Genomic DNA, 144,179 nt, shown 5'->3' with positions numbered 1-144,179 from the left:
GGTTTCTATCATACAAAGAGGCCCTTCAGTTGCACCACACTAAAGACCATTTTGTGTTGAGACAATGACGCCTCTAATGGGTGCTTTAATGCCATGGGATCGAAAACATTGCCAAGCTGCTCATCGTAGGACAAGCACGGCTCTGGCCAGTGCAGATGGTCGTGATCATTTCAAAGTTGTCCAGTCCATACCAAATATCATTTATCTAGTGAGCAACAGTTTTAAGGGCTAATTTCTTGTACAATGCCACTAGCCAAAGGGTGCTGAATCAGACTGTGGACATCTGCTGGTTTTCTGTTATTGTTATTTATTTGTATTTGTTTCTACACAAAATTAACATGTAATGAAATGTTATTGATTGCTAATTGACCTTTTGACATCCCAAGAAATGCATTAAATGTCAATTGATCAGATTTACCAGTATTATTTTCTGGTAAAAATGTCCTAATTTTTAAAAAAAAAAAAAAGTGTAAGGAAGAAAAATTCTTTTTTTTTCATTTGCAAAAATTTCTTTTATGAATCTACTTTGTGAGCGTGTAAATCAACTGAAATGGATTAAAGGCAAATACATGGAAAAAAAGTCTTTTCTATATTTATAGAGAACACTTTCTCCTTTTTAAAAATGCTGTTTTTAGAAAAGAAAATGACCAAAGTTTTGTCCAACATGAAAGTAACGGTCCTCTTTGCTCATACATAACCCATTATCCCATCTTTATTTAACAGCGACAGTACCTCAGGGACATCAACACTGACACAACATATTATATACCATGTAGAAATTCATTATTCTGTTCTACAGACTATTACATTCTGTCCCTATTCATTTCTGCAGACTACATGAGCACTGCTAATATTGGCTTACAATGCACAGGCCACACCACTGAGGACATATGCTGTATCAACCACTTTCATACATCAACTCCTACCACCGCAAACTGTCTTCAAGTAAAACCTGTGCTATCGTATTCTTTCGCAACAGCTCTTTCTTAGTTTAGAAACAAATAAATACTTAAGAATACACTTTCCTTTCTTGTAAATACAGTGCTGCTTGAAGGTATGTGAACCCTGTGATTATTCTTTCTTTTATTCTTGCATGAAATATTAAAATAAACTTAAACATCACACACACATCACTGGAAACCGCTTGTCCCATGTGGGGTCATGGGGAGCTGGAGCCTAACCCGGCAGCACAGGGCGTAAGGCTGGAGGGGGAGGGGACACACCCAAGACGGGATGCCAGTCCGTCGCAAGGCACCCCAAGCGGGACTCAAACCCCAGACCCAGCGGAGATCAGGACCCGGTCAAACCCGCTGCGCCACCGCACCCCCTTCTAAACGTAAACGTATAAATCTTCAAATGAACCTATAAATGATTATGATTTACACAACTGCTTCTGCTTACCTGCAACTTGGGGTTCACTTACTTTTACACTTGCACTTCTTTTTTTCTAAAACATGCACGAGTTCCTCTAAAGCATCATATGGAATTTGTATTTACACACCTATTATACTAGATGAGAAAAGCTGTGTCTCATTAAATAATGATTTCGTGGTAAAACTAATGGACACACGGGGTTCACAAACTTTCGAGCAGCACTGTATGTCACATACATATTGCACAGAGGATCTATCACAGATCAACCCTAGAGCACGGCTGGCTGAAAACCATAGCTGTTTGCAGGTGGTTGATGAGTTGCTAGTGATCGCCCAAAATTGAATTGAACCATGGAATTATTATGAATCATTCATTATTGCAAACCACTTGTCCTAAGTAGGACGGAGCCTATCCTGGAAGTGAGGTTCTCCCTGGATGGGATGCCAGTGCATCGCGATGCATTCACAAACTTGTTTGCTCATACACACGTACACACACTAAGGGCAATTCAGAGTCACCATTTCACCCGACACATCTCTTTGGACTGATCAAGGAAACCAGAGCAGCTGAAGGAAACTCAGACAAACACTGGGAAAAGCAGGTAAACTCATGTGAATGCAAACCAACGCAATCCCACGTCTGAATCCTCAGCCCAGAAGATGTGAGGCTCCCACACTACACACTGTGCCACCACACTGCTTTGTTATGAATACAGTATATCATGTTAAAAAAGAACAATTCATCCACCAAACTTCCATGAAATGTGATGCCAAAAAAAAAAAAAAAAACAAATAAAGCAATGATTGAATGTTAACTTCCACCTGATGCTGTACAGCACGTTCCCATTCTTAAAGATCCTCAGTAGCTTGTTGTCGGTGGTCACATCGTGGAAGTTGGCTCCTTTCTCATTGGCAAAGAAGAGATCGGGCTTCCAGATAGAGTCCAGCATGGAGGGGTCCAGGTCGAGCGAGTCGTCCGGGTACTCGCTGTAGGCCAGTCGCGGGTCGTTCCACTGCTGCCGCAGGAAGATGTTCACCCTGTAGTCCTGGGGAAACGACAGGGGTCAGGGGCCACTGTTCTGTGATGCAGGAGATTGTCCTTGAGGCTGGTGACATTTGTGTGTAAAATAAACACAGTGGAGAGTCTACAGCCTTAACATGAGAGACCTGAATATAACAGTCTGTGGTGTCATCATCTGAAACCGCTTGTCCCATGCGGGGTCACGGGGAGCCGGAGCCTAACCCGGCAGCACAGGGCAAAGGGCTGGAGGGGGAGGGGACACACCCAGGACGGGTCTCCAATCCGTCGCAAGGCACCCCAAGCGGGACTCGAGCCCCAGACCCACCGGAGAGCAGGACCCGGTCGAACCCACTGCGCCACAGCACACCTCTTTCTGTGGTGTTTCCACTGTAATAAAAAAAATTAGGTCCCTCTATTGGGAAGATCACTTTCTTACAGTGACTGTTTTTGCAGAATGTATTGATTTAAATTATTCTGTCACCTTAAACGTTCAGCTTTATTATAGAAATGTAATACTACTGAAAATTTATTTCCCCTTTCTTCCAAATTATTTGGGATTCTAGACATTGCAAACTTTGCAATCCATGACATTAGAAACATTTGTTTCACCAGGCAGACAGAAATTCAAAAACATAAAACGCCTACAGTTCAGCATTAAATAAATTTTTAGTGATGACATATGATGCTCAGCGCCAATTTTTCTGAGAAATCAATGACACACTCCAAGATTTATAGGGCATATTTTGTCATACAGTGATACGGAAAATCAAACAGGAAAAGTGTGCATATCTGCAAAATTTCACAACAAACATGAAGATCTTGTTATAACGAGTACAACAACTGATAAATCACAGCAGTAATTTCAGTACTTCGGTAGTTCATTAAGTTCTGGAAAAATACCTATTCTCTTATTTGTTTACTGACAAAACTTTTTTTGCACATTAAACCAAGTAATTCAAAATAAGGAAAAGCCTTTGAATACTGTTAGTATTGAGGAAAGACAGATGAATTCAAAACAGAACTAATGCCTCTTCCCCAGGGCATGCAGTCCTTCCATTCAGCACTAGTTTATTGGCGGTTAGAGGGGATTATATGTAAGTATGAAAATCACAACAATAAAGTCATAACAGAAGTTATGAAAATCATAGGAATATACATTGTAAATGTAATCTGTGTTATTAGACCATCACATGCAGTAGGATTATTGATTCGGCAGTTTTATATTATAGTTGTACGAGTGGTAATAAGAGCATCTGTAGCAATATTATCCTACACTGATGGTTTATTGCATACAGGTCTTAGCTGCTTTATGACCTGACCATACCTTATGTCTGTGAGAATCTAAAGCAAACATTCTGTACATGATTGTTGAACTGTTACCCAATCATGGGAATCTCCTTGTCTATCAACAAATCCCGCCAATAGACTATGAAAAAAGATATATTCGTTTTTAGAAAAATATTGGGAATTACTGCATCTTTCATTTCAACATAATATGCAGAACAGCCCAAACAATGATAACCCAACTTACCATTGTCGTTTCAGCTATTGAACCAAAGCTGTTGATAAATATGTTGCAGGTAACATTAACGGGTGGACCTGCAGGTTGGACAATAAATACACATTGACAAGTTTTTTCTTTTGGTGACAGCGTGCGAAAGCAAGAGGGGCTCAGACTCACCATGGTTGTCTCCGTCACAGAGCCGAAACTGTTGATAAAAATATTGCATGTAACGTTTACAGGGGGACCTGCGGGGTGTAATGAGAGCGAGGTGATGCTGAGGTTCGAAGAGCAATGCAGCGAACACTGAATTCGCACAACATGTCATGGCCTGCGACAGGTGGCTCATGTCCAACGTCAAGTGATGATGATTTAAGTCTTATTTCAATGGCTTCACCGCTACTCATGAATTATCAACAGCATTGTAGCCTTAACGAAACACTGAGCATTTATCTTCATTTGGAAGAGACGTAGTACCAAACAAACATTTCAGCCTTTTTTCTCTCCTTTTAAACAATTAACAAAAATGCAGAGAAATTATAATGACCTACAACCAGTTAAATGACTTTACGGTCAATTAAGTCAATTGAAGTCACTGAATAAGCAGTCAATCAAAAGAAATATCTCATCTCTTCAACCACACATTAATGTTTGAATAAACCACAAGCATTATTTCTTTGTGTCAAGGTAAATAGTTCAAGTTCTGTAGGGTGGAAAATAAAGATGACGAAAGAAACGAGTGTGTGTTGACTGTGTTTTTTGCTGCCACTGAGGGCTGCCTCAATGTTTTTCCTTTTCTCGTTTCTTGTGTTCGACTTGTGTGCAAAGTCTGACGGCGAGGCCGTATCAGAGGGTTCGAGGCAGGAGCTCCTGTCTATCTCCAGCTGAGCACAGATTGCCTGCCCCGAGTTGGTGCCGATTCGCACCATCGGGGGAGGCTCTGCCCCGAGACTTGGCGGAGCAGCTGCCAACTTCAGTTTGAATGCAGAATGAAAACAAAGTAATGAAAATATTTTTGGCTGTGACAGCGAAGCATACCAAGACTGCCGAAACCCATTGTGGCAAAAACCGTTTGATTAACTCTGAAATTCAGCAGAGGCTCAAACAAAGCTCTGTTGGTCTCATTCAATGCACCCTGTGCAGGTGATGACAGCTGAGTGATTTCAGGCTGCGCTAATGAAATGAAAGGTGAACCACGGAATGGAATTGCAAAAACACGGGAAACAAACAAAACATTTTTGCAGTACCTTTGATTCGCCACAACTGAAATAAAACATAAAACAAACTAACAAACGACTTATTATAGGTTATAACATCATTACATGACAATATTACATGGGCAAACAGTTCAGAAGTATATATTTCCTTAATTCAAAATGCAGTTCATCCAGATAATGTGACTGTAACAAATCTTTAGCACACGATGTCAAAATCTTCATTTCAGCATTGATTTCTAAAAAGATCTTATTTCAGACACTTTCAATTGTGTGTTTCGTATGAACAACCATGCACTTGTAAACAGCAATAACAAAGGCAAATTGTGAATATGTCTCTTAAAAAATGGTGAAAGGTGCTTTAAATGGCACAGCTATTCCGATGTAACGTTGACTGTCATAAACCTTAACATCCCCAGAACTTACAGATTCACATATCCACATTCCCAGTGAACCTGCCACCAGCACACACCTCCTGGTGTGTTACAAAAAAGATGCCGTGTGTGAGGAGAAAGAAACCCCAGCTCGCACCAGGGGCCAAACGGCAGGCGACACTCCCGGTCTCAGGTTTGAAGGCTGTGAGGTGCTCTGTGTTGTAACTGGATCTCCGTGTCTGAACGGAAGCCAGTGTGGAGGAACAGTCAAACAAAACAACATCAATATAAGTTTCTCCAGTAGAGGACTAATAACAACAGTCCTCTTTAACTTGAAGTAGCCTGGGAAAAATAAATAAATGCATTATTGCATCGTAAAGCAAACCCACCAGACAGGATAAGGTAATGAAGGCGACACTAACTTTGTACTCTTAAAGGAGTTAAGGAGCTAAAATAAAACATCAGCACCACATGTGACTCACGGCCCAGCATGCATTAAACGAGTCGCACTCTATTTTTATATACGCTCTTATACTGGTAAGCATGCGTTAAAAGGAAACCATTATGCAAATACTGAATAAGAACTGGGGAGAAATGTTCATCTGAGATCTGTGCATAATTTCAAACGTCTAGCACGTTCTGTGTGCAGCTGCAAAACTGTGAAGCTCAAAAAGAAACAATCTTGTCAGTGACAGACCAAGACTGGCCAGACAAGCTGCATGCGGTGAAGAGTCCTCTGCTCCTCGGAGGTGACAGAGGCGTCGTTGCCCTTTTCGGAGCAGCATCTGCAGCTTACACGCCTGGCCGTGCGGTGAACTTGTGACCTCGGAGCCTTTACCTCATCGATACTGCATGCGACTCCATTTGAGTGTCTCTCATCACCCATCAGTCAGGTGACTGTAATAAATGTCTGCTTGAAAAATGGGAACTAAATTGAATGAGTCAATAGAGCAAAGAGTCAGAAAGTAGGTCAGTCTCCCGAACGGTGCTCATGGCCTCCGTTGCTACAGCGGAGGAGCGGCACATCTCATCTTCAAATCTGATCTCAGGGTCGTTGAGAAGCAGAACTCTGGTAATTATGGAAACATATATTGAGCTTTGTCTTAATTGATGCATAGGGTTTTTTTTTTGCCACGCATGCCATACAACACTGTATCACCTATGGATCCTTCGGTTGTTAATTTACAGATAAAACTACTTTGAAAGTATGCAATGCATTTATGAAAGCTATCGACACATCTCACTGATGCGAGCATCCAGCAGCATGAATACAGACCTAAATAGAGCACTGAGCGACAAAGATAATAGTGGGAAAAGGTGGTCCAAATAAATGGTTTCTTGGAATACCACCAACATATTTGTTACTTTCATCAGTTTCTCGGCCAAATATTCCTGTTTGAAGCCAGAAGAACTTCAAGCCCCCAAACCAAGCAAATAAATAAATAAATATGCAAAAAAAAAAAAGATGCTGTAACTGTTTCCAGCACATTCCAGCAAGGAGCACATTCAAGCATACATTAGAAGTTTTAAGGGAATTAAAGGAACGCTTAAAATACATTTCATGCTGGATGTCTAAAAGAGGAATGCACAATATTCACTGGGGATCAGCCCACAGAAGTTCCATCCGAGACAAATCTAAGGAGGTGTTTTTGGCGGACCAAGTATACACACTGGTATGGTGTGGAGGACTGGGGATTGACACTCCAGGGACAGGACTGTTCAGAATTGTAAAGATGGTAAATACGGTAATCCAGTGATAGCTGCGGAAAAAGTCCTCATTTAGCACTGTGAATTTAGGGGTCTAAAGCAAGGCTTTCCTAATCAAACTCAAAGTACGGCTTGTTTAATATATGTAATAAAAAACTACAATCCAGTACTGAGCCAGAAATGTGTGTTTCTATGTGTATGTAATTTAGGAAAGTTGTTCCGTTTCATCCCAGTTAACCTCACTCGCTGCATACGACACATGCAAATTATGAGCCATTTGTTTGTGGGCAGGGATTCAGATAAAGCAGCCAGAGGATTTTACTCCGGGCAGCATACTGACGCTGCCATCCATTTCCGACATAAATTCATATGGCACTTCTTATGATTTCACTCGTCCCACATTTCAGCCTCTGTGAAAAGTGTTCTATCCTAGTTCATTTTTGAACGGCGAGGATTTAAAAACGGAAGCCCAGATTGCGTTTTGGCTGATGCCTGTTTTCTGAGATCCCTGATGCACGTGTGCAGCCGGTGTTTTAAACAAATAGGAAGCGTCTGGGAGGAGGATGTGGGATTGAAGCTGAGCCGTGCTGACTAACCTCACACTCCACTGTGCCTCATGGCCTTTCCAGCAGCAGGGCTCCATACATCGCTAATTGACTCCACCAATTGTATGATGGCACAACTGTGTTTCTCAGCCCTTTTTCCTGCTGTTCTTCTTGTACTGACTGCTGCTCCAGTGGGGGAATTCTCATGACACATCAAAAGTTAAGGCATTGGCATGCTCTTTTCCTTCAGTGAAGGCCTGCACTGCAGGCTGCCCCATTGTGAAGCTGTTATTGTTGGTCAATACTTGCGTTTGTTCATCCTGTGACATCCTTGTTCATTTAATAAATAAATAAATAAAACTTTTCAGAACAATTAGAAAAAGACTGTAGAGGTCTCAGTTATATCATTTACATGACTGGTAAGGGAGAGTATTAGTTGGCCACAAAGGTTGCAGATGCACAGATACATAGATACAGTGCACTTGTAAAGGATGCAGTTAAAAACTGAACATTGTAGTTAATTTACCACATTTGTATGGTTTAAATGTCATTCATTCTTCAGTAATTGCGTTTGGGTTTCTGATTTTTCTCACTGAAAACGCTGGATGACTGACTTTTCATGAGGATGGAAGCGCCAACAGTTAGGAGATGGTGTACGTGCTGGGTAGTTTGGAGCAGTCACTAAAAAACAGATGCAATTTATTCTTTCGAGGTACAGGTCCATATTTTGTCAATGCACTTAGAGCAAAGCTTCAGGTGACTCTCTTCTAGTTATGTTACATTTAATGATATATTTACATCAAGCGTTTCTCAAATCAAAACTCGTGAAGTTAAGTGTAAAACGTACCTTTGAAATTTGGTCTTATTCGAGCATCGTAGCCCGATGTTTTGCCCATTAATTTGTCCAGAAAGTCAGAAGGAGACATGGTTAATGATGACCCTCTACTCGACGGTCTGAAGTCATATTCCTTGGCATATGTCTCCCTGGGGGAAAGAAAACAATTAAAAAAAGGACTGAAATACCTGTCAGCAGCAGTGATATACAATATCTTCTACAACGTGTGATGGCCATGAAAAAAAAATCGTTTCTCCTTCTAATCTACACTTTTTAGGCACAAAGAGAGGAGGTTCAGTAAGAAATAACTGCTCTATATGTGATTATGCTTGTTTTCAAGCAGTATTTTTCAGATCTTGAATTCAGAAGATATAAGGATACTATTTAGTGAAGGAAATGCATTTTAGTAGTTAGATAAGCAGAAATGTGACATTAGCCATGTGTGAATTGGTTTCTTGCATCTTAGGTGTTTTGAATTCATTCCGTAACCTCATTTCCCTCGACACCCACATAATGGATGTCATCCACAGTTGTCGAGAATAGCTCTCTCCGAAGAAGCCTCATGTCTGCGTGTACATGTCTACAGATGGCACTCGGCACAGAATCGTCACGAGTTTGGAGTGGAATTAAGTCTCATTTACTCAAAGGTGCATATTATGCAATGCGTGCTCTTGTCCAATTCACAGCGTTTCCCGTACTCCTTTAAGTTCACCGATTCCTTCCTGTTCACCCTGACAACCCTCACATGCACTCCTTGCCATTCAACTAAGGCAGGTGCCCTGCTCTGTAATGCACAGTGTGGGATGCGAGATCACTAGAGTTCACTAAAGACCACCCCTGTAGTGTAATGCAGTTCAGAGCAGGTTCCCTTCCCTTCTGCTCATGTTTTCCAACATCTTACTACACAATCTGGCTGCTGATAGACAAACAAAACATTGCCGACTGGTTGCAACCAGGGTTTATTTATGTATGCATTTATTTCTTCGGTTAAAACAAATGTGAACGAAAATTCTCCCAGTTGCAAAGGTACTTCTGCCATTAACTGATACACAGGCCTAGAAAATATTTATTACTATTGAATGAGCCAGTAGTAAATGTCAAACTAAATTTAACACCACAGTATATATATTTATGAATATTAGTATAATATTGTCTCTTTTCCTGTTTTTAGAAAATCTTTCTTTAGATTGTATTCCAGTTTGAGGCATTGTTTTAGCCCTGGATTGGTCTTTATTTTTCCACACATTGTCCTGTCATCTCAGTTTGGAATTCATGCCTTACCTCTCACCTGGCATGAAACAGATCTACTTTTCTCATGACAAAAAAAAAACGGTTTGCAGACACAAGCTTTTCTGCAGGCACCTCCTGCGAAGCTGCCGAGTGAAAGCCGTGTAACTTTCCCGACCACGCACCCGTCGCGTGCCCTCTGCATTCCTGAGAAGCGCGCGATGCACGTACCTGAAGTTGCAGGTGTGGAGGAAACACGCGCAGAGCGCTGCGAAAACGCGCACGGCGCGGCGATGCATTCCTCCCCTCCGGACGATGCGCTCGCAGTCACGCTTCTCTGCTCTCTTCCATGCGGGGATGCTGGTGAGATGAGGGGTCCACGAGGGCACGTCTCTGTCTGTCTAACAACATGTTGTCGCGCGCAGCCGGGCACGAGCGCGACGCTTTCCAGTTCTTAGGATCATAGTTGAGTTCCGCGCAAAAAGCCCCGACACCCGACAAGATGAGCTGCCTCGGGGAAAAAAACGTTTTTATCAAGATAAAAAATGCCGATATTCGGGATCATCTCTCCTTCCACAAAAAAAAAAAAAAAAAAAAAACAAGAAAAGAAAACTTGCAGATTAACACGTGTGATTAATTAAAATGCCACCGCGTGGACTGTGCGCTCGCGCTCACATCGGCTCTCGTCTCGTCCTGCAGAAATGAAGAGAAACATTAAACAATGTCCGGTAAATGTTGTTAAGGAAGGGATTCGGGTTCAACGGCGGAATCTTTCAGGGAAAATAAGTTCATTCCCCTGGTGGAATGGGAGACGTGCGCTTCGGCTCCTTTCATTCATTTCAGCATTTGGAGAGCGCCTTTCTACGTGCGCGCGCAAGCGTTCGGGGACGACGCGGGGACGTGCCTGGATTCTCAATGTGCCAAAAAAGAAAAAGAAAGAGAAAAAAAAAAAAAAAAGCCCACACAAACACTTGCTCTGAAACCAAGGTCGTTTAAACGTCTACGATTTCGTATCAGTTTGTGTCTGTGCACAGTGTCCCTGTCTCGCCAGGTGGCGTAGTGTTTGGGGTCGCAGCCTTGTGTTAAAACGTAATAGGTTCGAATCCCCCTTCTCCTTTGGTCAAGATACTTACCCTGAATAGGTACAGCAAAACGCCTCTATGCGAGTAAATCGTATAAGTTGCTTGTCTGTCGCTGATAATCGCCTGGAACAAAGACATCGGAGAAATTAAAGTCCAAAAAGACTTATTTTATAACCTGTTGTTACGCACAAACCAGGAATAAAAAAAAAAAAAAAAACAACAAAAAAAGTTAGGGAATGTCTTGTTTAACCCAGTCTACCTACTTACAATTCCCTTACAAAATTTACAAAACCTAGCAAGATTTATTCATATTTATGAAAAAATGCATATGTAGTATTTCTGACAGCCAGGAATACAGCACTGTGTGGTGCGAGAGCATACGAATATGAAATTAAACTAGTAATACGTGCATTTCATGCACTTTTAATATCTCACATAGCGCTTCTGTCTGTGTATATGGTTGTCAAGTAGAAATATCCGTTGGTAGGAGGACTGCTTCTCCTAGGCAATCTAATTACGTTCATGCAAAGCAAGCAAAATTTGAAACGTTCAGATAAGTAAATGGTACATGGATTTTAACGGAAATCAATAAGCGCACAAGTAAAAGCACCACCATGCACTCAGATCACATTTCATTAGTCTATTAATATCTCGGATGTACTATATTTACCAGTGGTGACTCTGAAGCCGTTTAATTTAGGTACAATAGCGAGATGCTGTTGGGAGGCATTGGGTGCCGCGGTTGCCCTGGAAACAGGCTATCCACATCGCTGGGGATGCAGGATTCGCTCAGCCCGCTCGTGAGGGATGAGAAGGACACGCCGTGGGTCAGGCTCGTGGGACGGACACACCCACTCAGCGTGAAGCCCGGACACCATCTCGTCTGAGTCAGACTCTGCGTGACTTGCTATGCACATTTCAAATGAAAATTCCAAGCAGAGTACATTTATTTATTTAGCAGACACTTTTCTCCAAAGCAACTTCCAGTGAACACTCTGTAGTGTTATCAGCCCACACACCTTATTCACCAGGGTGACTTACACTGCTGGATACACTACTCATAATGGGTCACTCACCCATACATCAGTTGAACACAGTATGGGGGAACCTGAACAGCATGTCTTTGGACTGTGGGAGGAAACCAGAGCACCCCATAGAAACCCACACATGCATGGGGAGAACATGCAAGCTCCACACAGACTGAGCGGGGATCAAACACACGTCCTCTTGCACCACCCTGTGAGACAGCGAAAGTTGCAAAGAAAAAATATAACTGCAAACGTTTTTATATACATTGAAACTTCTCCACTTTTGTGATTTTAAAAGGTCTTGTTGAAAGGAATACACATCTTTAACAGCAGAGTATTGTATGTTTAACACACACACAAATTTGTTGTTGTTTCCTGCTACTATTGTGCTACCATAATGCATTTAAAGTTTCCTAAACATATTTTTCACTGAAAATCATCTAAACATTTTAAAACCTTTGGAGCATTCTTTTCTATATTTAGGGTTAGGGGTGTGACACTGTCCGTGGGTTCGATCCCCTCTCAGTCTGTGTGGAGTTTGCATGTTTTCCTGTGTCTGGGTGCTCCGGTTTCCTCCCATAGTCCGAATACAGAGTTCAGATGAATTGGTGACTCTAAATTGCCCTTAGTGAGTGAACGGTTGAGTGAATGTGTATGTGTGACAGCCCTGCAATGGACTGACATCCTGTCCAGGGCGTACCCTCCTCAGCATTTCACCCAATGCTTTTGGGAGAGTCACCTTATCACGACACCCCTGCCCAGGACAAGCAGTTATTGAAACTGGATGGATGGTTTGGGGTACAAATGTTATCTATACTTAGGATTATATCTTGAACATTAGCGACATTCCATCTAAAAATAATGTTTTCTGTTTTTTTAATGGAAAAATAGTCCAGTTACACATCATATCATTATAAGACACATTCACATTACTGTCTTACAGTAGGATCACCCACTCACTTTCCTTAACTGCTTGTCAAAGATAGGGCCAAGCAGGTTACACCCTGGATGGGATTCGAGTCCATCACAGATAGTGGGCACACGCTGTACCAAAACTTTCAAGGTGTACAGCTGAACAAAATCTTCCTGAAAAGAAAAAAAAAAAATCCCAGCTCATTTATTTATCCACGAAGACCTCCCATGGGTTATGTTTTATGAACACACACACACACACACACATTATCAGAACCGCTTGTCCCTTACAGGGTCACGGGGAACCGGAGCCTACCCGGCAACACAGGGCGTAAGGCCGGAGGGGGAAGGGGACACACCCAGGACGGGACGCCAGTCCGTCGCAAGGTACCCCAAGCGGGACTTGAACCCCAGACCCAGTGGACAGCAGGACTGCGGTCCAACCCACTGCGCCACCGCACCCCCTTGTTTTATGAACATTCAGTCTTATTTTTTAGATAGCCTGTTTGCGCTGTTTTTATACTGTGAATCTACGTCCGACAAACCTAAGGCTAGGACTGCTGTTCTTCAGGTAGCTCTGATCATGTACAGTTCATGTCCCGCTGTCTGGCTGCCAAGCAGCTTCCAGCTCCCAGACCGCAGCGCTCTCGGGTTGTGGGAATGGGGTGCATGGAAAGCCACACATGCTCCAGGAGTGACATTTTCTGGGTTCAAATGACTTAATTCACACTCGGTCCAGCAGCTGGAACACAGAAAAGACGGAGACACTGAGAGCAGAGAAAAGAAGCCAGTTTCATAAACTCTAAAAAGCCCAATGAATCAATTCCTCAGTCAAGTGAGTCTCAAGACTAGGATGAGCTCCAGGCAACTTCTGGCTTCAGCTGGGAACTGTGCTCCTCATCACCTCATCATCCTCAGCTTGGCTTTTGAACAGGAGGGGCATCAGAAGGAAGGAGCTACCTGGCACTCCTCGTACCGCTACATCACCACTTGCCATTGATCCATGGGAGAAACACAGATTTAATGAAAAAGGTGTAGGGATGTAGGTATGTTGAGATTTTTAAATATTTCATAATCCCATATCATTTAGTGATCACTGCTGTCTTGATGATACCTGTGGAATTCTTCTGTGTACAACTTCCATGCCGAAAAGCAGTAAAGAGGGAGGAAATTGCCTCCTCCGAGTGCCGTTGCTGCAAAGCTCCTCAAAAACAGCTCATCAATGGCAGCCTATTGCTGTCACTTTCAAACATCTCGCATGCTCTGCGTGGCATGATATTATTGCTCTGCATATCGTCATCACCATCATCATCATTACCCCAGACAGCGGAGGAGGCAGGTAAAGTGTATTTAGTGCATCGCACTTTCGGTGCGTATTGTCTGTGTAGAGCAGTCTTCAATGGGCATTATCTATAAATGACAGAAATGGAACATTTTTTGTTGCAGTTATTTCAGTGATACTTATGCATGGTATATTGTTCAGCGTAGCTTCCTCTGACAGCACGTTGTACAGATTTTTTTTTCCGAAAGTGAATGGATTTTTGTACTTTTCATGACTCATTACTATGTATGACAAAGGGAATTCAGCAACACCAGAAAATTGTAATTCCATGCAACCAAGCTAAAAGGTTGTCTATCACATGCTACCTTCTGGAAATGTCATATTCCTTCACTAATGAACTTGTTTTTGTGATCTATTATGGTTTAATTAAACTGTTAAAATGCAAACAGGGAAATATCAGTTCCATATGTCATACTAAGCATGCAAATGTGGCAATAACTCTTTTAGCTTCTCATACTGAACTCTTTTCTCTCCAACAAAGAGAGCTGGAGGTCTGTGCTCAAGGGTAGTCCTTGCTCAAGGGTACCAAACCCCTCCCTTGCCTTGATCCATCAACGTTCAACTTCCATAACTTTCAAGTTATTGTTCTTAACCAAGTTACAACACACTTTTAAAGTGCAATCTCTCTGTCTGGTTAAAAGTGTTTTTTTTTTTTTTGCAGAAGCACAGGCCAGGAGCCCCAGTTTGTCTCTGTTCAGGTCACCTGTCATCAGTTGTGTGACACCATTACATGCTCCTGCCAAAGACTCTATTTAATTGGTCAAAAAGGTCTAATATGCAACAGCTTGAAATTTCAAGTGGTGGGCAATTAGGGGTTTCAGACTTGCTCGCCTCTTCACGGCTGAAGGTGATGGGTTCTCAGCCAAGGAACAGAAATATAGTTTCACTGTCCTGCTGAGCAGCTTTCTTCTTCAGCCCTTGATATGTCGATCATTTGGAAAATAGTACAATTTATGCATATGAGCCCGTTAATCCATATGTCTACAGATAGCATGAAAACTCTCTCTCAATTAACCTGTGGAGGTCAATTTACTATAGTATATATATGGACACATTTTATGAGCAAGTAATCTCATGATATGCAGATATAAACCTCTGTATAAATAGAAATAGAAATAATTTGGTGCAGAGGTCTTATATAGGCATAGTCATTATGTAAATACATTCCGCAGCCTTATTTTAGAGAAAGGATCCTGACCCCATTCCTGAACATTACTGTCCAAAAGACCTTCCAACCACTAAATCATTAACATGTAGTTTAGATAAGGAGTTAATTAATTCAGAGGAAAGCAAATTTACTCCCTGCCAGGACAGATTGAAAACCAGCAGTCTTTTACACTATGCACTATAATTTCTGCATATTCTTACCATGCATTTCATGCCAGGATGTTTCTTTAACATTCACAATTTGCATCTTCATTGCCAGCGACCTGAGACATCAATATCTCATTTACCTCATTGCTAAAAAGTCCATGCTCCTTGGTGAGATATTTAGGGACAATTTTTGCTTCAGCCAAGAAATATTTATTATCAGGCTTTGGAGGAGAGCAGACACTTTATGTTTATTGATGTGTGAGTACAAATGAGTGGCTGGGATGATTGGCAGCTTATAAAAGACTATGTCCTGAGAAAATGAGTCTGATCGCCAAAGCATTCAGTATGCCAGCTTTCCACAGGCATCCAAAATCCCATCTTCACAAAGGAAATCGTGCGATGGCTGAGACTCGGGGTCGACCGCATCAGCAACATTACTTAAACTGATAATGAGTTCATTATTTCAATCTCTGTTTAATCACCACAAGTAGAAATGGCAAATAGTCATTCTGAATGTAATAAGACTCTGTCTTGAATCTAACACAGCGAAACCAATTTGGTTGTGATATACATACTTTTCTGTGATCTTGATATTAAATCAGGACAACTCTTGTATAAAAAAGTGCATCCAGAAGTTTGTCAGAGAGATTAATTCACATTTTTTAGAGCACACATGTGCTTTTCAGATTCCGCAATGGCCCATAGCATTACGAGTTACATATATTCAGAAAGCCGAACTGGGAACCACTATCCAGATGTGGGCTGCAGCTGGCTCTAGTCAACAGAAGATGCTCTATTGACCCATGTTTGCGGTGGCACAGCAAGTAGAGCTCATTTCTCGCAGCACCTGGATGGTGAGTGAGGGCATGGGTTTGACCCCCACTCAGTCTGTGTGGAGCTTGCATGTTCTCCCTCTGTCTGAGTGGGTTTTCTCTGGGTGCTCTGGTTTCCTCTCACAGTCCAAAGACATGCTGTTCAGGTTCCCCCGTAGTGTGTGAGTGACAGAGAGAATTTGTGTGTTCCACTGATGTATGGATGAGTGACCCAGTGTAAATCACCTTGGTGAATAAGGTGTGTGGGCTGATAACACTACATAGAGTTCATTGGAAGTCACTTTGGAAAAAAGCATCTGCTAAATAAAGTAAAGTGGATCCAACAAGCAAGAATCTCCCCAGTAGCTCTGACTCAATTAACGTGTTTCAGGTGAAATTCTCAAACAAATATGGCTATAGAATATTAACAAGGCCCTGCTCGTGAACGTGAACCGGTGCAGGGAGGTGTCTATTTAACCATCCACCTTTTTTCATTCGGCTGAAGAAAAAGCCCCTCCAGCCTATAAGTTGCTGATTCTTCTGTTGAGTTGATCCTCCAGCTGTGCACAAAATAGGGCTCACTACCACACCGAACAGAATGGAAGGACTTAAATAAAATCCCTTTTTCGCTCTTTACATCAGATGAGACCATTCATAATTCACCTTAACAGAATACTTAAAAGGAACGTCTTACTATGTTTTAAATTTAAACAGGAATTCAATTTTAATGCAGTTTAGCGCATTGTACGTTGTGTCAGATGAGAATGAAATCTCATAATTTAATCTCTGCCGTTTGAAAAGAAAACAGCTTGTGTCTATAATGAAAGGAGTGTGATTATAGCAATTTATGTTCAATGGTCCTCCTTGTGAAGACGCTGGGCTGACGGTGACTTGGGTGACTTGTCGAATGTGCTGTTGGCAAACAGTGGCTTCCACAAAGAGATCTGAGTTGCCCTCTGCTGCGGGGGTGGGTTGGGGACATGGTGTCAATCTGAGATTGCTGTATGCCAATCAAATCTCCATGATCACCAGTGACATTTTAGCTGCTACAGAAATTTTCCTCCCCACCAAGCAGAGGACGAAGAATGTTTCTCCTGTGTTTGTATCTTCTTATATGATCTACCAGTGTTGTCTCCCATGTGATCAGAATCAGAGGCTTGTTACAATTCTCAGTTCATGCTTAACCTCGAAACAAGACCACAACGCCTATTTTGCTCCGGCAGGCTGCTGGTGAGAGAAAGAGCCACAATGGCTCCGGGATTCATTCTGACCGCTTCACACGAGTCGATAGCATTGCTTCATTCTTCAGAGGGAGTCCTTGCAGGCCTGTTGAAGTAATTGGTCCTGCTTGGGAAATCTTGGAACCTGATCTTGGTCATTTCCAGAGTAAGGCATTGAGAAAGCTCATACTATGTAAAGTAAAAGAAGGAGAGGGTTGAGTTCAGTCATCGTGTACCACGACTTGTGCCAAAGCACAATGGGGAAAGTGCCCATGCTGAGGCATGTCAGCCGTGACGTCTGACTATTGCATCAGCGTTCTGCTGTCAGCCTAAGGAACCCACCAGGAGATCCCATCCCTTCATAGCTGCTGTCATGACTTCTCAGAGAGAAACCAGGAAGTCTAATGTGACTAATGCACAAAGCAAGATGTGCCACTGCCTATTCTGCTCAGCGATACAACCCGGAACATTAGTGCCAGGAGTGAGGAGAGTCACTTTTTCATTATTTACATCCCCGATTTGTACACATTCTTGTTTTTCAAGGCAGTTGTTCTGGATGGGGAGCGTAACTGGTAACACTCTGTCTGAAGGGAGATCGAAGCTGCTAAATTATTGTCAATAGCTGATGGGCTGCCCTGACAGATGTGATCAATTGCTCACCATCCTGTCATGGTTGTTGCCTCCACTTTTGGCTTTGGCTAATGTGCATTCAAGAAGATCTGTTTAGCTCTTTTGAGCTTTCAGTAATGGGAGCTGTAGGTTTGCTCTTCCCTGAGTCTTTCGCAAAAAATTAAAAGTTTGCAAAATCTGAATGGGGCGCAGAAGCTGAGAAGCTGATGTGTAACATGGTTTTTGTACTTGAGGAGTGCGATTCGGTCACAAATGAAATTCAGGCCCATTCACAAGGAAAGATGGCTCTAATTAAATCCATGTAGCAAAGTCTGCCTATTAAGTGTTATCTTTAAATTATTCCCATGTCTTCATCACAGCCTTCAGCAGTGGAACTTTTCTCACTTCACACACACGCAGTGTAATTGCTATTGCAAATTTGTCTGTAATTTTCCACAACTTAGTGCCATGGAAAGGCAGAGGTTTAATTAAACTGTTATGTTTAACAGAAGCAGGCTAATATACACTAGTTTAATAAAGAGAATGAAAACACCTCATGAATCAGTTCTCCTATAACAATATCTTTCAAAGTACGTTGCAGCTGAAATTATCCCGCACTTATGACAAGAGCCACTGAATAATCGCAGGCTTTCCATAATTTTATTCAGTGTGTTTTAAAGTGTAATGGTGCTAGAAATACATTTTCATTTTACAATTTTCACTTTAATTTTTATAAAAGAAGTATTAAATCCAACACAGCATGTTGAACCTGCAATGGCACTCTATAACTGATAGTATGAACAGAGAATTCCCTGTATGAGTAGCTGTTTGCCACTATGATGATGCAACTCAGCCTGGAGGGAAAAGCACATTGATGAAATATAAAGGAAGGTAAAACATATCTGAGCTCTTGGCAATGTGTTGATCAATCTTGTGTATACCTGGAACAATGTACTGATCAATGTACTAAGACCACATGGATGTATACAGCATCGGAAGGATGCGGTTAAGCCACAGTTCATCCCAGATCCCATGCAGTAGGATCCTGCTTTTATTGTGCTGTAAATGTACTTTGCAATTACACTTACATTTACATTTACAATTACTGATGATTCTTTGAACTTTCATACATTTTCCTGTATGGTGTAATAGAATTATACAATAAATATGAATTATCTTTTAACACCCCGCTGCTTAGAATTACAACCAGAATTTAACACAATTTATATGGAAGTAAAATGTTCTTTTGATTTCTAACAGAATACGAGGTGCTCACTCTAGAAAGTCTCTTATGTATTTTTGCAGTTAATGTATCAGGAGATTACACAAAAGGATGTTTATAGCAGATATTATGGTGAACAGCCTGCTCTGGTGTACAACAGAAATTCTTAACCACCAGTGTGTTTTTTTCTCATGTCACAAGACCAAACATCAAATCACTACCTGTCCTCATAAACAAAGTGGAACACTGAGTACTTCCATTTTATGGTAATAGGTAGATGTAAATTATTCTGCAATATGAGATTATTATGCTTATTAGCTTCCCTGATAACTATTTAATTCATGTTTCATATGTTGCCATTCTTGATTAGAATTGATTGGAACAGAACAGCAGTGATTAAAATGCAATTTTAATGAAATGTTGAACAGGAAAGGGGGTGCTGTGGCGCAGTGGGTTGGACCGGGTCCTGCTCTCCGGTGGGTCTGGGGTTTGAGTCCCGCTTGGGGTGCCTTGCGATGGACTGGCGTCCCATCCTGGGTGTGTCCCCTCCTCCTCCAACCCTACGCCCTGTGTTGCCGGGTTAGGCTCCGGCTCCCCGTGACCCTGTATGGGACAAGTGGTTCAGACGGTGTGTGCGCGTGTGTTGAACAGGATGAGCCACTAACCTACTACTAAGGGAGCAGAACGTGTGTTGAGATGGTTTGGGAACTGTAATTTGCCTGCTTAATTATTACTTGGTTTTTATTCGATCTTCACAATTTATGAAACCTGTTTTACTACTTTTAAATCTTTGATATTCCCTTCAGAATTTCACGTTAAACATTTCACCTGAGTCAAAGGTAGTGTCATTTTTCAGAGGACAGAAGCAGTTTAAATTATAGCTCATTACAGTTCTTGGAGATGGGCCATGCAGCTGCAATTAGGAATGACCTAACTAGTGGCAGTGTCACAAATTGTCAGCAGTTACTGCACTAATGAGAAAACACATTTACTACACTGCGCCCATCCAGCATTGGAGATGAAGGCGAGTATGTCATCGGTTCTTCAAGTTCCTGCAGCATTTTCTACCTGATGTGTGAGATATTTTCAAACAAGTCACATTTAGAGGACAGATGCCAGTTGTCACAGATTTAGTCTGACATCATGCATACAGTCCCTGATTATCGATTGGCCTTAATTTCTTTAAGCGTAAGACTGTGTTGTGAATCATTGTAAGCAAAAAAATTACACCACAGAAAAGAACTTTGAGCTAAAATCTCGGGTTTGATACTCACAGGCCGCACACAGAAGTTTTATTGTTTTAATATCACAATTAATCATGCAGCAAAGCAAACACATTTAACAATCCCTCCAAAATCAATTTTTGTGTTCTCTACTGAGTCTTTGTAATTGTTTCCCGAAGAACGAAGACTTTGTCGAGCTTGCAATGTTTCTTTCAAAGGTAATGTTCCTCTTCTTTTTTGGCAATAAGAATGACAGGATGGCACTGGCATTTAGAATGGAGCAGCAGCCATAAATTCAAATATATTTATTGATGAATTGGATCTAGCCCAACAAGTTGCTATGGCAACAGCACAGATGAGTTTGTCTATTCTGACGTTGACAAAGCTTGTTTGATGTAAACATTACAATTTCAGTGCCGTATGCAAATTCCCCAGATTTGTTACGTTTCGCTGTCTGAAGGCTAAGCTTTTATTTAGAGCAACTCTTGTTGCGTGGAGGATATTCACGGCCGTTCCTCAGCCAAAGTACATTCCAGAGCGCCAATTCTGAGGACGGCTTTGCTTCTGTGTCAGAATCTGCTGGCTTTGTCCTTTTCTTTCAGACATTAACACTGTATTCCAGTAAAAGATATGAAGCTATTGAGTATGCGTTTTGTACACTTAATAAATGCTCGTTCTAGTGCCTTAAAGTGACAGTTTGTGAAATTTAAAACTTGCATGTGCTGTGGAACCCAGCAACCAAAGCATGTTTACTGTTAATTACTACTCATTTTCCTGACACCTTTTCCCAAAAGATTTAAAGCATTAGGTTAAAATACTAGGGTTTTTGCAAGGATTTACTCATTTATACACCATGGATTTTTTTTTTTCCTGCAGTGATTCAAGGTCAGTATCTTGTGAAGGGTACTATATATGGGGTAATAGAAGACCCAGGCTCTGTGAGGGGAGGCTTTCTCACTGTAGCACCTGCTGTTTTACATCACTCACCGTTGATGTTCCATCACATTTAAACTTGGTCAAAATACCCTGTGCCAAATACTGAGATTCCTATCTCTCTACACCCAAAGTTGACAATTCCGAATCAAGCTGTAAAAAAACTAGTTTTGCAGAATTACTAAATCCAGAAAATGGCTGTTAATCAAAGGGAAGCAGGTAACATGGTATTTCCATTAAAAAAGTGCTTTGCTGTCTAAGTTGGTAAGATATTGTAATAAGCTCTAGGAAAGGACTTGTCCATTTTGCGCAGTGAGATGGGTTGGTTAATTTCTTAAACAGCTTGATACTGTTCCACTTGGGTCAGTAAAGCATCATAGACCCTGTGGTCTCCACCTCATCATGCTTTTACACACACAGCAAAAGCATTTTAAGGATTGTGGTGGTTTTGTTTATTTAACCTGATGCCTTCAGGAAAATATATCTAAGAGAAAAATTAACATCTGAGTCAACTGAGATGAGTTCCATTATCAGGTGGTAAACTTAAGTTGCTCTTATTAGCACACCTATTCATGTAAAAATTCTAATACAAAGAATTTGTTTTAATTTTTGCAAATGAATGGTTCTCTTGTATCTTCACGACTCAGTTAAATTAAAAAATTCTTACAATACATACATAAGCATTTCAATTTCATTGTTAAGAGTCTGTCATGTCAAAGAACAGGAATTTCAAATATTTTTCCAACATCGACCTTCACACTGGACCACACTGCCTTTGACCACACTGCCTTAATATAGTTAAAAGCCTAATGATTTCAGTTTTTGGGTGTAGATGCTACCTGTAATTATGTGACATGACTGAACATATGAGAGGGCAGCAATAGTACTCAAAGTTATGCATGGCCAAGCTTCATGGTCTGCGAGATTTACACAGCTGCTTTTGTAACACACTGCTGATTCATCTGTCACTCTGCCACCGAAAGCTGTCTCGTAACACCACGAGGAACAAGCCAGGCTCCTTTATCATCTGCAAACCATTTTTAGCGCTCGGGCCCGGGCTGCGAACACCATTGCCATGGCAACATCGGCAAGACATACACAGATAAGGGGATTGGGGTTCTGACAACAAATTAATTCTCACAGCTCTACATGTTTCCACTGGTGAGTGCAATTAAACGACACCAATGTAATTAGGGCTCGAGTTCCAGTCAGCAAACCAATGTGTGTCGCATCAAGTGTGTCTCTTTAGAAAGAAAAATACAACACATTTTATCTCTGTTCCAATACAGCCTTTGGCTAACCTGGTCCAGGAATGAGAAAATCAACTTTTGATTTAAGACGCTGAGAGATAGTTGAAATTGCCTTGTTTCTGTTCTCAATGGTGTACGTCACAAGCAGTCACACACATTCATTGCATCAAAAGCAAATGGATGCAGAGAGACATTATGGGATCGTTTTCACTCCCCCCCCCACACAGCCATTTAAATCAAATCAGACTTCATCACTATGTCTGTAAGTGCTAATATGTTCCTGCTTCTCCAATTAAAAAAAAAAAAAAACCTGATGGCACAATAGGTGAAGATAAAAACTATCCATTTCAGAAAATGGGGTTTGGATGTGCAATGTGAGAGGGGGTGTGGTGGCGTAGTGGGTTGGACTGGGTCCTGCTCTCCAGTAGGTCTAAGGTTCAAGTCCTGCTTGGGGTGCCTTGTGACAGACTGGACTCCTGTCCTGGGTGTGTCCCCTTCCCCTCCAGCTTTATGCCCAGTGTTGCTGGGTTAGGCTCTGGCTCCTCCTGACCCTGTGTGGGACAAGCAGTTCAGACAGGGTGTGTGTGCAATGTGTCTCTCAGAACATGCCCCTGAACTGCAGAGAGGAGGTATCTTTTCACTTTTTGATCCACTTCTGAGTCAGTTTGACATCTAGAGTGTGACCTTGGCTGCTGTAAAAAATAAAAATAACTTAAAAAACATTAATGATGCTAAATAAAACCCATATATATATATGACTTTCATATAAAGGTTATATATTCCATATATAAACATCATAGACATAATGCATATACACAGCATCTGTGGATCTGATATGTTTGCAGGTTTAATTATTATAGTATTCAATGTCTGGGTGATACTGTGCTTAGATATGTTGATTGCTGGTGTCATGTGTTTTCATTATGAGGGTATGAAGGGCGCTATGGACTTTCTGAGAGCCCCGCTTGTTTGCAGTAATGGCCTAAGAAAGACTACTCATGGCCAGCCACCTCCCTTTCTGCATGTCCCTGTATCTCGAGAGAGCTGCATGAGGAATATCAGAGAAGTAGACTACACTGTCAGTGAATGTACTGAACTGTGTTCCAGTGGTTTTATTGTCCTGTGATTTCAGAGGCATACTAAATATAACTATTACATGTGATTTCTTCCAATTTGTCACTGGACCTGTGCTGTCATGTATAAAATTATAACCCAACATAATGGATCTGTCGTGCTGCAGCTAAAGTACAAGGTACAAGTGATTTCACAGCTGTACAGATGTGAGTAACCCTTACACCCTTTCCACTACACATACAGACACACACCGAAAAGTATAAAAAAATCTAGATGACTAAATTTCAACCAAGTTTGCATTTTCTCTTCCTTTGTTAGTGTGAGTGTGAAAAACACCTCCTTGGAACTTGATGAACTTATTCATCATCCTTCACTGGCAGCATGACAGCAGTTTCTCTTTTCTAATTAAACTCGCTCCCATGCGAAAGTAATGACACCTCGCAGGGAAGGAGTTCACTGCGGGGGCTGAGGAGGGTTTAATATTCGGTCCACCTCTCCCAAAATTCTGTTTTAATTTGATTCAAACATAGAATGTGTTATACTACTTTGAGTGTATTAGTTTTTCTGATTTCAATCAAGAGATAATAATAATAATAATAATAATAATAGTTTGCTGTAATGTGCAGTGTAAGAAAATGAGCGTAACTTGGCTATTATGGCAAAGAATAGGTTGTAGTAACACTGAAAGGTTTTTGTCTTTTAGAGAAAAACAAAATGTTAAATCAAAGCCAGGGACAAGCTACAGGGAGTAACAGGACTGGAATCTCATCTAGTATATGAATTGGATTGTGAGCTATGAAGGTATTTTGAGGATGATGATTCTCCACAAACCATGACACACATCAGCCAAATACCCACTGGCTGTCTTTTTTGACTCGGATTCTCTTTGACGGTTTCCTTGAATACCATTGTCATGTAATGCACCTTACTCTACACACCTGCACTTTGCATCTATTTATAATACATGGCTGTGGGGGTACAGCAGAAAATAAACAGCAGGTGGCATAGTGGCTAAAGGCGCCCCTCTGCTTTTGTACTTAAATGACCTGGATGCAAGTCCCTTCTCCATATCTTGTAGTACCTTTGACTGGGGTATTTACCATGAAATTCCTCCAGACAAATAACATCCAGTTCTATAAATGAGTAAATCATTTTTAGTTGCTTTAAAAAAAAAAAAGTATCAGGTAAATATTTCTTATTAGAAAATTCTCCTATGTAGAGATATTTTTAGCCTTATTGAACACTAGTGAACCGCTGAAGCAGTGATGATGACCACCAGGTCCATTGTTCATGTCTAATTATATCGATGTCTTCACTTAGTCCATGATGACATTGTCTTAGGCTTAAGAAGCATCAAGGCCATCTTCACCTTACAAACAACTGGTGCTCTCCCATCATTTGTCGTACACTATAGAGACGATGAGGAGCAAGACCAGAGACTGGCAGTTCAACACAGGTGGTATCTGCTGGTCTCTGACTGGATAAGTGCCCTGCTGTGTTTATACTGCAAACAAATGGAAATGCAACCGCTCAGTCCTTTCAGACTCACTAAACCCACAGCTGACTTCTGCATATAAAACAAGCCCATGGCTTCAGTTTCGCTTGCCAGGTATGATGAGTGCAGACCAAATATATAATCTATGCTTGACTGTTTAATTTGCATGTAAATTCATTTAGCTCATGCAGGGATGTGAAGTCTGTGCAGGGAAATATTTTAGCCTCATTTTAGATTAGCCTGAACAAAATGATTATATTTTCATGAACATGTACATTTCAAGTGGTTACTCTAATCCAGACACTCTAATAAATGGGTCTTCTGCTCTCCTTTCTGGTACCTGCACTCCTGTCTATATTGAATAGAATAAATGTCCTTGGAGGCTATAAAACATCCCTCTGAGCAGCAGACCAGATGGTATAAGTGGTAAGTGTTCTCTTCCTCAACCAGGGACTGGGGGTTTGAGTCCCAAACTTTGTGGGGTTTCAGCCTATGCAGCATTCTCTTCCATTTAAACAAGTTTAATTGTATAATTAGGGGCTATTGCTCTTAAACAGTTAAGAAATATGTAAATCTCCAGAAGTCACTTGATTCTAAAAGGAAGCCACTGGAAACTATTCTAGGGGCCTAGGGGTTAGAGGTGCCAACTTCTGTTCAGAAAACTCAGGTTGGAATCTTTGCTTCTGCTTGTAAGACCACAGACTGAGACAGAAAAAATGACCAAGACATAAATAAATGGGTAAATCATAAAATAAGTTATCCTGCGATGTACTGGCATCCCATTAAGGGTGTACTTTTCTTGGCCTTACACCCTCTGTTTCTGGGTAGCCTTTGGACCACTGTGACCCTGATTTTAACAAGCAGTTAATGATATTCATTGATTACAAGCAGAATTAAGGCTGTGAGCTAAATAATGGTTAACAATGTATAGCAATGCTTTAAAGAGTTTTACGAGCAAAAGCTGACCATTTGAACAACTTCCCCTCAACCAATCCCAACCAGTAGTTTGCCCAAATTAGAATTATTCCTCAAATAAATACATACACACACACACACACACATTTTCAGAACCGCTCGTCCCTTACGGGGTCACGGGGAACCGGAGCCTACCCGGCAACACAGGGCGTAAGGCCGGAGGGGGAAGGGGACGCACCCAGGACGGGACGCCAGTCCGTCACAAGGCACCCCAAGCGGGACTCGAGCCCCAGACCCACCGGAGAGTAGGACTGCGGTCCAACCCACTGCGCCACCGCACCCCCCCCAAATAAATATAAATATAAATTATTTGGAAAGATCTTCATACTTATTATGCTTCACATAATTTTTTTTTTTAGCTGCAGCATGTGCTGCTGGATCTTTTGAGTGCAAGGAAAAGAGACAAGTGCATTTCTGTCTTTCAGAGTTAATGACAGATTTGGATGTTCATTGCAATAAATTGTACAGTACTGCAGGAAACCAGGCCATGTAATATGGTGTCATTAATCAACCTCGAACACAGGCACATTGAAGAAACAGATTTCATTTGATACGTTTTTGCTTGGAGGGACTTACACTGTCACATATAATATGGGTTAATGTCCGGAAAATGTATCTTTTTCCCATCCACCTGTTGGACTGTTAAAATACTGTACAGTGAATAATGTTTCATGTTCCGATTATTTGCTGTCGTTTAAATTGAAATGAATTTAGTGGCTGGTGACACAGCTTGGAATTTTAGAATTCCTTGGTTCTCAGCTCTATGTCAAGTCTTTACAGGGAAAAGCACAGAAATTAGTCGTTAAAAAACGCTATGATGTTAAAATGAAAATGTATCAGCAGAATCTACAGCTCTGGGGGACTCAATCTTGTGTAAAAAAAAATGTGCTAAACAAAGAAAACAAGCCTTGCTCTTACAATATCACTGAAGTGTGTGTGTGTGTGTGTGTGTGTGTGTGTTATACATATCTGTACATACCCTCATAAAGTAACAGGGAAATGTGTGAGTACACCTGGGCAATCCAGAAATACTTTTCAAGATTCAAGATTCAAGATTTATGGCGCAAGATTAATGGTACAAACTTAAGAGTAAAAGACATGCAACACACCATCATCCCACATTTTTGTTGACCAAATATCTTGTGAGAAAAAAAGTGTCCCAGCTAGAGTACAAGTGTACTCAAACATTTGACCAGAGTGGAAGATCGCGGCACCGTGGGCCTTTTGAGCTCGAGTCTCAGATTGGATTACAGCTTGCGTTTATGCTGAGGGCCACTGTACAGACGTTCACACGCCTTGCAGGTTTGACAGCTCCATTAGGCACAATCTGAATCGGAGATCTGGAACTGGGCATTCCAGTACATCCATTCACAATACCTCTGAATCACTTAGGGGGAGACGGAAACTTATTTATGCAGATGTATAGAAGACTTAACACCAAATCAGAAGGATTCTTGTGATGCCTGTGAAACTGAAGTGTGTTTTCGTTTTCTGGGCAGTGCTCAGCGCACCACAGGCCATACTTAACTACACGTGTAACCTCCATGTGGACGGTCTTCTATGAAAAGAGTTGTAAAAAACATGTGGGTTTCCAGAACTGGGGATGCTGGGTGTGATCAAATTGACTGAAGGGCTGGATGGATGAATTAGAACACTTGCTGAGGGAAGACAAAATATTAGACCGCTAAAGAAATTTATTGATGATTTTATATTACTGCAGCATGGGGCTTCGGGGTCTGATGGGGCAAAGAGGGACGCATAGACACCGTTCATTACGAACGTTTATTGGAACACTGGCACACAGCAAGAGATATAGGCGCGAACAGAAGGAAATGATGCTCTCGGTCCGAGGATCCCTTTTCCTCAAGGACCTGCAGCTCAAACAAACCTTCACGCTCCCCAACAAGCATTCACCCCATTATAATCCCTGTGAGCCCCCAAAGCGGTTGAGCAACCATTTCACCTTTTTCCCCCAATTCCCGTCATTCACAAGTATTTACAATAAACATCTGTTTCCGCTCGAATCGGATGATCCTCAATAATGTGGGTCGTTACATTTCATTAAGTTTGAAAGGGCAAAGTTTTCTGAATGACTACCTCAAGGGTATTCTGGGTAAGGGTGGCGCGGTGGTGCAGTGGCACAGACTGGGTCCTGCTCTCTCTTGGGTCTGGGGTTCAAGTCCTGCTTGGGGTGCCTTGTGACAGACTGTTGTCCTGTCCTAGGTGTGTTCCCTCCCCCTCCAGCCTTATGCCCTGTGTTGCTGGGTTGGGCTCTGGCTCCCCGCAACCCTATATGGGATAAGTGGTTCAGACTGTGTGTGTGTGTGTGTGTGTGTGTATTCTGGGTACTAATCTCAAACATATTAGTGGCATTTCTGCCAATGCTGGAAAAGACTATTGAAGGAACCATTTGGAATTGTTCCATTTTCCTTCCTCAATTGCCTAGTCAGTCAATTAGGACCTATGTTCCTAAATGTCAAATGTAAATGTTCCTAAAATAAATGAAAGACTTCAGAGATGCTACATCATATTCTTGATCCAGCGATGATGAGTTTTGCTATTTTGAACAGTCGTAATGAATGAAAAATAAATGCGTACAAAGTCAATTCAAAGACCGTTTTTGACTATCTGAATACTGACTTGACCTTGGAGAAAATTCTCTGTAGGCAAATATTCTAGAACACGTCCATGGAAAATATCCAATTTCCTTGAAACATCAAAACAGTTTGAGAATGAAACGGTTTTGACAGGAGAGCGTGAGACGTATGCAGTACCTCTCTGAACTCCTGTAAATTTAATACATCTTTAAGCATTTCCGTGAAACTGGTAATTTCTGAAGAACTGACCTATTCATCAGAATCTGTATGTTTTGGCAATATCCGTTAAATAAACAATTTTTCAAGGACACAAATAGATTCCGTAATATTAACAAAGGTTATTTACAGTCCAATTATTGACTGATAAAATTCAGTAATTAGCTTTAAAAGAACGTTTCATCTTCTGACGTATCACACACAGATAAATGTATAAAAATCGATTTAGCTGGTCAAACATGAAACGCACTATAAGTGAAATGATAATATACAGCACTTAAATTGTGTATTTTGAACAGAAACACTGAATGGGCACAACCATCTATACCTCCAGGCCAATTAAAGTTATTTGATCCATGGTTTGAACTGTGACTTTTCATTATATGGTGTTGAATCCTTTCACAGAAGGATTTCATGACACACTTTTCCTACAATCTAAACAGACAAAGAAGGCTTTTACTCTGGGTTCAGAGTTTGATTTCTACACCATCTTTGAAGGTTGCCTGCAGGAAATTAGAAAAATAACCATGTCTCCTTAGAACGAGTAGGCAGAATCTCTTGCACAGCATGATTTTTACTGTGATTAAGATTGATCCAGCGAGTTGGAGGTCATGGGGAAAAAAGTAAGGTTTATAGTGGGTAGACTCCAAAAACAGGGAAATTTGCAGCTTGTTTTCCCCCAGAGTGCTTTGTGTGCAGGGGAAAAGCAAGCGGGTCAGTAGGGCTTTCAGAGGATGCAGGTTTCAAAAGTTCCTGATGTGTCCACCAGATGTCAACAGGCCCAGATTTTCCCTAATGTACCTTTCACAGGCATTTGAAAATTGAGCGTATAACTTGTGAGCACCATTAAAAATGGAAACTAAAACTTTCCTCCAAAAACTTTCAGCAGCTCTTCAAACACTTGTGCCCGTTAGTCCCAAACTCAGTGATTTCTTTTGCAGGGGCATTGACCTCCAGTGAAGTTGTCAAGTTGTCTTGAATTTGTAAGCATGGTGGCAATTGACTCATCCTAAGCATGGTGATCACTCCTTAAAGAGGAAGTAGAAATTATTTCTAAGTTCTGGAGATATTTAGCTTACACAGATCTCTTGCAGAAATTTCCCTGCAAACACACACTGACTTAAACTGCTTGTCCTGAACAGGGATTGCGGCAAGCTAGAGGCTAACCCAGCAAGACAGGGCACAAGGCTAGAGAATGTCAGGTTGTTGCAAGACACCCCAAGCAGGACTCAAACCCCCAACCCACCAGAGAGCAGGACCCAGCCAAACCCACTGCATCACCACACCTCTACTGCCTCCAAGCTAGAGGAACACACTTCACAGAGGACAGGAACTGCTGTAAAAGACAATGTGAAATCCTTTCTGTGGACTAGGTCCAGATGCTTTCTAGCCAGAACCCTAGGCTGATGTAAAGCCAAGCCAGCGCTATCCAAAAAGGAGGCTGATTGCTCAAAGTCTGAAGATCAACCCTCAATGGGCCACGTAACTGGAGCAACTCGAGGTAATTAAATTTTCCCAAATTTCTAAATTTTGTTAAAGGTTCCGTTTATGTGCGAAAGTGGTGAAATACATTATAAAAAAATAATTTCCTAGCACTGAAACCACACAAATTAAACTAAAGTAATCATCTGACATACTGGGATTCCCCGTACCCCATGTTCCCTAACGCACTGTTCTGAAATTCCAGCGTTCTCTTCAGCAGCTTTTTGGATATGTTCATCTAGTGCATCCTTCCTGAATCACAACTGGAATCTCAGTTGTAAGGCTCTGAACCAGAGTAATCAAAACATGAAAATAAACAATTTAAGAACCATCACAGACACTGAAACTTCATTGTCCTTTCTTGAACTGAGCCATCCTCTTCAGAAAATGACAATGTCTCGTTCTCTTTGACCTGCTCGGTGGATGCCTTTGTTGCTGTTTCCTTGAAGCTAAGGTTCTTCCAACGGTGTTTCCAAAACTTACTGACAATCTTGGTAACACTGTAAAGTGTTGCTTCATTGATGCAGAAGAAAAAGGTCTTTGGCTGCTTACCATAAGCTAGCAGGTATGGGTTAATATCTAAACATTTTTTAAACCAGTTAAGGTCTTCATGGAAGAGAGGTATTTAGGCACTTCCAGTGGTGGATGTTTAAAATTAATCTACCTGGCAATTGAAAATAAAGAAAAATGGGGGGGAAAAAATCCACATTGATAATAAATAAACAAAAACAAACAAACAGCCTAGACTGATCAAGAAGAAGTGAGTGTCACTGCGAACCTCTTAAAGTTTTCAGGGGTCACCTGTATAAGGCCTCTGATGTGGCCGGTTGTAGAAAGATTGAATTTGTCTTTGTTATCTGGCTGGGTGGCCAACTCCTGCAGTGCTTTGTCTGTAAGATTTTGTGTCATGTTGATAAAGGATGCAATATCTGTCACCATAGAGATTTTCTGAAACACAATGCAAGTAGAGACAATTATAGGAAATAAACACTGGAACCCTAATTAACACGTACAGCACTTACTGGTCTTTTTCTTTTTTAGATGCACAATTTTCTTTACAGCCAGGACCATCACCCACCCTTAGCCATGTTAACAGTTTTTTTCACGTCTGGACATTGTAACACCAGGAATTCTGAACATTCATAAATATTCAATAAATTTGCAAGTGATTGTGATGCAGTGGACTTAGGGTTTTGATTTCAGGCTTTCCATCCTGCTGAAGGAAGAAGGCATAAAAATTCAATTCAGCACAAACAGAAAAGTAAAGAACATGCAAAGGAACTGTAAACTTGGTGCCAGATCCCTTATTCTTTTCCATCTAAACTGTTTCCCTTGAGTGTGCACTGCTTCTCACTGATTCCACTATCCCTGCTATGCTGATGGTAGTCCGTTATTTTCTTTCCCCCACAGCTGCCACAAATATATCCTCTTGCATTGCCGATGTCTCTGGTCGGATTACTGCCCACCCTCTACAGTTCGTTTTTTCAAGGACTGAGAGATGCACATCCAAGAAGGTCCATCCACCTGTCGGCAACACTATAAAACTGGACAACTTGCTCATTTCATCTGCTTCATCAGTTAAGAGCCTGTAACAATCAGCTATATTCTCTGCTGCTCCTAACATGTTGAAGCCGTAACCTGATTGTACATATACCTTTTGTGTAACATTTACAGGATCTGCCCATATCTCACAACCTACTCCAAACAGTTTCTGGATCAGGCCATGGTGCTATCTTGAACTACTGCAGTGCCCTGCTCTCTTGCCTTCCAGCCTCCATTGTCAAGCCTCTCACTGGTTTCCAACCTGACAAAGCATTCCCATGTATCTCTCCATCCTCGTCTACCTCAACTGGTTTTCTGCAGTTCCCCCTCTAAAGTTCAAGAGTGTCTTTATGTCCTATAAGACACTAAACGATCAGCACCTTAATACCTACAGAACCTGATCTTCCCTACACCCTAGAATATGCATTGCGTTACTTCACGTGTGACCACTTGGCAGTCCGGCTCAAGAGGCCCAAAATCAAAAGTTCACAGGTTCAGTTTTGACATTAGTATAGTAAAATAAGCTCCTTCTGTATCTCTATTATACCATCTGTCACAATCACCTTTGTATTTCCATTCTGATTCAGTTCAATAAGCAGCTAATCATGAAATGTGCATCTGTTACCACTCCAAGGTTGTCTAGGGGTTTGATAAAGTTTTTATACCAAGTTCTGAGTTATGAATTGACGAGACAACTTCTCCCTCCATTGCATTTTCCCACAGTTTGTTCCATCTTCATTGCCACAATTCAAAATAAAAGTTTGACGGCACAGTTTATCTGTGTCAAGGAAATGATGATTCAGATGTACAACATGAATACTTCACTTTGTACTGAAAGAAAGAGTAAAAGAGTAAAAGGTTCCATTCAAAGATAATTCTCTTATTGGAAAGCAGTTGGAAGGTATTAAAAAAAAAATAGAACTGCGACTGTTTTGGGGAGACCTTCACAAAATGAGCACCTAGTGTTCATATCTTTTTAGCGTTTGAATAAAGCTTTTAGATGGATAAAAATCTATGAGTGAATCTTGTCTCGCCTCAATAGTCAAAAGATAATTTTAGGGTAAGTTCCAGACTTTTTCCAAGGGATTTTGTCAACAAATCCATTCCAGTGTGGAAATATATTTGACCCACAGCAGAGGTGCATGGATCCATATCTAGTAGCAGAGGTTGCAGAAGATTGCTGGCTTGCATAACACTTAATGGTATGGCCTCACTAATTATAGCTCATTTGGGGCAACAGATGTTTCACATTTCACATACTATTTCAGATTTCATAAAGTTTTAAATGTATCTTGTATTCAATGTTTGTTTTAAAAGAGGTGGATGCTTGTAGGATACTTGTTTTTGAACTCTGATGTTTCTCTTGCTCTTTGTGTTTGGAGGGACGAGTTTATGTTTGTATGGGTGGCCATGTTTGTGATGAGAAAAGTTTTGATGATGTATTTGTCTGAATGTGTTTTTGTGTCTCTGTGATTTTAAGTGTTGGAGTATTTTAGTTCTTATGGTATAAAATAAAGCTTGGAAAAAACTTCCTTTTTTAAGGCCTGGCTTGAAAAACCCATTAAATGCTCCAAAAATGGCAAGGAAAAATAATTTATCTTCCGTAATTGTCATGCTGTTTTACTTACTTGTAATTTATCTACCTCATATCAAATGCTATTAGTGGTAGTAGAGTAGCGCTGCTGTCTCACAGCGGCTGGGTGGTGCAAGAGGATGTGGGTTTGAACCCACTCAGTCTGTGTGGAGTTTGCATGTTCTCCCCATGTCTGTGTGGGTGTCCTTTGTGTGCTCTGGTTTCCTCCCACAATCCAAAAACACGCTGTTTGGTTCCCCCATGGTGTGTGAGTGGTGGGTGGCAGGGAGAGTATGTTCCACTGATGTATGGATGAGTGACCCAGTGTAAGTAGTGTATCTTGCAGTGTAAGTCACCTTGGTGAATAAGGTGTGGGCTGATAACACTACATAGAGTTCATTGGAAGTTGCTTTGGAGAAAAGTGTCTGCTAAATAAATAAATGTACTGCTAGCTACCATTAGCTCAATACTACCACATTTTAAACGCAAACGTGTAGACAGATAATAATGTTCCTCAACCCCTGCACAGTTACAAAGATAAAAAGAAACTTAAAACCCTAATTTCATTATGGAACAGAAAGTGCTCCACTGCCTCAAACTGCAAGATACCAGTCCTGCCAGGAAACACAGACTTTGTGACAGTCCACAAGCAGGCACTTCCACTCGCATATTGGGGCAAACAAGACCAAAGATTTGGACATAGAAAAGGATGCAAAGACAACAGTCACCTTAAACATTTTGTTGAATAATACCACACAAAGAAAGAATCAGTCAGCTCGCTCCACACATTGCCAAACAGGGTCACCCCATCATTTCCCCATAAGTGCTCCCAGTGGTTGCACACTTACATTTCACATTTTTTTCCCCATAATGCAACTATCTACATTTAACAGGTTTCCCGCCTAAAACAGTAACGTGGGTCGTTACAATGTCATTGGTTGAGGATCGACGTGACGTAAACCGCCGGGGGGAAAAAAAAAAAAGGAATTATTCCTTGGAATGACGTGACACCCCGTGGTCAAATAGGGTACTGCGCCGGTGGGATTAGGATCATAAAACGCACCAAGTATTGTGTTTTTTGGAGATGACTCATTTCTATTTATTTATTTTTTTTTTAAATGAAAATTTTAGAATGGCCCGAATTGAAGATAACACTTTACAAGATGGGTTAGGGTGAGCACCGTGGTTCTGAAGACGATCTTTTCGCCTTCTAGCAAAACCAGTCATCAAATGAAATCTCGGATTTTTTCGCTGTCAAAGCCTGATATTCGCTACTGTGACTGATCAAATCGGAACTTTTAGTTACATTTTTAATCACCAGAGCAGCTGTCTTGAAGTCGCCAGGACCTGCAGTTAAAACCATGCTTTTGCAGTATTTCTGAGTGAGGAATTTACCACGAATTTCTCCAGTCAAAAGTGAAAATGGTTAATTTAAATCACACACTTCCTTTTCTAACATAAATTGCTTTATCCAACGTTCTTACCAGATAATAAATCAATACCTGATCATTTAAGTAAACGCCGTTACTTTCTGCGACTTTTGCTTATTTCAGTTCGTTTCCCAAAGAGCTACATGAGAAATTAATTGATTTAATTGTAAAAACGCACAGGGAAACCCGACAAAGTGCAGAGATGAGAGGTACTTGTGTACGTGGCTAACCATATACACTGTATATACCTCTGTTTTCGTACAGGTTTCATTGGTGAATAAATAATTAAATTAAATTAAATTATCTTCATGTTTAGGAAGACAAGACATTGAGGAAAGTGTGTGTGTGTCCTCTTATAAAAAAAGGTCAGATAAAAAGCCTTCCATGGGAAATAAAACAGAGAAGAAAATACAATAAAAATGTACAGAAATATAATTTTATTGAGTTTTCCCTAAATTAAAATGCATTTGTAGCATTTAAATTCTACCTTCGGTGAAACATTTGAAATTCAGCACCTGTTCAAATGTACTGAAGAACTTACAGGAGATGAAAAGCCATGTGCAAAATTAATAAGTCCTCCATCAAACTAAAATCTGGAACTTTTTTCTTAATCACTTGTGGTTTTTAATGGATAATTGTGGACTTATTGTACAATTTTTTTCTCCAATGTTCCAACCACATTCATCAGCAAAACACTGTACAGCTAACCTGAGCACAAGGGTAGACTAATATACTGTATAAATGGTATAATTACATTTCCATCTGTTTTTACACGTATTCTAATTGTGGTGTAACAGGCTGCAGTCCCTCTTACCGGAATATATTTTCTGATAGTCACCTGAAATAAAAAATCTGTGCAGTAGTGGTCGGTCCTGATTTTGTAAAGTAAAATTGTTTTCAGTGTGAGAGCTCACCCAGGATCAATTGTCCACAAGGTGGAAGTGCTGATATTTGGAACTATAAACTTCATCTCCTCCTAAGTTTTCTGAGAGATGAATTTTTGGAAGATAAGTAGAGTTGTGGAGTTGGAAAAGAAACCAACAAAGTATATTATATACCAAAATGTAAGGAAATAAGGTTCTGCTATTCTCCCATCATGGGGGGGTGCGTTGTGGTGCGGTGGTGCAGTGGCGCAGTGGGTTTGACTGGATCATGCTCTCTGGTGGGTCTGGGGTTTGAGTCCTGCTTGGGGTGCCTTGCAATGGACTGGTGTCCCATCCTGGGTTTGTCCCCACCCCCTCCAGCCTTGCGCCCTCTGTTGCTGGGTTTGGCTCCGGCTCCCTGCAACCCTACATGGGACAAGCAGTTTCAGACATTGTGTGTAGGACACATTTGAAAATTTCTTGTAAAGCCTTTGCAACAGTAACAGAACAGTAAGCCTCAGGTAGACTGTTTATTAAACAATAAATCATATGTTTATAGAGGTAATAATTTGTTCCTAACTGATTTTCATTTAATTATGCACTTTTTAATATGCAGTTTAAGAACTTAATATTAATCTTTAGGAATGATTGACTGTTGCACATCAGATTATGGTTTAATTTCAATTTACAGCATCTGCACACTTTGTGCAGTGATAGACTAACCGAAATATTTTGAGCACCCAGAACACTGTGAGTGCCATAGGGTGGTACGGTGGCATGGTGAGTAGCGCTGCTGTCTCACAGCGCCTTGGGTGGTGAGAGAGGTTATGGTTTTGTTTCTGCTCAGTCTGTGTGGAGTTTGCATGTTCTCCCAGTGTCTGTGTAGGTTTCCTCTGGGTGCTCTGGTTTCCTCCCACAGTCCAAAGACATGCTGTTCAGATTCCCCCACAGTGTGTGAGTGACAGAGAGTGTGTGTTCCACTGATTTATGGATGAGTGATCCAGCATAAGTAGTGTATCTAGCAGTGTAAGTCACTGCGGTGAATAAGGTGTGTGGGCTGATAACACCACATGGAGTTCATTGGAAGTTGCTTTGGAGAAAAGTGTCTGCTAAATATGTAAGTGTAAACATTTTTAGCTATATTCTCCATTTTTAGCTGTGTTCTCAATAGGCACAGCTTTCTTGCATTGCCACCTCAGGAAGAGTTTGGTGTGGAGAAGGAGATTCCTTGGTGAGCAGAGGGCGGACAGATGGTGAGAAGATGATCTCACTGCCCTGCCACGTCTGTAGCAAAAGGTGCAGCTGTTCATTGCTACATACTTTGGGCAGACTTCTTGGTGAGGAGAGGAAATGGGTGGGGGGGGGGGGGGGGTGTTTTACTACAGCTGGATTTGGTTCACATGTTGCAGCTCTAGAAGTATTTATAGTGCAGGTGGTTTCCTTCTAATTTTTCACACACATGTACCAAGCACTACTGATAAAGTGCTTTTGCTGCACTATTCAATAACCAATTTGCTTGTCTTCCTATGAAAACACATGGGTAGAAAGCATTTTTTTTTTTTTGTCGAATACAGCATTCATGCAGCACAGTGTTTTAAGGCATTGCAACCAGCACATGAAAAAAGTATTGAACCTGCAATGGCCCTCTTAAGTGTAAAACTGAGAGCTGTTCAAGACCCTTAGAATGAAAGTTTTTCAGGTTCATCAGGTTCAGTTCTGTAACTCATTGACACAGACTTTGTGTGATACACCTGTTGCTGGTAATCCTGCTTTAGCTCTCAGCTACAGTGTGTTTCCTGGAGTCCAGACTCGCTGCAGTGTTGAGGCATGTCACATCTGGAAGAGGCGCCGACACAGCAAAGTGATGCCACGTGCACCACATTGTCAATGAGACATTGTCTCAATCAAAAGGAATTTTGTGTCTTGTTCACATTAAATGTGTCTGTAATATCCATCCATTTCCAGTAACTGCTTGTCCAATGCAGGGTCGTGGTGGTCCAGATCCTATCTCAGAGTCATTGCACGTGAGGCGGGGCACGCCGATGTCAGTTCATTGTAGGGCAAGACCACACACATTCGCTGACGCACATAGACACGAAGGGCAGTTTAAAGTCAGCATTCCACCTGAAACACATGTTTTTGGGCTGAGGGAGGAAACCAGAGCACCCCGAGGAAACCTGTGTAGACAAGAGAACACAGGCAATGTCTATATAGACTAAGTCAGGTGCAAACCCACATACAGTATGAAGCCACACCTTTGAAGCTATGAGGGACCACCGCTATGCACTGTGCGGCCCAATGTCTGTAACAACTACTCATTATAGTAAAAGCAGCTTCTGTGGATTTCCTCCGCATTTCATAAAACTTGAACTATTTTCTTTTCCATGACTTGCAGCTTTCACTTTTCCGTAAGTTACCAACGCTTTTTAAATCAACATCATTAAGTTGAAGTTCATAATGAAAACATTGCAGTTGGTGCAGTTCATCTAGTGTGGTAGTTTGTGGTGTCCCACTAAAAGTGCATGCGGAAAACAAGTCCAGTTTGGTCTTTTATGATGTACTTTTAATTGTTTGAGGCTGGAGGTCGAGGGATGCTAAATGAAGACAGCCAGTCATTTCAATGTGCATTCCGTACAAGATGTATGATTCCTGTTATGCAGTATTTCCTCTAACATCAGCTTCAGTGAGGTCAAGTGGTAGAGACCCAGTTAGTTTGTCCAGTGAATGTCCCCACAGTCATGTGGGCCTGCTCTGTTCTCCATTGTTCTGGTGTGTTCAGAAAGGGACCCTACATTCCCATATTGCTGTGCTCAGAGTGATTTCCCACAGGAAAACAGCAGCAACAGATGGAAGAGACATTGCCGTCATCTTGCTTACAGCTGATCTGCCGTGTTTCTTCTTTTCAGGCCGTAACTGCTTGCCTGGCTCATTTTGGGGCAATTTTCCCTAATAAGATATTTCACATTTTAGTTTGCGTCCCTGTTTAATGACATTATAAGTTTTCAAAGCATGTCTGGGGTTTACAGGTGACGGAACGGCTTGAAAATGGGAAACAGTAGTTCTAATCACATAATGTACATTTAAAAAGTAATTTTCTACGAGAAAATTAACATAAAGAACAGCAGTAAATGGCAATTATTCCCATATGCATAAAGTAAATCCATCCATTATCAATAAAATCCATTATGAATAACACATGGGCCAGCATACAGCTTAGAGAAGATGCAAGTCCATCACTGGTTGCTCCCTCGCTCTCTCACTCACACACACACACAGCAATTTAGTCAGCATTGCCCCTGAAATAGGTCTTTGGACTGTGGGAGGAAACCCATGTGAACACCTGAAGCCACTGCATGGAAGCAGAGTGGCACCAGCACTACCCACTGTACCACTTTTCCAGCCCTCATATAGGTACATATACAGACATAAATACCATACACACTGATTTATTCATTTATATATCATAATTAATATATAAAGATTAATCTATAATGAAAAAACAACCCTTAACAGTGACAGATCTCTAGAAATGGGAATGTATGAACAGGAACACTTTATTTACATTTCTCTAATATGGAAAATCTGATCTATACTGTACAGATATAGAATTTTTATCAAGGCAAATTCCACAGGAAGCATCAGAATGTAGATTAATGTCAGTTTATGCTCCTGTTCTGATGTTGCAGTCAGTTTCATCAGTGTTTTCCAGTGTGTCTTCGTTCCAGTGTTTGCAATAATACAGACTAATTCCTGGAGCCTGACAGATATTTCCTTTTGTGTTTTCTTTTTCCCCCTCTGCTGTGGCTTGTGGCTTCCTGGGGAGTGATGAACACATGACTTCCTCTCTAGTCTCCCAGAGCGAGACGGCCCCAGGGCCGTTTAACCAATGGGCTAGCACTGAGATGACCTGCAGAAGTTCAAGTAGAGCCAAGACCCCTTCCCGCTATCTTCCGACTTCTCTCTCTTTAACATATTGCCTATGGGTCATAAGAGCACGCGTTACTCCGACTAGCTTTCCAAGCTCTGTAGAACTCGTTACACAAAGCTTCCAAAAATTCTTGGAATTTGTTCTTTTTTTTTTTCCCCCTCTTATTTAATATCTCATAAACAAAGTGAACATTTTAATAGTTTTACCACACTCAGTGGAGGAATTTTGCACACTCAAGCATTGACCAAAACTGGAGACCGTAAAGTAATGTGGATTGCAGAACAGCCAAGGGACAAGGATTTGATCAGCATTCAGACTTTGTGGCTGATCATCTTGATTGTACATGGTAAAAATATTACATTAAAGACTTGATGGGTAAGGCATGAGCGGCTAGAGGGGTTTACTCTTTATAATCAGCACATGTACTTGCATTCTTAGAATACGTGTTTTTCAATGTCAGCATGATGACCTTTGATGGGACCTGTGACAAATTCCAAGCAGTAGCAGCAGACAAGGTAACACTGTAGCACAATAGTACAGCACTAGCACTGGTGTCTCATAGTGCTTCAGCTGCCATTTCACACGCAGCTTTGAATGTGGCTCACGATGCGTGGTGTTTGCATGTTCTCCACATGTTTACAACGCAAAGATATGCTTTGAAGAAGACAATGGTAAACCACTTTCTTACCATGAATACCATGTGGCTGGTTGTTGTGAGTTGATTTCTACTTGATGGTAGCATACCTGAACCTTACCCTTCTCTTAGATCTACTTACAATTCATCTTCAAATGTGAGAACTGGAAAATTAAAGAACTGATCCTAATATTTAAAAGTAATACTTAGCATTTGGGAAACCTTCGTAACAAGGTAAAGTCCTCCACGAAATTCCAGTAAATTCAGTGACTTCATATTTATATAAACATAGTAAATTATACTGAGTAATTCCACTATTATACATCTTGTGGGCACAAAATCATATCTGTAGTATCAGGAATTTATAAAGAATAATTTACATATAAAACCACACATTTTAGTATTGAACTAAAATAATTTTTATACAGTGGGGGGTGCGGTGGTGCAGTGGGTTGGGCCACAGTCCTGCTCTCCGGTGGGTCTGGGGTTCGAGTCCTGCTTGGGGTGCCTTGTAGCGAACTGGCGTCCTGTCCTGGGTGTGTCCCCATCCCCCTCCAGCCTTACGCCCTGTGTTACTGGGTAGGCTCCGTGACCCTGTATGGGATGAGCGGTTCTGAAATGTGTGTGTAATTTTTATACAAGATGACATAAACTGTAATGAGGAAAATTTGCACACATTATTTTGCTGGAGGGGGCATGCGGTGGTGCAGTGGATTGGACCAGGTCCTGCTCTCTGGTGAGTCTGGGGTTCGAGTCCCGCTGGGGGAGACTTGCGACGGACTGGCGCCCCATCCTGGGTGTGTCCTCTCCCCCTCCGGCCTTATGCCCTGCATTGCCGGGCTAGGCTCCGGCTCCCCGCAACCCTGTATGGGACAAGCGGTTTCACATGATGATGATGATGATGATGATGATGATGATGGTGTATTTTGCTGAACACCTTTTGCGTAAAGTGACATTGGCTGGTAGTTTAACGAGAGAAATTTGTTTAAAAGACTTTCAAACAGCAACATTCAGATTCATATCTGCGCTTTCCCACACAGTGCAACATTGTGAAATATACATTTATTCAAATATACATTTACACACACACACATTTTCAGAACCGCTTGTCCCGTACGGGGTCACGGAGCCTACCCGGTAACACAGGGCGTAAGGCCGGAGGGGGAAGGGGACACACCCAGGACGGGACGCCAGTCCACTGCAAGGCACCCCAAGCAGGAGTCGAACCCCAGACCCACCGGAGAGCAGAACCATGGTCCAACCCACTGCGCCACTGCACCCCTTTATACATTTATATATCAGGCGATATCCTGTCTGCCATGGTTCACCAATTTAACAGGAGAGTAAGAAGGAGATCTGTTTTATACTGATACCTCTTGAGACATCTCGCCTGGCATTATCTGAGATTTACAGGAGTTCCTGCTGAAACTCCATTAGAAACCAAGGTGATCCATAAAGAATGAAACAGATGTGTCATGTGTGGCCTATTACGACAAAACCCTTGGTCGACTGGGACTGCAGAAGGATTCTTCTTTACATAACTTTCCTTTAAATATGTGAATACCTTCCAAAGAGAGGTAATTTATCACTACTGTACACAGCTTGGCACTAAGTGACCTGCTCACAGTAGCACAATATCAATATTTAGAAGAGATTACATTGCAGGCAGGCAACTGGTATGGTTTTTCGATACCTGTATCTAACACAGCAGGGGTGCAGTGGCGCAGTGGGTTGGACCACAGTCCTGCTCTTCGGTATGTCTGGGGTTCAAGTCTCGCTTGGGGTGCCTTGCGACGGACTGGCGTCCCGTCCTGGGTGTGTCCTCTCCTCCTTATGCCCTGAGTTGCTGGGCTAGGCTCCAGTTCCTTGTGACCCTGTATGAGACAGGTGGTTCTGAAAATGTGTGTGTGTATCCAATGCAACTTCAAAGATTTGTGTACTAAGGCATAGTTTATGTATTTTATTCAGCTGGGTAATTTTCAATAGAGCATTTCAGGATTCAAGGGTACCACAGCAGGGGTTCAAAGCAAGGTGATGGCTTGAACCCCTACACTACCTGCTACTGCTAATCAAAGATTAGAATGCAGTGTCAGACTATTTTTACATGTCTTTTTACCTGTAAATAGATTGTTCATGACTGAAAAGGGCTGTTATTACTGGGACAGCAGGCAGCACATTACATAAGGAGAAGGACTCATCACTGAAATGTTGCTAGTTTTAGATCCAGTATAAGCTATGCTTTGATCACTTGATCAGCCTTTAACTGGTTCAATGAAAATTTAAGTGGGATGAATGAGTGAAATTGTTGAATTAAATTATTGAATAATTTAATAATGGAATTCCCTTTTTTGAACAGGTCGCTGTTTGTTACCATAATGAAAGATATTAAAAATTCCATTTTTGTGTGAGCTGACTGTAGAGAACACTGCAACACCACTTGAAAGTTGGATACCACACTCCTCTAAGTGCCTGGTCTAAGTTTTGCTTTGGCTGCTGTTTGCTCAGAAACCCTGTTACCATGGGGCTTTTGTTGGATGCTATGTTCCACCGCTTGTGCTATGACCTCATCCCTTTTACTCTTCTTCCTACTTCCTTTTGTCCCTGTATTTGAAGGAGCAGAAGAGGAAGGCTAGCTGTGAATGAGAAGTCTAACGTGAAGGAGAAAGGGAGCGCTGTGGAAAGCTGGCAGCAGGAATAGGCAACGTTAACCATTCCACATCCAGAAACAGCATGGATGACTGAGTGATAGCTTTGGACCTTTCTTGTTGTTTTCTGGGAGTCCTCAACTAAATGTCCTGACAGCAAATTTTCTCTTCCTTTTTTTTGTATGCCTGGATAAAACTATGAAAACCCTGCTAATAGAGGCTCTTTGTGTGAGGGTCTTTGGTGAGGACCACCTCCCAAGTGCAGAGGAACTGTCTCATTGGCAACAAAGTCATTGGCCTTGTGGTCTTAGGCATTCCAGGACTCGGCATACAAATTGCAATGGGTTGAGTCGGGTTGTTTTTCATGGAGGCTGTTTGACAGTGTCTAATAAATGTTGTCCATGAACTTTCGGTCGAAATTTATGTTGGAAGGGTCGAGTACAATGAGAAAAATTTCCTCATTCAACAGTTTTAAAAAACTTGCGAATGTACATTTGTATTTACATGTATTCATGAAGCAGATGTTTTTCTCAAAAGTCGTGTACAAAAAAACGGTGTACAAAAAAACGGTGTACAGAAAACGTGCATTACATCAACGGAGTGAGTGATTTAGATTGGAGGGGTTCTCGCCTACAATTAATGTACAAGTACATTGAAAGTGCAAAAGAAATCATGGATCCTGTTTTTTAGCTGGACTGAGATTTTAGCTTGACAAGCATTTGAATATGAAAACTGTATGTGGGATTTATTTTAAGATCATATTTCAATAGCCAGAAAAGTGCCATGACTCCAGTTATACTCAGTGTTTAAAAGTGATTTTCATCAGTACACTACCATGACTCCTTGGGTGAAACATGCCTCCTGTTTATGAGTTCTCTTTGCTTGGTGGCCCAGCAGTCTGTTTGATTTGGGCTTATTAACACTAATGCTTTCATCTCCATGGCGACGCTTCACTTCCACTCCACTGTCTTGCTGGTATCATATTGGCTTCTCTGTCGTCCTTGTTGTAGAGTGTTCACAGTGAGTGCCAGCTATCATTAAAAGCCACACAAGAGCTCTGGAGCAGAGGTAGCAGGATTAAATGCCGGTACTGCTGTGCAAGGAGGGAAGTATGCAGTGCGGCTGCATCTCACGTATGGACTAAGAATGCAAATAATGCAGGAAAAAACAGCTGGATGCACTATGCTGATTATGGGATGCATGGAATTTACAGAGCATGTGTGGGTTTAAATTTAAATGGGTTTAAATAAGTGTCTTTACAATCATCCGTGACATTTGATAAGTTATGCCCAAAATTAAGCTATGCTCTTGGAGGTGTTGCCGAGGTTGTGGCCGGGAGCAGCTGGCCGTTGATGAGGCCAGTCAGCTGCTTAAACTTGTGCGCCGTCAACCAGGCCTCCTATTAACACAACTTCTTCCTTTGGCTACCCTAACACTTCTGGTAAGTCACATAACCCTATCAGGCAACCCAGCAGAATGTGGGAAAATATCACTTCCACTGTTTCCATAGGTCATGGTCAGCAGTCATATGTGAAGACAGCAAAGATAACTGTATACAATACAACTTAAAAAGAGTAGAAATTAATGGCTCTAGGAATTATGATAACTATCTGTTGTTTTATGTAATGTTAACCAAAATGTAAAAAAAAAAAAAAAAAAACAGACTGTGGAGATCACCAGCGGTAGTCTACATATTTCCACGCTGTGCTGCTCCTGTTTTCCCCACCTTTGCAAGTATGTGTTTGCATGGACTGCTAAGTCTGAACTGCCTCAGACTTTGCAGTGCATGCAAGCCTAACTGCTTATGATATTGCAATTCTTTATGAAATTCAGTCAACTTGGCAGATAGTTTAATGTGGTTTTTCGAAAGACTGCACAGCAAGTTTCTTAAAGAAAAACCACAATACTGGATATTCATGAGCTGGCCATATATTTAGATCAGTTGCTGGTGGTCTTACCAGATGAGATGTTAGCATTGATTCAACTGTTTCTGCATGATAAAACATTTGAGTTCCACATATCCAACACAGAGAGAAAAAGAGGGACTGCAGAGTGTCCACTCAGTGGCCTGTATTCCTGCTCGCCTTTCTCCATAAACAAGGAGAGCTGGCTGGGGCCTCCTCTGCTCTCTTTGAGACTGTTGTCCAGGCGTTGCTGTGCGGAAGCGCTGCATGACCGTGGCACGGAGCCGCCCATTCACAGTGGCCCCTTGGCTTGGGACCCTCTGCATACCAGTTGCCAGAGGACCACTGATGAAAGAACAATGTTGTCGAAGCCCCAGTGCCTTTATTGCCCATGTTGCATGTCAAGCGAAGCACTCACTCTTCAGTTTAACTCGTGAAAAGATGCAACAATAAATAAATAAACAGATAACTAAACACTTGCTGTTATTTATTTATGCATTGACTTAGTAAGAGGCATGGTGCTGTACTGGGTAGTGCTGGCTTGTTGGAGCACTTAGATTGTGGGTTTGGAGCTCGGTTTGAATCTGACTCAGTCTGTGTGAACTTTGCATGTTCTCTGTGTGTTTGTGTGGGTTTCCTCCTACACTCCAAAGACTTGCATGGAAGAAGGCAGCGGTAAACTATTTTCCCACCCTATTGTGAGAATTATGTGTAGTCACCAACAGTCAAATTCAGTTCAGTGGCACTTATCTACCCTCGAATTTTTATTCATCACTGTTCTTCACTTAGTTACCTTGGTCCAGTACACTCCTTGTGCAGATTTCCCACAGTCCATCAGTGTATAAATGTTAGAATTTGTACAGTAAAAACAGCTGTGTATTTCTACTGGACCTACAGCTGCATGATCACATATGCACTGCAGTGATCAGTCACTGGCTAGGAGGACATGATACATCATGTGATTAAGGCCATTCCGGATCAGGGGATTAAGGAAGGCCTCCCGGGTTAAGAGGACAGCCGGGCAGCAGCTGCAACTTTGGGCGTACGGAACCCTACCTGCTCACCTTTTACGTATTCTTTGGGAGGGCCCTCTATTAAATGATGGGACATTAGACATTACTATGTTAGACCACCTCTGAAATCCTTTCTTTTATTCATGATATAAGCAAACAAATGGATGCAAAAGTTGGACAGCAGGTAGCAAAGTGGTTAGGGCAGCAGTGTGAAGGCTTGATTCCCACTTCTGTAACTTGTTGTACCCTTCCTGAAGGTACTTACCTTGAATTAATATAGCAAAATACAATACCTTGTTGTATGGAAAGTTAAAGCACATTCTCTGAAACTGTATTTCGCGTTGGATAACGGCCAATATAAGAATATAACTTTTTCTCTCGTTGTGAGACAGTTTTTTAACTGGTTTCAGGTGGAGGCTTACAAAGTTCCGACCGCGTCCCGAGAGCCCAAGCCAGAACGAGGCGGCGATCCCGGGCCGTGAGTGACGTCAGCAGCCCCGTCCCGGGGCGGCTCGCGGGTGCAGGCGCGCGCCGCGGACTGGGCTCAGCGCGCGCCGTGCGCATCCGGACGAAGCATCTGCAACCGACGCAGTTTCGCATCGGCAAAGTTCCAGTGATTCGCGACAGCGTCGACATGGGTAAGTATTTCAATGAGTGAATCTCTGTCCACAGATCATCATGTTGTCCTGTACCGAAGTGTTCAGACTTACATTTAAAAAGTGTTTCCGTTTTTGTGTGTGAAGTGGCGCGATAACATAACGGTGACAGCGCGGTGACTTCTTAGAAACAAACTCCAGCAGCAGCAGCAGCAGCAGGTCCAATGCGAAGTAGTCGATGCGTTTCCATTTTATTTGGTCGTACCTGACCCCGTTTTGGCTGTAATTGGAATTAGGTTAATGAAATGATCCGCCGACTGGGATCATTAGAGATAAATCTAAAAGGATTTCCTCACTTCCCGATACACTCAGTTCTGCGAATTCCCTTGGACCCTTCGTAATCGGCGTGCAAACTTTCCTTTGCTTGCTTTTTCATTTTCAAAACCGAGAAAATTCGATCCCGACTCTGCGACCCAGATGACCTGGACTGGACTGCTGGATAGCAGATGTGTTACTTACCTTTTCTGAGCGTCACGCGTGTGTCCATGATCGGGCACAACTCACCTACACCGCCAGAGCAAGACACACTCTGTGACTGTACTTTACTGTGCTGTACTACTGTGCTGTACTACTGTACTGTACACGCCGCACCGCAGGTCAGTCCGTGCAGCGTGGAAAAAAGGCATAGTGAAACTTAAGGAAATAAATATTGGGTTAAAAGAACGTGTTTTTGGGGTCTGCTTTGTGTAGCTCTTTCTCAGAATTAGTTGGTTGAACCGTTAACTTTTGTCTCACCCTGACCTGAGTGAGTGAGCTGTGGGAGTGCGCAGAAAACGTTGGGGAACGAATTGGGATCATATGAAATGTGCATATAGGTACCGTATGTATATACATACGTACATACTGTATTTGTAGTATATTTGTGGCAGCAGGTACGGTTCTTCTTGCATTAGAGTATTTACACCAAATTGCTCAAATGACACCCATATCAGATGGTGGATCATTATATGTGTCTTAGTGTAGAAAGAAATCACTGTCAGGTGCCCTGGACAAAGGTGTGAAATACACTAAATGTGTACTATTCATAATTATATATACATATTTATGAAATGGGGGGTATGGTGGCGCAACGGGCTTGGCCGGGTCCTGCTCAGGGGTGGGTCTGGGGTTCGAGTCCTGCTGGGGGTGCCTTGCGATGGACTGGCATCCTGTCCGGGGTGTTTCCCCTCCCGCTCTAGCCCTACGCCCTGTGTTGCTGGGTTAGGCACCAGTTCGCCGCAACCCCACTTGGAACAAGCTGTTTCAGCCTGTGTGTGTATATTTATGGAATATTTATATATTTAGGGGAATAGGTGATGGGTCAGTTCCAAGAGCTGTACCATCTTTATTGCTCTTTATTTTGGGCAGAATGCTTCTTTCTCTGTTTTTATTTCTTTCTTTATTCTTTTTTTTTATGGATTTTTTTTGAAAGTTCTGTTTTGGAAAGTTCTGTGTTTTCACATTGTGGTTCTGTGGTTGTGTTCTGCAGGCTTTTGTACTGTGTTTCAGACATGACAGAATTTGGTAAGCAGTAAACATATGGCATTCCTCTCTGCCGTTTAATTATGATTTTTATGTAGAACACTGTTATATGAAGTGTTTTTTTTTGGGGGGGTACTGAGATTGTAAAAATCTTTTGCGGAGTGCTTTAGAGTAGTGCGTTCAGAAGTAAAATATGCACATATAAGTTGTTTTAAATTCCACGGAAATGGACTTATTGTTATTGTTATTATGTAACCTTTATAGGAATGTCATTATGCAACCCTTTTAAACAGATGGAAGCACAGCTGTAAACTGGCCTATAGACATGGAATCCTTGTTGTTGCTTTTTGGCGAATAGGTGGTTAGTCATGCCCTGATGGGTTCTGGGATGGGAACCCTCATCTGTTATTACAAGGAGGATGGGTGCTGGGCAGGGTTTTGTAGAGAGTCTGTTGTGTCTACTAAGGACCTCTACGGGTTCTCTAGGGACCTCAGTGCATCACTTATACATGTTCTTGACTGAAAAAGTTTGTCCTATATCCAGTTTGTTGGCTTTCATAACACAGTGTTATACTACATTATGCTTAGTAGCGTTTATGATTGTTGTGGTGATTTGCGGAGTGGATTTGGCTTGATTTATCACGGCCTTATCGAATGATGGTTGCGGTTTTGAGAAGTTGTGAGTTCCGAGATCTTTGTGATTTGGGATCTTTTGACATTTCTCTTTTAGCAACAGCGTTTTGAGTAAAATATGTAAATGGAAATGCTATCATTCCCAGTTCCTTGTTTGGAGCATGTGTTGAGCACTCATGGTGGAGAAAGGATGCACGAAAGCTTCTGAATGTGCAGTGGTGCACCAGAGCTGGCATACTGACAGGGGGGGAATGTGTGGAAGCATTTATTAATTGTGACCCAAGTGCCCACAGTGCTGGCTTTGTACTCTTGAGGATCACTAATTCAGTTCTCTTCTTTTGTGCTACTTCAGGAGCAAGCCAGTGTGGAAGGGGAGATTAAGGACTGGCCAACTCCTTTCACTGACAGTCTTTGTGAGGGTCTGGTAGCCAGTCATCATGCGTGATTCCCACAGGACATTTTTGTGTTCGGCCTTGTGTTCTAATTTATTTATACATTCATTTTTAGCATTCTTCTACCGCACCAAGTGTACTTGTTTTTGCCTTGTTTTCTCACATTAACCAAACCACTAAAACCACTGCTCTCGGCGAGGACCTTAGGCTATGCAAACACGTGCCAGCCATCCCATATCCGTCATGTGGATAAAAATTGTCTCTTGCTCTATTTTAAAACTCACAATGTAACAACAAATGGAAGATGAAATGGCGGTTCCTTTCAAATTTCACATGGTGTTTCATGTTTTGACCAGGTAAATGACCTGATATTTTACATTTCTTCAAAAAAAACAGGCAAAATTTTAATTAGTGTTTGGCCTACATGTATTAAATTGTGACATATTTGCACTCAAAGCAGGAGGTGTCGCGGTCATGAGCTCATTCAGTATGACTAATACTCGTTACACAATGAACAGGTAAACCAGACCCTGGATTTGGACCAGATTAAAATAGCATTGTCAGATTGCAATTGCTCACCGTAGCAGCAGCTGTAATCCCGTTAGCAATCCTCTTACCAATGTACTATACAAAGCATTTTAATTGAAATCTATGTTTTAGATTTATACAGTTTGTATGGTGACATTTGTGATGTTGAACATGTATGTTTCAAATGTTGAACATGCCACCCAGAGCAAATCACAGTTAACTTGGTTGGGGAGTGTCAATATCATTTTGCAGAATTAATTTCTTTTCAACTAATTATAATCTGTCTGTGTCAAAGTGTGCTGAAGAGTGTCAGTGTGTTTTTTTTTTTGTAATTTTTATATTAATTCTAGGCTGGCAATATTTATTCTGACGTGGGTAGGGTTAGAATGGACTGGATCTCCATGATCAGTTTGAAAACAACGCTGGCCCTGTGCCCTCATATCCTACACACATTCAGAGCAGCCAAACCTCCATGTGACTCGGAACCAAACTGATTTTGCACTGTATAAAACGGTGGAATAAGGCACGCTCATCAGCTGATGTCGTGGAGATCAAAGTGGCATTTCACTGAATGTGGAACCAGATGAAGTCTGGTGTCACTTAGTCAGTCAGTGTTCTGCCAGCAGTGCAGTGGGAGTCGAGTAGTTCTCACCTGCCTACTCCGCAGCTTCTGTTGCTAAGCACCACACTCCCTGGTCCTGGTATATATTTCCTTCCTTTCAAATAAAGGAAGAAAATGATTGTTTGCATTTTTTTTTTTTTTTTTTGCTGTATAAACAGACTCATCCTCAGATGAGAAATGTTACGTATTTCTATATGCAAGGATCTTAGTGGTTAGGTTCGAACCCCACCTTCAGATGTTGTACTTTTAAGAAAGCTTTTCGCTCTAAAATGCTCCAGTAAAATTACCCTACTGTATAAATTGGTAAAAAATTCTAAGTATCTTAACAGTGTAAGTTTCTTTGGAGAAAAGCCTCAGCTAATTGAACAAATGTAAATGTTCATAGCTTTGTAGTAGTCAATTTGACCTTAGAGATTAGTTAAATTACTTAGGTGATTAAATGTGTGTTTTGCTGTGTCACCTATGACTTACATTTAAAGCATTGAATGATAAGAAGTAATACATTTAGGTCATATAAATGTGATTTATTGTTTAGCAGCTATTTATTTTGTTATGTTATTTATTTTCAGTGCACAAGCATCGAATCCACAAGCAGAAAATATCTAAAAGTAGCTTATTTGCTTTTGAAGAAGTGATCTATTAAAGGCTTAACTTTGTTCAAACTCTATGTAAATATTATTTATGAAAGTATATATATATATAAGTATAGTTGTGCAGACACCCTTCCTTTTACAACTGGGAGAAAAAAAAAACAATAGAGTAATGTTTACTTACTATGCAAGTCTTTTATGTTACTTATTTTGTATTTGTATTCCTTTAATAAAGAAAATTTAATTATAATTAATTTAATTTTATGGCTGTCTTGTGACTGCTGGATTTAACAGTAATTAAATACTGGAGAATATAACTGAACTGCAGATAGCTGTCCTTTGTCCAGTGTCTGCCAGACCTCGATAACCTCCTTAGAGCCAAAAGTGGGTGTTTTTTTCTTCCCACTTCATGGAAACTTCAGACCCCTTTATTACAAAAATGTGTTTTTTTTTTTTTTGGTTTCTAGTTCCTTGCCAGCCTCTCGGTTTAATTTTTTCATGGAAAAACTGATTCACGTAGTCTTGTTTTTATGGCTATGTTTACTGTTGATTTTGAGTAATGTGACAGTGTATATAGAGGATTACTTTATGTATACTTTTTTGATACCATGGTTTGTTTTTTTTTTCTTAATTTGCTTATCCAAAGTTCAGTCTTGTGGTCCAGTTTTGTACTGATGAAAAATGTTTTGTACTCCAAGTTTTGAAAACTGCAGAAAGGTCCGTAATGTGGAAAATCTCAGAAATGTGGACCTGTATCTCCTCTTGGTCACAGTGTCATTGAAACAATAATGTCCATATCATTTGTTCCACAAAAATGCCAGTTAAACATGAGAAAAATGTGTCTTACGCATCCAGAACTGAAATTTTAAACTTGGTTTGAAGTCAAAGGCCTTGCAGTGGACCCTGCCTCCTGTCATATTTTTTATTTTCCACAGTCTTACATCTGAGGGAGGACCATCCACAAGAATGAACAACAGCTCTGGGAGCACGTGTTATTTCCCTTGACGCAGGGCTGGAGATGACCTTTATGTTTGTCCTTGGTTCTGGATTATCACACTTCTTTTCCATTTCAAAACTTGTCATAGATATTTAAGCTCAATGTCAAAGACATAATTTTCCGATGCCTTTCTTATTCGGTCATTTTTAGAGGGAAACAACTTGATGTGTAGTGTGTAAAGCTGTGTGGGTTAAATTTAGATCAAAGTTCCACTGGAAGAAAAAGTTTGGATTATGAGGAGGCTTCAGGTGGACCCAGAATGTGTATTTTTCTACTAGAAACATGTTTATTTATGGCTTTATGTCAGTCTGTGTCGAAATGAGGGCAAAACCATTTTTTGTGTCTCTCACCCAACTTTAAAGATTTTGTTAGAATTTTTGCAGACGTTGGTCATCCCAAATGGAAAAATTCTGTTCTTTGAGAACCCGTTTACTTCATTCCAAATAAAGTCCAAGGAATGTGTGTCCGTGCTGTTATATGAAGCATTTGTTTTGCTAATTGAATGGTTTCGGGGCCCGGGTCCATTTGGCTTGGGATGTTAGCTTGTTTGCAATTAAGCTGCAGATGAGGCCCTTTGTTCTTCTATTGCTGTGAAGAGCATGCAGAATACACCAAATGAAGTGGCTCAGAAGAAAATTGCTGTTTTCTTCCTTTTCACCTCCTCTCCCACACTCTTTATTTCCATTGTTACTTCAGGACTGTCTCCACTCCTGTCATCTACTTCTTCTCCACCCCCTTCCTTTTTTGTCTACTTTTTTCCGATCCCGAGATGTACACTTGCAGTTTTACAAACTGGCTATTGAGGTTGTTTTGTGATGCTTAATAAGTCTTCTTGCAACAAAGAGGGACATTGTTTATTGTGACATGGAGTTATACGAATGGAACATCCATCCAAGGATAACCCGGGTTCTATTCAGAAGACAAAAGAGCTGGTCTAACAGCCTTGCCCGCTGTGATCCTGCCCTCATTAGAGTCCTCCTAATATCCTTTAGACTGGTGGAAATTCCATTAAAAAAATTTAGAGGAAAAACACTGACATTGGAACAAGATGTGGCAGTAAAGATGAGGAGGTCATTATATTGATGTACGTTTGCATGGCAGGTGTGTGTAGATGTGTAAATGAAGTACTCAATCTATTTGCAATTTATGAAGGAATCACATGAGGACTTAAAGGGTACAGAGGTAAAAGTTAGGGGACTGAACAAGTGTTCTGGGGAACCAGTCTGTCAGCTTACCCACTTTCTACATCTTATTAGATAACCTGATCTCTAACTCGATCGTGTTTGGAATGGACGGCACATGCAGCTTCAAGGCGGCTGTTTGCTTATATTGGGCCACCAGAGACAGATAGCCAGCTTCGCGGTCCGAAGTTGGCTGTATTTCCTGTTAGAAGTTTGTTTTTCCATTTTTCTCCCTCAGCCACTTTGTGAATACACTCCAGAGATGGAAAGTGTAAATGTCAGCATATCTGATGCCAGTTTATAATGGATGTGTGTTATATAATATCAAAAGATTGAAAAAGTTATGGTTACTTATGGTTTTATGTGGAAAATACAGCCTCTGTTACATAAAAATGAACAAGCAAAGGGCAGTTAAAGGCTTCAAAGGAGAGACGGTTTTAGACAGTGAAGAGCATAAATAAAATGCATCTGGGTTGTAGTCACTGTGTAACAGTGTGTTTCAGTGTTTTACAGTTCTATCATCGTTTTTATCCTAATTTTGTTAAGGGAAACTGTTAAATGTTCCTAATGAATAACTGTGAGGTTAAATCAACTCAAATCAATAACCTAGTATTGAAAGTTTTTAACACTTGTCTTGGATGCAGACAGAATAGTGTTTAATGATCCCGACTCATGCTTTGTTGAGAGGAGAGACTTTAGAATTAATTGCCTGTACTTCAGAAACAGAGGGAGGTCTGTGTACGGTGTACTATGTTTATTTACCAGCGTAGTCATGTATCTTTCTAAATGTTTCTTTTGGTCTCTGTTGAAAAATATAATGAGCTTTTTACTCTTGGAGCTGAGTTATGGAACAAAGCCTTCCTGTTTTGACACAGCATCTCTTGCATGCCTTTTGATTAGCCCGTCGAGTCCAGATGAATGTCAGAGACTGGACTGAGCTGAGAAGATGTCAAGAGCTTCTGGAAAGAGCCTGCACAGTGGGCTGACACCCAGGGCGATGGTCTGATGGGAGGTTTTTCTCACCAAAACAAGGTTCGCATTGAAAGAGGCCACTTTGTAGTCACAGGGAGGTATGGGTATGTCCGCTTGAAAGGAGGTCATGGGATTTGGCCCCAGCGATGTATTCAGTACCTCAAATATGGCACCCTTTACCACCAGTAGGCACCACAAATTCTCCAGTGCACCTGGCTTTGGCTTTAACCCCCTCAAGTGTTAATCTGAATTGCTTAAGATCCACCATGAGATGCTTTGGATTTCTTAAATGCATTTATAGACAATATCTGAAAAGAAGTGTCCAAAGTTTTAGCCTACTGGTTTAATGTACTGCAGCTATAATGTCCCAATCATGGCTAAGGATCTCACACAGTCACACCTAGCTGATTGTGAAAACATTTAAAAATCTGCAGTTTTCATGTTCTGTTCACACTGGCTTCTTTCCAGGCACAAAACTGTTACCCAGTGCTTAACTAGAAGGGCGACTTCAGGTCTGTGAAAAGGTTGATGAAGAAGTGACAGATTTAGGAGCTGTAATAAAGGGGAATGAAAAACTTGAATTATATGTGCATTAAAATTCCATTCTCCTTTGTCTCTGCCTTAATGCTCTTTTATGCGTACTATGTGTATTATGTACTCAGAAAATGTAAGGCTTGCTGTGTGTGTCTGGAGCAAAATTGCTGTCGAGAGAGCAGGGAATTGAAAAATTGGATTTGAAGTGTTTACTCAAAATAGTTCTTCTTCCACCCCGTGATCCTTCATGAAAGTATCAACCATGTCCCCAACCATCAGCTCAGCAGGCTTTGGGCTGATGAAACATATGGTAAAACGTGATGGATGAACTCAGCGCTGAAATATAATATTACTCAAAATGCCAATTACATCTGCAACAGGCTGACTGTTAGAGGATCCCTGCAGGAGGGGAGATGTTGTTTCCTGATGGCTTCATCAGACCTTGTCATGTTTCTTCTGCATTATCATAAATCTTGGACCAAAATGACTGTGAGCTAATTAGAACAGCAGGTTGACCTGGTTACAGAAATAGGCCTGCTTAAACCAAAAATAGTTGTATAAATCATGGTAAATGTTGGCTACATCATGTTGATGTTGAGGAGAAATAAATTTATTTCTGCCTGTTTAATGCACAAAGACCGGAGGTTCCTTGAGGGTTTCGGAAGCGGTCTCCAGGGGCATCACTGTCCAGTCCGGGGTGAGGTGCTAGAAGGTGTTGTCTGAAATAAAAGCTAAGACTCGTACAATACAACAAAATGCAAAAAGTAAAGAACTGGTTCCGTCACAGTACTTACATGATGGTTGGGGGTCTCATGTGGCACTGTAACCTTTGATCTCAGACCTGTGGGGAGAAAGGAAAAAAGGAAACATCTGAGGGGATGTGGACGGGGCGGAAAGGAGCTACAAAGCAGCAAGAGAGAACATCTGGCTGCACAAGAGAATGTGAGCTTCCAGGTTTACCGCCACCTCAAGACATTTGGGACTGGTTGGAAAACAAACCCTTCTGCCCGTTCACCAGATGTGCAACAGAAGTGTCATTCTCTATTTTCTCTTCTTGAGTGCTGAAGTAGTGACTCCGTGCTCAGCTTGGGAATAACAACAGACTTCCTCCATGTGGAATAGCAACTGAACAGCACACATCAGATATGGCTTGGTGAAGGCGTTATTCCTTCACTCTTTCAAGGCTCCTCTCATAGTATGTGTCGTACTGTTATATCCAAGATTGTGTACGTATAATTTGAACCAATTTGATGTGGAGCTGTAAATTTTCCTTTTACCACAAGCATGTAGCAACTGTGCCAGCAAACCGCATTCTTTTCTTCTGTGCAATTATTCCTATAGTACAGGGAAGGAATAGGGACATAAATCTAATGAGAAATCGCATAGCTTCAGGGCATATTAAAGTACACACTGTCAAATGGAAAATTAAGGCTAGTTTCAGCATGGGAACAAGACTCTGTGAAGTCAGTGTGTGTTTAAGAATATTCAGTTTGTGATGTTTAAACTCTCAGTGGACTTCATTACTTTCTGTGTGATGTATTACAACTTGCAGTGCTTGAAAAACGACCTTAATTCAATAATTGGGTCAATGGTCCACAAGTTATGTATTTGTGATAATAAAGTGTTGTTGTTATTCAACAACAGGTTGACCCTTAAATTGGCTTGTTGTATTCAGTCCTGCTGTATATTTTGATGGAACAGTCATTAGCAAAGGTGTTGGGTGTTCAAAGTCAAGCAGATGAAGCACACACAGAGTCTGAAGCTGCTTGTCCCGAGCGGGGTCGCAGCGAGCCGGAGCCTAACCCAGCAACACAGGGTGCAAGGCTAGATGGGGAGGGGACACACCCAGGATGGGACACCAGTCTGCCGCAAGGCACCCCAAGCAGGACTCAAACCCCAGACTTGCCAGAGAGCAGGACCCAGCAAAACCTGCTGCGCCACCGCACCCCTCTTGTTTGAATTCATTTTAATTAATTAATTTGTCTGTTTGAGGGTTGTCTTGGTGATTCAGATAATAGGGCTGATGCCTTATAGCTGTGTTGGTGTAGGTTCAGCCATGGGTTCGAATCTGACTCAGTCTGTATGGAGTTTGCATGTGCTCCCCGTGTTCGTGTGGGTTTCCTTTGTTACTTGTTTTCTTTCCACAGTCCGGAGACACATGTTTCAGGTGAACAGGTGACTCTAAATTTTTGTGTATGAATTCATGAATATAATTGCCCTGTGATGGACTGGCGTAAATCCAGGGTGCACCTTGTCTCATATCCTTTGCTTCCTGGACAGGCTCCGGATCACTATGACCCTGGGATAGACAACTGGTTATTGATACTGGATAGATGGTGGGAGTCAAGTTCTTCTAATGCCAGTTGTTGGTCCCAGTGCCACTACAGGGTCATCTGGGTCCCGTCTCTGTGACGCCAAGCCTCCCTGATGTAGCGGCGTGGTCCAGGACAAGGGGGTTAAACATTGCTGTTGTCATAGCAGCAGGCAGTGATTGTGACACTTCTGAAGCCATGCCACCCATTGAAGAGTCTCTTTGTGTACAGCGTGGAATGGGGTGCTCCTGAATAGAGCTTCTTTTATAACATTTGTTTTTTTTTCTAATTGTGTGAGAGCGTATTAAGGTTAAGAGCAAACCCTGGGGGCCAAGAGGTTGGAGACCAGCAGCTTGTGGTCAGGGACAAAGGATCTGCAGATGCTGGGACCCCACAGAGACCACCTCCACCAGCAGCTGAGGGGGTCCTGGGAATCCCAAGATCTGTGTCATGTCAGGGTGTCTGTGCATAGATGGTGTGTTTGAGTTTGAGCGTGTGTGCTGTGTGGCGTGAACTTAAAATGATAATTTCAGCTGAAAAAACCTATGCAGAATAACCAATAAAGTGTGGTGACGTTTTAATTTAATTTTAATTGTCTCAGCTGTCATTGTAATATAATTTGAGGCAAAGCTGCTTAAAAATCATATCTTATATAGAAACTTTGATCGACAGGAAAGCATCCTACATGTCTGTCTTAAGCACCTGATATGCAGATACAAGATGAAGAGGCTCCTTTGAGGTGTTGGCAATTTATCGGCCTTCAGGTTAATAATTGAAGATGTCATTGTGAGAAGTCATTGTTGTTTGATGAAAAATTCAAATGACTTCTACTTCAGTGCTGAGTTAAAAGGGAAATACAGAATCATGTATTATAATGATCATTTGAATTATAAACATTACTCGCACCGCATGAGGACCAGGGTCAATGAAGACTTTCTGTGCCTAAATTTCCAGCTCTACTCAGAAGGTTACAGTGGAGATACCATGTCCACTTGCCCTGGAGCTGTAAATCTCTCAGGGTGTTTTGACAGTCATATCACACATGGAAACAAACACATTGCTGCTTTTTTTGGTACTCACCTCAGCAGTGAATTCACATTTAAGCAAGTGTTTTATTCATGAATATTCACTGCTTTGAAACAGCATACTTCACACGACAAGATTATTTACGTAGCTAAACGAATAAAGGCTCGGTCATGTTAGATCTTTTACATGAAAAGCTGAACGTAGAGAGAAACATAGACTGAACTGATGGTAAAAAGGAGAAGATCATATCCTTCACCGTTCATCATCACAATATCCTTTTATCCAAACTGTCGAATTAGTGTTTGATAAAGGAAGAAACAGTTACAGTATTTGACTGACTCATCTATACTTAACTGCAACCTATTTGCATATGATGAGCAACCCTTTTGGTCCTTTTAAAGTGGGAGGAAGCAGTTATATAAGGTAAACTTTTCATGATTCAAGTGCTGAGGTATTTTGGTTGCTTGGAGAATGCCCCCCTTCCCCAAGAATGAAGTACACAGCTTAAAGTTTTTTACACTTTAACCCTGTGTACGATGCGATATTTTTACAGATGGATTTCACATTAAGTTCTTTGCTTCCGGGTAAAACAATAGGTTCCTCCCGGGACCTGAACTGATAACTTCTTGCTCACAAGCCTGTGTACTTGATCTCTAAACAACACTAACACTTCCTCACAAATTTTGTACAGAGCTGTTGGAAATACCCGATATTTGCTTTTCTATCTCATTTAAATACAAACATTACTACATTGCAGCAGCTATAATTTGAGCTGTGTGTGCCGCTGTATGTAAATAAAATTTTTGCAATGATAGATGCTGCACTGACAAGATTAAGTTGCAAGGATGAGACTTACTATCTGTGCTATTGTTCTGTTGAAAGAAGAGAAGCATTTTTGTAATTACTTGTTTTCACTCCTTCTGATTAACAGGTCACCCTTGCTGTTTAGTGGTAGAACATAGCCGAGGGCACATACATTATCGCTGTACCATCACTGCCGAAATACGGGTTTAACCTGGACGGATGGTAAATTGGTTGATGGGCACACTATCGCAGTGGGTTGGCCCGCTCTTCCCCAAGGCTGGTTTTGGAGACCGCTTGAGTGGAGCTCATTCTTTGGCAGATCAGAGAGGGAGGTCATGTTGGGGGAGGTGTATTCTGTCTAATGTGCTGCCAGCAGAGGAGGCTCTTCAGGCTTAGGCCAAGGAGCAACATGGTTCTCTGGGATATCCATCCTGTTGTCTTCTCCTCCAGCTCAGGAGGTGGGAGATGGAAGGGCAGGGCAGGTTTTTGGTCCTTTCAGGAATGCCAATTAGTCAATTTTATTCTTATTCTTATTATTACTATTAACCATTATTCACTTATGTCTTTGTCCATATTATCTTACAGTGCTTGTAAGACAAATCTACTCAACTTTGCTCTTGATTTGGTTTTTGTGCCTAAGAATGATGCTTGCTGAGGAGTTTGAAGTCACTAGGGTAGAAGGGGAGGTAACCAGAGCAATCTTGCACAAAGGATTTTGGGTGGGACAGGACATAGCCTAGTGCTCAGTCTCTCCAGGCTAACATTGCTCAAATGAGTAAATTACATTATTGCAGCCGGGCATGATTCACTTCTGCAGCTGAACTTGCATTACCTCCATCTTGTTGCTATGGCTTTTACCTAAATACAACAAAACAGGGTTACATTTCACTTAAAACCCAGAAAAAAACAGCACCTAGAGTATAGCACACCATTGACCACATACAGTGGTCTCTGTTGTTTTTGAATACACTTTAATAAACCAGTATGACAGACACACACACACACACACACACACACACACACACACACACACACACACACACACACACACACACGCACGCACTCAGGGACAGAGTTATGATTAGGGCCATTGCCTTGCACTTGGAAAGTCTCACATTCAAATCTTTCATTCTCTTTTTAGTATTTTTATTAACGTGCTTGTTCTGAATTGCTCCAGTAAAAATACCCAGTTGTTTACAAACATAACATTGTTTTCTAAATAAATAAATAATAATGTAGTATTGGATAAAGTAGAAGTGGATTAGTGACAAAATGTTCGTACTGGCAGATTGATATGAAAAAGTTCTGGTATTACTGTCATTGTTGGAGGTGAAGTAAACACAGTGCGTTCACGTTTTCTTTTCTTTATTGCTACATTTTTGAAAATATGAATACTTTTAAATTAAGTGTGTTTATGAATGTTTTACGGAGCCATAAAGATAAATAAATAAGTAACAGCAATATAAACAGTGCAAATAGTGTTGAAAATCAGGCAACCAAACATGCTTATAAAAGATAATAATGGTAGAAAAAAGTGAAACTGGGTAGTAAATACTGAAAAACAAGTTAGCAATATTAACAGTCACTGGTAAAAAGACCATAAATGAGGCAAATGTAATAAGATGCTCAAAATGCACAACACGTGTTCACTGTTTTTCTTTGCATAATTGAAAAAGTGGATGTTTCAGCCTTCCTTCTCACTAAGCAGAGTAAGCCTGTATTTCTGTGTTCATTTTACGCTCCAAGAATGTCAATATATTCACCTTATCAAGCATTGATAATGATCGCTGTGCTTGACATTCGTCGATGGAGAGCAGCTAGTGCAGATTTCCTTGCAAGCTTTGCCATCTCAGGGACAGAGGACCCTGTCTTGTCTAATGTTTCCTCTGTAGGGTTCTGTAAAAACTTCCTTTCAGCACAAAATCCACAGGTTATTTGTACAAGCTCCAATGACTGTGACATCTGCCACTGTGCATAGTGGAATGCTTAGTTAAGGGTGAAAAAATTTTTTTAATTTTCATTGAGCTGACAGTTTTTGATTTATTGAGAAATGTGGATGGTAGATATTTGTTATTAAGGTGCAGCACTGTCAATTCTTACAATTCTTAAAGTTGAGGTGTCTTTTACTAAACGTTATGGGACCTAAGTGCGTGCTATGTAGCCATAGCTGATGTGTTCCGACAGCTGTTTTGCTCATCAGGTAAATGTTGATTTTTATGCTTTTATTTCAAATTAGAACTTGAGCTCAGCTACCATTCCCCACATCTCCATATGACACTGTCCCTTCCACAAGTGCTGTGCCACAGGTAATGCAATAAAGCTTTTGTCTTAAATAAGGTAATTTCAGATAGGTTTTAAGTAGCATTGTTTTTACCATCCCAGACAAAGTCAGCATGGTGATCCAGTACATCAGCTGTCAGTCCTAGTCATCATGCTTCATGCATGGTATATTTGAAAGAAGTTTCTGCAAAACTGACCTACACACGTGCACTGAACACTATAGCCGTTTTGTAAAAAAGCATTTATTTATCATTGCGTTGCCATGTCTCCATGGATATGTGGATATGTCAGTACTTTCAGTGCTTTGTACATGATCTGATCCTCATAGCGCTGTAGTGGCACATGGGGGCCACAATGTCAGGGCCTCAGTGGCGAGATGATGATCACTGTGATGAGCACTGTTCCAACAAGCGCTGCCAGGTCACTGTCTGTGGCATGGGCTTACTGCTTTCACATCTTGAGAGCCCAATGTGACAGCACAGGCTCAGGCAGACTGCATGCAGGGTAACCTTTGCATTGACTTGGGGGGGGGGGGGGGGGGGGGGGGGGGGGGGGGGGTTGATCGGGAAGGGACGTACCAAGAGTGTTGGCTGCTCTGTGATTCAGCCATGGTATTCTGGATCTGCCACATGAAGAACAGATCAATTAGCCATGTCCATGTAGTCTTTACTGTACAGTGCTGCTTGAAAGTATGTGAACCCCTTGTGTCCCATAGTTTTACCATAAAATTGTTATTTAATCAGAATATTACCAGTGGTGCGTTTGGTGTGTGCTATTAGTGTGACGCTGTCATTCTTATTTCTTGTCTATTCCTGTTTGATCCAAACCACAGAAGGTAAGTGCATCTGAGTTGTGAATCATAAGACATTTTTTTATTTTCATGTTTTTCCCATGAGCCTGTTTAGTGTAACACTAAAGAATAGATATTATAGTGACTGAAGTAGCTTTAGTTACAAATATTTTGATCATCCTCAACTGTTGTCCCGGATTTATTGTGGAAGAAGTCCTAGACTTGGTTAGAAGTCACAAGGTTTGTATTAGCCCAAGGACTTTCTTTTTCTTGACTAGTCCACCAGCGTGACAGTGATCTTGCTTCTATTTTAAAATACAAAAAAACAAAATTTAGAGAACCATTTAACAATAATTAAAGACTTGTCATGTAAGGGAGATGAACATCAATTAGCCATCGAAAAAGAGAAGAACAGACGGTTGAGAGACATTTTCCAAGTGTCTCTGAATTTTGAGTTTGATGGCTTCAGAAGCGTGGGTTATGAAGAAAAAATTGGGTTTCTTTCTGGAGATCCAAATAATGGCTGTCAGAAATGCCTCCTCCTCCTCCTCCTCCAGCCTTGTAAATGGTGCTCAAGGAAGGTTGGTTGGAAGTTGTGCTGAAAAATAGCAATTCTCCCATGGGCTTGGGAAGCCAGCCATGAGCCAGTCCCGCTACTTGTACTCTGTTAATAAGCCTCGGTACTGTGAACCACCGGAATGTCCCAGTGTAACCCCGACTCAGGCCCAGCACCCTGTCCAAAGATGGGATAGTAGTTGTGTGCGAATGTACGTGTGTGTGTGCATACGTGGATGCATGTGTGGGGGTCAGCGTAGGTGTGGTGGGGCAATAGGTGGGTCCAGGTAATGCCTGTAACATGGAGCAGCAGGGAGCCAGTTTCCTCATCCCACCGCAGCAGCACCGAACGCTGCCAGGGAGTAGAGAGCAAAGTCACATGATATGGCCAACAATGGAAAAATGAGGCTTCCAGGCTTGAAATGGTAGTAGAACACCATAAACATGCAATTAACTCAGTGCTGAATCAGTGGTTCTTAGAAACCCTGGCATGAACAGTGCCAGTTGTGTCCCATAGTGCTTTTCTGACAAGTTATTCAGATGCTAATGGTTCAGTCTGCAAAAGTTTACATGCAATAGCAAGGATTCAGCATTAACTATTTTTTTAAACCTTACCTAACAGTTACTTTCTGAACTGGCAATCATTAATCAATTTACTGCATCTATTTTCATCATAAAATGTTATCTTAATTTTTATGTAGACTAATGCAAAGTTCTTTCTAGACAAATAAATGGTTTTGAATTTAAATCAGTAGATCAACATTGTAAGTTGCTTTGCAGAAACGTGTCTGCTAAATAAATGTAAATGTAAATCATTTTTTTTTACCTTAACTAATTTAGTAACTTGCCACCTCTGTGTTTTGCAAGTATTTCCATTTGAGGAAAGTACATAAAGTGGTAGAAAATCAATGGGAAATTTAACATCATATGCTGTAATTAAACGTACAGGTTTCCATTAGGGCATGCACAGTACCGGGAGGATGGATTTAATTGTTTCTTTTTGGTTGCGAAAGGTGGCATACAGGCGCACTGTGATGCACTCTTAAGATGAGAACATGCAATCCTGATCACTGTGTTGCTTCATTGTCCTTTTTTGTGTACCTTGTTTGGTCAAGTGTATTGCGTATCCCTGTGCTGGGGGTGAAAACCATCAAGTGCAATTGTGGTAGACCCATCCAGGCCCTCTTTGTCTTGGGAAGGGCACTGGAAAGAGTAGACAAGCCGGAATAAGCTGAGGAAAGAACAGGGGGTGACTGCTGTGAATTGCCCAGCAGTCAGCCATGAGTTTACTCGAAGTACAGTATTTTGGTAGAGAAACACATATTGATTCTTCCTCGACAGGAGTTCTGATTACATTTAAAGTCATGCTGCTTCTAATTTTTTTTAAACAGATGGAATGAGGTTCTCGAATACAGTGAACACAGTAACTGTTAAAAGTTGAGGGTATCTGGTATAAATTCCTGCTCTCAATGTTACATGAATTTCTCCTGAGAGGAAATCATTAAAATTGCCAAAAATTAACTTTCTGGTTTGTGTATCTTATTGCTGAAGGTTACACAGAAGCAGTTAAGCAGAGTGTACGTGTTTCTCCATGAAAACATTTTTAAATCCTGCTCCTCCATGCATATGCCTTGATCAGTGCTGCTAGATATGTTATGTAAACAGATTTTGTAACCTTCAGGGAAGGTAACCTTTGGCTTTAGCTTGTAGAGTACTGCTTGCTCTCAAGGCAGACTATTGATCTAAAGCCACATTGTGCCGTGATGCCACTTTCTAATCTGATGTCAAGCATTTTTTCAACGCAGACTTTCAGGAGGGACATCAGGAGCAATAGTGGTCTCATTATTGTGAGTGAACGTGCTGTGTTTTTCTAATCACATTATTTGAAAGTAATGAGCAAAGACAGATGTGGTTATTTTCTTCAATAGATACTGAGTTTTTCTTGGAAGGGGAAATGTTTTAAATTACAAATTTGAAATGGAAAAGAGATTTTACAGAAAACAAACTAATTTATTGGTCTAGCGTAGGCATTTTTCCCTATCGGGTTTCTCTTTTAAGAACCATCTTTTAATATATCCAGCTGCTGCATGAATTTACAAAACAACATTCAAAATGTTTGGTAAACTTCAAACATTACTATATGAAAATTTAACCTGACTGTTAAGTGTTGGTAGATTACACAACCGTGATATATACTTGAAATAATTTATTGCCAGCAGTCTCAGTGAAAGTGGTTACATAATATCATAAAAGTATTAATATGTTCTTTAGACGGGACCAGAAGTTGATTATAAATGGAAAAAATTGCAAAGTCACTATTTAAGAGAGTAATGAGTAAAGCGCTGTAATGTACTGTACAATTACTAAAGTACGTGTTTTCCTTAAAAATTGTATCCCCCATTAAATACATACTGGCACATCCTTTCATTTTCAGATTAAATACCCTTAGCTGTGAATACTGATGAAAGTGTGTAACTGAAGATGACACTCAAAGTGATATCCTGTAGATGGCTGTATACAGGTAGAGCTTTCTAGTAATCAGATTGTGCCAATTTCACTGTCTTGTACTTACAGCCCTCTTTTTCCACAAGGCAAAAACAAGTGTACTGACCTTCAAACACCAGAGGCTGCTTCACGGAAAGTGATATTTCTGAAAGTATTCTCTTGTGTTTCAGTTACAAGTCTTTTATTATTGCTACCGTCAGTATTTGGATTGCGGTAACTTGGTATCCTATGTGGTTACAGTGAAATGCTCTTCTGTTTTATGATCCCCTTGGTAATTCCATGCATTGCCTCTTGATTAAAGACTATTGTAATTTCTTACAGCTCTAACAGTAGTTACAGTATTTTTATGGCCATGGTACTTGACATTTGAGAATCATAATAAGGGATCAATTCTTAATATTGTACAGTTGTTAATCTTGTAGTGCATACAAACCAGCATTTTCCATATCCATATTTTGTTTAGTAGGATACAATTTCTGTGCCGTTTGTAAGATATTTTCTGTTTTGTATGTGGGATACATTTATGTCTGAAGTCATCAGAAATTTTAACCAAAAGTTTGAGGTTTTGGCTTCTGTGCAGTATAATATTTAGTTTTGGTGAAGCTTCAGTCAATGAAAATTAATTTTTATGATTTTAATGTAGTTCTAACCCTGGCAAAAGAGGAAGAATGTGTTAACATTTAAATTCTTGGAGGTGAGAACATAATATATAAATTAACCCAATACCTTTAGTTTAAGGTTATTACTTCTTGTTTCAAATGTCAGCCTCAAAACAATACCCCTATTCTTTTGTGGTCCAGCTCCATTTCCACTATAATTTAACTGTATATAAAAATTGGAAATTATGTGTGAGGAAAGAAATGTTTGAATATGTTGGAAAAGATGGAAAAAGAATGCAAAGTGATTCTTGGCAAACGTAGAGAACGCTGAATAAGATGCTGTTTCAGTCGGTCCTCTTGGCCTCAGTGATCCCCACTCAGTTCTGTGTGCTCATTTCAATACAATGGGCGTTAAACATTTCTTTGCATCCTTCAGGTTGTGAATGTTTTTGGTGTTCTGTAGATACAATTACAGCAACTTTGGGAATATATATTGGCAACTGTATTTTTGGTTGTCTAATGGCCTTATCTCCTAATTAACAGATAAACTATTCCCATATTTGTTTGTAGTTTGTCTTCCATGTAATCTGTGTGCATCAGTCAAGGGTGATCTATTAGTGATGAAGTGTTGTCAAACAGTATCAGTCAAAATTTTGCGTTCACTTGGTGTAAACTAGGTTTTGTTCATGAGGTATTCCGTTAAAAAGTTTGAGCGCAAAATCAGATGGCATGACTTCCCAGCTGTTCTGCAGCAATTCCCAGGGATAGGACACTTGTGGGCTGCTTGGCTTTCACTCTTCTTTCCATCCATCCATTGCCGTTAACCACTGATCCTGTTCAGGGATGCAGCGATCCTGAGCTTATCTTGGAATCACTGGGTGCAAGGCGGAGGGGTACATCTTGGATGGGATGGAAGTCCGTAGCAGACATGTCATCTCATAAATTTCCAGACACGTGTCTCTGTGAGGGGGAGGATGTATGGTGGCACTAGCAGGTTTGTCTTGGGCCTGCTGTGTGGTGTGTCTGGGGTTCAAGCCCTGCTGGGGGTTCCTTGCAGAGGACTGGTGTCCCATCCTGGGTGTGTCCCCGCCCTGTCTAGCCCTGTGCCCCGTGTTGCCAGGGTAGCCTCCAGCTCGCTGTGACCCCACTCAGGATAAGCAGTTGTAGACATTCTGGGTGTACCCATGCATTTGACAAGCTACACATTGTGCTATCTGAGTAATTTTATGCAGTCAAGCAGAATATAGTCCACACTGTGAAACCAAGTTCTTGCTGGAGATAGCCTTGAAATAAAACCATGGGGATTACCTTAGAATCAGGGATTACTCAGGAATGATTTCATATGTAGAATCAGTCCACAGAGCTCAATATTATGGGGTCATATCTGTCTAGGATTGAAAGGAACAATTATTTGGCTGCACAAACTATATAAATAATGGCAGGAAATTGCACAGTAGATATTAGCAATCAACCTGTTTTACCTGAACTACAAATATCCCAGTGTATAAATGAATGATTTGCTTTATTTGAAAGCACTAGCTTGGCAAGGAATAACAAATCCTCTGTTGCTGGTAGAGATACAGTACATACCTGTTCAAGTGGCTGCACAGACCACTGACAGAGGGCTTGGTGAACAGCTGAGGGGTTTCGGCAGAGATTGAAGACTGGAGCTGCTCAGGATTTCAGTACCTGCCTTATAGAATACTATGCAATAATGTTGTCTGTCCACTGAGAACAGAAGGGTCAGAGGGAATCTGGGAGTGTGGCGGAGACAGAATTCTGTTCTTCAAAATCATGCAGAAGAGTCTTTACTCCAGTTAGGGCATCCATCTTTGAGAGCATTTCTTTCCTTCTAACCCATGCTGTCATTTTAACTTAAGCAACCGGGTTGAATTTACATGCAGCATGAAAAGTGGAATAGGGTTAGCCTCCTTGCAGAATGAGTGACAGCGACTTGCACCGTGACTGACAGTTGGCCGGCAGACTTTCTCTTGCATTCGGCTCATGTTTTAATGTGCTGGATGGCGAGGAGAGTAAGAGCAGCACAGACAGCAGAGGTCCCAGCTCATGGGATGGAATCACAAGTCCTTGCAAATGCTCCACCCCATCCTTCCACCCATCACAGGCTACATATGAATGGAGTTGGAGCCGATAGAATGTAGAGTGGCCTGGTGGGTCACTCATTATACCCCAAGAGGCAGCCTGAATGGCCTCTGAAAGCGCTCTCACCCGTGAAAACCCTGGTTCCCACCCACTGGCAGAGTGGAAGGAGTTCTCATGGACTCAACTGCTGAACTTTACTCTCATCTGTGTCTCCTGGTTACATGTGATTTGAAAATTATGTAGTGTCCATGGAAAATTTGTGTGCATTTACAGAACCCATTTGACGTTTGAAGGAAAATATACATGTAGACAACATTAAGTGGATCTTCACTCAGAATGAAGGATGAGAAGAGACTGGAAAAACAATGAGATGTGTACGGTTAGGTAAGGTACTGTAATGCTGCTAGCATCTTTGTGGGAGTCTTGCTGTATTTAACATCACCCCTTCCTATCTGTCACTTCCCAGCAAGTCTTGGTCACATCTGAGTAGAAGGTAATTTAATTATTTCCAGTTTGGCTGGCACAGGCACAGCACTGCAGCGTTGATTTAATCCTGGATTTGCAGAGATTGACTGGAAAGTAGTATGAAGTGTATGACTACATGAACATGCCAGGGGCTGTGCTGTGCTGACAGGCTGAAGGGTCAGGATGAATGTAAAGGGCAAAACAGAGAATCAAAATCATTTGAATCCTGCCCCTCTTCTTGTACCTAATTGAAGACTGACAAGTTTTTCTGTACAGTGGGTGAAAGCACAACTGCTGGGACTGTATGAAAATCCAAAAATGTTCATCATGCATACAAAGGCAGCATTTGCAATTTTTTAGCTACTTCACTGACACTTTTATCCCTAGCGATGTACAATTACTGGTTTATACAGCGGACGTTTTTAGCACCAATTCAGTTTAAATCCTTGTCTTTAGTATTCAGTAGCAGGGTCCCACTTTGGATTTTATTTGACAGTTTTAAGGTTACAAGTATTTGTTGTTAACCACAGCACTACTTGTTACCATGACGAGGGGTGGATGTGTAATGTTTGGCGTGCACTGGGGGCATTCCCTTTCTGTGTCCAGCCCAGCAGTGCTCAATGATCAACCCATGCATCTTTGATCAGTAATCTGTAAAACAGCTGGCAATAAATAAATAAATAAATAAACTGGTAAACGGGTCTCAAATTCCCCTCCTAGAGGACAAATCCTTCATTTACAAGGCTTTGATACAGTTCCCCCAATGGAATTCTCTTTTGGCAAAATTCTTATAAATCCGGGAGCAAAAAATCAAATCTATAGGCTACTGTAAGCATAGGCCTTCATCTAAGTGCACGGATATCTTGATAGACAAAAAGGAGAATCACATGGAGATATTGCCGGATGGAGTCTTTAATGTATTCCTTCGAAAATTCACTGTTTTCCCAGACATTACGGTGCTGAGACTACTTCTGACAACAGGCCATTGCATGGTGTAGTGGTTTTAGCTCTTGCTTTCCACTTGACATACCTGCTTTGGAATCTGCACTCCTGTTGTAGTACCCTTGAGCAAAATGTTAATTGTAAGTTACTCCAGAATGAACGCATGGTTTTATTAATGGGTATATTAAGCCAAGTGACTTAGTTTACACTCCATTCTCCCCCCCTCAGAAAAACTAAGTCCATTAAAAGTCACTTTGGGAAAATGCATAAATTAAATAATTTCTTGTAATAATGTTTCAGGTATCTATTTATTTGTCATTTTTAGGTCTGCTGTATGCACTGTATTAATTTGAAGTTCCACATTAACTAGTAACCTCAGTAGTCATTGCATTACTTTTAAATTTTAACTCTAGTAGAATAAATGATCTGAATTACCATAATGTCACGTGATCGGTTTCATTCATCACAATCACCTTGCATTTCACATGCAATCTCTGATTAGCATCACAGATAACTGCAATATGGGTTTACTTTAAAAAAACTGAAATTAAAAGAAGAAATGTTTGAATGCAGCAAAGCTGTTAGCATTGATCTGGTTGCAGCCAAACGCTTGACATTTTGGCCTGCAGAAGTATCCCGCTGTGGCATTGATTTTCACATCGAAGTATGGGTAATTTCTCACATTATTTGTTTAACTTACTTTAGCCAGTAATATATTTTTTACCAGCCAATGGAAATGAATTTTCTGTAATGTTAACACATTATATGTGAATATAATATGCTTAGTTTATTGGTATTCTTATTTTCCTTAAACTGCTAATACTTTCCCTGAATTTCTCCCATAAAAAAACCCACCTGTATAAATGGGTGAATCATTCTAAGTAGCTTTACATTAAGTCGCTTTGGAGAAGCAGCTATTTTTTTTTTTTTCTACTCATGACTTTTTCTGCTTTTTTTAATTACATGCAGTGGAATGTTTCCCTTTCCATTGCTCTCATTTCAGACTTCGCTCCCATCCCTCAAGCCCTCGGTGTCTGTGAGAAACCCCCACAGCAGTGTTGCCCCCACGGGAACTCCACACCCCCATTAGCACATTAGCATGTGGGGAAGGTCTCCCTTGAGGTGACCCGTGACAATAGCGGCGCACGGACCTCCCCCTCTGCTCGATGTCTGCATTTCTCCCACATCGTCCTGCTCCCTGCGTCTCAGTCCCTGTCTCTTTCCTTTCCTCCATTCGCTGTCCCCAGTGGCCAGTTCACAGATCTTCCCACCTCGTCTTACCCCTTTCTTCCTGAGGAGGGAAGTCAGCAGATGGAGGGCAGACGGTGGCTGAAGACGGTTAATGTATGCTGCAGCAGAGGGCGACATATGGTGCCAATCAGAGCACCCCCCTCCACCGTACTGTCAACCGTTGGGATCTGCTGGGAAAGAGGGCCAAGGATTGTGTGTTGACATGCGTTCTCCCTCAATACACATGGTGTAGTGAGCCCTTTATGCAAACACTGCGTTACCCAGGGGTGGGCGTATTTTTCTCTCTCATACACAAACCCCCGTGTGATGTAATAAACCCATTCTCAGCAGCAACCCACAATTGTCATTCACTGGGAGACTGAGGCAGGGGGAAAAAAATAAAAGGTGTCTTAGATGATGAGGGGTGCCTTTCCGGGTGAGTGGGGGAATTGACACTCTTCCCACTGTGTCTGTACAGGTCCTCAAAACAGGACAAAAAGACACACCGAAGTGGGAGCGGGTTACTGAGCGATGTGCGGCACTGCACTTCCTTCTGAAGCTGTTTATGAGCCGCTAAGCTGAACAAAATCCTGCCTGACAAGACCTTTGCATCATAGTGAAGGACCACGTTATACGGAGGGGCTGCTTCTCACAGTCAGGAGGCTCTGTATGTTCGTGTGCGTGCGTGCGGGCGCGCGCGCGTGCGTGTGTGTGTGTGTGTGTGAGCGAGAGATAGAGAGAGAACAAGAGGGGGAGTGAGGCTGAGGGCGAGAGAGAGGAGCGAAAGCAAGCGTGCGTGAGAAAGAGAGGTATTTTCATAAGAGAAGGAGCATTTTGGTGGATGGGATGAAGCCAGCCATGGAAACTGCATCAGAGGACAACCAGGAGCAGAGCCAAGACAGAAAAGGTACCAGTGAGCACAAACAAAGGGGAATCCAGGGCTGGCGGCCGCTTTGTAAACAGAGGGGCTTAACCTACTTGCAAGCGCTCGAAGTGCACATCACCGAAACCCTGGTAGATCCGCCTTCACGGGGGAATTTCGTAAAGCTCTTACTCTCAGTTCGCATATATGTCAAATTGTATCTTCATTTGCTGAATTATGTTTAGTTTTCAGTTCCTTGTTTTAATTCTGCTGTGTAGAACAACTGTAATTTTAAATGACATATTTAAAAAGCTCTAGTTTATTGCATTTTCCATTCATTTTTCTGAGGCTCAGTTATTTAACGAAATTGGTGTTGGTCTCTTCTGTTTGTTTCCTTTCATGGGTGTTATCGCTATGGTTGCTGTGTAAATCTGGGTCTTCTGGGGAGATTTGTTTTATGTGGACGCCGTTGGTGTCAGTGCAGTCGCTCTGCAAGCTGTTCCGGACTATGCCGTTAGTGGATTGTGGTACAAGAAGCCCAGGTCAGTGAGAAGAGCTGATGGCTGGGGCTGATTGTTGAGGCTCTTGGTGTTGATCTAGAGCTCGGTAGGAGGAGAGGAGATCAACACAAAGACGAGAGTGTCCGTGTCCCCGATATGCCGAGCTTGTGATTAATCTGTCCGTCGTGACTCCCCGTGATCCGACGATTCTGGTTAGTACACAAACACACATGCAGATCAGGGCTTCTGAATCTTGAAATAGATTTAACTGATTATCTTTTCCCTTTACTTCATTCACCTCCATCCACCCAGTAGTCCTGGAGCCTCAAGAAAAAGGTATATTTTGTGTTCCATGTTATGACAGTTTTTGTTTTTTATTTTTTTTTTTTTTTGCACAGAGTTAAACACCCATCACTGACATATTAATTCAGGTTGTATGTTGTACTGATCTGTTTGTGTTACTCCAAACGTGAGCTCCACTCTGCTTCTGGGCACAGCTGGAATCAGGGTGCGAACCAGCAAACCCTCCATCTGTGTTTGATGCCACTGACTCTTTGAAATCTTTTCTCTGTTAAGTTCCAGGAAGACTCTAAGTGCCCTGATTAGTGCTGAAAAGGACAAGCCCTTGGTTCCACTGGTGTTGTTCCCCTAGTTGCTGCACATTACACCTGGTACCCTGTGTTAATGGGGCTCCTGTTAACGCAAAGTTCATTTATAGTTTGGTCCTTAATATCAGATTTATGGTCATATGTAAAAATTACAGAAATTTAAAATGCTGTTACAGTGAAAGCACATGAAACATTTGGCGTTGGGAAATAAGAAAACACATTATAATGAGGACAGAGCATAGACTGCTGATCCTTTATGGGTGCGTGCTGTGCTGCACAAAGCTGACAGCTTCCAGGCACGGGAAAAGGGGTCCATCTTAATAAGAGTTAAGGGAAGGATCCCTCCCCGGCGCGAGGGGAAATGTCGCGTGCCCTTCCCAGGTAGAGGGAGTGGGGTCGGGCATTTGCAAAGTGTCAGTGAAAAGTGTGAATACACCTGGATAACACTTGTATGGGATGAAGTGGGCAGAAGAGTGAATGCAAAGCAGCACACAAGTGACCTAGATCTCTGGGAACTGCTGCAGAAGAGCTGTGAAGACATGGCGCCTCAATTCCTTTTCCAACTTGTTAATGGAATGCCTTGTTGAAGAAACAAAAACTAGTTTCAGCAAGTGTACTCAAACTGTCACTTGTACTATATAGATGTTTATATGAGAGCTGGTATTAAACGGGGAGGCATGGTGGTGCAGCAGGTTTGGCTGGGGACTGCCATGTGGTGGGTCCGGGGTTTGAGTCCCACTTGGGGTGCCTTGTGATGGATTGGCATCCTGTCCTGGGTGTGTTCCCTCCCCCTCCAGAGTTGCATCCTGCCTTGCTGGGTTAGGATTCAGCTTGCTGTGACCCCACCCCCTGGCTTGGGGCAAGTGGTTGTAGACATTCTGTGTGTCAGTATTAAGTGCAGTCAATAATGTTTTCTTCTGAACATAGTAAAACACCACTGAGGGTGTGCAGTGGAAAGTGTGCTGTAACAGTCAGTCATCATCGGATCACTACTTTACCTGGCTGGTAAAGGACAGTAATCCAAAGGCTGAAGTAGCACTCAGTTGTGATAAACCCCTTGTGCACTACTCAGCATTCACTGTGTACCTGTGAATCTCAAAGGTAGAGCCACACCTGAATTCGGTAGTTCTGATGTGAGTCTATGATCTCATTTGTCACCTGGTATACAGTTCACCATTTATCCGTTAATGCTGAAGAGAGGAGACAACCGGCAGACTTGGTGCTCTCGATATCTGTCTGTTATCTGAGAATGTGAGTTAAAGGAGCGAGAGGAGTAATGGGTGGGGTCTTGGTGAGAGAGGAGTTGATGAAGCAGTCCTAGATATGGATCGCATTATACTGAATTTTCTGGAGGTGTTATCAGTAGGAGGTGGTCTCTACGCAGTGCAGAGGGGTTTGGAGTATCCGGCAAAATTGAGATGGAAGCACATCAGCTGTCTTGATGCATAATCTCATAAGACAGGTCTGAAATGGAAATCTCGTGCATTTGCATTTACATTTATTCATTTAGCAGACACTTTTCTCCAAAGCAACGCACATCTCAGAGTACAATACAGAAAGTGCAACACATCGACAGAGGGAGAGATTTGGATGCAGACACTTGATTCTAGAGTATAGTCAATTTGTTGCATTCCACCACATGAACCAGTATACATTACATTAGGAGCTGCATAAATGCTTTTCCATCAATAAAGAAATCGTTATTAGAAATTATTAAGCATAAACACAAACACTTCCTTCAATTCAAAGTAGGCATCATGACAAGGAGCACAGGCAGTTTTTTTTTTTTTTTTGCCTGGTGTGTAAAGGAAGTGTTAAAGGCGAGTTGTTGCTATAGATTAGCAGTGTTTCTCAAAAGTTATTTATGTATCATTTTTCTATGATTTTTCATACGATTTGTATAATAACAAGTCACCTTGGTGAATAAAGGTGTGTGGGCTGATAACACTACATAGTATCCATTGGAAGTTGCTTTGGAGGAAAGCATCTGCTAAATAAATGTAAACGTAAATGTAACTGTAAGTCATATTTGGACACTTGTTCCAGAAAACGTGTTATTGTTAGATAGTTATGTGTCTGAAAAATCCATTTATATTTTGCCAAAACTGTGCCGTGAGAATTTTGTGTGCTGATCTGTTTCGGTAATCCATAATCTATAGCACTGATTTTAGAAGAAAATCATTATATTTTAGCATTTTCTGTGAGGGACGGTGGACATGGCAACGCTGGCCCGATTCTAATCTCGCAAGTTATCCTTTTGAGATGAAAAACCCTTTGCAAATTGTCTTAAATATTTAAGATGCTATTATGAGAATATTAGAGACAGACTTGGCTGGCTCTTTCCTTAGGGACCGAGCGCATGACCCATCTTGCGCGTCTCCCGCTGGCTACCTCTCTCGCCTGTGGAGAAGTCATACTGTTGCATAACGTCCTCTCCCATGCCATCCTCTCTGCTTCATAACTCCTCATCACAAAGATTATATCACAGCAAATGTCGATAGGGCCAGAGGAGGTGTGTTCTGATAAACCTGAAGTGGAACCTAATGGAAAACACTGCCTTCATAATTCAACATTATAGTTCCGCACGTAAAGCAATGCAGGGACATACTGTAACTGTAACTCAGAAACATTATAGCAGCAACCATTGACACAGCAAGAGCATGTCTTGGAAAAATGACTGTTCTGTAGAAAATAATCACTTAAGAATCACTCATCTGCATCTATGTCTCTCTTTCTGCTAATGCAGTGCACACATTATATTTCCTATGAGATCCCTGTCGCTTTGGAGAAAAGTATATGATAAATGAATGAATGTAAATGAATACATGAATGAATAAAAGTGAATTTATTTTACATTTGTTCATTTAACTGACACTTTTCTCCAAAGCAACGTACAAGGTTAAGCTACTTACAATTATTTACTCATTTGTGCAGCTCGGTAATTTTACTGGAGCAGTTTAAGGAAGTACCTTGCCCAGGGGTACTACAGCAGTAGGAGAAATTTAAACCTGCAACCCTGGGATTCAAAGGCAGCAACTGTAACCAGTATTAACTCTGTTATGCTGTCAGTTGTCCTACTAATAATAAAATCAGGAAATAATACTACTGCTACTTCCACTGTTACAACCAATAATAATAATAATAATGGCAGTCTTCATGAATGCCCAAAGCAATTAATTTTGTTACAACAGGAGAAAGGGAAAACATCCTTTTCTATTAATTTCCTGCATGCCATTCCTTCACTGTCTTTGTTAGTGTGTTTTATGATCCATGGGATTTTCATTGTTAGTGATTAGTGTTTCCTTTGTGCTGTGAATGGTCTGCTGGATGGAAGTGGAAGGCCTGATTAATCTGTAAATCAGCAGAGAGCCACTGGAGTGTGAACACTTCCACCCATCCTCATGGAGGCTCGCTGTGAGCATGTCATCGCCGGCTGGCAGGCAGCGCAAGGCCCCTGCGGCTGGGCCCTCGTCAAGGGGTGCCGGAAACCCAGGCCTGGCCCAACACTGCTCTGAATGGCACTTCCCACAGATACCCAGGGCCCCATGAGCGAGCAGATTCTCCACAGTGGATCTTTGTGCGGCGGCTCTGCCGGCGGCATGCCGACTTCCTCTCCTCTCTCGTGTGTCCGTCTCTCCTGTTTTTGCCCATTACACAACATCTTTCATCTCTGAGAGGCTCAGGGGCCATCACTGTGCCACAGCAGCTGACCACAGCTTTTCTTATTTCCTGCCCCCTCATTCCTCTGCCTGCCTATCCCTCTATCTCTTTTTCTTTTTGCCATTCTTTGCTTCCCTTTGTCCGTTGTTAAAGGGGGAGGGAGGAAAACAAATGTGGCACTACAGTACAACTCTCAGCTTGTTTAAACAAAACAGGGGGCTAAGCTAGGAGATCTCTCGTGGCCTGAGAGCATGTGAGTGTCATCAAGAGCGGGTCGCTGTGATTACCCCGTGCCACAGCTTGTTATATGTGGCACAATACGTGTTCATTTGCGTGTGCACTGCTCAGAGCAGATGAGTAGGTAGTCCTGTACGGCAGAGGAAGTATGAGGTCCTGCAGCCTCAGGCCAGGTTGGCACCTAGGTGCGATCCATGTTGAATATTCCCCATGGAGCTCCCACAATGCTCCACGCAGCTATTGTCACTGAGACATGTGTTTTCCCCAAGCCGTGTTTAAATATAACCAAGCAGCAGGCTGGCTCAGCGTGCATTGGTTCCATCTGAAGCCTGCATGATGCCACCCACCCAGTCCCTGGACCAACTCCACTGCCCACAAACACCCAATCTGTGCTTTTTTCTGCATGCCTCTACTGTTAGGGTGCATCTCTTTAGCACTTTTTGATTTAATGTATAAAAGGAGGGGGTGCGGTGGCGCGGTGGCGCAGTGGCGCAGTGGGTTGGACTGCAGTCCTACTCTCCGGTGGGTCTGGGGTTCGAGTCCCGCTTGGGGTGCCTTGCGACGGACTGGCGTCCCGTCCTGGGTGTGTCCCCTCCCCCTCCAGCCTTGCGCCCTGTGTTGCCGGGTTAGGCTCCGGTTCCCCGTGACCCCCTATGGGACAAGCGGTTCTGAAAATGTGAAATGTGTGTATAAAAGGATGGGTGGATGGATGGATATTGAAAGGCATACCCTGTTGATGATAACATACTTTTGCAAAAAAGTGAAAGGTGAGGAATAGCTAGAGAGGGACAGACAGATACCCCACATACACCTATGTAATGGACTTGAGTATTATACTGGAACAATAATGCACCTGTAGTGTGTGCAGCTTAATTCCTTTTGGCATAAACATTCAGCTAGGGACTGTAGGCTCAGGTATCTTAATACTTTTCCTTTACTTAAAATAAATAAATAAATAAATGCCTGTCACATTGAAATGTGATATCTGAGTGATATGACTTTTACTGAATGCACAGGTAATTATTACCTCATTCTTAGTGAGTCCTGATGCTGATTACATTAAGCAGTTTTTTTCGATGCGATAGAGTAGTGTCCGAGGACATCTCTGGGATTAGACCAAAACGTTGTCAAGCTGGGGAACCTCAGATGTCCCAGTACCCAGTACTGTATGACATACCTCTGTTGCACCAAAATTAATTTTTGCATTTCAGAAGGGCGGGGGGAGGCTGTGTAATGAGAATCAAAGCTCTGCTGAGGATTAGTTGCATGGTTATATAATTCAGCACTAAGAAATGCGGCACACTTCACAAGCGCAGCTCATCTCTCTCCGGTTGGTCCGTCGGGATGATGAATTTCTTCAGCCAGCCTCTTGCTCGCAGGCTGAGTGCCATGAATGTGGAAAGGCTAACGCCCACATCGGTGTACTTTACATGGAGCACAGCAGTACCTTGCACGCAGGCTCCAGCAGGTCCTCTTTAGCTGAGAAGACACACTCAGCTAATGGCAACTCTTTTAAAAATGGGGCTCATCATGGCCAAGCGTAGATGTTCAATATTACTGTATATTGGTGGGCTGTATATATGAATCAGAGCAGGCTGGGGTCAAATAGGACTTTGCCAGAAACGTTTCAGATGGCTTAAGCCTCGTTGTTGAAGAAGTCAACACTAGTGCCAACATTAAGTAAACATTAAAAAATGTCTTCAACGCATGTTGAAGGTTTGATATGACTTGCAATACAGTCTCGTAACACAAGGCTGTGGCAGGAGGTATTAAAATGCTGGAGTTTGACCCAGATTTTGCATGGATTTGGGCTACTGTATGCATCAACAAACTGAAAAGTCATCAGCTGTGTGAAAGCATCGATCCACTTGGAAACTTTTAACAGTGATGGGTAAATGTTTTGTGTGATGCTCAATGGACCAGCTGAAGGACCTTCATTGAAGTGGGGGAATTGATTTGGGGTAACGGCCCTATTTTAGTTGTATAGAATCAGGTTTGATTTCGTTTGTACTGCAGTTGTGACTGTACAGAAACAACAGCCAGTGGAAGTTACTGAAAACCAGATTCGACTAGTCGTTTTATACTGAGATTTACAATAGGAATACCAAGGATTTCAAAGCACTTTCATGCAACCAGTTTGTATTTTTTACTTAGTATCATAACTCATTTTCTGATATGTCGTAATTAAATATCCAGCATTATCAAAATTATGCCTTGATATTTTGAAGTAATGCTTAAAAATGTTTAGCAACGTAAATTGAAAAAGCTTTTTTAAATTTGTTGCCTGATGAAATGAATTGCTTTAACAGTTACCATAAAAAAACAAATACAGAAAATGAATGATTGCAGCAGAACATAAAAAAGATAGAACCTGTTGTAATTATTAACTTACTCTACTGGCATGCAAAAATTTTGGATAATGAACACATAAATAAAGAAGTAACACAGTTTAATTGGAAGACATTCATGGTGATGTCCCAGGTGTGATGTAATTAATATGTGTCAACAAAAAGAAATGGACATTTAGGTCGCTGGTTTTCTTTCTTGACAGCACTGCTGCAATAAAATGGTTTTCTTTGTCGAGAGTGAGCCGTTTTGATTTACTGCTGGCTAGTATAGGGCTATTCTTGAGCTATTATTCATAATCAGATTGAATACCGATAGGGAGCAAGCTGAACGTTGTTCATGGCAAACATGATGACACGTCTTTGCGAGTGGTGACCCAGTGCTATGTTATAGGACAACTGACACATAAGGTTGTGCAATGTGACACTGAACACATAGGTGCACATAAGTCATTTCATAATATGCTTAATAAATCTGTTAAAATTTGTTAAAAACGCTGTCGCCATTTGTTTAAGATTAGCTGTGACCTTTCGTTTTTCCATGAGTTTAACCAATACCTGAGCAGCATGGTAGACAACAGTACAATTAGTACCGTTAAGCTTCCCGTTGAGTCTTTAAGCATTGTGTTGCAGAAGCATTTGCTCCAAGCTTCTCCTCCTCACCTCACACGCATGGCAAATGTAGGCTGGGGAAACGAAGCCAGCCGCAGGCGTGCTCACTGGGCCGTGGGTAACACGCTGCCATGGTGACAGCTATTCAACGGCCTGGGGACAAAAAATGTTTTTCGGCACTGCGCGCTTCACAAAGGGGTGGAGTGAACTTTCTGACTATTGAAAGGTTCGTGCTAGAACTAATATATCTATTTTAATTTCCTTTGTCCGGGAAGAGAAAGAACACAGCGAAAGAATGTTCTCGGGCTTTGCAGTATATAGGATTTCATTTAGATAAGCGCTTTCTCCCCCGTATTGTTTTATGTCAAGCTGATGCATCTCAGTTGTACTGAGCCTCCTCATTCTGAAACTGGTGGCTTGTACAAATCAAACTGCTATCTCACAGTCTGTTGTCAGCACAGAGGATCCTAACACTTGGGTTTCATTTACATAAATTCCACCTCAAGGACTACTTTTGTTTTGTCGCACCATGGACTCTGAAGGAGATCAAAAAGCCTTCATTTCCATCATGTCCATGACTCGTTTCAGGGGTGAATTCCACCAACGTTTTGTGTGGATTACCAGAGGATTTCCACAACTGGAAATAAACAGGAAAACCCCAGACTATAAGCCACCTGTAAATAGTTTTTGTTCCGTTCTCTTATGGTTCATGTATTTTCTTTTAGAGCCCAAGCCTCAAAAGACCTCATATTAGCATTTCCCCCTCATAATAAACCCAAGGAATATTATATATATTGTGCAAACTCTTCAGTGAAAATATCAATGCAGTGTCATTAATTCAAGATCCAGTTCAGATAAAAATGACCATAAAGAATGATCAGAACTCTGATCGCTGTGTTACATCATGTGCGCAGCAGTGGAGATGCGGTGGTCCCAAATGGGGCATCTGCTATTGTTGCAATGAATTGCTATCGATTTCCTGGATGGTTTGTTTGGCAGTCTCAGCTGTAACATGTCCACTTCCCATTAGTGCTCGTTAACTACTGTGACGAATGGCTGACCGGGGTAGGATTGTGCTGAGGGGTGAGGGCTGGATTCTGCACGACAATGTAACGTGAGCCACTGATCCCAGGGAAGACAATGACTCGAGAGATTCCGAAGAAAATGTCGGCATGACAACCTGAGTATTTTTCCGTTTTTAGGGTTACGGTCTCTGGCAATCTCCCTGTTTGTTGCTTGTGTCCACTTTGTATTTTAAGCAAGACCACATTTTCTTTCATAAATATTTTACTGAACATCTGTAGAACAGTTCACATTTTTTCTTAACTCTTTTTCAAGTCCTTAAAAATTAGCATAATTTACAATAATTATGAATACTGAACTTTTTGGGAGTTCTTTATTCAGGTTTAGACAGTAGTGTTTGTTCAACCCAGATTATTTAATTATACACACACACACACACACACACACACATATATATATATATATATATGCCATCAGTTATCATAACTTTCCATAAGGAACTTAATCAGTGGCGCTCATCTCCATTTAAGCTTGGGCTTCCTCAATGTCCATTCAATGAGGGAAATGCTGCATTGATATTAAAAATAGAAAGTATAGAATGTTTTCATACAGCAAGTTAGTAATAGAAGTAATAGATCACGTTCAGCTCTTGCAGTGGCCACAGGCTCAGTACTGTGGGTATAGATGACTAAACCAGTTCTCTAATCCCCTTCACCTTCCCGCTGTGTTTACACAGGTTGCTTTGAGTGCTGCATCAAGTGCTTGGGTGGAGTTCCCTATGCTTCCCTGGTGGCCACCATTCTGTGCTTCTCGGGTGTTGCCCTCTTCTGTGGCTGTGGCCATGTGGCCCTCACAGGCACAGTCACCATCCTGGAGAATCACTTTTCCAAGATCGCTACTGACCATGCCATGCTGACTGATGTGTAAGTGATGCAGCCCTTAACCCCTTAACACCACCCCTGGTTTCAATCAAGCATTAAGGGAACAAAAGTCAAGTTTTTTCCATTCTTCCTTCCATATTTCATATAGCACAAGACCTTGCGATGTGAGCAAATTCAGCTATTTACTGTAGCACTGAAATACATGTATAATTAGGATAATTCTGGTTAGTCTGGCAGAATTAATCCATAGGCTAATTAAATTAATATGGTGCAGTAAACACTGTTTTGTTTTTACTCCCATGTGTTGTTGATTCCCATTGTGCCATTTGCAGCATTATTAAAATTGTAAGGATGATCAGTCTGTTTTTATCAGCTGTCATTCAAACCATGATGTGACATGTTTAAGTATCTTTGCTACATGCATGCATGCTGCCTTGTAAGGAAGCTTATGACGTGAAAGTTACAGTAATTGAGTTTCTACCTTAACAGGGTCCAACTGATGCAGTATGTTATCTATGGCATCGCCTCCTTCTTCTTCCTCTATGGCATCATTCTCCTGGCTGAGGGGTTCTACACAACCAGTGCGGTCAAAGAGCTCCACAGCGAGTTCAAGACGACAGTGTGTGGACGTTGCATTAGCGGCATGGTAGGCGTGGCCAACCGTTGGCTTCAGTAGCGCAAACCGGAATCTAACTTAGTGATATCATTTCATACCAAAGGCATGCTGTTCAGGTTCACCCACAGTGTTTGTGAGTGACAGAGAGAGTGTTAGACTGTTACACACCTTATTTGCCACGGTGACTTACACTGCTAGATACACTATTTACAATGGGTCACATCTATATGAGTGACCCATTCAAAGCAGTGTATCTAGCAGTGTAAGTCACCTGGTGACTAAAGTGTGTGGGCTAATAATGTTCATTAGAAGTCGCTTTGGAGAAAAGCATCTGCTAAATAAATAAATAAATAAAAGTACCAGGAAAAGGTCAATTTTCCTATATTACCTTTCTTCTCCTTTATGCTTTGATTTGGGAAGATTTTGCAGAGAGTACAAGTTGACCTGTTTTAACTGATGATGTGCAACAATAGTAATTATGATTACGAACACAAAACCTGTGTCCATGTAACCAGTTTGTGTTCCTGACATACATCCTGGGAGTGGCCTGGCTAGGCGTGTTTGGTTTCTCCGCTGTGCCCGTCTTCCTGTTCTACAACATGTGGTCGACCTGCGCTGCCATGAGGTCTCCGGTGGCCAACGTTACCTCCGTGGACTCCATCTGCGTCGATGTTCGTCAGTACGGTGAGCACATGTCCCTGGCGTTCATTTCTAGTATTGATTTTGTAATGTTTCCTCAGATACTACCTGTCATTATCCTTACTGTAGTATCAGACTTTGTACAAGTTACTGAGTCAATGTTAAGTAGAGATGATACTAAGTCATATTCCTTCTCCTCGCTATCCTGTTAACATTCAATGCAAAACTTTAGATTTTCTATACGATCAAATGAATTTAAAGATACAATGTTATTACAACTTTGATACTGTATTATAAAATCCTTCATTATGGATTTGCTGTGGGAATTCCTGCAGAGTAATCATTTCTATTAATATTCATTGACTGCCTTGAGTTGCTGAGGATTTAATTTTAACTATTCACATACAAGTCGTTTTTTAAATGAACACTGCTTAGGTAATGTGCATTGAATTTGTCATGAACACAGCTGAGAGCATAAGTAACCTTGCACCCTTGGTCATGCAGGTATTATACCTTGGCACGCTACACCTGGAAAGGCTTGTGGGTCAACACTAGATGATATCTGCAATACCAGTGAGGTAAATAAAGCTACATCCTTGCAGTGTCTCAACAGAACCATGTAAACCAACAACAACAACAATAATACTGTAGTTTATTAGTAATTTATTTTGTACATATCCTGCTGCACACTTTCCAGAGTCGTTGTCGTTGTTGGTAAATGTTGAGGTAAAGCTTCCAGTTCACAAGTGCTAGTCTGACTGAAATGATTCTGTATCTTTTTCAGTTCTACCTTTCCTACCACCTGTACATTGTGGCCTGTGCTGGGGCTGGTGCCACTGTTATTGCTCTGGTAAGATCAGAGGAACCATTTTTTCTCGTGTTTGCCCAGTCCTCATGGGCTGTTTCCACAGCATGGTGCCCTTTAGGCGCCAAGTGCATTTTCCCTTCCTTCCCCAAATCATTATCCCTGCACTGCAAGGAATACACCAATATTCCCCATTTTATATTGTTTTTTCCCATGTATGTATGTTTTTTTTTTTCCTGAGAACAACTCAGTAGCCTCTTTAGCCTCTGTCTTAATTTGTGGTGCACTTAAACTAGGGGTGTATCCATGTGAAATATTTGTTTTTCTAAAGCTGCGGTAGGTGGATTAGAGTAGCTTTATTGGTAAGGAAGGCGCTGAATGCATTGCTGTAATCCCATCATTAGCTCATTTTCTTGGTAGACCACAATGTCAGATTATAGCCACAGAGGTAATCTGTAATTTCTGAGCTAAATTAGCGGTACAAAGTTACACCCTAATCCTTTAAGTGACACAAAAGCACTCATGATCCCCTGCTGTTTGATTATAATTCATCTGTGGTGTTTTACATTTTAAGCAACAGAATTACAATAACACGCTTAACAATACTCTCACGTGGCACCCACAAATGTGCAGTATACGAGTAAATCTTTGTATTGGAACGGTAGATCCCTGTAAAGTGTCTGGTATTCATAATGAATCTTAAAATGGTACGGGATTAGTGAGACAGGCATGTAGTCTGACATAATTTACTTAATGTAGAATTTGCTCTAAGCTCATAATTGCCATCTTTATTAAGGAACACTTGTAGGGCTCTGCTGAAATGGGTGAATGTGCCGTTCTGCACACTACAAAGTCAGTCCAGTAGGAGATAGCTCCTAGCACTTCCGCTGTTACCCGTGGGTGACCAGAGTGAGGACTCACTCCCTTTCACTTTGCTTTTTTCCACCAGCTCATCTACATGATGGCCACCACTTATAACTATGCCGTTTTGAAGTTTAAAAGTCGAGAGGACTGCTGCACTAAATTCTAACCGGCATCCCGAGAGCTTGTGCAGGCTGAGAGACTGCACCGAATAGAGAGAGCACCCACTGACAAAATGGACTAAAAACTTCAGAGTAGAAGCAAAAATTCAGTGTCTTTTGACGTAATGTGTAAATAGCGGTTTATATATACCCTTTACATTTTGTATCCAGGGCCAGGACTGTTTAATCAGGTAATCTCTGCAACATTGCAGCACTTGGCCATGGCTTTAGTCAGTGCTGGTTTAAGGTAACAGTGATGCCTTAATTTCACCTTATCATGTAAGCAATAATGCTGTGATTTGGCCTTTTGGCGCCTTACATACATGGCACAGACTGTCGTGAAAACATCCTTTGTCAATATTTGGTTCTTAAAGCACAGCTCATAGACATTTCAAGAACTCGACTGAAAATACTTCATATCTGCTGTTCACGTCCGAGCTTCTGAAACTCTGAGAACTATTTGTCGTGTATTTCGTGGTAGAGGTATGAACGTGCAAGCCTTAACCACATGGCCTTATCCTTGTACGTACAGTGGAGAAGATTTGTGAGCTGTGAGCTGTGACCTGGCATATGTTTAACATCACTGCTAGACTTCTCACAATATAGAGAAAAACCTTCACAAAACAAAACTCTAAGACTGCGTACCCTTTGGCAGATCTTCATCCTCTGTACAATTAAGTATGCAGCACTATCTGCAGAACTAGAAACAAATGTACAGACTGGCAACAGATATCCATAAAGCACATAGCCCACATCAGACACAGGCTTCCGAAATGTCCACATCTCCATGTTAAAAATCATTTTATTTTTTCAACATTTTTTTCTTATTTTTGGACAGCAGTGTAATTTTTCAGACCTGATTTTGCCTTTATAGCTTTGACTGACAGAAAAACATTTTGTTTCATTCTTTGGTTTTGTCATTTCTTTCATTTTCCTTTATTCAAACAAAATTAAAATGTTTTAAGTGTCTCAATTTCTTTTTAACACTGAGCCTGCATGCTTATATTTTTTTAGTCTTTTTATGGCTACTTATATTTCACATTTCTTAAGTATTTAATTTTTTGTTCTCATGATTTGAAAGATTGTAGTAATTTTCCCTTTCTATTTTAAATAAACATGCTTTGTTTACAAAAGTCAGCCATGGTCTTTTTATTATCAAAAGTGTTTAAATTTTATCATGAGTCAGCAACGCAAGCTATTTTTTCAAAACTACACCACCTACCTGGTGTCACTCTCTTTCTGTGTTGTTTACTAACAACTGTAACATATATTACTAAAAACCCAAAGTGCATGTGCTGCAGTAGCCTGTACAACCCCGTTTCTGTACTCTTTGCCCACATCCTTCACCCCACCTTCCCTCACTGTCATAGTAGAGATGGTCACAGTGAACAGTAATAATTATTGACAGCATAACTTCTGTTGTGTGTGACGTAGACCTCATGTAGCTTGCTTGGCATCCTGACATGCTCACTGGCCATCCACCCTGCCCCTTCTTTTCCAGATCCACTTCCTCATGATTCTCTCTGCCAACTGGGCCTACCTAAAAGACGCCAGTCACATGCATGCGTACCAGGACATCAAATCGAAGGAAGAGCAGGAGCTGCAAGACATCCAGTCCCGCTCTAAGGAATGCCTCAATTCCTACTCATAAGGATTAAAAAGGGCCCTGCCCCCTTCCCCAGGCCTGCTCTAGGTGCTGGATGAACTTAACAAGCGGCTATGATAACCTGCCATCAACTCTAATACAGTGCTACGCTAACATGGTTCCTTAACACCTAATGCATTGTTGTTGCTTTCTCAACTAACTTGCCAGGGTGTTTCCAGAAACCTGTTTTATTTGTTTTATATACAGACGTACATACGTTTTTTTATTATTATTCAAAGTTTTCCATTTTCAAAAAGATCTTCCTTTCTCTCTTTTTTTTTTTCCGTGTTCCTTTTTCCGAACAGTATGTATTGGTAAAGCTTGAAACATTGCACTGTTTTTAAAATGAGAGAAGATACCACATGCGTTTTAATTTGCCGTGATTTAGCGACCTGCTGCTAAGAGTAAAAGGAAAACACGGAGGACTGAGAAGAGCAGTTTCACAGAAGATGCAATTTTGATTAGATTTCGTTGCACAATTTGATGAGCCTTACAAAAAAACATAGAATGATACAACAGATAAAATTAGTGCAATGCGTTGTTTATACCTGCTTGATTGTCCTTGTATGTAATGATGTAATGTGTTGATGTTTGATAGAAGGGGAATTTGGTGATGAGAAATGTAAACCTGCAGCATTACTTCTAACAAAATAAGCATGCATGGCATTTAGGGAAACATTGAAAAAATTGTCTGCATCTGCTGTGACATCTGTTTCACAAGTACATGTGTACCTCATGTTACGAACACCATAGTTACTATTTCTCGAAAATACGGACATTTCTCAGTTTATTTATTTTTAATAGTTTTATTTACACTATTCAAAAATAGACTACATTTCTGCTCAAACATACTCAGAACAGAAACTCTAGAAATAAATGGTGCTGTAGGGATAGGGGAAAGGAGTGGGCAGCTTTGTGAACCAATTTCGGTAACCTTGTTATTGCGTATATCCAAGACTAAAGCTACCCAACAAAATTTTACCCTGTCTCACAAACAATGTTTCTAGGAAAGAGTTACACTGATATACTGCATGAGCAGTTCATGAAAACTGAATCAATAAATGAAAATGTTATAGCAGATTTTCTAATCATTTTGGCATTATCTGATATCTTTAACAGAACCTAACATGAGTAAATCAGGCACTTAAGCTTCATTATTAATGTTTTTTTTTTGTAATTGTGACATACTGCATGGATTTACAAATAAACAGAATAACGAATGTCCATTCCTAATTGCGTTTGTGAATTGAGGTACAAGTGTACTTATCCCATGCTTAGGGAAGGTGGATGACCTTTTTTGCAGTTTGCAGGATTCAGTTTTTTATGAAGGTTGCAGCAGATGTGTCCATCCTTTTAAGTAAAATAACAATACAAGCTTGATCACTTTGAAACCCTGCCCGGAATATTATTTTTGTAAATCTACCTCAGGTACTAAACAGCTTCATTTATGAGTCATAAATTCATCAAATCAATGCAGCAACACAAGCCAACTCAAATAGTATGCAAAATTACACTTTTGGATCATCTTTGGCCGCATTACTAAAATTAAGAAAAAAAAAAAAAACATGGTTGTGACTAAACGCTGACAGTGCAATTAATGTTCAGTCTGCAGAAATTTATATTTCCTGGACCACAGAGGTAACAGAGGAGGTTCAACTATAGGGTGTTAGAATAAATGTGAGCGATAAAATGGGGAGGCAGGACCAAGTTTTACCATTTTACAATGCATTTACCCATTCCTCTTGCAATATAGTCAGCCTTGTATTTTCATTGTGGTATACTGTACAGTAAATACAACAAAAAAACATCAAGAAAAGATTAAATCAGCAGTGTTTGACAAAGGGCTTGTATTGTCTCTATTTTGTGCTGAGAAAGTTGTTGAAAACAAAGCAAAAAAAAAAAAAAAAAGATTAGTAAATAACTATTTTGCCATATGTGATGTATAATTATTATTATCTTATCCCCCTGAATAGCCATTAGTAGAAGGCTAAATGTTGTTCATGTGTCACCTATTATTACAAGATCCAGCAAAACTTTCTTTGTGTATTAAAATATTGATCTTCGAAGATACTTTTTCAAACTTTATGGATTGTGCTTTATTATTATGGCAGACCTAAATATTATACCATGTTTTCAGACAGTGAGATTAAAAATTGTGAATGTTATTTGAATGCTGAATGAATCCCCCTTCCCATCCTTTTATGGTCATACAGACTGCAAAAAGGAACTGTAACTCCAACAGTTAAATATGTTAAATTATATTTAAAATGGGGGTGCGGTGGCGCAGTGGGTTGGACCGCAGTCCTGCTCTCCAGTGGGTCTGGGGTTCGAGTCCCGCTTGGGGTGCCTTGCGGCGGACTGGCGTCCCGTTCTGGGTGTGTCCCCTTCCCCCTCCGGCCTTACGCCCTGTGTTGCCGGGTAGGCTCCGGTTCCCCGTGACCCCGTAAGGGACAAGCGGTTCTGAAAATGTGTGTGTGTGTGTATATTTAAAATGCAAATATGTTAAAAGTTAGGATTTTTTTGTCTTTGTGTTCTTCTAATTAGTGGTTTAACCACTTTGGAATTTTGTAATGGAAAGGATATTTAAAAAAAAAAAGAGTTGTATTTCAGTATTGGTCTGATGTGCAAAGATTGAAAATACTGACAAAAAAATTACTGAAATGTTTTCTGTTTTCCGTTAGCTAGTGTGTACAGGGATATTTTGGTGTTTATTCATTATTGCATGAACGAGAGATGACTGTTTCTGCAGTAATACTGGTGATGTGTAGTCATTTGTACTGACAAACTCTTGTAGGCATTGTTTGCCCATTTTCTTTTCTTTTTTTTCTAACAAAACATTGTATGTCAAATACATGGTAATCATAGTTTTTTCATAGTCCATTTTTTAAAGTTGATATATGAATCCTGTATAGTACCAATTTGTAACCTATAGTAAACCAATATTTTCTACAAGTGCCAAGAGTTTCCTTGTGTTTTGTTCAGGTAGATATTAAAATATTTGCAGATTACACTTCATTACTGTTTTTAATGACAGTTTGTTCATGTGTGAAAACATGGAAATGAATGACAAAGGCAAGCTGAACTAATGGAAACACACACACACATTTTCTGAACCACTTGTCCCATACGGGGTCGCAGGGAAGCAGAGCCTACCCGCCAACACAGGGTGTAAGGCCAGAGGGGGAGAGGACACACCCAGGACAGGACAACAGTCCACCGCAAGGCACCCCAAGCAGGACTCAAACCCCAGACCCACCAGAGAGCAGGACCCAGTCCAAACCACTGCGCCCCCCACTAATGGAAACACACACACATACACACACACACACACACACACACACACACACACACACACACACACACAATCTGAAGTCCCATACGGGGTCGCGGAGAGCTGGAGCCCAACCCGGCAACACAGGGTGCAAGGCTGGAGGGGGAGGGGACACACCCAGGACGGGACACCAGTCCGTCACAGGGCACCCCAAGCAGGACTTGAACCCCAGACCCACCAGAGAGCAGGACCCAGTCCAAACCACTGCGCCACTGCACCACCGTGCCCCCCCTTGCTTAACACAATTGCAATTTATTATTTTGTCCATGCTATAAATCCATTCTGCTATTCATGTCAGATCAGCTGTTGTACTTGTTAAATTGAAAGGAAATATGTTACACATTTTGAAGTAGAGAAAATTGTTACATATGCTCTTTCCTTTAAGTGCTGCTTCATATAAATACATAGCATTTGCCAGTTCTTTTGGCAGCAGTATAACAGTTTGGAAAGGTTTAAAACACTTGTAGAGACAGTGATCTGTTTTCTCAACAGTAAATTTGTAGGATGTTATGGGTGTATATGCAGTATACACTTCATTTGAAGGAGGAAAAACATCGCACAACTATGACACTGCACTGAAAATAATTTTGCACAGTTTTCCTCTCTCAAACAATTAAAATTTTTATGAAGCAGGGTACATGTGCTTGTACATTGCACAGTGACCCAGCAGCACGCAGGGTAAAGAAAGACAAAAAAGCAAAAAGAAAATATATGATGGTAGTATTAAGCAATAAACCTGAATAAGTTTACAGATTAAAAAACAACATTTAGCTGTGCATACCTTGATGTTGTGTTCAGTGCTTGGGTTGGGATTAGAAGGAGAGGCCAGGGGTGAAGGACGGGGCCAGGTGGGGGAGCCCTATGGGGCCTCTGCAGAGATAGACTCCTCGTTCCCGGAGCAGTTTTGGAATGCAGCCGGTATCCAAAGGGAGGGCAACACAAAGGCCCTTTTGTTTTTCGTCAGAATGGAGGAGGCTGGCGGGATGCGGAAGGAATCCATAATCAGTTGGTGATGTTTTGTGGAGACAGGCAGCCTTGGTACTCACTAGTGGATGGACGTGGAAAAGCAGAAATGATACACTGAAGTTCAAAAACCAATAACCCATCCAATTTAGTCTCAAAGATATAACATCCTGCTTTTATAGACTATAAGAATTAATCTCGGCACTGCTGCTGCTGGGGAGCAAGACAGGCATGATCATAAACCACCATGATTTAGAACATTCTGCTCCTGTGGAATTTTTTTAAACTTCAGGCAGACAGCATGAAGGTGTAAAGTATTTTCTAAGTCCACACAATTAAAATGAGATTTATTTGATGGGTAACAGCGTATACAGGGCTGGCAAAGGGAGACAAAGGAACTGGTAGGAGTTATGTGGCAGTGCAAAAGACAGATGACACATCAGGGACAAAAATGAGCTGTGGAGAAACGCATAAACGCATAAACTTTACATATGCATTTTCTTGAGGACATGGAAAGGTGTTAAGGCTGATTTAAAAATTCATCCTTTTGCTTTGCTGGTTGAAAACCATTTAGCTGACAGCAAGATGACTTACAATGCTAGATACTCTACACTAAACTCCCAACAATCCTTCAGCCATTCATAGAGCAGGGCAATAACACACTTGCTCACTCACTCAAAAAAATACACACATCAGTTCAGAGTCAACAATTCACCTGAAACACGTGTTCTTGGACTGTGGGAGGAAACACATGCAAACGTGCAGACTACACACAAAGTGAGCTGGATTCAACATAACATCCTTGATCGCTGCAGAATGCAAACTTCCACAAACAACAGCCAGGTTTGAAAGGATGAAGAATAAGAGCTTCAGCTTCTTTAGACAGAACAGTATACTAATAAAACAAATATTATAGTAAAAAAAAAAAAACAGAATAGATCTCCTCTCTAAAGTGTGGTGACGGCATTATCTCTTGGATTTCCATACACACAGGCAGGGTCAGGAAATACAGCATGCTGCTTAGGCAGAGGGATAGTCAACACTATGCTGTGTCCAGCTGAGACAACTTCTGTTCTTTCCAATATGGTCCAGTTATATATAGAGGCGGCTTTCAAAGGATACAGAAAATTCAGGTGTCAGTTCAATCACTTTTGTTCACTGATAGCCACCAAATACATTTCTATGCCTAGAAAATTACAGTGGCAATAAAACTGCGTATTTGTGTTCTGGTCCAGGATGATTTTAATCTTTCATGTCATACAAAGAGTGTAACATTTGAAGGATGGAAATTTTCCTGTATAATTGAAAATAGTAAAATAGTGAATTTTTTTAGACTCATAATAAACTGACTACAAAAATACACCTCATGAAGACATTTGAATAAGGACAAATGTCGTTTTAAAAAAACTCCTTTCCTAAAAGCTCATATTCTTTCGCTTATGACCAATAAATAAAAAAATTAAAATGGTACTACCGGTCAATCATCATCTTTGACATGTTTCCTGGTTGCACTGAGGTGTCAAAATCAATGTGAAGTCCCAGCATTGATGTGTAAAGTGATGTAATTGTGTATATGCATGCATGTATACAAAGGTATGTGTGCGTCTGTGTTTATTGCGATGCACTTTCAGAAAAACCGTTTGGGTTTTTCCTGCATTTAGGCAGTTTCAATGCCTTAGAGGCATTACACATTTAAAAAGAAAAAAAAAAAAGAAAAAAAAAATTTTGAATTAGAGATCACTAAAAAATAATTTATCTACAAAAAAGTAGCAAAATCACTACTTTGACTTTCTCATAATTATTAATATATAAAAAATAGATTCTGTTAAGTCAGAATGTTTAAAAACCTCCAGATTCCTTACCTTAATCACTCAAACCAGTAAAGAAAGACTTGAGACAATCTGCTCATTTGTAGAGTCGCACTTCAGTCAAATTATATGAAGTTGACCTGATGCTTTACTCTAAAGGTACTTATGCTGTTAACCTACATACAATTTTTACCCATTTATACACCTTAGTAACGTCCCCAGAGCAATTCAGGGTAAATACCTTCTTTAAGGACACTACAGCCAAAGGTGGGATTTTAACCTGTGACCTTTAGGGCCAAAGGCAGCAGCACTAAACACAAACCACTAACTGACCCTAATAACCTTATTAGCAGCATAGAATTAATTTTCTGGGCAGGAACTGTGATCAATTTTGATTGCAGTTGAGCTGCATGGTTGAGGGGGCATGGTGGAGCAGTGAGCTTGGCCAGGTCCTGCTGCCTGGGGGGTCAGGGGTTTGAGTCCCACTTGGGGTGCCTTGTGATGGACTGGTGTCCTCTCCTGGGCGTGTCCCTTACACCCTGTGTTGCTGGGTGGGGCTCCAGCTTGCTGAGACCCTACTCGGGACACAGTAGATTCAGCCTGTGTGTGTGTGTGCTGCATAAGTGAACAATATCCCAAACCTGCCAGCCCATTCGCCCATCCTACCCTGAACTCTACACGGGAAGAGTGGGCTCAGCTTAGCAGTTGCCCATTGATGGAAAACCCTGATGCCACAGAGGCCCACTGGTCCTCCCTTGGTTCTGGGGATGGAAGAGAACCGCATCCTCAGCAAAGCAGTGAGTGTCTGGCCCTCTGCCCTTGTAAGAGGAAGGCTCTTTCTGCCCTTTCAGTCTACTTCCTACAATGTCTGCTGAAACACAGTGCTGCCAAGAGGCCTGGCGCTGACCAGCAGAAGTGTCTGAGGTCAAGCTTCTCCCCAAGTGTTTCCTGCTGGAGTCCACACTTGCCAGACAACAGCCATGGTCAGCAATACCACCTCCAAGAGAACAAGAAAGCAATTGTCCATCTCCAAATCATCACCCTCCCTCATCCACAAAATCCCAGAAATAAAAAACAGTATGACACATAGAGTCCAAGGAATGCACATCTAAACATCTTTTTACACACAGCCATTTCACAGGGCATATACCTCACACTCACCAGTTTATCACCTAAAATCCCAGTGCAAAACACTGAGTCAACTGACACAAACTGCATCTCCTTAAAATACAAATCTGTACATTATTTTACAGTTAAGCAACAATTACAATGCAATCACACACATGCACACACTAAATCTAGCATATAATTTTCATAATTGTGTCTAATGATTGAAGCTAAATGATACGTGACAGTTCTATTAATAAGTCAAAATGATTGATTGGCTTTTGTCAGTCCAATGTATGCATATAAGACAATACTATAATATTGCAGCACTTGACTGCACTTTGATACAGAGCACGCAGCTGGGTTTGGATGAAGCAGAACGTAGAGGCAACGTTCAACTAGAACGTTTATTTAAACACCGGCAGATAGGGAAATAATACCCTAGATCTGAGGACCTCCTTTTTCCAAGAACTTGCGATTCTAATCAGCCTTCCAAGCTTGTTTAACGCCTCCAGACCCATTTTTAACACACTCCCAAAAACAGTCAACCGCATTAGTTTCCCCATGAATCGCCCTAGTGGTCGAACCCTCTATTTACAGTTTACCCACAATTCAACTGTTCATATTAAACAAATCTTCCCGTCCAAACGCGGGTCGTTACAATATTTTCGTCCTCTGTACAACCGCGACACCTGCTGGACACACGGAGGCAGCACAGCAACAGAGACGACAAAACATTGTTTTATTGAGGCGTTTCACTGCTTTAGGTCCAGTACGTTTGCTAGAGAGGAATGTAACAGGAGGAAAAGAAAAGACAACATTTTGAAATCGGTCCGCACGCAGCATCGACGGACGGGGAGCCGCGGTGTCGTCATCACTTTGCGACTTCATGTCGTGTGCGGTCACGTGACATTGGGGTCGCCTTTGGCTTCTGAATGAATGATTAAAGTAAAAGATGTTCCAAGAGATTAATAACCGCGCTGGCTGACGATTAAGCGGTGTTGTGACCCTGTTTTGTTGCAATATGTAACTAATTTACTGGACGAACGCGGGCTGACTGCTTTTGACAGCTGAGTGCACGAGTTCCAGCTCCTGAGTGACCAGAAAGAATGGATTGTTTAATATCAAGATCATTCCCCTAATATTATATCTCGTCCTGTTTGCTTTTTACTGGGTAGCCAACCGTCTAAAGAACATGTGCTTGCTCAGGTTCGAAGCTCAACCAGGAATGCTAATAAATAAGGATCTGTGGCTCTAGTGTGTCCACATCACTGAAACGAAACATAGAACTTTATACATGACTCACTAACCTGCACTAACTGTTTCGGAGATTTTCGCCGAGTGCGTAATTTACTTTTTGTTCCATTATTGCACGTGGAGCTCACTTTCCCTATGCAGGCCTGTCCTTCCCCTGAGCAGCTAGGCCACCAGAGGCTGGACACTTCACCGACTCATTATGCTTATTATTCACCATTTCCTCATAATGGTGTGGGAATAATGAGCAGCACGTGGCACAGCGATGGTTCGCTGGTGCTTTATATGGAATAAAATCGGATTGATTCTGCTTCCATGCAGATGAGCCTTTCGCTCTCGGACCGTGAGATTGCATGGATACCAGCTAAGAAATTTGGCCACCAGTCTGTGGAAAATGGCTAAAACCTTATGTAGACTATTAAAAGTATATTTATGAAAACCGAAAATCTTTACAAGTATTCTGAAATGGAATACCTGCTCCATACAGCTAGTGAAACACCCGTTCTTACAAAGTTCAAACCTGTGTGTGTCATTTGTGACAAACTGCTAATTGTTGTTACAGCCAGAGTCACATCAATGGGTTAAAGAGAAAAAAAAAATCAACTAAAAATACAAAACTGTCCATTTTCATACAATATAATAACATAAAACACAGCAGACAACACCTTCTGGTTTTCTTTAATGTGAATAAAGAAAGGTCAGCATTAATTAGTGGTGGTTTGAACTATACATTTGTTTATGTGCAACTGCCTTCCCTGTATTGCTTGCTTGATTCTTGCCAGAATGAATCTTCTTTTTTAAAAGAAAAATATGAAGCATGCTGTGTGTGTTTGGATCAAGTCATTCATATAGGCACCGCAGATTTCAAACCACCATATATTCTCAATGATGGCCAACATCTGTCATAAAAATGCTGAATCAATGTTCACGTTCATCTAAGTACAATAAAAAGTCATGTACAAAGAGTTATTTAACTGAATGTTCCAAAATTATGTCCAAAAGCCATGATACAATATATTAAGGATATACATTTTCATCCAGTGCAGAGTTTACACTTAAAAATGAATAAATTACAGTTGGCAAGTATTACCTTTTATTCTACATTTGTATGATGACTGTAATGCATTATATTATTTTAAAATACCTCTAACTCCAATAAATAAAATGTCTTGGCTGTAGGAGCAAAAACACTATAGGGGAGAAAGAAAAAATCTGTTGTACACTTCATATTTCATCATTCTTACCTGTTGTCCTGCTGAGTTACTGTTAAGATATAAAATGTTTGGTCACTGTTTATCAAATACTGCAAAGGACTGGAATCTGACTCCTCAAGTCACAGATTTGATACCCGCAGAATTCAGCCATTGTAGAAACCTGCTTGAAATCGCCCTTAGTGCAAAACTTTAAACTATTTACACTTTTTGGCACAATGAAATGTTGCATGCCAAATGGTGCTGATGAGGGTTTGGGTAACACAGCCCCGCAGCCTTTTCCTCTGGGGTAACCTGTGCTCCAGAGTCATGTGTTACTAAGGCAGTATCAACAGCAAATGCCACCAGAGCGAGACTTCCTGTGAAGGTCCACTGTGTCCGTGGCGATGAGGTTCTCTCCCTGCTCCTCCACAGCTAGAACGCGCCGTACTACCTCCTCGAATGCTGCCGCCACATTGGTGGCATCTTTGGCGCTTGTCTCGTAGTACGGGTGGTTGCCGTTGTCACGGCACCAGTGCCGGGCATCCTCAGCAGACACCTGTCTCTCTGTCACATCTATCTTGTTACCTAGCACCACGAAGGGGAAGTTCTCGGGCTCCTTGACATCAGCATAATAGATGAACTCCTTCTTCCAGTTGGCCAGGTTCAGGAAGCTTTGGCTGTCATCCACACTGAAGGTGAGCAGGCAGCAGTCGGAGCCACGGTAGAAGGGCGTCCGCAGGCTGCGAAAGCGCTCCTGACCTGCCGTGTCCCAGATCTGCACGGTGGCCAGGTGGCCGTCAACCTCCAGGTCCTTGTTGAGGAACTCCACGCCGATGGTGTGAAACAGTTGCGCGTCAAACTTGTTAGTGACATAGCGATTCATGATGGAACTTTTTCCCACACCCCCATCGCCTAGTAAGATGACCTTCAGCAGGGTTGACTTGGCTGCCATAGCTGTTCAGAGGAGCTCTTCTGGAGCAAGACGGAAGCTGGAGAGCAGAGCACAAATAGCAATATGTTTAAACAGATTTGTCATGCTTTGAATATGTATTGTATTCATATTCAGATCCTGTGTGATATTTCATAAAAATATTACATATTATATTACAATGTACCTGTCTGAATAAGAAAAACCAATCTAAAATAGAACTGACACATACAGGGAAACCGATTGTTCCAAGCAGGGTCGCGGCAAACCGGAGCCTAACCCAGCAGTACAGGGCATAAGGCCAATGGGGGAGGGGACACACCCAGGATGGGACACCAGTCCATCACAAGGCACCCCAAGCAGGACTCGAACCCCAGACTCACCAGAGAGCAGGACCCGGCGAAGTCCACTGTGCCACCATGCCTCCTGAAACTGACACCATCTGATGAAATTTATTTGTGACTTCTGGCATTTTAATTGTGTTTTGTTGTCTTGGGAAACCACTGACAGCTACATTTCATAATGACTGTCAGTTTAAGAGGATACCAGGAGAGAAAAGTACCCAACTCTCCTTGCAAATGTGTGTTGCCTTTGTTCTGCAGCTGCAGCTTGTGCTCAACTGTAGTTACAGTTTCTGGACTGAAATGAGTCACATCCTTGTCAAAGGTTGAGAAATTTCCTTATACGCTATGGCATTTGTGGAAACAATCAGAGAGGTCAGAGAGGTGTTAACACTCCTTACATTTATTTTTCACTGTAAATCACTGTGACACACCTGGGAAGCAAACACATTCCACATTAGTTTGAGGACTAGAACTGAAAGCTGGCAGTGACTTTAACTCAGCGGTATGAAGAAATGCATCTGCAAACCCTCAATAACTGGAAAATAAGCTAATATCATAAGCAAAGGGATTTTTCTAATTTCCTACATGTGGCATTTTACACATTACGTTGACGCAATTCGGCCTTGACTTGGTGCAAAACATTTTTGTTCAGAATTTGAACAAAGAGAGCCTATTCGTACTGTGTGCACTTTGTTAACCCCAGTGACATGAAAGGCCAACAACTTTATATAACTTTGCTGTGTCATTAACTATTAAAAGACCCCTGGTCTGATCAAATATAATGCCATATAGATACAACATTCTGTCACTTAAAGCTGGAAAGATTCTAGTTTGTTGCTATTTTAATTTTGCTCTGTTGTACTCCATCATTCACCATGAGCACAGAGTAAACATTTTATACATACATAATATTCTGAGTCTAGGAAATTCCCATTTCAAAGCCTAGGAGAAAGGGATTTTTTGGCTAACAAATTAAATAATGTCATCACTTCAGTCAATCCCTGAGTAAACAGAGAGGCCTTACACAAAATTGTCTAGAGAAAAAGAACCATGAAAGGCTCTGCGTGTGAAATACAAATACTAAAGAAAGTATTACCCTTAACAATACACAGAGCAACCCACAACACAGACACCCACGCACAGTGGCTGAAGCCACTTGTCCTGAGCAGGGTCGCAGCGAGCCGGAGCCTAACCCAGCAACACAGGGCGCAGGGGGACACACCCAGGACAGGACGCCAGTCTGTCACAGGGCACCCCAAGCGGGACACAAATCCCAGACCCGCCAGATAGCAGTACCCGGCCAAGCCTGCTGCACCACCGTGCCCTGCTCCCCTAAACCCTGCCCTCCCAACCCACAACATTCTTAAAAAAATATTATTTTTTTTTTACTGAGCTTGGAATATAAAATATTCAATATGGAACTGGGGCCATTCCAAAGGAGTACAAAACAGCTCCTCAACAATATATGACAACCCTATAATATGAAGTGCAAAAGTGCGACGTATAACTGGCAGTTTCATGTTGCCACGTCTTACCTGTTTACAGTCTCCGAATCAAGTTAAATGCCGTGGAGACTGCTTATTTGTAAGGTCAAAGGTCCAAGCCTGATTCAAGTACAAAACACTCCCCGCATGCAAAGCAGGCCAAGAGATGTCTTAGATAACTGTGTCTCCAGCTCTCTCACCTTACCCTAAGGGTTTGTGGAGAGCCATGGTTTATTCCCAGACTAAACCTTGTCTCCATACTACCGTGATCCCCTAATACTGGAATCCCTTGCTACACACCATTTTTTTAGACAAGGCCAGTGCAAAGAGCAAGCACACACTTCTCACACAAGAAGCAACACGCAAATAAACCAGTTCCACATACCATACATCAGCTGTTGCGACAGATTGAGAACGACTGCATAATATGGACCTACGTAACTTGCCTGTGAGTTGAGCGCAGAAGCTATAATAGCCAAGTCCAGTTGCACTGCATTCTTCACGTTGTGTGTGCCATTCACAAAAGACTGCTGTTGTGCTACTTGCTTTAAACACACTCAAACAAGGTCACAATCACCACTGCCTTAGGCCATACAACAGCAGTGACTGTTTCCCTCTTTTTTTCCCTTACATCAAATTACTTGTGACCTTTCAGTTATACAAGTTATACTCCAACAATGGCATTACCGGTAACATGGCGCCTGCATAATTTTGTCTTAATCTTCTCATCTTTTTACGATATTCACTGCTGAATTCGCTGCTGAATCCAATGCAATGCCCAACTGAAATAACCTCTAATGATCATATCAAGTGCAGAGTTCAGAGTATCCGCTGCTCCTGGTGCAGATCCGTGCAAACATTCACTGCCAGTGAATGAACGTGAAGCCCAGATTGTCCAGACTCTCAACTGGTTGAGATCACGTGCTGATACCATCATCCTCCGGTTCCTACCAGTCACAAGGTCGTCAATACCTCCTGTGTGTTGAATGTTATGAAGGAAATTCCACATTTTAACTGCAGTAGGCTACACTACTGAAAAGGCATACTATTACTATTATTGTTACCCTGGCAATCCTAAGGACCTAGGTTTGAATCCACTTCTGTTGTAGTATTGTTGAGGAGGGTCTGTAAGAATACACTGCCGTATGAAAGTGTAAATCACTGAAAATAACTGTATCCTCCCACAATCTAGGCATGTGTTTCAGGTGAATTGATTAAATTGCCTATTGTGTGTGTGTGTGTGTGTGTGTGTGTGTGTGTGTGTGTGTGTGGTGTTACACTGCTCCAGTGTGTAGACTGGTGAATAATTGCGGGGCATTTAGAGTAGTGTATATACCATTCTAAGTGGCCTTAGATACAGGTGTCAGCTAAAAGCAGTGGATGTGGCTTTGGAGAGAAGGATGTGCATAATGAATAAATGCAAAATGTGTCAGTTAAATATTCATTGTCATCCTGACAGTAGAAATAATGTGAATAATGCCAGTGGGGCCAAGCACCATTAAGATGCAGTAGAAAGACCGCATCTCACCATGGTAACTGTTTATGGCACCCAGACCCCGACCAGTGATTTGGCAGCTGTGCAGTTCAGTAAATCACAGAGGTAACTGCAGTCAGGCGCGTTCATCACCTATGCGCGCCGAAGACGAAGTGGAAACAGCCACGCGACCAAAATGTGAAACAAAATTTAAAAAACAAAACAAAACAGAAAGTGACTATCCAGACTTGTCAGAACAGCCAGGCACTAGTATCTGTCGATGTGGACTGTTCCCACTTTCCACTTACACAGCTCAGTCAGTCGCCCATAATAAAGTTTATTGATCGTTTCAGACGTGGCTATTAATACAAGCCTGTTATTGTCACGTAAAAGCGAACCGAGACCTTTTCTTCATTCGGATCCGACACAGTTAAAGTTCCGTGCCGCTCAGGACCGTTTCCACGGCGATGATCGGGCCGCTCCGCTGGAGACACGGACGGTCGGAGAGCGCAGAACAAGTTGTCAAAAGGCGGCGAAGGCGCGGCGCGCGTCCGCGAGCAACAAGCACACACACACACACACACACACAGGTCACAGGACACAGGTGACAGGACACACAGCCTACGCGCTCTCTTGACACACGGCCGTTACCTGCAGTCGAGTCGAGAGGATTGTTTCCCCGCAGGACCCCGCGAATCTCCACTCCCTGAGTGCGCTGCTGACATCATGGCGCTGCGGGGCCGAACCGAGCGACCGAACGACAGATCAGCCGCGCGCGCTCATGTGACCGGGACGCCACTGTGTACTGTACTTTACTGTAGTGCGCTGCCCTGCCCTGCACTCACTGAAAGCCGCTCTGCTGCCCCCCCCCGAACAACGACAACCTCTTTCACTTATTAATTGAATACTAATAGTAATAATTCCTATTACACAGCATTGAAGAAACTATGATTACATTAAACATTAGCAATAATATATAAAGTGCCATGATGATCATGATATATTAATATGATATATCACCCCAGGTCCTTGAAGATCTTTACCCACTGTTTATTAATTGTTTGTGAAACTTCTGTGTTTATTCTAAGGGAGTATGTATACACAGCCAAGTACAGCGCGTTCACATGTCTGCGCAAACCAATCACTGGAAGCTATTCTTTAGAGTCCGTTGGCAGGGGCTTTTTCCCGCTTGCATTACTACATTTTCACTGCTGTACATGACAGACTTGTCAATCCCTCTGCCAAGAGGCTCTTATAAAATTGTGGTTGTCAGGACTGGGAGCATTTCACAATGACCTCCAGCCTAAAATCTGTGCAGGAGGGAACGATTACAGTAATAGTATGAACATGCGTAGTAGGATGACTGTGTGTCCAGTTCAGAGCAGAGACTCATGGGTGCTCAGAGAGTGCCATCCCTCCAGCAGATTACACTGTCACATGCTCTTTGTGCGCTCCTCTGGGGTCACATGCACCGAAAATGCTACACGCATTTGCAGTCTCTGAAGAAACCCGACACAAGTTCCAGTTTTTCATACCGGCAACCAGACATACATGTTACGCACTAAAACATCTGCAATCAGTTTTCACAGACATGCTTTTGCTGCTCACATTTTTTAACCTTGTGATTACTGGATTTTCATGGAATGTGTTCAAACAATTATCATTTGCGACTAGTGCATTATATATGTGAATGATTTACTTTAGGGGGCGTGGTGGCGCAGTGGGTTGGACCACAGTCCTGCTCTCCGGTGTGTCTGGGGTTTAAGTCCCGCTTGGGGTGCCTTGTGACAGACTGGTGTCCTGTCCTGGGTGTGTCCCCTCCCCCTCCAGCCTTACGCCCTGTATTACCGGGTTGCCTCCGGTTCCCCGTGACCCCTGTATGGGACAAGCAGTTCTGAAAATGTGTGTGATTTACTTTATTTAATTACCTTGGTAAACCACATAGTGGTTATTTGTAACCTCAAGGCTGCTGGTTCAAGCTGCTTTCCCTGCCACTGTTATTATTATCAACCTTTATTTATTTGAGACCTTAGTCCAAGGCAGCTTACAAAGTGTGTCAGTATTACTGTGATTTTACCCACAAGTTTTGTAGGGCATTCTTACTAGAGTAATTCAGGTACTACAGCAGGAGAGAGATTTTGAACCGGGAACACACTTCAAGGTGACAGCTCTTGACAACTTATTTCCAGCTCAACCAGTCTTTTTTTTTAAGCAGTCAACTGTCTGTTGTGGTGTTGCAGCAGGTTTGAGTGGGTCCTGGTTGCTGGGTGGTCTGGGGTTCAAGTCCTGCTTAGGGTGCAGCAGACCCTGTAGCAGATTGGTGTCCCATCCTGGGTGTGTCCCCTCCAGACTTGTGCCCTGTGTTGCAGGGCTAGGCTCTGGTGTGTGATGACCCTGCTTGAGGTGAGTGGTTTCAGTCTGTGGGGTGGGGTGGTGGGGCTGTCCTCAAATAAGTTAATTAGTATTTGATATAGGAACAATATAAAAACCATATCATAAAGATTCAACAGAGCAGATGATGAATTATGTTTTTGTTTAGCCCGATAAGCCAGTATTCTTGTTGAATATTATATAAAGGATAAGCAAACATTATACTGTAATGACTCGCATTACTGGGAGTGTCATGCTTGATCAGGAAAATGGGTTTAGTGTATGTAGCTGTGAATTGTGGGTAAAATGTTAATTGGTTTTTCGACTGCTGTTGGGACTCAAAGGGAATATAAGGAGGTGAGTGTCTGTTGGCCAGTGTGAGAAAAATGGGAAGTCTGAGAGGTGCTGAGCAGACTGGGAAGGCTGGGGTGAGGTGCAGATCCTTGAGAAAAAGGCTGAGAGCATTAGTATTTCCTTGTGTTCCAATAAACGTTTGTGATGAACAGTGTCCATGTGTCCGTCTTTGTCCCATTGGAACCCAGAGCACAAAAGTGATTTATAGGCTGTAAAAGAGGGAAGTAATTCACATCTAACATCAGTGAGCAAAGGTTGTTCAGCTGATCTGTCTCTTATAGTGCTGCTCTTTCCCCTCTCTTTGCAAGGTAATACTGTAGGTGAAATTCCCAGTTAGGACCTTCCTGCTGAGATACTTACTATCTATTGAAATTTGGGGTTCTAGGGTGAGGGAGAGTGAAATTTCACTATGGGCCTGTTCTCCTGAAATATACATTAACAGGATTTAGAGTGATAATTGGTGTGCAATTAGAACAAAAAAATAAATAAATAAATTTGTTATTTAAAGGAATATTTGGATGTTTTTGTCGGTGTTATTTATGCCCATTGGAGTTTTACGCATCTGTGAATAAAGGCCTGGGTAAGGAACAGGGCAGTCAAAAACTATCACACGCACACACACACACACACACACACACACACACACACATACATTGACTGAAGCTGCTTGTCCCAAGCAGGGTTGCCGTGAACCAGAGCCTAGCCCAGCAACACAGGGTGCAAGGCTGGAGGGGGAGGGGACACACTCAGGATGGGACACCAGTCCATTGCAGGGCACCCCAAGAAGGACTCAAACCCCAGACCCACCAGAGTGCAGATACAGGCCAAACCTGCTGCACCCCCCCCCCCCCCCCATTGTCCTATTTCTTTTGCTTAATTTTATGCTTCTCAGAATGGTGCAACATTTATAAATTCCCATTGCACAGCCTAGACATGGCTACTAATGAACAAAAGGAAAAATTGTATGAGCACTTGTAAAAACAAAACAAAAGCATTTATTATTATTCAGTATGAAAGCATACTTTACAAAGTTGCACTGTTACAATGTTAACACACTCAGACAAAGTGAATGGAAACTGATAGAAACCCCTCAAGGGATGACTTCAGGATAAATATTGATTTTTCTCTTCTAACAAAACTGTTATACATATTTTAAGTATATCGGTATTTTGCTGTATTTGACAGCATTTCAGCCTGGCATTAAAAATAGAAAAAAAAAAAGAAAAGCTGAGCACCATTTCTCCTGTTTTAAAACAGAAATAATGTGTCTAACACCTCCCTAGCTTGCTTAATGGATATCTTGGATTGCCTAAGTGTATTCATAGTGAACAAGTTGAATGGCTGCATTTGGTAAACGTTCTTGTCAAATCCTGCCAAGGTTTTGAGGATGTCGAGATGTAATGTTGTTGCAGTGCCCTTTTCCTGAGCTCTGCTGAAGTACCAACACAGATGTCTGAACATTGTGAAGCTCTTGAATCAGCAGTGAGGACCTCTTCACACTGCCTGAAGAAGTGGAGAAGAGAGGGGTGCAGAAGGGCTTCCAGTACATCACCTTATACCCTGAAATATTGCTTCCTGCTGTAAAACACCGGGGCATTTAGCTGCAGCACAGCTAGGAATCAACCCTTTAGTAAACAGATCTTCCTGTAAACATGTCCACCCTTTGTGTCTCTGTGTGTCTGATGCACCACAGCACAAACAGTGTGGGAGTCGATATGGTTTAAAGCAGATTAAAAGATCACAGAGTCATGATCCTGGCAGGACCCTGAGGTGAGCACCACGTTATCCAGCCCAATTTCTCCTCTCACTCCTTTACTGCGCTCCGCCTCGAAGATAATCTGCACATGGAGAGGAGAACATTAGACACATGGCCTTATGCAGATGCTGATATATGTTAAGATGAATGAAATGAGTCACCAAGTTGCCAAAGTAAAAGAACACACCGGTTCAGTGATGAGAAAATCTAGTCGTTCCAAAAAATGTGGACGTGGCTTAGGAACGCCTTACATTAAGTGCAAGGGTGAAACTAATTCTATTTTTTTTTTTTTCCTGTTACAGCAGGGTGTTTTCATTTTTAACACTGACCCTGACTGTTTTACTTATTGAAATGTTCTACAACCACACAGATATAAGGTGAGGTCACTTTACCAGCTGGGGCGCCTCCTTCTCCCAGGGCACGGTGAGGACCTCCGTCTGCCAGTCCTGACCACTGTGGCCCTGCTCCCACATAGGGTAGCTCGACTTGTCCAGCAGCACCCGCAGGATGCCCGTCTGCTCACCCATCACCCGGTAAGTGAAGGTCAGGCAGAAAGTGCCCCGCTGGGCCTGCTCACCCAGAAGCAGCTTCAGCCGAGCTAGACCATTTCTGTTCCCCAGGAAGTCGTTGGCAGCCAAGTAGTACCCTGGCCCTGGGGTTTGAGGACATGGAAGGTGTAGTGGTGGGTGTGAATTAAAAATGATTAAGGAAGCTACACTATTAATACCAGGCATTAACTGAAGAAATGTTCAGTACTACTTAAGAAATATCTTTACAGATCACATTACACAAAACTGGCCATGCACAGTTGCTGTCAATGAAATTTAAAGTGAATCCTGCTGCAGAAATTTTTAGATTGACATTGTTTAAATTGTGAGATGTGTGCAATTCAAACTCGATGAAATATAGCCATTTAAATTCACTGCTACGAAAAAAGTCGTACATAGACTCCACCAAGACCAATGCTGAAAACCCCTGCTTTAGATGAAGGTTTACATATCCTGATATACTACGAGAAATGTGCAACAAAGCACCTTTCTCATGGTAGATCACAGTCCAGTCGAAGTCGTCACCCTTGTCCTGTATCCACTCACATGATCCTTGGTCGAAGCCACAGTCCACAATGAATTCTGGAAGGCAGTTACAGTTTGTATAAAAAGCGCTCACTCACTTGCTGCAAGTATGAGTGGAGCAGCAGTTAAACATTTGAGTGCACATGGATTCTAGTTTTTCATAACTGACAATATTTAATTTTGAATCACTTTCCCTTGTCTTCCTAGCTCCTTGGCATTACTTTTCAGAGATTTTTGAAACTTGTGAGTTGCTTTGCTTTCACTCTCATGTCTGGATAATTCATGCAAGTTCCATGGGTTTGCCCACATGATCTTTTCACTAGTACTGAATACACATGTAAATATGTGAATAATGAATTAGTAAACTGACAGAAAATGAAAGCAGTTATACTGTACTTTGAGATAGCGGAAAACCAGTTACCTTCTTGTCCAGGAAGGACAGGAATCTCCTTTACCTCTGTTTGTGTACCAAAAACAGACTGTGGGACTGTTAGAGAGGGGAAAATATTCAACATAATATCTTTAAAAAATCTTGAACAGTTATAGAAGAAATGAGGTAAATGCAACCAGGAAGTAATATCATAAATATGAAACTACATCTGATTTCTGATTTGGTCTGTTTAACATTACACAGAGTATAACATGCATGTTTTTATAGCAGAAGACTGCTTGAAATCAGACACACCCAAACTGTACAATAAAACAAATGATTTCTTTTCAAGAGGATTGTCCTGCTCTCTAGAGCTTGTGTATTTGTGTGACACTCCAACGTTAAGCCAAGCAGGAATGAGGCTTTTGCCACTACAGGCACACACTCGCTCAGTGTCATATATCTTTTAACACAGTGTGTTTAAGCTCAAGGGTGTAGTGGCTCAGTTATTCTGAGAAATTGGCTTGTCTGAAAATGGCCATCAATAACCAGATGGACCCATGTTGGGTTAATGGAAGGTTGATGCCTGGGGGGGTGGTGGTCAGGAAGGCTGATGATAGACCCTTCTCTCCAGAGAGCACTGGGTCTGTTTGCGCTACAGCTGTGCAGGGGAACGATAATGACAGGCCCAGGAGTGCCACTCCACCTCCTGCCTTCCTCTTTTTCTCCATCTCAGAGGAAGTGCTGTGTGGAAGGCCATGTCCCCGGGGGTGGCCACACTCAGCGAGGAGAATTTCTCTTGGGACTTGTCTTCTCTCGCTCTTTGACAACATTCTGTGAGACAAAGTCCTTCCCCCTTTGTGGGTTGAATTTCGGTTTGCACACAGGTTTGAACTCATTTGAAGGGACAGACCCCAGGATCTTGGGGCAAATAGCTGCAGTCATCAACTCTATGAATTAGACAAGTTGACTGTAAGATTTCTCTGAATTCTTTCTTGTTTGGTTTGAAAAGCCAGATCTCCAGAGATGGACACAATTTATACTGAACAGTTTTTCATAGATGTTTAGTGTCTGAATTGACAGCTAGCAGATCTCTTAACCAGCTTCTCCAATTATTACTGAACAAAATGTGTAGAAGATGTCTTGGAATACTGACATGTAAAACTACTATTTTTATTCAAATACATTCAAAGAACATATATCCAATAGAATTACTTACTGATATGACTATATAAATCTGTATCTTATAATATTGGGTTTATTGTACATATATCATCCAGAAGTGGCTATGAGAAAGTGCTTTAGAGCAAACAATTTGTAAGTTAGTACTGTCTTACAAATATACTGTTAAAACAACTGGTAACAAAATTATTTTCTGACCTGTTTTCATTTCTTTCCTTTTCATGAAATGTGGGACAACATAGTGGTCCTTTATGTAAGCTTTTGTTGGCACTAAGAGCCATTGTGTTTGAAACCAGTTTTTGGGGATTTCCGTGCAGAGCTGGTATGTTCCCGTAATCTATGGCCTGCACGGCACCATTCTGAAGCTACTGTCTACTAGCTTCAATCCCCCATTCTTTCACTTCCACGACCAGACAATGATCAGATGTTGGAGTTTGCCTCCTTCTTTACAGATGTCTTTCCTGTGTCCTCTTTATTGAGGTCAATGAAAATGAAAATGGTATATCTAATTAGGACACAGCTCAGGCTTCATAAAGCAGTAAAGGCTCTTCGAGACACCTTAGAACGTGCTGGACCATTTGGTTGTAGATTGAGAGGAATGTATAACATTATAAATGGAGGATGTGTCTTTGGTCATAAAAAGCATTATGCAAATACAGCAGCCATTTGACAGAACAAGGACTAGGGCAAGTTCAAGCCCTATATTCTTTATTTTTTAATATAATTTCATATAAAGTATACTTTATACAATACTTTTTCTAGGTACACATACTTTGTACTGTATACTATATACTATGTATCTGTCAAACTATTACATCTATCACTTTAAAACACCATTAATGCAAAACATTATTGTGGAAAGTTACACTGTTATTGGAAGCCTGCGGAAAGTGGATTTATTTTGACTAAGAGAAGATCTTTGACACTTGGGAGTAGAACACTGTGTCCAATCAGCTACTTGAAGGGGTAAGCATGGAATCTAAGTCAAAGAATCACATGGAGACAGTCACAGTTGAGGATGCAACTACCTGCCTGTGCACTTAGCCCACTAACTAACATGTCCTAACATCTACCCATTGCTGGCCATAGCTGTGAACATAGTACCTTAGGAAAGCATCAGGAGGCATCACAACAGCCTGGGTCTCAGATCCACTACAGGTCAAGAGCAGCTCCAGCGCTGTTCTAATGCCAGCCCAGCCAGCCCAGCCAGCCCAGAACCTTTCATTTCCCTATCAGTTCATTGACACCAGCATCAAGATTTGCCCAACACAAGTTGCTGAAAACCTCTGATCTCACAGCCCATTCAGGGTGCAGGAAGCTGGGTTCAGATTAAGCTGTTGCTCAAGGCTGATAAAACACATCCACTTCTGAGCCCATGTGACTAAAGTTTCAATTATGATATTGCAAGGCCCACCAACAAAAGTTCAACACACTTTGAATTTTGAATTTTCATAGTGATGCAGCTAGGGGTCGGGGGTGAAATTCAATGTTCCCCTAAAAATTGTATAATCTGTAATGAATTGAAAGGATTTACGATTTCCCTTCTTCAACGTTATTTTTTTCTGAAGAATGAACACCAGTGGTGATAAATGAGATTTGCGGTGAAGAACAAAAAAGAGACTCACAGAAGACATCTCCTCTGGGACTTGACTCCATACTCTTAATCTGGTTCTCTTGGTTCTCCTGTGCTCCCTCATCCTCATCTTCCTCTTCATCTTCTTCTTCATCTCCTTCTTCCTCATCTTCCTCTTCATCTTCTTCTTCTTCTTCCTCAACAGGCAGATTGTCCTGTGCCTCAGTCTCCTTGGGATTTCCAACGTAGATGCCTCCATCGTAGTCAAATGGCTGCAGTCGAACCTTTGTGGGCATGGTCACATGTGACTCTGGGATTACATTGCCAATCTGCTCGATGTCCAGATGACTCTGAGGCAGCCTTGCACCAGCATCTGGAATAGCTGCATGTTGGAACACAGAGATTAATACACTGGAACAAAGCAGTAAGGCACAGTCACCGTGAAGATGTCCCATGATGGCTTTTAGGTGCACAGAGAAATGGCCAGTTTCCAAATTGACTTGTTTCTAAACAGTAAGATAAAAACACATAATCCTAGGCCAAGAACAACCCACTTAACAATGAGCAACATTCCTAACTGTCAGTGTCTTCAAGGCATCCCAGAAGACTTTGACAGCTCTTTTTGACCTGACATTCTTCCTTTGAAACACATGCAAAACATCATCTGCCTGAAATTTTAATGTAAATTCTGTTCCTCAAAGAGACCACAAGTATTTTGGTAGAATGCCTTAATTGTTCTCAAGTCTGAAATATATACTCAGTGGAATTCATGTCATGAAAATACAGGAACATGTCAACCTGAAGCACATCTCCACAGAATGTTTTCTGTTTTCTATTTTTTTTTCTTAGATGTTTTAATCTTTACACAAATAAATCTTTTTTGCCTTTGGAAGTGACATAAAAGCTGAAATTGTTATAACATTAATTGAAATAGCCTAGAGGCATATCAGTGTCAGCAAAATTCTTTGTGTCATGTATACTTCTCATGCTCATGCTGAAATGTAATGAATTATACAGCATCTGTCACATGCCTGCTGTCAGAGATGTTATTTATATATTTACATCAGGGAGTTGCCAGGGGGTACATGCTGGAAATGTAGAACTCGAGCTAGGACTGAGGGAATGGAGACACAAAGAACTGCGAGATGTTAGGGGGAGGCAGGATGCATACAGAGGGTTCAGAAAGTTCTCCATTCCACACTATCTCACCGTTAAGGAACTCATCAGCGCTGCCTTTGTCCCCTTCCCATGTACTCTGATAAATTGGCTTGACTACAAAACAGAAAAGGCACCTTTGTTGATGCAGCATGTCTTGTCCACAAAAAGATCCATAAGTCGTAAACCACAAGGTGCTCTGTTGTCCACACATTTTCTGGAGACAGGTTCAAAGAATGCAGTGATATCCTTCTCAGACTACCTTTTTTCACCCTGTCCTTCATAAAACTCTTGCACTTACAACACCGAGTATTTGCTCAGGTGCGATTTCATTCACAGGCCCTCCCTCAGCTGTATCTCTAGAGCTCACATAATGTTAAAAACAGGAAGCGGGATCTGGCAGCACTGAGCTACTAATGTTTCCAAATGTGCATCGTGAAAATAATACTTTTCGCACTGTCACGTTCAAGACTTTTTGAAAACCTAAAAGCGACAAATAAGCTAAAAACTGCACTGCTGACAGTGCTAAAAAAGCCCACTACACACACTCTGTAAGTGACAGGCTTGTTAAGCTCCAGGCACGTGGAGTCTCACCGGTGCAGTCGACGCCACTGCCGCGGAAGCCCGGCTTGCACTTGCACTTGTAGGATCCCTGGGTATTGAGGCACATGGCGTTCTTGCTGCACTTGTGGCTGCTGCCCGTGCATTCGTCAACGTCTGGAAAATCACCATGGGAATACCACAGCATAACACCCCCCAGAAAGGGAGGATATGTTCTCCTACATGCATAGGACTTTGGTGTTACTGTTTCATTTCTACAAGCAACTGCATTACTGTAAAATTCTACGCATTTTGGTCATTCATGTGCATTCAAAAAATTGAGGTTGGCGATAAACAAATGGAGTATACCTCACCGGCACAGTCGTATTTGCCGTTGACATATTTCAGTTCGAAACCAAGCTGGCACTTGCAGAAATAGCTGCCAAACGTGTTGACACATCTCTTGTTGTAGGGGCAGAGATCCCTTCTGGATTCACATTCGTCAATATCTGTGGGACAGGAATGGAAGATGAGGTGGATCATATGGATAAACAGTGCAGAAAACTGGAATGCTGAATGACGTTTCATAACCTGAACCCATCCTAAGTTTGATTTGCTTATAGATCTGACCCTATTTAAAGGTGGGACAATTAGTTTATGACATAAAATAGCTGGACATAATTCAAGTAAAATAGTCTTGTCATAAGTCTATGTCAAATATGCTCACCTACGCAAGTTCGCTGATCTGGACCCAGTTGCAGCCCAGCTGAGGGGCAGAGGCACTGGGTCTCTCCCTGTACCTCCTCACAGCCATACTGGCAATGAGCCAGCGCACACGTCCTGGAGTCTGGAAGTAGCAGCACACCATCGCAACTAAACATATTGAAATTGAGCAACATGGCATCTTTGTAACACCTGACTTTCCAATTAATCTCTACACACTGAAGAGACTTCCCATACAAGTGCTATTACAAGTGGCTTCACATTTAACGCTGTCCATCACAAATAAAAATAGTGAAGGTGTGCTGAGTGGGCTTCCCACACTCATAATAGTGTACTTCTTATATTCGTACATAAAAAACCATGCAAAGGTTAGAGGTGTTAAGCATCAGAAGCACTAGCAGTCTAGCACACAAAGATCGTGACAGCTGCCCTCCCCCACCCTTTAAGTGGTACCTACTGGCACAGGAGCCATCAGGCATTAGCATGTACCCATTGAGGCAGTAGCACTTGTAGCTACCGTGGGTGTTCATGCAGCGGTGTTCACAGGGTCGGGGCTTCAGGCCACACTCGTTTAGGTCTGCAGAGTGCAGCACACTCATTAACCATAACATTCTTCACTTCAAGCTTCTCTTTAGGCCCATATGGGCAAAATGTGGAATATGAATGGACAATCCAGGTTAAATGGACCATCACTGTTTTGATATGAGTCCTACTTTTGCATGTCTACTCATGGATTACTGATGAGGTCAAGATGGGATGGGGCCTATGAAAAAAAGTAATGTACCTGAGGTCTCACGTAAGCCATATGTGGGATATTTTGTGACAGTTTCATGGATGGCAAATTATAAGGATTCATGTTGAGACTAGAGTTTGCCCCCAGGGGAATTAGTTAATTGGCCTAATATTTGTAACCAATGTGGGTCCTACCTGGAGATGTTCAATGGAAAGCGATTCACCTACAGGATCAATCCGCTTAAAGGTTTTACTGTAATTATCACTGACCTTGACTGCAAGTTTTCCCAGTGTATCCAGGGGAGCATTTGCATTTGTTGGGCCCCACACATTCACCATGCTTGCAGCCATGTTCACATTGAGCTTGTAAGATGTTTGACACAGGATGTAAAAAACAGAAAGTGTAACCAAACAGTTAAACATTGACATTCAACTCTTTCCCATGTACACATACTATATTACCCACCTTTTAGTTGGCGCTATTCAAGTTCATTCAAGGCAAATTAAAATGTAAAGCCTGCACAACAACAAGGTGCTCACAATGATGTATCCATTTGCTTATGCAGGGTATTCTTAGAGTACCTATTGAGAGCAACCACCTTGTGTAAGGAAACTAAAGCAAGATTCCAGTGAAGGACCATTTAAATTACAAGATGATGATGCTAACCACTACGATAACTCGGTGGATAGTACAACCATAAGACCTTTGTGGTTATATCTTGTTAGAAGATTCCTTTGCGGAAAAAAATCCATCCCTCACCTTCACACTGGCCTTTGCTGTTCATCTTCCAGCCATAACAACAGTCCACTCTCCTGCCATAGCGACATAGACCCGGTTCATTGCCTGCTGAGATCTGCCCACTATACCTGCATAGGTAAAGGAGTCAAAGAAGGAGTGGATAAGAACAGAACTGACTGCAATTTGGAGAAAAGAGCATACACTTGCACCTTGTCTTATGAACATCCAAAAAATGGCTCTTCATGGAGAGATTCAATTTAGTGTATATTTCATTTGTTATACATATTTTCAGGGCTTAGAAATTCTGAACTGAAGGTGAAACACTTTTTAATATGTCCTCCAACTCATTCTTCTTTCTCTACTCCATCATTTCATTGACCTGTGCCACCTGAGGGGCAGAAGGAGCATGGCACTGAGTCACATGTATACAGCAGAACACAACATACTGAACAGGAGTCTGTGGAGATTACTTATTTTTATTTTCAGTGTATTTAAAGAAGATTTAGTTTTAATATTGCTTTCTTTTTAATAAAAAAAGAAATAACATAAACTGGCATTCTATTCACACACACCTGATGTTTAGAGTACCACTGGATCCTGGTTTACAAACTTTTGAGTAACAAACTTTTCACTGATACACAGTTTCTCAGTTTTTAGTATTTAGTGGTTGTTTCTCATTTAAAACTTTTTTGAAAAAGGGGTGATAGTGTAAGAAAAAGGAAAGATAAGGTGAACAAGCTCTAGATGATCCTATGGCTTCTAAACTGTCCAGTTTTCAGCCATCAGTGAAGCACTGCTTCTCCGTCACCCTCCATCTCAATGTAATACCCTGACTCCGAATGGACACATAGATGTTGTCGGCGGTTAAGTGTAAATAATATAGAACTTACATTGTTTTAATTTTTTTTTAAGAATTATGTGTTTAGTACTTATTTTATGGCTGCACTGGGTATTGAATTTTGTGTGGGATAAAAGAAGGGATTGCAGAGCTGCATTTTGCTTTTTATTTACACACTGTTGTAAATACTGCTGCCAGCAGAGTCTTAACATCTGGGTTACTGATCATTTACATTACATTTATTAATTTGGCAAGTGCTTTTTTTTTCCAAAGTGCAACTCCTTAGACAAAATTGTGTTTCTCATCAGACAGAAATATACAGGAACAGACATGTAATTCTTAAAGTACAGTCACTGAGTCCAGTAACACCATTTTTTTGCCAGCTCCCATTACTGGAGTAGCTGCATATAAAATTGATGACAAGCCCCTAACTCACACCGCATCACCATTGATTTTTGAACTTTCTGAGTAACAAACCCGCATTAGGTGCCAATTAACTTCGTAAGACAGGGGCCAGCTGTATACAGGAACACTGATACCCTGCACTATATGAGCTGCTTATGAAAGTAGTACAATTAATTAAAGTTGAAGAGCAAATTGAAACTGAATCAATTCAGTTTGTTTTTGCTACAGAACCTATCCCATGAATGACCTGAAGGGTTAAGCTACATTATTAAACATTTATAGATTGTGATGTAGTGGCTGGACTTCCAAGTGCGTTTCAAGAGGGACAGTATATTCATTCCATTTTTCTGAAAGAACTTTGAATTTTAACCTACCTAGTTCACCAATTTAGACAGCTATGTAATTTTAGTGGAGCAATTTAGAGTAAGTACCTTGTATAAGGATCCTACAGTCAGAAGGGAGATTTGAACCAATAACCTTCAGGACTAAAGACAGCAGCACTCACTGCTATGCTACCAGCTGTCACGAAGTTCAAAAGCATATTCTCCTTTAACTTAAAAAATGGAAAGCCGTTGAAAGCAAATCATGAAAGCAGTACATGGTCAGGAGGTTGAAGAAGTAAACTTGTGGCCAGCTGGTTGGTGGTTCATATTTCAGGAATCGAGCTGTTTTGGACACAGTAATATAAGACATTTAAGATTCAAAAACTGGTGAGAAAAAAATTAATTATGCTACTTTAGGAATTCTCTAAATCAATTTAAATTTCTACGCCTAGTTTCTAATTGAAAAAAATTTTATTAACTGTACAATGAGCAATTACTCACAAACGTAGTTATTCTCAAACAAGTGTGACAGTGAATGATGTAGAACAGTGTGAAGATTCAGCCCACAGTGGAGACATGTAAAGCAGTGCTTACAAGCAACAAGCCTAACTGAAGGGACAACAACGTAGGTGTCTCTATGAAGGCTTGGAGTGCCAGGCAAACCCAAGGTGCGGAGGGGAGCAGACGGCCCACTCACTCAACTTAATATTAATCACACTTCAGTAAGAAATTTAATTAGATTCCGCTTGCCTCATTTACTCTGTGATTAACTTGACTTTGAAGTATATTTTTGGAAAAACTCTGTGGCAACTGGCAAGAGATGATACTGTTAATACTTCGTATTTAGAAACTAAGCACATTTAATTACAATATTGTAATTACACATTAAAGGTTTCAGAAAAGATAGATTTAAAAAGGTGTTAATAGGCAAAAAAAATGAGCATTCTCAGTGATGCAGGGTACTCTTCAGAGGGGGTAAGAGCTCAAATCTCTGCTCTTCCACACTAACTGTTTGTGGTGAAGATACCTCAGGAGGACAAAAACAGTATGCAATATTTTAGAGAGGTTTCGTGCCTGGGGTTGCCTCTGTTTTGTTGTTCACAATGAAACTGTTCTTAATGTCTATGGGCCTGCAGGTGGAAATGGCCACATTTTGTCTCTTTTGTACCCCAAAGAAGCCCACAGTGAATAACAGCACACACACACTGGAGGAGGCATGTAGGTGTCATGCCTTGAGAGGAAAACACTGGCTTGAATAGGGTAACTGATCATTACTAAACTGGAAACTAGAGGAGTAAAAATAGATAAGAAAAGCTGAGCACCATACCTCATGTAGCTTTACTCATAAAGGGCTACCTACATCTTACATTTATTCATTTAGCAGATGCTTTTCTCCAAAGCAACTTCCAATGACCTCTGTGTAGTGTTATCAGCCCACACACCTTATTCACCAAGGTAACATTCACTGCTAGATACACTACTTACAATGGGCCACTCATCCATGGAACACACTCTCTCTGTCACACACACACTATGGGTGGACCTGAATAGCATGTCTTTGGAGCACCCAGAGGAATCACACATAGCCACAACATGCAAACTCCACACAGACCAAGTGGGGAATGAACCCACATCCCCTCACACCACCCAGGTGCTGTGAGACAGTAGCACTACTTGTTGTGCCAGCTTCTATTTTAGACAACTGAAGCCCTCAACTGGACTAGCAGTCACTGAAAATGGATGGATGGATGGATGGATGGATGGATGGATGGATGGATGGATGGATGGATGGATGGATGGATGGACATACATATATTATATGAACTTACTTCCTCTGACATGGATAGTCAATATGCTTTAGTCACTGTGGAAGTAACTCCCCGAAGCGAGAAGACCAGTTTTTCATTGTATTCCTATCCATTGACCTCAGAATGGATATAAAGTATTGTCCCACCACCCCTCTAACCCCTGTCCCAGAACACAGTGCTACGTTCAGTGTCCCAGATGTTTCACATTCTGTCAGCGTACCATTTGCTTCCGTAAAGGAGCCAGGAGTCCAAAGGAGTGACCGGTGAGAAATTGAGACCTGCTCGAAACCCACCAGAATAGCCAAGTAGAGCTGGACTCGCCGACTGTGACAGGTGCCCCCGACGCACGCGGACAGCTGCTACGCTGCATTTAGCTGCTGAGACGACATTGCTCACATAGCATCAGAGAGGGTGCAGACGGTGTGAAAGTGTATGCATGCCTCAAAGTGTCTTCCCTGTGTGTAACTGGAAGCTTCCTCCTAATCATCCTGCATATAACAAAAACTTTTCCTCGGCTAACAGGTAAAACATTGTCCTTTCCAACATTTTATAGTTTAGCAGATACTTGAAAGCAAACCATGTGATCTCACCCAGTGGAATGTTAATCAAAGTTTGTCAATTAAGGGTCTTGCTCAAGGGTACAACATCAGCTTCCTCTCCAACTAGCTTCTCAAATCTGAGATGTACAGGTTCCAGAAATCCATAAGCATCATACTGCTTACTGCATTTCATCCACGCTGTAAACACATGCATAAAGCCGCACTTTTCCCTGCATGTGTCTTTACAGGCCCAAGAAAAAGAATCTTTGTTTTTTTTTTTAAATTGAAAAAACCTGCATGCCACAAAGTTAGGAAGGGATCCTATCCACTCATGCATTTACCTTCCCCTCCTGCATGGTCTAGAACATAAGAAGCAGAACCACTCACCTGTACTGCTCTGCCCAGACAGACGATATGCACAGCAAGAAGGACAGGGCGCCAATCCAAGTGAGGGGATGCATGGCTGCAAGAACCCAGGTGGAGGATCTTTTGTTATGGCTTTGGGTATTGCACCCCTTCCTGGGATGCTAAGCAGGGAGTTGCTAGAATAAGTCTTAGCAGAGGTGGAAAGTCTTTGTTTAGTCTGTTTCCTCTACTCACGCTCTCACTCTGTTTCCCCCCTCTCGGCACTACACACCCTGCCACTCTCTCTCTTTCTGCCTTTCCTCTCGTAGGCAAGTGTGCGCCCCCTCCCTCTTTGAGCCGAAATTCCAGAGGTGGGCCGTCATTACAATGAGTGACACAGGGGTGGAACTGGAGAATGAGCGCTGAAGCTCTGGACGTCTCCCCTCTGTAACCCAATCCAAGAAGGCATTATTGCAGCAGGAATGGACTGGAGTGGGGGTTGAAAGCACAACTCTGATCACCTTAACTGCTCTCTGTAAGATCTGGCACTTAGGAATGTATGTCAACATATGCTTGTACTGTAAACATACCAAGACTGCACTTCTGATGCATATTTTGGAACGTATATGGTGCTTTTGGGGTGGTGCAGTAGTGCAGTGGGTTTGGCCTGTGCCTGCTCTCTGGTGGGTCTGGGGTTTGAGTCCTGCTTGGGGTGCCTTGCGATGGACTGACATCCTGTCCTATGTGTGTCCCCTCCCACTCCAGCCTTGTGCCCTGTGTTGCCTGGTTGTGCTCTAGCTTGCTGCAGCCCTGCTCAGGACAAGCAGTTGAAGACTAAGTATGTGTGATTTAAAAATATGCATACACTTTATAAAATTTACTGTAAAATTGTATTAATGAAAAAAGCAGTCAGGCCTTTGCATAACAGGTATTTACAAATATTTACACAAAAACTTTAAAATATTTTACCTAATTTCCATAGCGCAGTTTTATATTCGTCTTCTGCGGCATGTAAGACCTTACAGACATACTGTACATTTCAGCTGTGACAACAAACTCATTGCTAAACATTTAGTGCAGATGGGGAGCTTTTTGGTGACCAAAGAATTTCCAAGATTTCAGCAAAGAAGGGGTGGTATGCTAACAACCAAGTGCCTTAACTCCCCTATGGAGCTGCAACCTGCCGCTGATACTAAGCTCTCTACATTATGATGACCTGTAACTGCACACTAACAGTAGAGCTCTTATTGCAGCATATCTCCCAAAAACACAAAAACAGGCCATCTTTCCCAGCTGTTGGCCAGTTTTTGCAGATGACATCCAAGTGGGTGTCGCTGGTGCCTTAGGGTTAGGGTTAAGGGTCACAGCTCATTGGCTCTAGGTTCTGACAGATGATTGAGTCGGGATCTTTCTCCCTGGAGTTTGCGTTCCAGAAGGTTTCCTCATATATTCCATGACATGTGTTTCAGGTGAGCTTGAGACTCTAAATTGCCCACACTATAATTATGTGTGTATGTTTGTGTGTGTGTAAGTGAAGGAGAGAGTGCGATTGCTCTGTTGTGTGAATGGGTAGAACTGTACATAGCTTAGTGTAGTGTAACTTGGTCAAAAGCATCAGCTAAATACTAGTTAACAGGAGCTATGTGTTGCTTTGGAGAAATGCATCTGCAGAATGCATGCATGTAATGCAAGAAAGGCAAACAGCTATATATGAGAAACAGTAGGAAAAAGTTGAAAGGAAAACAGAATTGCCACATGACAGAAGTGAGTGATGAACATTTTATTCGGCATTGTATGAGAAGGAGAGAACGGGGGTATAATTACTGCAATCATCAGAACTTGTGGGCTAGCAGACGTCCTACTTTGTCTATGATGAACAGTGCTGCATGTGGAGGAGGCTCCTCTCCCACTAATGGAAGGAGGGGATTAGGCATGAGGAGACGTGCCTACGTGCCATGCTTCGTTACACATCGAGGAGGTCTTCTTCACGAACACACAATGTCATGGTGCAATATCTAAATATTACATAGCATGAGAGACCCCTTTAACAGCACACCGAAAGCCAAGATTGGGGTGTCCAAGAGGAACTCCTGCAGTCGTACCTGGGGCCAGCAGTTGGGGGGCTGCGGATAGTGCTGATGAAAGAGGAAGAAAAGGAGACTCCTCAACAGCTGTCATGGGAAAATGAGAGGATCAGGAGTCTGAGGTTGCAATGATGACTTCAGAGGTCAGTTGGAGAAATAATGTTTTGTTAATATTGCCAGGCTTCATTTCCAAATATGAGACATTAGGACAGATACAATAACATGCTACAAAAACTTTTGAAAGAAGAATACTCATAGCTGGAATGATTTTTGCAGTTTTCAGAAAAAAAAAAAAAAATTATTGTATTTCAGCCAACTGTTTTTTTTTTTTTTGACCTATTTCAAAAAAAGCCCATAGTACTTCAATATTTCATAACTGTCTGCACATCTGGAAGGTTTGCCTGAAGGCATCCATTTAAAAAGCACTTTAATAATAATACATAGCTCTAAAGGTAAGTGGCTCTCCAACAGGGACTATTTTTGAAACACGAATATAGCAATTGTTGTAATTCAGCATGCACACACATGCAGAGTCCCTGTAATACATCTGCTCTTTAACATTAATTCATCACTCATTTTTTTTTCCATTGATCATTCAGAAATCTATGACAATAATTCAATGTTTTCATTCAGTTTACTTCTATGGAGTATTAAATTAACTTTATGCATACTTGAAAAAACTCTACTGCTGACAATTTTCAAGTGAATTTCTGTGCATAAATATCTAAGGCAGTCATAATCACATTCTTTAGGGATATGAAGTAATTTTTGCAGTTTATAAGAACAATGCTCTCATAAGGAGAGGGTGTAGTGGTGCAGTGGCGCAGTGGGTTGGACCATGGTCCTACTCTCCGGTAGGTCTGGGGTTCGAGTCCCGCTTGGGGTGCCTTGCGACAAACTGGCGTCCCATCCTGGGTGTGTCCCCTCCCCCTCCAGCCTTATGCCCTGTGTTGCTGGGTAGGCTCCGGTGACCCTGTATGGGACAAGCGGTTCTGAAAGTGTGTGTGCTCTCATAAGTTGGTGTTTTTTCCAGAACACAGTTAAGTGATATCTTTCATGTTGACACAAATAGGTTGCTGCATTAGAGTTTTTCTGTAAAATAACATTTAAACTGATGTTTAATAAGAGGAAAATTAGATGGTAATTCTCTGTGTCTCTAGTCAGTGGAAGAAGGTTCAAACATAGTTGAAATTTAAAATTCCCAACCCCGCTGAATGATGTGGAAGTTCAATAAGCTTAATAAATGGTGAAATTTATACCTGAACAAAGTAAAACAAAGGTAATGGGCAAACATGACTGAAATCAGCCCCCGTGAAATCACAAAGACATTTGCTATTGTGGCACCCTCTGGATAATGGTCTCCACAGTGTCTCCAGAAGAGAGGCTCCTGTTTCAACCAAGTGGCCTGTATTTTTTCAGACATCTGATGCCTCGAAGGAGGGAGACATGCCTTTTTAACAGGTTGACTATTTTCACTCAGGGGAAATGAGCCGTGCAATTGATAGCTGTAGTGATTTGTTCACAAAAGTATCGCACGGAATATGACACTTGTTTATTTATTTATTTAAAGTCTTTCATAATTTAAGTTAACTGCAATTATTTGCATGCTCTTAGTTAAGGATTAACGCAAGTAAGTTAAGGGAATACGTTTATTTGACGCTTTTCTCTGAAGCGATTTACAGTGTTAATCTACCTACCACTAGACTGCTAGCTGTCCCCAGGTCTTAAATGAATATTGGTACTTGTGCTCTGTATGGAAAAGAAAGCAGAACAACAGTAAGAATGCTTTTAGTCTCAAATAAATCATGTTTTGGTAATTATAATAGTAATTACAGACGGTGTTACGTTCCAGTAAACCCATTGTAAGTTGAAAATATGGGAAGTTGAGAATGCATTTAATACACCTAACCTACCAAACATCATAACTTTTTACCCTTTACGATGGTCGCAAAAGTCAAACGCCACAGTTGGGTGTTTCATAGACATGATGGATGCACAAAACACAATGTGGATAAGTTGACAGCAGGTAGTAAAGTGTTTAGATATGCCTCTGTGGACTCGAATGACAGGTCTGAATTCCACATCCTGCTGTAGTACCCTGGAGCAAGAGACTTACCCTGAGTTGATTCAGTAAAAAATACCCAGTTGTGGAAATGGGAAAATCACTGGAAATGGTTTGAAGTACAAACTTACCATTGCAAGTTGCTTTGGAGAAAAGCATCAGCTAAATGAGCTACTAACAGCATTGTTTTCTGCGACAAGAATTTGGTAGGACAGCAAGATAACATCAACTAGTCTTCACTGTCCTTATCATTGTAAGTGGGACAAAAGAGTCAGAAGACATCATAACATACATGACCAAATTGCTGCGTAAGCATTATTTTGACTCCAGCTGAATTTCAGATGGAGCTTGAAGTTCAGGGCTTGGGACACAGAACACTGTAAAGTATCGGTTGTATACATTAGCGACCACGTGGCAGAATGGGAGATGAAGATCGTTGCTGATGCCCAGCATCACAAGAGAGTATCATACCACATATCACTTGCGTGGGAAAAAAAATCTAAATTTGAAGTACGATTTCTACTGAATGCGTATCGCCTTCTCACCATCCTAAAGTCGAAAATTCATGTCGGACCGTCGTAACTCGGGGCCCGTCTGTATTTCAAGATTATTCATCACTGATCATAATCAACCATGCATTTTCAGGCATTGTAACATCATCTCACGGTCTGATTCCTCTACGCTTTTAAATGTGATGGAAGGTGTTCCTGAAGATTGATGACTGTTATTTTTCACCCTGTGCCATCTACCATGGTCGTCTTTGCAAATTCCAAGGGAAGTTGAAAAAGAATTACTGTGGCGGCTTTCTGCCACAAGGGGTCCCTGTATGTCAGCACAGATCAGCAAGAGGAAGTTGCATTGTTCAACATCCTGTTTCTTTTCTTTTTTTCCACCTGTATATTCAACAGCTTCATACTGTGTATCAAAAGCAGATGATAAGGTAGTAATGCAGGAATCTGCAGGAAATAAATGATTTAACAAAAAATTAAGGGAGCAGGATTTTTCTTTCCTCGGTGCTGAACACACTTTGCACATCTGCTCCCGTACAAACACGTTATCGGATGATCCTTTATGTAATTGGTTTCAAGTTATGTCTAGTATTTTTAAAGTATTCTCTCCTTTTTTTGACATATGTGGATGTTATTCTTCATTTTTCTACACTTTTCTCGTTCACTGTAAAATCTGATACGAAGTGAGCCCTTTCAGAAATGTTCTTGCTCCACTTCCTGGAATACTTTCAAAATGTTTTCTGCTGCTTCTGCTTCTTCTTCTTTTAGCTGGAGCTGTAATGTAATTAAGCTTTTGCAGAGTAACACTTTTTGTACCCTTTTATGGAGCATAATTGGACTTATCCTGGACTAGTAAGTGCTGCTAATGCTTTGAGGACAACACCCTACGTTGTGAGAAAGTACCCGGCTGCTAATATCAAGTCACACGCTCATTTTTCTCCTATTGAGCCACACAGGAACTTTGACACTTCTAAACGTGGACACAATGTGTGGGCCTCAATGATACTTCCTTCCAAGTGAGCAAGCACTAATCGGGCTTCAGAAGCAGACAGGATACTGTTATTTTGACACGATTGTTATTCGGAGCTATTTTGAAAGAGCAGTTCACAGAGCCACATCCGGCCGTGATGAGGAGGCAAAAGCGCTGTGTGTCACAAAGCCAGCGGCTCTTGCACCGATGGGCAGAGGGGAACCTACAGCCTCCATGGCTGCTGCCATGATCACATTTAGATCTGGTTAAAATTAAGAAGATTGTAGGTTTCAAGTCTCACATAGCAGCAACGATTCCCTTTGTAAATATCCAAATGCTGCCAGGGTCCATGAGTAGAGTAGAGAGGTGACCGTGAACAAGACCACTGACTACATGAGCGGTAGTAGCGTGTGCAAAGCTGCTGTGTGACTGCAGTGACAGCGACCTGTGCTGACCCTGCTGTTCTGGAATCACAGACGTGTGGGGGAGGGCTGCAGCCTCACAGCCTGTGTGCACTGATGATGCACTGATGTGCGATCTGTGGTTGCACATCTCCGTCTCAGCAATGTCGTCCCTATGATTTCTGCCTCACAATATATTGTGTACTTATCACAGTAGTTATAGCGGTTCCACCCCTGTGTTTAGTGATACTGACAGCTCTGGCAGTTTTCTGATTTACCGAATCACGGCATCGGCAGTGGGTGTAATGGCAATTATGACAGTTATCACGCTGTTCTGGTTACTGTGCTCAGTGGCTGTTATTTCTGGTCGCTGTCATACATGTTCTCGCATCCTAGGCAGAGGGCGTAACGAAACACCATGTGCGCCAGAGAGGGGAGTGTGAAACTGCAGCGTTTACTCACCCGCATAATCACGTGGCATCAGGCTACTGCCTTGCTGAGACAACGGGGCGTTTCTCTGCTTTTCCATTTTGCAGGGCAAAGGCAAGGCTTTGATGGGGGTGAAAAAATGCCTCTGATAAGAGCGAGTAGCGTGGTGGTGTTTCTACAGCCACGGCTCCCCTCCCTTCCTCCGATATGTTTTTGGCCACAGCATCCCCGGCACGGGAGGGATGGCCGCAGGGGGAGTCTGACAACCGACCTCCACTGACAGCCATGACCTTGGGCACCTCTCACTCCCACTGCATTCAGAGGGAAAAGATCTGGCAGCACTTTTCATGTCCTTTTTCACAACACCATTTGCATTCTTGTGTGAGTCAGTGCTTCACAATCTCGAATACGTACATTTGTAGCTGTTTGACCAGTCCTTTTCTGTCCCCATGAAGTTAATTTTGAAATAAAGAACTATCCTTTGGATGAAAGAAAACTTTCATTCTTAATTATATTTTAATCACACTTCTAAATAAGTGAAATATCAATGTACTTATTCCTGTATCTAGGTTTTTTGGTATTTATTCCTGTACCTTTAAACTGTGAACAAGCATTGCAGAAAACCACGATCATAAAATCCTCCATTATTAGTGTTTTCATTTGTTAGTTTTCACCAAATGCCTCTTTTAGTTCTGTTCTAAGTAGAAAGCTAACCATAGTCAGTAAAGGATGTTCCGATTCCCTTGTCGGCATTTAAATGTACCAGTGTTGAACCATTTCACATCCCTAAGTTTCATCAATATAATGCATCCCGGTAGAAAGAGAACACATCCAAAACGTGAGTGTTATGACAATTTAATATGAGATCAGAGCTCTTTCACATAATGAGTGTGGCATCTGTGCCTTTTTAATCCCAGCTGTAATGAATATTGCTGGAGTGATGTGTTGTGTGCTGTGGGTGGGTCCCTCTGTTGTGGGGGACATTCTTTATTGCCCGGGAGGTTTTTCCTCTTAACTGCATGTTACTCATTCATCTGGCACCTTGATCTGCAGAGCACCTCCAGCAGACTGCACAGCTGCCATTGCCCTCCTCGTATCAGGCTTTTGTGAAGGAGGACTCCGGTGAACCATGCTCAGCGAGGGCATGAACCTGGAGACATCTACTCACGGGATTGAAATTTTAAGAGTTAGAACAGCCTCTAGGGAAGTCTCACAGTAATTTGAACTATTGGTCATATCTTTCTTCAACTAGTATTTATATACACTGAATTCATACTGAAAATATAAACAAGGTTTCTGTTTAGGGATCATCTGAAACCTCATTAAGGACCTTTGACTCACACCCCTTGACTGCATTGCTCTTTTGTCAAAATAAGTGGTTGAGTCCAATTCTTTTTCAGTACACTCAGTCATGCATGATACAGACACAATTTCCTCAAATCCTTGTTCTGAGTGTGCTGTGACCTACTGGGAATTCCATATTCCCAGGCAAGGTCATTCATGGAATGGGATAGCTTTTAGCAACGCAAGAGCACTTCCGTAGAACTTTCGGTTTATCGTTAATCTCAGCGGTGATCCACAGCATTCTTTTCTCATGATCCAGATTAAACCAGTTTTCTGGCATATACTCATTCTGGAAGCCGTGGCCTTGTCAAGAATGTGTGCAGAACCTTTTGGAAAACTACTTAAACTCCATTTTCCATTTCTTGCAGAACCTCCAGCGTGAAGATCACCTGGTGATGAAAGGTTGGCAAAGCAAACACAAGTCTGTTTTGCATGGTTAGAAATTGCAAAAACTCTTCAAATGGAAATGCATTTCATGGGTGGTGAATAATGCCATCCAAATATTGAAACAGATGCTGCCTAAGAAGATTCCTCAAGAATAATAATTAAAGGGTAAGTGGAAGTTAATGGGAAGCCCCCTCCCATTAATTAAAGCCTATTCTAAGAATTGGCCTAACAATTACAGCTTCTTTCTAGACACATGTCATATGAAATACAGCATTTTTCTGCCCTACTATTTTAATTCTTTTCTCAGACTTTTTGTCAGAGGCGTTTTTAAACTAAGCATAAAATTATATAATGTTTGCAGACTACCTTTATTGCGTCTTAGGGCATATCTTTTGCATTTGTTGAAATGCTAATTAATATGTAAAATGTCACCTTCTGAAGAACCACCCGTGTCCCATAAATGCGCACATACATTGTACAGGCACCCAGTCACCCCTGGCTTGGCTCTTCCACAGCACACAATGACTTGATAGATAGCATTAATGCGTCTTTACAAAGTATTTGTTAATGCATAACAAAAATATAAAATACAAAGGAGAGACTAATCATTTGTTGTGCTCATGCTTCTTAAGCATGTCTATAGGGTACGTGCACATTTTTCCTACTTTGTGGGTCCATTTTCATATACACTTTATGTATATAATTTGGTGTGTATTTAATTTCTTTTATTAAAAGCTTCTCTAACAAAAATACATTATGCATATGTAGTAAACACGGATTCTCAAAAATTCAACCTGGAAATGCAGGATAGTACAATTCACTAGGAATGTTGACTTCTTTCTTACCCTCTCAGTAGGTGACAGAAAACTAGACAGTACACTATTGAGATGAGTTCCATCACTGATCTGGGCCCATTTCTCAACCTGAGATGTTTTGCTCTCTGTGAGTTATAATCCCTTTGTTTCAAGTCTCTTTTGCTCTTCTGAGGTGCAGTCATTTGAACAAAAACCAATTTCAGTCAGACACCATCCCCAAACTTTCCTTTGTGTCTTGTCCTATGATCCAGAATCATTTACTGATAGACTTTCAAGTATGAAATTCATGTGCACTAAGGATTGAGGTTTACCAGAAAGTGGATTTGTTTGAATAAACTCCTAGTTGTTAGTTTTACATAAATAAAGCAACATACTGTTCTATAGAGCAATAAAGAAGGGTACTATACTGTACTCATTTGTTGAAGATAGCAGTATTTGAAAACCAGTGGTAGATAACATTCTACTAGCAAATTTCAAGTAGAAGTCAAGGGAAACTAACTGCATATTTACGAATACTTTAACTACACAAAAGTGCAGTAATCTAAATATTTAGCAAACACTCTGAAAAGCCTTATCTCTCTCGAACTTTAAAGGAAAAGGAACGGAATGGAGAAGCTCAAAGCTGCTAAAACTGGACTGTGCACCTCCCAGACGGGTGCGAATATGCTGCATTGCTTTGTTGGAAAAACATTAGCCAATGATGTAATCTGAGCCGGCATTCACACACTCAGGGATCTGAACAAAGTGTACGTTTCCTGTGATTTTTTTCTTAACAGGATTTTGGGGGCTCAGATTTCAGTTCTGCAGCTGGCCTTCTAGCCAGGTCAGGGGTCATGTCGAGAGTTACTCTCAGAATAGTCTCTGCATGTTTGCTGAAAAACAGTCGGGTTCACTTGAGCAGCAGACGCTGAGGCGGTAAAAAGTCACTTCAGTCCGAGCACCCGCAAGGGTAGACCTTTTCCGTTATGTTGCTTTCCCTTTCCTCTGGGCTTTTTAGGGCCTTGTTTTATGCTTTTAATTTCAGTAGTCGAACTGAGTTGATATTTGCTAACAGCCAGTGCAATGTGACACCAGGCTGTGAGCAACAATATCAGCTACCTAGACGAAATGATCTCTGACCCTGGAGAGACAGGCCATCAGGTACTGTTGACCATTTATGGCAAAAAAAGGTGTATGGGGCCTTCAACATCACCAGGGTTCTTGCCCTAAAGGGACCTTACACCTTTCACCTCTGACCCTTCAACAAATTCTGTGAGGTGTAGCATGTGGAGCTCAGGTGAAATTAAAGTCATTATTTTACAGAGCTTGTATGGCTCAGTCTTAGCTAACTTCCTCTCCGCTGACAAGCCTGTTTGAATAGAGGAAACAGTCCGGTGCAGGTGAGAACAGAAAGAGGTGGGATAAACAGAGGACGGAAGTCACTACGCCACACAATTTTCACTGGCTACTGTATCGACGATGAGAGTCGAAGGTCTGACCTGCAGCACATATTCAAATAACAATGTCCAGCCATCACACATGTGTCCACATACTGTGTACACATCTACTTTTTGGCATATCCCTCAGTGCCCAGCTTGCATACAGTCATCAGTACTGCAGGTCGGCACCCGTACTCACTCTGCCCTTCTGAACTTTGGTTCGAGTTTCACCGTAGTGCCATAAACACAAAAGTTCTTTCATTCACCTGCAGAATGTGGTTCCTGTTAATAATTCTCCAAAAACAAATATGTGTGAAGGTGTAGCTCATTCTTTCAGTTTAAGAATCAATGACACCATGCGACATGTATCCTTTGGAAAAAAAAATGTCCTTTGTGTCTGCCATTTATATATTATATATCTCTTTCAGAAGAACTAAGCACAATTCAGAATATTTTGTGAAACAGATTATATCTTTCTATGAATAACTGTGAATGACACACTGCCCCAGCATGCCTCAAATCCCTGGTCTGTGTGTCAGCATAACCAGACAAGTTATATATGGCATCGGTAGTATAAATAATGACAAAAAGCTAACTTCCAGAGAAGGTTTTCATCAAATGAGCTGAGTGTACAGGAAGCTTCAATGAATCTATGCTTTTAAATTCACATCTCAGTAACTAAATGCTACATGTGATGCCACTATTGAAGACAACATAAGCCTTTCATTACTATCAGGCTGTGCATGCTATGAGCTGAAAATTACTATTTTGTAACATTAATAATGCACACAGATAGCAAAGCAGACTAACAGGGTCTTTAATCTAATCTTTTATAGCAAGTATCCACAAAAGCTTTACAGCTCTATAGCTCCTTCTGAGGTAGGAAGATACAACCTTGTGTGTGTGTGTGTGTGGGAGGGAGGGAGGGAACGAGTCATTCAGCTGCTGTTTCCTGTGAAACAGGCCATGCCCTCCTCAAGGAGTGCGGAGGCCTTGTTAGCACCCATCATACACTTCACTGTTCTCCCATTGCTTTCTCCCCTGACCATGGATCCGTTTCCCATTCTGAAACCATAGGTGTCTCTCAGCAATCACTGCCACTCAAAGACACTCAAGAGGCTCTCCAATAGTGAAAATAAATTGATTTGAACCAAGGGTCATTAGATGTTAAAATAGTAAAAACCAAAAACAAAAAAAATTGAAAAGGACCTTGTACATCAAAATAGGAAGTGCCAGAAATGACAATGCTGTTGGGATTCCTGTGACTCACCCACCATTGTTAGGTCACACAGTGGTCAGAAGTCAACCGTTAGCAGGAAGAAATGGTAGCTTGGGTATAATGGAATGTGGCAAGAAACTGTAGAAATTTACTACAGGTGTTTATTGTTTAAATAAGGTTAAGTCATGTTAAAGGTGCTAATTCTGCCAGTCCTTTTATCTTCTGCACAGTTGTGCCTGATGTTTTCTTCTCCGAATAAACAAACAGGACGAAGAAGATGTGTTATAAAAATTAATTGGTGTGACATCACAGAATACAAAGAACATTTATTGTACTGACGTTACCACGCGTCTTTGGCATCTGTACATCAGACTACATGTAGAACGTTGACAGTTTTGTATCATGAAGACTGAGGTTATTCAGAATTATTTCATTATTACTTGTTCATTTGGCTGACACATTTTTCCCAAAGCTGCTTACAATGACTTGCATATACAGTACAAACAACTGGGTAATCTTTTGCAGCAGAAGCAAGCTTCAAACCTCCATCTTTTGACTTCAAGGTGGTGGCTCAAACCACTGTGTTACCCGCTACCTATCAAAAAAAAACCTTTCCTCAAAGATTTTAAATCTGTCAAGTCACCCAGAACAAGAGCTGAGAGATGACAGATGCCTAAAAGCAATTTGAATGTTTTTCTTTGGTTTTCATGTCTTGGAAACAAGATCTTTTTCCACTAGACACACAATCACGCATTTGCAGAAGTGTCTTCTAATGGGCGTCAGACATGAAGAAACTAACATATTGTATGTGTGCGGTCAAGTGTGCTCCATCTAGAAACCACTGGCGTCATGAGAGGCCTGAGAGGTCTTCATGGCAGCTGCTACAGGTCTGATAGCAGAATACCAAGACATTTCCTGTGCTCAGGCGACACGATTCTGTCAGACAATGTAGCAAGCAAATACAACTGCGTCAGCAGAGAGAGATTCTAAACAGCAAGCTCTTGTGAAAGGTAAAAAGGGGATTAAAAGGGGTAGCAGGTCGTGTTGTAGTTAGAGCTGACACGTTTGCACTTTAAGGACCCAAGTTGGAATCTCACCTCATGCTGCAGTACCCTTGAGCAAGACACTTACCCTGAATTGCTCCAGTAAAGATTACCCTTCTGTGTAAAGGGCTATAAGTTGCTTTGGAGAAAAGCATCAGATAATTGAATAAATATAGCATTCCTGTACAGGGTCTCCACGTACAGTACATCTGAGATAGGCTTGATACACCTCTACATTTGTCTGTTAGTACAAAACATACAAAATGCATTAAATTCCTATTAGCAATCTTACTTTCTTACATTCAATGATTTATGAACTTAGCAAATAGTGTCCAGCTCCCAGAGGTTTATTTTTTTTTTATTAATTTATTTTTTTTTAAATCATCAGTCACTTAGACAGCTGGAACTCAAAAAATATATATATATAAAGTAGGAGCACAACAAAAATGTTCTGAGCAACACCACCAAATCCTGTGGTTTAGACAGATAATGGCCCACATGTAGAAAATATCCTATCACACACATCCACGTTTCCTGCTTTTTATCCCAGAATGCCATGTGTGAGCTATACAAACAAGTCAGCTGCTTCCTAGCTGTCTACGTGGAGCTTGCTTTGCGCATAAACTGTGCTGCAAAGTGGTTAAGAATCAACATGTGTCATTTTAGCATAAGCCTGCTTCTTACATTTCCTCATACTGGTCCAAATTGCAGAAGCGATGATAAGAAAATGTGAACAAATGCGACTGCAACCAGGAAGTTTGGAAGACTTATTTATTTGATAGGTATCTTACTGTAATTTTATGGTTTGAGAAAACAAAACCCCCCAAAATAACAAGTGCAACTGGGGGGGTAACACAATGAACTGGAATTTTCTGAGCAAACTTTTGCCATGATAACATTAACACCATGTCCCTGAAGAGGCCATTCTATCTGACATTTGCTGTAGTCGCTGAAGCCCCTCCCACATTTTCAGATGGTGAGATCACTGAAAATAAACAGATTTGAATAATAACATAACAGTTACGCATTGTAATGAAACACATTTTCAGTTTCAAGGCTAAGGCCAGTAACTGATATTTTTTGTAGATTTTCTTGATGCCACAATAGAATGTAGAAAAATCCCCAAATGCAGTTCTCCAGAGTTTCCCTAAAGTTTTGCAGTGTGCATTCCTCTTTGTCAACCTTGTTAAAAACAATGGCAGAAATGTATGAAATCACAGATAATCGCAGATCCTCCATAAAAGGTTACCTTTATTCTAAGGAATGGTTAGAGAAGTGAAAGTTTCCTTCCCAAAAAAGAAATGTTATTTTATTTTTATCATCGTTTACTTACGGAAAATGTTAAGCTGTGCATCGGTACAATTGTCTCGCCTTACTTCTCTCTCTTTTGATCAGCATGAGTAGTCCGAGTTATTCTGGATCTCGTTTCAAAGTATAACCACACAGCTTCCTCTTAGACACCTCATATGTTCACCCGTTTTTTGCATCTTGACTAAAGCCTTTTAAATGCATGAGTAACAGGAAGAGTCCCAATGCATGTGATGTCAGGTAGTGCCCTGCTTTTGATACCTTGCCTGTACTGGTGGAGAAGAACCTTTTCACCGGTATACTGACTTTGGAAAGGACTGCTGGTAAGACCCATGGACAGGAGATGTTGCATGGTGATTTGCCTCATCCTCAGGCTCTACCGCCCTATGGGCTAGTCTCAAGATCCAAGGGCTAGAGCAAAACCGGCATAAATTCCTTAAATCAGGGGTCACTCTCTTCTTTTCATTTCATGAATAATGGCAGTACACAAATAAAAAGAGCTGATTCCTCATAAAATGAAGTCCACACTCAACGGCATGACCAGCTGTCGTGCCTCTGTGATAACCCTGTCTCACGGAGCAGACAATAGTTTCCTATGATAACAAAAGAACAGCAATAGAAGAGAAATGTCAACAATGTGATGTGGTTGTGCTTAGTGATCTCAGATTATGCACTTGTTTATTGTCAAACATAATAATTTTTTAACCATGTAACACTATAAATATTTATTCTGTATCGTAGTTTCTTCTATGTGCGCGTGTCTGTGTGCATTCATGTACTGACATATCCATTTGTGGCAGTGTAGTTAAGCTCCTGTAAGCGGTGACAGACTTGTTGATCGTTCACCAATTTTCATTGCCGGAGTCCCTTCTTCTTCTCACGTATAACTTACAACCAGGGATAAAAAAAAATCTATCAGTCAAACATATGTAAGACATACCAAGCAAAGGAACATTCTGGAAACTGCATTCAACTGATAGATGTTAATTATGTGAATTATTATCCTTAATTAATTTATTTTACTAGGTTCATCCCCTTTCCCTACTTCATTACCTGAACCAAATTATTGTTTTGCTGCAGCCCACTGAAATATTTTGCAATTGAGTAAATGGATCACTTTAGGACAATTTCCCTCTACCCTGTTTTTGAACCATCGCGGATTTCCGTACATTCATAATTATAGCCCCTTTCATTTGACCACACATACGCTGTACATGAGAGGCTTTGGATTTCTCGGCAGGTTTGGACGAGCCCTTCGCACTTTTGATCGTCACTCTTACTTCCTTGTTGGCGAGGATGCATCCCTGTTAGGCACTGGCTTGCATATGAAGCAAGCCATGAAGATCAGTACCTTTGGCAGGTGGAACAATGAGTAACTCTTTCAGTTGTGCATTTTCTCCTGACGGTTGAAAGTCCAAAATCTAAATAGACAGTTTTTGCCTTTATTTTGTTTTACCACATCCTTCAGCTCAAGAGCTGCAAGTATTAGACCATGATTCTGAGGGCTCACACATGTCACACAAGGCTGCGTAGACCTCCCCCCAGTGGAACACACTTAGATGGTGGTGAGCGGTGGGTTTGTGGAAAACTCCATGTAGGAGCACAAAGGCTAGTGAGGATTGTACATGACTGACACCTGGGTGTGCCACAAGTTGGGTCTAATAATTTCCTCCTGAAATTTAATTTTTAAGGAATTCCAATAGTAAATACATAGGACAGCACTTCCTCAGTAAAGCACTTAAAAACGAGTTCACATCAAAATTAATCATACAGTGAAGTTCTATAATTAAAAGTATTTGATTACAGGCTTCAAGTTCATAGATGTTATGGCACTCCTAGTGGATTTACAGAGAGGCCTCGTAATTCTGGTTTGAAAGAGGGCCTGGAGAAAGGAAGAGGCCTCACAGCTGTAGTGGCCTCATTAAGTAGCTTTGGCCTCTTACTAATGCGACTGGGATCACCACTTTCAGCATGGGAGACCACAGACTGAATCACGCCACAGCTGTCGCTCCACCGGAGCTGCTACAATATTTATGCACTAGGATTGCAGGGATGTCCATAATGTACGTGTGTATCTGTCTAAAATTTGGCAAGTTAAGGGCATGTGACAAAGGATCTCATGGGAGACATATAGTGATGTTGGTGACATCACTTTAAACTGTGTCCTTACTGGAAACTTTTTTGTTTTCTTCCCACACGACATTTAATTAACACGTTTGAGCAGGAAATAAGGCGCCACGTCTTCCTGGCTTTTATGCAGCAGTTCCCGAGATGCAGTCTACTTGTGGGTTACTTTGCTTTCAGACTTGTGTTCAGTTCAACCATTAATACCCAGGTTGCCCAGGTGAACTCTGACTTTGGAGTGGAACTGTGTATTAAAACTACAGTGCTAGCCCACAATGCAATGGATATACTTGTATCTCTATAGTTTACTGTCTCATCAGGTGAAAGAAAGAAAGTCAAATGCAAAATTCTTCTTCCCAAAATGGCCACATGTTCAGTCCACAGTGAGATAGCTGTGTGGTAACGCTGTTGCATGAGCTGTTTGTGACACGGTGTAGTTTCTTTACTGCTCCTTCCTCTCTTCCTCTCTTCCTCTCTGACTTTTGCTTGTGCCTCTGACTGCAAAGAAGATCAGTCCTCCAAAGTTTTCAGTGGAGGAGGACTGAGTAAGGTCTCGTAACTGTATGGATTAACCCTTTGTTGCATTAGTCCTTAGCACCTCAAGTCCCGTTTTGTGTGGAATAAAAAGTCCTTGCAAATTGGGCTTAGCGAGTCAAAATAATGGGGACGTGGTGGCAGGTTGAGGGTGTGCCTGCTGGGTGGAGGGTGTGGGGTTCGAGCCCTGCTTGGGGTGCCTTGGAATGGACTGGCATCCCATCCTGGGTGTGTCCACTCCCCCTTCGGCCCTATGCCCTGTGTTGCCAGGTTAGGCTCCAGTTTGCCACAATCCTGCTTGGGACGAGCAGTTTCAGACTGTGTGTGTGAGTCAAAATAATGTGATGAGATTTCTTTATGGGTGAATTTATAATCATTTTGGTTTCCAATTCCATTAAAAGTAATACTTTTTTCATGGTTATAAATAATGCACATGAGGGAGGCTGAGAAAAAAAAATGGATAGAAAAATATGTGACGAAAGTCTGAAGAGAACAGTGTTATGTCTCTCTTTTAGTCAAAGCGTAAGCCGTCCATTGTTAGCATCATTGCTTGTTCATGTGACAGCCTCTGTTGCATTAAGTCAAGGTCTTCAGAAATGTTCTTTAAAATGTGTGTGTTGTGTAGCCCTGGGAATCCTGTGCGCAACATGGAGGTATCTGTGCATGCCATTAGCTCCGTGGACATTTAGGTAATTCCCACACTGCTCTAGGGGCTTTTTTAGAGTGAAGTGTGTCATGGGCCTGTTTTTTCAGTTCTCTGAAAACATAGCTATGCAACACAAAGAATATTTAAAATCACTGGTAGGAGAACCTATGGCCTTGCAATGGGGCTTCTAGGTAGGCATGTTGAGCGTGTTAGGCTTATGTACAAATCAATTTGACAGAAAATTAAACTGGTGCCAAAATTAATGAGCAGCTGTAAAGAGTTAAAGATCCATTAAAAATGCAGAGAAGCAGGTCAGTGTAGGTAGAGGTATGCTCAGTCTTTCCAGTCAGTTAAATAAATGTCCTCATCCTGCTCTTTCTGGTTCTCCGTGACAGTTTCCAACAACTTCAATCTTGCATAGTCAGTTGTAGTGTAGTTGCCCCACACTGGTCTACTATTTGTCATGTACTTTCAGTGTTGGTTTTCCAATTAGGACCGTAGGCACAGTACTTAGAGTCAGCTAAAATTTTAGGATCCAAAAAAGAGGGGGGAAAGCAGAAAAATAAGGGAAAAAAACTAACGAAACGGGAGTGAGACAGAAATTTAATGCAATCGATACTTGAAAATTACATTTAAAAAACATCATTTCAGGATTTCTAGGCATTTCCTAAGAAAGTTTCTTTCTCTTCCTTCTCCATCAGTCATGTTGTTTAGAGTTAGAATAATTTATTGTGCATCGTGTAAGATGATTTAATTCAATTGGTGTTTACCCCTCCTGTTGCACATTTCGTAGTGAAAGTGCTCAGGATTTACAAACTCCACAATCCAGCTCCTTGTGCTTTTGTGCATTCTGGTCAGATAATATGGGGGAGGAATTCTAACTGCAGCTGCAGTAAAGAAAAGAGAGAAGACAAGGTTTAATCCTGTTGGTAACAGAACTGGGGAACAGAAGGCAACAGAAGCCATTGCCACATCTGAGCTATGAAAGTCATGTCCCCCAGTGCGCCTCAAAGTTCTTACACCTTAGAGTAGAGGCTTTGATACACCGAGGATATGAGTCAGCTCTTGTATGGACCATTTTCTGCAGACACATGCAGGGCACCTCCTGGAGCACTTATTACTGTTCCAAACTCTAAGGTCAGTAATTCACCATCTTCGCTGTGTCACGGGCTTTTCTTGCAAAAGTAGTTTCCTCTCTTCATTATACATTATGTAGAGGCTGCAGACTGAAGATAATGCATTCTGGCTCATTGCCACAACTTTATCTGGCATAAAATCATCCAGAAGTTAACTTTCAGAGCCTGCTGTCCAACAAAAGGCTGTCCACGCAGCAGTCAGGAGGTCATATGAAAGCACTATCCAGATTGAGTTGAAATATCTATGGTAGGGACACACAAATTACTTGATTAGGAAAATGATAACAATGGGACTAATCTCAACAACTGCAAGTATTATGTTTAAGAGAAGTTTACCAATTTAAAGAGAACACACTGGTCATATTTTTTTTACAGATAACAGAAAAATAACAAAAAATGCATTAGGAAATATGCTAGTAAGAAGGTTGGACTTCTAATCCAAAGAATGTTGCTTGAAATCCCCATAAAAGTCCCGATACTGAAGTTCAAAAAAACTTACCCTATGTTGCTTTTGTAAAATATTACATGACTGTTACATGACTAAAATTTTAAGCTATGTAAGCTGCTTTGGATGAAAGAATCTGCTAAACTACTATCTGCTAGTATGAAAAGGTAGGATGAACTTTTTTTTGACTTTGATCCATATTAGAAGATATGAAAATTAACAGCGAATGAAATAATCTGAATTCAGATCAGAATAAAAATACACACAGAAATCACTCACTTTTGCTAACTGCTTGTCCTGGTCAGGCTTGCAGCAGTCCATACCCTACCCTGGGGTCACTGGACACAAGGCTTAGAGAGGTATACCCATTGCAGGGTAAATGTAGGCACACACACGCACACACACGCACACACGCACACACACGCACACACGCACACACACGCACACACACACACACACACGGGACACCAGTCATCCCAAGGCACCCCCAGCGAGACTCAAACCCCAGACCCACCAGAGAGCAGGACCCGGTCCAACACACTGCACCACTGTACCACTACACCCCCACATACACACACACAAAGAGCAATTTAGCATCACCACTTCACCTGAACTGAATGTCTTTGGACTATGAGGGGAAACCAGAGCACCCGGAGGAAACCCACACAGACATGGGGAGGACATTCAAACTCCACACAGACTGAGCTGGTTTCATGTCTGAACAGCCTAGGTGCTATGAGCAACAGTCCCATCCGCTACACCATCCTGCTGCAATTTATAAAATAATCCTGATGGGATTTATTTCTTCTCCAAATTTAATTCCTGCTATATGCCAGGACTTACTGTAGTTCAGGATTGAAATCACTAACATCAAATGTGAAACATATTTTTTGACATATCTGAAAAGCAAACTGAAAACATATGTTGAAAAAACATTTCAAAGGTGTCATAAAGAGACTGTACCTAACTATTATCGAAAATTTGGAAATTGCTCTTGTCATTAGTGAGAGTGAGATGTAGGCCTACTTGGTGATTACTATAGCAGTTATACAATGTCTGTGGCAGTGGATCAAAACTCTGTTAGCAGGAAGCAAAGAGGAAAAATCCCTCCACTGGTATTTGCCTTGACTTCATTATTTACAGTGATTTACAAGGCAATATATTTCAATTTGTATTACCATCTTACTGTAAAATAGCATGCTTATTCACTTAAAAAGTAGAGAGACAACTAACTCTAATTATATAATGATGACTATCAACAAAGCATGTTATTAAACTGAAACATGCTGCTGTTTTCCGAATTGCCTCTTTCAGAGTAAACTTACATAACCTCCGATTACAGTAAAATGCAATATAGCAGTGTATGCTGCAAAATGTATTCCACATTAATAATTCATCTATAAAAACTAAAACACCAGTATAAACAAATCGATATTGTTTGCCGCAAGTCAAAAACTTCATGTATATTTTGATTTTGGAATGTGGCTTTCCAGAGGTATCTGCATATTCCTATAAATGTAAAACTTGTTAAATATTTATCCCCTTCCTGTATTCCATTAGCCTTTGCCTCCATTGTTACTTTTCAGCCCTCTACTTCAGTAGCTCTGTTTGACTGAAGCTTAGTGACTGCTTGCAGTTATGATGCTCTTGTAGCACCTGCTGATCTGGAGCCACCGACAAAGAGAATCACTGAATTCCAAACCTTTCCCTCATTTTCCTGAGCCTTCTCTATCTCATCTTCCGTACATACTGGTCACATGAGCTTTACTGGCTTACTTGCTGTTTACATTTATTTATTTGGCAGGTGCTTTTCTCCAAAGCAATTTCCAATGAACTCTCTGTAATGTTACCAGCCCACACACTTTATTCACCAAAGTGACTTACACTGCTAGATACATTACTTACACTGGGTCACTCATCCATACATCAGTGGAACACACACTCTCTCTGACACTCACACATTATGGGGGAATCTGAACAGCATGTCTTTGGACTGCGGGAGGAAACCAGAGCACCCAGAGGAAACCTACACAGACACAGGGAGAACATGCAAACTCCACACAGGCTGAGCAGGAATTGAACCCATGTCCTCTTTCACCACCCAGGTGCTGTGAGACAGCAGCACTATTTGCTGCACCACTGTGCTGCCCTATTTATTTGCACCCTGATAAAGATAGACTTTAACTGCTCTACTGATGTGTTGGAAAATCCTTTCTCTTGTAGTACAGTGAATTATGGTTTCAAAGTCAGTTTTCCTGCTGTAACTGAATATAGGGAGATTATGTCAGTCCACATGCTTGTCTTCTCAGCTGAGTGACTTCAGCATTTCTGCTAATGTGCATAAGGGAATCATGATTCTACTCAAAGTAAGACAACTACCTTTGCATGTATTTAACAGATGTCCAAAGATAACTGGCTGAAGTTCTGTAAGCATTTTTCACATTTTTAGCATGAGCTACATACAAAAGGAGACATACCATTCCATATTTTCCACCAAGGCAAATGTAAATCTCACTGAGTTACATAATAAGCAATCAATGAATTATTATCCATTGATGTTCCCAGTTATGAAGGGCAATGTAATTGGGTGGATTTGTTCTGAAATACTGGATTCATATGCATGAAGAGATTTGTTGCAATTCAGCAAACATTTGCGCCATACCTCACAGAGAGGAGGAAGAAAGGGCCTGGTGGGGGCTATGAGAGGCCAGCTATTATTCTGGCAGTCTTTCCCGCCTTAATTAATTTTAAAATCCTGTGGGTGACAAGGAAAAACACTTGATAAATAAACACTACACTTCCACTTCAATTTGTTGGGATCTTTCACTTCTGTCTTGAAAAGAATGGTACAATATTTTGCTCTGCTGCTTACAACAAGATAATTTGACAAGTTCAAATTTATCTTCTTTCTTTTTTTGAGACACCAGAGCTTGCTGATAGAACACAACTGCTGTCTTTTGGAATATGTGCACAGTTCTGCATGAAACATAATTCACAACAGGAGTTAATGGAAAACATTTAAGCAATGCAAGGGGAGGTAAGCAATATACACAATTACAACTACACCTTATTCTGCACCCTGCAGTGTTACATCAGGAAATTTCAAATTCTGCTGTGGAGAGAATCAGGTAATCAGTGTATTGGCATTAAGCAGCAGAGGCAGGTAACTGTATGAGAGACAGTCTCTTCACTGAGATTTTCCAAGGGGTAGTTTCCCCTTGGCTGGATGCTGTAGTCTCCTACTCTCAGACTCTCCAAAGACTATGTAAAAGATGGCAATAAACTGAAAATTAGCAGTGTGTTTCATAAAGGTATGTGGGGGGGGGGGGCAGCACAAACAGCCTTTATAATCTATAATCTTTTCTTAAGTTGTCACACGTTTTTATAATGTTCTGTAACAGCACTTTGTTTACTGAGATCACTGCAGATAATTTCTGGAGGTACATCGCTTTGTGTGTGTGTTTAATGTGGCCCAGCTGAACTGATCACTTCCCTCATTGACTCATTTTGTAAAATTTATGTTGATCCCAGGCATTGTCTTAAATGGCACACACAAGTGGTGTGTGTGTGAGGGGGGTCTTTCAAACCAGGTTTGAATCACAGACTTGCCTTCTGACCTGGTGCCAAATGGGTCGAGTTATGGAGTCCTAGCCATGAAACAATTTTGACATGTTACTAGGCATGGATCCAGACAGACCATGGGGGTGGAGGCTGCAGCTGTTGGGGCGGAACATTTACTATGGAGTTACGCAATTCCCTGCATCCACAGTTTGTTTGCACTTTTCTCTTTTTTCAAGCTGAATCTCTCTGGATTAATGCAATTTTATGGGAACGCATATCCATCTTGTTCTACATGTGTCTCACTAAGCTCAAGGAATCCAGTGAAAACACAACGAATGTGAGATTCCCAACTTAACACTGAAGGGACCACCATTCCATTGGACCAATGTCTAACCATGAAAAAAGTCTCTTCATGAACCAAAACTCATTAAATGCAGTTGCACGCCTGTCGCAAATAATATCAAGCAGTCCCAAACTCCTACTGTAGTCATGGATTAGCCGAGGAACATCTTAAACTCAAAAGCAAACTGTTTTACATTAACAGAGAAAGCACATTCTGTCTGGCTGTTGACAGGCTGCCAAAAGCGCCTGGCAAACAGGAAGCATGAGCAGCATCGTGGAACCGACTTCCTGATATTGCAACATCTCAGAACACAAAGTGAGTCGATTCTGCACACTGTCTGCACACTGATACCGCTGCTTTCGTCAAGAATTCAAAGGCCTTCAGCCAATATCATATAAGACCTGTAAGAGCTGTCTGTATGGTTCACCCTTCAACATGAAACGAGAGTCGCAGGTTATTTCATTTAAAAAAAATGGACAGATATGCCTACAGAGTTCTCCGTGAAAGTCAGTAAAGCTCAGGCTTGTTTCTGACGCACACATTCCAAATAAAAAATAAAGACACGCACTAATTGTCTTTCTGTTTTAGCGAAAGATGGCCTTTTCATGGTAGCACAAGTTATACAAAGGCTTCTTGTATGTCCCATGGTACACTCTTTGAAGTTCATGCCAAGAAACACACAGTAATTGTGTTTGCGCTCAACTGCTCAAAGCTTTTTATAGTTATAATTTAGTGCAAAGTTTTCAGTCCATCAATTACACTACATGTCACACGTTAGATGCTCTTCCAATAGATACAGCACCAGGTAACTTTGCACACTATGGCTTCCAAACAAAAGGTGCAAAGGACAATATTTAAGAAACATCCTGTTGTTGAAGACTTTCATTTTCAGCTCTCATCAGTGCTCCTCAAATTTTTAAGTGAACTGATTCATCTCATGTGCACAGAGTCCATCCTCTTGACTCCTTGAAGCTGCGGTAGGAGCCAAACAGTTTGAGCGAAGAGCCACTCATTTGCTCTGTCCTCTCATTTCAGACAAATACTCTCTTCCTGCACAGGGTAAAACATCAGTAGAGGTGGGATTAGGTATTACTTTGATTTAGGAGAAATGGTCTTTGGGTTATTTTTTTTGTCTCCTACATAATGATGGGCCAGGCCAGATCATCTGAACTTCAGTCTTGCAATAAAAAATGTTATTTATGGGCTTGGGAGTGGTAGTCTAGTCTTAGTGACTGGGATGAAACATACTTTTAACAGATACCTATTTTATTACCTACCTAGACAGTTGCAGCACAAAGGTGATGTTGTATCAGCAAAAAGATATATTATGGTATTATGTAACAGATTGATTGCCATGGCTTTTCTATATTACGTTAACTAATGAGTGTCGAGTGTCAAAGGTTATACAGTTCAAAACTGCGGGGATTGAAATTACAATTCTGAATGAATGACTCTTTTGAAGGCTTTCTAAGGCTCAACAGAACTGCGCCTAGATTATCTGTGCCTGTTTTACAGTCTCTCGTCTCTGCCCAGTCACACAGTCCCTGCCTTTTTATTGTATTTATCATGTGTTTCCATAGCAACAGACAGGTGCTAGATCAGGCAGATCCAGGCCACGTCTCCAAGAAGAATCTTTTGTTAGCCGTCTCCCTTTTTTGCTGTTTATTTTCAAGCATCCGTTTTACAGTTAGGTATTAAAGACACCGAATATTATATTAGGAAACAAAACCACGGCAAATGTAAGATACAGCAATGATGCATTTATATCAAAATGGTTTATTTGTTTGATTTTTTTTTGGACTTTATAAAATATAATTAGCTTGTATAAATTCTGGAAAACTCACACAATCTAATAAAACAAACTGTTTTGTGTTTTTGAAAGCAAGCCAGCACTTTGGAAATCATCCCAAGGCTTAACTGTCATTTAGATTCTTCCCCCTAAACGGAGCTTTGACTCAAAGGCATCTGCGTGCCTTTGGAGAGACGCCGTCCACGGCCAGCCCGCCGAACGTTTGTCACGGTGCTGGCAGATGGCCCCTCAAAGCCGCCAGCTGAACGTGTCACAATCAGCCCTTGAGTGGGCCTTTGCTTGCATCACTTGTCCTCTATTTAGGGCCCCGCCACCCTTTGAGGGCGCACACCATGCTAGGCGCTGTGTCACCGGGGGGGGGGACTGCCCCATCCAATCCGCTCTGGAATACCACTGGTAACAACAAATAACAGACACGCCTTTCATGAGAGCAGTTCAATGCGCACATTGTGACATTGTTTAACCATGGAGGCTCCACGTGGTTCATCTCTAGTGCCATGCGGAAGGTTACAAAGCTGTCGACATCTTCCTTAGAGCATCTGCTAGTGTGAATGGAAAGATCCATTCCATTTCAGGCTGTGCAGATAACAGACCCTTTGTTTTAAGTGACCAAAATTTTGATTCAGAAATTTAACCAACGGAGTGTCGAGGAAGGGCAGGCAATACCATGCGCAGGCCTCAATAGCAAAATGTGAACATGGAGCCACAGTTATAAAATTAAATGCTACTAGTTTATAGCACTTTCATAATAAAGCATTGCATGATTATGTGAAAGTCAAACAAACAGAGAATCAGTCAGTGAAAAACAGTTTGACACCTTCACGATCAGGGTTTGATTTATTTAAAATGATCCGCCGATGTTGTAGTCATTATTAATTCGTAAGAATGATTAATTAATAAAGAAATCCTACATTTTCGCATGTTTGTAGCACTTCATGCATTCATTTCCATGGCAAAAAGTTAAATGCAGAGAAAGGATCTTTCATTCAGCAGAAGTACTTTTACAGGAATACTCTTAGTATGCATCTTAAACTCCCTCTTCTTGCACAGTGCTGCTGTTATGTTTTATATTAGAATACACACACACACTGGCTGAAACCGCTTGTCCCAAGCGGGGTCACAGTGAGCCGGAGCCCAACCCGGCAACACAGGGTGTAAGGCTGGAGGGGGAGGTGAGACACCAAGGACGGGACACCAGTACTCCACAAGGCACCCCAAGCGGGACTCGAACCCCAGACCTGCCAGAGAGCAGGCACACGCTGAACCTGCCACCACGCCCCCATTATTTTGACTTGCTAAGCCCAATTCGCAAGGACTTTTTATTCCACACGAAACGGGACTTGAGGTGCTAAGGACTAATGCAACAAAGGGTTAATCCATACACTTACGAGGCCTTACTCAGTCCTCCTCAAGCCCACTGCACCACCGCACACCCCCATAATAGAATAAATGAATAAATAAGTAATTAATTAGTTAATTCATTCATTCATTAAATTACCTTTTCTGAGAGTTATTTCTGACATCATCGCTGAACTGAATGTTCTCCTTTTTCTCTGTATTCTCTACCAAGCAGTGCATTAAGTGGTAGGTTTTGCATGAAAAAAATCTCTCTGGTGGCCTCTGACATCAGGGCCAGCTCTTCTTCCCTCTGCGTCCTGTCAGCAAAGAAAGTCATCACCAGTTTCCCAGCATTCTTTAACCTCAGGGTCTCACTCACGCGCATCTTAACCCTTTGAGTGTCCAAAGATGTGTGACTCACCTTACTCTTACATTATGTCCTAATTAAGAAAACGCTGTGGCGTCAATAAGTCTATGACATTTGCAGTTCACATCATTAAAAAATATACGACTACCTCTGAGTTTGCTGATCCGCTGAGCTGCTCCGTTGTGACGGGAAAGGATGCTGTGTAAGCCTGTCCTACAGACAGTTACATAATACACACACATGCACACTGAGTGGGGGCACAGGGGATGGGAGGGGGGAGGAAATAACCCAGACATCAAACACACAAGGCCGACTGCTGCTAAGCAGTGTTCCCCCGACAGGCCTCTTCCTCAGCGAGACATCGCTCGTGGGTGTACTGTGTATTGCTTGGTGACAGATACTCCGAAGGATCTCAGCTTCATCAAAATGCACACAGGACCCGCTGTGTCAGCGGTTTAAACAGAGAAACGGGGAGTGGAGACAAAGGCAGAAATAGTCATCTTGGATTGGTGAAAAAAAAAGAACTGCTGTCTGTATTTTACCCCTATGTAATCTCCAGGCAGTCAATGCCTGGGAGAAATTCCAAAAATTAAAGTTACACCTACATATATAAATGTAATCAATTCTGTGCGACAGATATTCAGTGAATACATAATACATTGTATATGTGTGTGTGTATATATAGATATATACAGTATATACACATACATACTCTATTATATATTTACTGAATATGTGTTGTACAGTACTAATTACACCAGTTTTAGAAATTAATTGTGAGCTATATCTAAAATTCCTTACATAACTTTTGTCTGCACTGACAAAATAAAACAAATGCAGATCCTCTGACTCAGGAGTAGTTCATATTCAATATTAACTATTACTTTTGACAAGCACAACATAGTCAGTATAAACAACTTGTGGCTCAGCATTCATGTCATAATCTGGAGGAATTTTAGCTTATTTTTTATCACATTGTTCTCAGGAAATCGAGCCTATTCCAAAGGTCACCATAAGGTAGTAGGTCAATCTATGATTTACTGGCCTCAATTGCCTTTCAGCTACTTTGCTATCAATATAGTGCACCAAATGTGGGGGTAGTGGTTCTTTACTTTATTTCCAGGCCTCCACTGTGTGACTGTACTCTTTCCGGAATTTTACATTGAACCCTCTTTCTTAACTTTCCGATGATTATGTATTCAAGACTGCTAAATAGCCTTTATTTTCTTAAAAAAGACGAAAGACGGCATTTCATTGCAATCAAGAAGAAAAGTTCATATTACAATTCATACAGAAATATAAGGTTTGCATCAAACAAGTGAACAGTGGTGAGATTTCAGATATGTCCTGTGGACAAAAATGAGATACTGTAAATATGGCTTTGAAGACATGCTAATATAAAGGTCAGACCAAGCAGCAAGACATACT

General features: G+C 41.4%; 4 protein-coding genes across 8 annotated transcripts in view; 1 reads left to right on the top strand and 3 right to left on the bottom strand.

Moving 5' to 3' along the window:
- LOC108920490 (glycine receptor subunit alpha-2-like) overlaps positions 1-10,354 on the bottom strand; it is a 16,470-nt gene extending 6,116 nt beyond the window's left edge. The window contains exons 1-4 of one of the 2 annotated variants that reach the window (XM_018729264.2): positions 10,029-10,354; positions 8,583-8,719; positions 3,926-3,993; positions 2,196-2,419 (exon numbers count right to left, since the gene is read on the bottom strand). In XM_018729264.2, coding sequence (XP_018584780.2) covers positions 2,196-2,419; positions 3,926-3,993; positions 8,583-8,719; positions 10,029-10,096 — 497 coding nt within the window. In that variant the 5' untranslated portion in view covers positions 10,097-10,354. Of the gene's footprint in view, positions 1-2,195; positions 2,420-3,925; positions 3,994-4,075; positions 4,336-8,582; positions 8,720-10,028 lie in introns of those variants that run through there. The other variant, XM_029257991.1, reaches the window with a different exon arrangement.
- Positions 10,355-46,599: 36,245 nt separating this feature from the next.
- LOC108920598 (neuronal membrane glycoprotein M6-b) lies at positions 46,600-87,655 on the top strand. Of its 3 annotated transcripts, none has more exons than XM_018729477.2 (7): positions 46,600-46,753; positions 80,876-81,062; positions 81,510-81,666; positions 82,152-82,320; positions 82,780-82,853; positions 83,060-83,125; positions 85,604-87,655. In XM_018729477.2, exons 1-7 carry the CDS (start codon positions 46,750-46,752, stop codon positions 85,751-85,753), a joined length of 807 nt encoding a protein of 268 aa, XP_018584993.1. In that variant the 5' UTR covers positions 46,600-46,749; the 3' UTR covers positions 85,754-87,655. The 3 variants fall into 3 exon arrangements, with proteins under 3 accessions (XP_018584993.1, XP_018584992.1, XP_018584994.1); XM_018729476.2 differs by lacking the exon at positions 46,600-46,753 and adding an exon at positions 70,828-71,199; XM_018729478.2 differs by lacking the exons at positions 46,600-46,753; positions 85,604-87,655 and adding exons at positions 70,837-71,199; positions 84,030-85,136.
- A 7,729-nt stretch (positions 87,656-95,384) lies between these two features.
- On the bottom strand, positions 95,385-100,403 carry LOC108920496 (ras-related protein Rab-9A-like). 2 transcript variants are annotated; one of them, XM_018729272.2, is made up of 2 exons: positions 100,285-100,403; positions 95,385-96,392 (listed from the first exon to the last, which is right to left on the bottom strand). In XM_018729272.2, the coding sequence occupies exon 2, from the start codon at positions 96,353-96,355 to the stop codon at positions 95,750-95,752; it is 606 nt and encodes a 201-aa protein (XP_018584788.1). In that variant the 5' UTR covers positions 96,356-96,392; positions 100,285-100,403; the 3' UTR covers positions 95,385-95,749. The 2 variants fall into 2 exon arrangements, with proteins under 2 accessions (XP_018584788.1, XP_018584790.1); XM_018729274.1 differs by lacking the exon at positions 100,285-100,403 and adding an exon at positions 96,715-96,788.
- Positions 100,404-104,087: 3,684 nt separating this feature from the next.
- Positions 104,088-116,574, bottom strand: LOC108920532 (epidermal growth factor-like protein 6). Its single transcript, XM_029258155.1, has 14 exons — positions 116,501-116,574; positions 112,222-112,328; positions 111,732-111,824; positions 111,187-111,306; positions 110,734-110,853; positions 110,381-110,515; positions 110,061-110,183; positions 109,521-109,583; positions 108,466-108,693; positions 108,364-108,384; positions 105,608-105,673; positions 105,148-105,243; positions 104,506-104,765; positions 104,088-104,195 (listed from the first exon to the last, which is right to left on the bottom strand). The coding sequence occupies exons 1-14, from the start codon at positions 116,572-116,574 to the stop codon at positions 104,088-104,090; spliced, it is 1,614 nt and encodes a 537-aa protein (XP_029113988.1).
- Positions 116,575-144,179: the final 27,605 nt, after the last annotated feature.

Source organism: Scleropages formosus, chromosome 14 (genome assembly GCF_900964775.1).
Source record: "Scleropages formosus chromosome 14, fSclFor1.1, whole genome shotgun sequence".
Taxonomy (NCBI): Eukaryota; Metazoa; Chordata; class Actinopteri; order Osteoglossiformes; family Osteoglossidae; genus Scleropages; species Scleropages formosus.
Note: the sequence above shows the minus strand (reverse complement) of the source record. Positions and strands in the feature narration are given on the sequence as shown.

Bases quoted from the DNA above. Each gene is read 5' to 3' on its own strand.
- LOC108920598 (XM_018729476.2), top strand. From the start codon at position 71,139: ATGAAGCCAGCCATGGAAACTGCATCAGAGGACAACCAGGAGCAGAGC. The intron at 81,063-81,509 runs GTAAGTGATGCA...CTACCTTAACAG, and splicing joins CATGCCATGCTGACTGATGT to GGTCCAACTGATGCAGTATG. The intron at 82,854-83,059 runs GTAAATAAAGCT...TATCTTTTTCAG, and splicing joins ATATCTGCAATACCAGTGAG to TTCTACCTTTCCTACCACCT.
- LOC108920496 (XM_018729272.2), bottom strand. From the start codon at position 96,355: ATGGCAGCCAAGTCAACCCTGCTGAAGGTCATCTTACTAGGCGATGGG.
- LOC108920532 (XM_029258155.1), bottom strand. From the start codon at position 116,574: ATGCATCCCCTCACTTGGATTGGCGCCCTGTCCTTCTTGCTGTGCATA. The intron at 111,825-112,221 runs GTGAGGGATGGA...ACATCTTACAAG, and splicing joins CAGCAAAGGCCAGTGTGAAG to CTCAATGTGAACATGGCTGC. The intron at 108,385-108,465 runs ATGAAGAAGAAG...GTATGGAGTCAA, and splicing joins GGAAGATGAGGAAGAAGGAG to GTCCCAGAGGAGATGTCTTC.